The sequence below is a fragment of the Dipodomys merriami genome, unplaced genomic scaffold (assembly GCF_024711535.1).
Source record: "Dipodomys merriami isolate MVZ:Mamm:240054 unplaced genomic scaffold, mDipMer1.0.p SCAF_7, whole genome shotgun sequence".
NCBI classification, from domain to species: domain Eukaryota; kingdom Metazoa; phylum Chordata; class Mammalia; order Rodentia; family Heteromyidae; genus Dipodomys; species Dipodomys merriami.
This window is the reverse complement of record NW_027206290.1, coordinates 31,100,490-31,222,684: the sequence shown is the minus strand read 5'-3', so window position 1 is coordinate 31,222,684 and position 122,195 is coordinate 31,100,490. Positions and strand designations below refer to the sequence as shown.

Below are 122,195 nucleotides of genomic sequence, written 5' to 3'. Positions count from 1 at the left end.
CTTTTGTATAAATATAGTCAGTCTTATCTTTAAGGTAGAGTCAGAGGGAAAAAAAAAGTTTTGTTGGCATAAGAAATCCCCTGGTCCATCAATACACCACAATCTTCATTTGTATTTTCAGTGAAATAAATACAGGTGACAGGTACAGGATAAGAGTTATTTGTATATTCTTTGACCCTACGGAACCAATATAATTTAAACATTATTTCCTGAGTCTACAGTCTCTCCTCAAATAGCTTTGTACAAACCACTGCAGCCCTAGGTCAAGGGCTAACGGCTTTCTCCCACAGTAGATCTAACACATGTGTACAGGCTGGAGTTATGACTCCGTGGTAGTGCACCTGTCTAGCATGTGAATGTTCCTGGGTTCTATTCCCAGTACTGAAAACAAAAATATATAATTCTATGAGCACACTAAAGTCCATAGAATAGTGTGTGTGTGTGTGTGTGTGTGTGTGTGTGTATGTGTGTGTGTGTGTGTGTGTATTTGTCATTCATGGGGCTTGAACTCAGGGCCTGGGCACTGTCCCTAAGCTCTTTTGTTCAAGGCTAGTGCTCTACCACTTTGAGCCACAGCTCCACTTGTGTTTTTTGTTTTTTGAATGGTTAATGGGAGACAAGAGTCTCATGGGGACTTTTCTGCCTGGACTGGCTTTGAACCGTTATCCTCAGATCTTAGCCTCTTAAGTAGCTAGCATTACAGATGTGAGCTACTGGTGCCTGATGAATTGTATTTTAAATAGGTGAATTGTTAGCTATGTGAATTATATCTCAATACGTGTTGACCTATATAATTCTAGCTTCTCAGGAAGCTAAGATATAGAGGATTGTGGCTTGAGGTTATCCTAAGCAGAAAAGCCTATGAGACTCCATTTCTACAATAACTGGCTAGGTTGGAGGTGTGGCTCAATTGATACAGCACATGCTAAGCAAGTCAAGCAAACAAGACCAAGAGGCCCTGGGTTCAAACCCTGGTAAAAATAAAACAAAGTAAAAATAATCTGAACAGTGGCTCACATCTGTAATCCTAGCTACTCAGTAAGCTGAGATCTGAGGATCCTGGTTCAAAGCCAGTCTGGGAAGACAAATGCATGAGACTTTATCATTAATTAGCCAGAAAAAGACCTTAAAGAGAGTTGTGGCTCAAGTGGTACAGCACTAATTTTTTTTTTTTTTTTTTTTTTTTTTTTTTTTTTGCCAGTCATGGGCGTTGAACTTAGTAGGGCCTGGGCACTATCTCTGAGCCTCTCTATGCTCAGGGCTAGAGCTCTACCACTTGAGCCACAGAACCACTTCCGGCCTTTTCTGTTTATGTGGTATTAAGGAATCAAAACCCAGGGCTTTGTGCATACTAAACAAGCACTCTACCACTAAACCACATCCCCAGCTGTCAGCACTAATCTTGAGTGATAAAAATCTAAAGGACATCACCCAGGCCCTGACTTCAGCTCCAGTACCCACACAATTTTTTTAAATTTAAAAAACAATCTGAGTTTGGGGCCAGTGGCTTACACTTGTAATTCTAGCTACTCAGGAAGCTGAGATCTGAGGATCATGTTTCAAAGCCAGCCCAGGCAGAAAGATCCATGAAACTCTTATCTCCAATGAACTACCCAGAAAAAGCCAGAAGTAGCACTGTGGCTCTAGAGATAGAGTGCTAGCCTTGAGCACAAAGAGCTTAAGGACAGTGCCCAGCCCCTGAGTTCAAGCTCCAGGACCAGCAAAAACCAACCAAACAAAAACAACAACAACAAAAACCCCTAAAACCGAAGTGTCTAAGTTAACCATTTCCCTTCAAAACATCCTGGTAAAATGGTGATTGCCTCCTAGAAAGGAGAGCAGAGACTTGGGGTTGCTTGAGAGGTACTCAGTTTCAAAATGTCAGAATAAAGAAGTCAAAGGAACTATACTTTTTCCTATTTTTTTCCTAGAATAGTTCAAGAACCTTCTGTCACCTTCATTCCAAATGGCAGTTAGTTACTCATCAGGAAGCAGAAGCCCAGGTGTTCCCAAGGCTGATGGAGCTCAGGAGTTACCTGTGAGCAGCTATCTGGAGACATACCACTAAGGCTACAAGCTCATAGAGACACAAAAAAGAAAGTACTGGGGCTTGAACTCAGGCCTAAGGCTCTGTTCCCTAGCTTTTTTTTCTTCTTAAAGCTAGCCCTCTACCACTTGATCCAAAGCTTCACTTCTTTTTTGGTGATTTATTGGAGCTAAGAGTCTCACGAACTTTCTTGTCATAGATGGCTTCAAATCACAATCCTCAGATCTCAGCCTCCTGAGTAGCTTGGATTATAGGCCTGAGCCAGTGGTGCCTCGCCAGGAGAATTTGTCTACTAGAAACACTTGAAACCTAGAAATGCTTCTAGCCAATGGACTGCCTGCCACCGCTGATGCTCCTAATGGCCAGGAGTCTTGGCATAGCTCCACTTCTCAATGGCTTCTAAGACCATTGCCAAGGTGTCCCTGGGCAATCAGATGAGCAAGCCAACTGTGGCAGACAAATCACTTGGAAATACCTTTCCGTTCTATACTAACCATCTGGTTACCCAAATGGTCACAGAGAAGGGACACAGGCACAAACCACAGGCAACTGGAGCTTGACCAAGAGGTAGTCATGCTAGCCTGATAGTGATGGAGAATTGCCAGGAGTAGAAAGAAAAAGTGACTGAAAAAGTCTTGCTCTCATTTTTATCATCCTGGGTACTTCATGCCAATCAATTACAGTTGGAATAAAAGAAAGGGATAGAGAGAATTACCCATCCTACTCACCTTTCATACCTGAGGTTGCCAGAAATGAGTCAGTAATCTTTTTCTGGTTTTGTGCCTGTTTGAAGGCTTGAATTTAGGGCCAGAACATCCTCCTTGAGCTTTTGCTCAAGGCTAGTACTCTCCTACCACAGCTCCACTTCTGCATTTTTGTTTGTGGACATGAGTCTCACAGACTTCTGCCTAGGCTATCTTCAAACCATGATCCTCTCCTGAGGAGCTGGGATTACAGGTGTGAGTCACCAGCATCTGATTTTTTGCTTTAGTGCACAAAGGAAATGAGAAAAGGAAAAAGAGAAGGACACAGACTTGGAAGCCAGAAGCATCCCAGTTTGGTGAGAATCTTGTTAAACATCACTAGAATCCCTCCTTGAAGACTAGTCTGGTTCTCCGATCAAATTATGAGTCTGGGGCCTAACTCTTTTTTTTCTTTTTGCCCACACTGGGGCTTGAACTTAGGTTCTCATACTCTCCTTTAGTTTAGTTTTTTGTTGTTGTTGTTGTTTTGTTGTTGTTGTTCAAAGTTGACACTCGAGCCATACCTCCATTTCTGGCTTTTTGCTCATGAACTGGAGATACAAGTCTTTTGGCTTTGTTTGCCTGGGTAGCTTTCACCTGTGATCGTCAGATCTCAGCCTCTTGAATAGCTAGGATTATAGGCGTGAGCCACCTATGCTTGGCTCACTTCCTTTCTAGCCAGCCTGGAAGTTGGTAATTCTGTGACTAAATCCAGAAACAGCTATCAGGATCACTCAGTGCCATGTCATTGTGGACTGGGTACTCCAATACTGGCCAATGGTAACATTGGCCTACTGTGTTCTTTCTGTAATAGAACTGGGATTAGAGGACGGGGTTGCTCAAACACAGGAGTTTCCTCACAGGCAGGGTTTTGCCAAGTAAAGGCTGAGTGAGGATAAGGGTAAGAACATTTGGCTTGGTTCCCTTCAATGTCATAGAGAGATGGAAGGAGGTTTTTGTTTGTTTGTTTGTTCATAATGCCAGTACTAGAGCTTGAACTTGGGGCCTCTTCACTGAAGGCGTCTTCACTCAAGGCTAGCATTCTACCACTTGCACCATACCTTTCCATTTCTTTTTCCTTGTGCCATACCCTCCACTTCTAGCAATAAGAGTTTCATAGACTTTCCCACTCAGGCTGACTTTGAACCTTGACCTTTAGAGCTCAGCCTTCTCACTAGCTGGGATTATAGATGTTAGCCACCAGGGCCTGGGCTTGGAAAGTTTTAGAAAAATAGTGAGATCGGCCAGGGGGGTTGGATATTTTTGTTGTTACAGTGTTTTGTTTTGTTTTTCCAGTGCTGGGGATGGAATCCAGGGCCTTGTGCATGCAAGGCAACTGTCCTACCACTGAGCTACATCTCCAGAACTGGGCATTTTCTTCATATTTTCATTGGGCTGAAATGAGAATATTTATTGCTTACTTAAGAGAAGGAAATTAGATACCTGGTTATAAAATAAGACAAACAAACCAACAAAAATCCCCTCCTTTCTTGCCTTTTTGCTTATAAAGCTCATCTTATTCAAGCCTTGCCCATCCTGTCCTCAGACTCACAATTGCCCTCAGGTTGAACTGATTATCCAGGAGAAATGAATCCCAGCTACCATGAAGACTGTCTGTCAGGAACCCCATCATCTCCTCACCCAGCCTGACTCTTAAAGAGATGAACTGAGGGCATATAACCAGAAAAACTCTAGCAGTTTCTGCCCTTAAGTAAGAAAAAATAAGAAATCATTTCTTTCTCTCTCTCTCCTTTCCTCCCTCCCTTTCTCCCTTCCTTCCTTCCTTGCTTCCTTCCTTGCTTCCTTCCTTCCTTCCTTCCTTCCTTCCTTCTTTCTTTGTGCTGATACTCAGCCTTCAACTCAGGACCTATGCACTATCCCTTAGCTTTTTTGCTCAAGGTTAGTGCTCTACCTCTTGAGCCATAGCTCCTTTTCCAGCTCTTTGATGGATAGTTGGGGATGAGAGTCTCACAAACTTTTCTGCCCAGGCAGACTTTGAACCTCGACCTTTAGATCAGTCTCCTGAGTAGCTAGGATTACAGGTATGAGCCACTGGCTAAGAAATAATTTCTTTATTTAAAAAGACATTTTTTTTAACTCCAGAACCATAACAATTATGGGTAGTCTGGGCTCATCTGTAATCTCAGCACTTGGGAGGCAGAAGGTGGAGGATAACAAGTTGGAGGTCAACCTGTTCTACATAGAGAAACTTGATCTAAAACTAAATAAACAGATTTTAAAAAAAACCCATAAACTAAACTAAACCAAATGCGCAAGTGAGGCTGTGGCTTTGGCAGCTGGACCAGTTAGGAAACAAAATGCAACCAAGGGAATCATATACAAACAAAGTGTGGGTATATTTGGCAGATTTGAGGCAAGCAGAAAAGGTTTGGGGACTCTCTCTCTATATGTATATAAAAAAAAACAAGATCTGAACTTCAAACATCTTCTGATAAGGCCACAATGAAGAGATTTCCAGCAGCGGGTATTGTGAGATGCTGGCACCCACGTCGTCACAGGCTTGCCAGGTAAGGTGCCAAGGCGAGGCGGCCGGAGCACCTCTCACAGGTCCATGTCTGGGCCTCCTGAAGATGTCTTCAGTGGCACTGAATCAAATCCATCAGGAGTCCTCTGAAAGAGAGATGGGGACAGGAACTGGCTGCTGTGCAGGGACAAACGTATAACAGGTGACAGAAGGAACCCTTAAAGAACTTTCAGTGGTTTTGTGGAAATATTGAAATGAGATAGCTCCTTTCAAGCGCAGAGAATAAGACAAATCATTCACAAAACAAAACCCTGTTGGGGCACCTGTAATCCTAGCTTCTCAGGAGGCTGAGGTCTGAATTGAGATCTGGTTTGAAGAGATCTGGGCAGAAAAGTCTTTGAGACTCTTAATCTCTAACCACCAAGAAGCTGGAAATGGAGCCGTGGCTCAAGTGGTACAGTGCTAAACTTGAGCAAAAACGCTCAGGGACAGCACCTAGGCGCTGAGTTCAAACTCAGGCACAAAACCAAACCAAACCTACTCTGTGTGTGTGTGTGTGTGTGTGTGTGTGTGTGTGTGTGTGTGTGTGTGTGAACTTGAGCAAAAAAGCTCAGGGACAGCACCTAGGCACTGAGTTCAAACTCGGGCACAAAACCAAACCAAACCTGCTCTCTCTGTGTGTGTGTGTGTGTGTGTGTGTGTGTGTGTGTGTGTGTGTGTGTGTGTGTGTGTGTGTGTTTCCCTCCTGCCTCCTCTTTTGCCCCCCCCCCCCGCCTTCCCTAGTCCCCAGTACTGGGGATTGAACTCAAGAGCCTGGGCCCTGCCCACCTACTTTGCTCAAAGTTAGTACTCTACCAAGTCACAGCTCCACTTCTGGCACTCTGCTGGTGAAATGAAGATAAGGGTCTCACAGACATTTCTGCCTGGGCTGGCCTCGAACCTCAATCCTCACATCTCAGCCTCCTAAGTAGCATTACAGCCACAGGTGCCTGGCAGCCTGCTTTGCATCTTTGCTGAGTTCTAGAAGACCTAGGTAGACTGAGGAAGTTCCCCAAGCAAACTCTTCTTCCAAGGATGAAGAACATAAATAAATAAAGATCTAAGGAGGCCAAGGGAGTCAACCTGGCAATAAGGTCAGCACAAAGGGAACAGATTCAGTCATCAGAACTCTTAGCTACCATTCTTTCTTCACTCACCCTTCTGTCCGCTCCTCCCTCTTTCCATGCTCCCCACCCACACCTGTTTGGATGCTTGGCTCCCGGCAGTAGTCAGGTGTGCGTTCTTGGCTGCAGCAGCCCTCCAGGAGTTGCCTGGATGCTCTCTGCTGGCCCCGTGCCCAGAGACAGTGGTGTCTGTGTTGTATTTATGGGCTTCATACTCAACTCATCCACCCACTTGGAGTCAACCCTCCCAGCTCAGAATTGCTCAGTGGTGAGCAGTTTAGACTACCCTATGACTCATCCTCTTGGGTCTGGGTCCAGACACCAGGGGACAGCGCCCTCCACTGGTCAAAGGAGAGCCTTAGCCCATCACATATTCCTAGAGACCATCTTTTGTCCATCCCCTACCCCCCCCCCCCCAAAAAAAGAAAAGAACTGAAGAAGGGTTGAGGGGGAATGATTCTTACAATCATGGATGGTTCAACACTTCGGAAGTTAAAAAGGCTCAAACAATTCACCAACAAGTGCATGTTGGGAGAGGAGCTGGGTCAAGAGTAGACTAGGACCCCAGGAGAAAGGACTGGGGTGAACACGAGAAGGTAGAAGGCAGGATTTCCAGGTGGGGGACAGAATAGTGTGAGGAGTTAAAGGCAGCGTAATTATAGGTCTGCAAGTGCCTAGGAGTGGTGTCTTGTCCAGCCCTCCGGGGCTGACCTCAGTGCTCTGGCTATCTACCTTGGAGGTGAATGATTTGATCTTCCCAAAGAGTGACTTCTTGCTGGTAAAGATGAGGTCGTCTTCTGCATCCTCGCCCTCCATGATGGCGCAGCTGTCAGCCGCTGGCAGGTCACAGTCCTTGAGGGTCGTGTTCATCACCAGTTTGGAGTACTTGTATTCTAGTCTGTGGAATGAGAGGATGCGAAAGACATGACACCAGAATATAGGAGCAAGAGAGAAAGGCAGAGAGAGGTTGGACTCTAAGCAGAAAGTCTTGGGAAAGGAAACTGAAGGACAGCAAAATACCTGGTTCAGAGCTGAAGTAAGAGAAGAGCTCTTGGCTCCAAGTTTAAGTGATCGCTTTTCTTTAAGATAGGCTGGGTACCCATGGCTCACATATGTAATCCTAGCTATTCAGAAGGCTGAGATCTGAGATCGTAGTCTGAAGCCAGCCCAGGCAGGAAAGTCCATGAGATTCTTATCTCCCATTAAGCACCAAAAAGCTGGAAGTGAAACTGTGGCTCAAAGGCTGTCCCTGAGCAGCACCCAGTCCCTGAGTTCAAGCCCCAGGACTGGTACACACACAGATTGGCTGTTTCTATGATTGTAAAGCTCAATGGATATATTATAATGACACATTATTTCTTCAGTATATAACATGGGAAAGGATATTCTGTTTTTGTTACAGGGAAGGTCTTTGAATATAGTGTCTTTTCCAAGGTAGGCAAGTGTTCTTCTGCTGAACAAATATCTCCAGCTCAAGGACATACTTTGTGTGTGTGTGTGTGTGTGTGTGTGTGTGTGTGTGTGTGTGTGTGTGTGTGTGTGTGTGTGTGTTGATTCCAGGGCTTGAACTCAGGGCCTGAGCACCCACTTCATGAGTTTTTTTGCTCAAGACTAGCACTCTACCACTGAGCCACAATTCCGTTTCCGGCTTTTTTGGTGGTTAATTGAAGAATCTCACAGACTTTCTTGCCCAGACTGGTTTTGAACCACAATCCTCAGATTTCAGCATCTTGAGTAGCGAGGATGACAGACATGAGCCACTGACACCGGCCATTCTTGGCTTTTCTCTTGAGAATCAAATAGCCATTTATAGACTGCCACACTGTACCATCCCTGTTCAGGAGTCAGGATAACTAAGGTGTATCCCAGGGAAGGGACTTCACAAGTGTTTGTCTGCATTTATAGGCTCTGGGATCAACTCTAGATCAAATTCCCACTAACCAATACACTAAGATGATTTCCCTGCTCAGTGACCCAACCCTGCCCATCTTCAAACTCCAGCATCCCAGCATGTACTTTTGATTCTTTTTCCAAAAGTAGCAGGTCAACACGGTGAGCAGGATGGCAGTACAGGTGCCTGCGGAGATGCCCACTTTCAGCCAGAAATCTATTGTTTTACAGATGGTGACCCTCTGCTCTGGCAAGGAGATACCACCAGCACATATCTTTGGTTCTCTCCACACATACGTCGTCTTCTGTCAGGGAGAAAAACAAGGATCTCAGACCTCCTTTTCCCTTCTCTCCTCGGATGTCCCCCATCAGAGGGTAGCCTACCTGGATCCCAGCCACACAGCTGCTAAGGAAGGTATGGTAGTCGGCGGTTGAGCAGAGCGGACAAGCAGCCACACTCTCCCACAGGAAGTGGAAGTTACAGCCATCACAGGTCCCATCTGAGCACGTGCTAGCAAAGCAGAAAGGAGATCTGAGCTGACTCGCATTCGCTGGACTGGTGAGGAAGAGCTGGTGGATTCAGCCCTTGCCTCATTCATCTTCTCTCACTTAAGTATATCACCTGAGTCCTGCCAACTAGTCCTCCACTCACACCTTTATCCCCAATTATTCTACAGGTGAGGCCTTCCAACCTCCACTGGGCTCCCCATTTTCTGCCTATGTTCTGCTGATGACGGGTGGCAGCTAACATGAAGTGCTTGAGCCCCTCAGAAGGCCTTCCCATGGGGATGTGACTTTTTTTTTTTTTTTTTGGTGCTGTTACTGGGTTTTGAACTCAGGTCCTGCGTGCTGTCCCTGAGTTTTTTTTTTTTTTTTTTTTTTTTTGCTCAAGGCTAACACTCTACCAGCTGAGCTACAGATTCACTTTCAGCTTTTTGGTGGTTCATTGAAGATAAGAATCTCACAGGCTTTCCTGACTGGGCTTGTTTTGAACTGCAATCCTCAGAACTCATGGATATGTGACTTTATTTTTATTTTTTACCAGTTCTGGGGCTTGAACTCAGGGTCTGCGTGCTGTCCCTGAGTTTTTTGGTTTCTTTGACAAGGCTAACACTCTACCACTTTGAGCCACAGCTTTACTTCTAGTTTTTAGATAGTTAATTGGAGATAAGAGTCTCATGGACTTCCTGCCTGAGCTGGTTTTGAATCATGATTCTCAGATCTCAGCCTCCCTGAGTAGCTAGGATTACAGGTATGAGTCAGCAGTGCCTGGTTGATACGTGACATTTTATTTTATTTTTTGGGGGGGGAGGGGGGTCTGGTCCTGGGGCCTGAACTCTGGGCCTGGGTGCTGTCCCTCAGCTCTTCAGCTCAAGGCTAGCACTCTACCACTTGAGCCACAGCACCACTTCTGGCTTTTTTTTTCTGCTTATGTGGTGCTGAGGAATCGAACCCAGGGCCTCATGCATGCAAGGCAAGCGCTCTACCACTGAGCCACCTTCCCAGCCCCAACTTGTTCCTAATATTAATAATGGCAAGACTTCAAGAGAAGTCCTAAAGTCTCATTATTTCATTGAATCCTCAAAACAATTGCCTACAGGGACTTAATATGCTCATTTTATATATAAGAAATAGGAGGCCTGGAAAAGACAAGAAATGTAATAACCTCACGAAGTAATATCAATGTGGCTCTCACAGATAGTCGTTAGTCACTATGCTACGCAGCTGTCACCATAACAGCCAGGGGCCAGGAGGTAACGGAAGCTTTGACTCTTCCTCCTGCCCCATTCTTGCCTTTTGATGATTGAGGGGTTGGGACCATGTCTGCAACCCCAGACATGGGGTTTTCTCTTCTGCTCTGTCTCAGCAATCCCTGCCTGTTGAGATGGAGTGAATTCAAGGAAGGGAGATGGTGGCATTTGTCATGCTTCCTTGTAGGGATTACCTTGGTAGTGACAGAGTTCCAGGGACAGTCTTCAGTGGATTGCATCTGACTCGGATGGTGGATGATCTTCCAGAACTGCAGGACTGGGTCACATCATTGGACCTGTAGACAAAGCCAGTTCCCCATGGGGAAGGGAGCTACTCTACCATGTTAGTGGAGCGCCATTAAATGACATCAAGATGGGATGATTCCTTCATCAGGAAAGTTGGACTTGGCCTCCAGCTTGACACATAGGGAGCACATAGAGCTTGGTCAATAGACCTAGTCAAAGGAGAAATACACTGGCCGAGAGAAGATAAGGCTAGTATATACTGGAGCCTCCTTAGGCTAGATGGGATTATCTCCTGCAGATTTTGCTGGTATTTCTCTCTGCCTCCAGGAAAGAACTGTCCCAATAATACCCAAGAAGCCAAAATGAAGGAACAACCAGCATGTATTCGCATAACTGGGCAGATCTGCTAGACCTCACATGTCTGGCTTGGTCAGGTAGGTTGGTGGCTGGAGAGGGAGGAGATTCAAAAGAAATTGGGCAAAAGCATTAGTCAACTAGCCTCTCCCCACCTGAAAAAGAAGATCACATCTGGTATTCCTGAGGTCTCTGGGTGGAAAAGTTCAGCTGGGGAGGTGATTCCGTCCACAGTCAAGTCTGTTGACACACCTGCCAAATTAAGCGTTCCTAATTAGTTCTCACTGGTAGCATTAGCTGGTAGCCACTTGGATGCTTTCAATACCTATAAACATCCAGTTGACTTCATCTTTTTTTTTTTCCAAATTCTTTATTGTGATTAAGTGATTACATGATTTCCCAAATTTCACAGTATTGTGGGATAGTGATGCTCAGTTAAAGTCACAAACACATTCTAACTTTCATGGGCACATTGTCTATCGTGGTCTATAACATTTATGAGTTCTATGAGCTTTGCAATGCAGTTATTTCTTCCACATTGTGTGATATGTACATTTCTTTTGTTTTGCATAGCGTCAACTGTTCCCTCTTTCCCACTCGTTCCCTCCCTCCCATTGAGTTGCTTAGTTCATTTTGGTCAATGTCCAGTGCAGCTGATGGGTCCCGCTGTTGTATGTTTTTCCCTGATTCCCTCTAGTTCTGTGTCGTCTTCCTGGTTCCCCTCCGGTGTACACATATATTCCATATATGTGATCAGCAGCATGGGGTTATTTAGTAATGATTCAACCAGATGAGTGGAAGTCCTTTGTTTCTTAAGTCTTGCTAATTTTGTCATATCACCTTACATTTTGAATTTAACATCCACTTATCAGGGAGACCATGTGCTGTTTGTCTCTTTGCTCTTGGCTTACCTTGCTCAACACGATTTCTTCTATCTCTATCCATTTCCCTGCCCGACTTCATCTTATCACAACCCCCAAGTGGCTCTTGAAAACAACTGTCTTTTTGGTCCAAGACTGTGACTTGAACTCACTATCTGATGCTTTTGGCTCATTGGCTAGCACTCTACCTCCAACCTCCTTCCCCACTTTAAAAAAAAAAACAAAAAACCAAACACTTGAGCCAAAAGCTTTGGCTCATGTACCAAAGCTTTATCAGACAAAGGTCAGGATGCTAGGCCCCTCCCATGGGACCATGTATATCACACACACACACACACACACACACACACACACACACACACACACACACACACACAACCTCACATGCCTGGTTACTCACCAACAAGTCGATCAGCAAGGCTGACGGGCTGTGAGGACACCCCCGCTTTGTAACCTGTCACCTCTGGGGGAATGATGACTGCCTGGCAGATGTAGGCCGTGATAGACTTAGAAAAACCTGACTCGCCCTCAGGGACCCGGAGGTCAGTGACATTGTCAGTGCACACGGACATTTTCTTCCCCTGGTGGGTGGATGTAGACAAATGGCAATGGTTACAGAGAAATTCTCAAAAGGACCAGGGAGTGATTTTTGAGTCTCCCTCCCCATCCCCATCTGAAAGTTCACACTTTCAATGCTATGTTACAGTAGAATGATTCATCACAGGTCTATGGTAAAACAGACTTTAATAAAGGAAGTAGGGAGGTTAAGGTGTGGTGGCTCATACCTATAATCCTAGCTGCTCAGAGGCTGAGATCTAAGGATGGTTATTCATAGTCAGTCTGGGCAGAAAAGTCCATAAGACTCTTAGTTCCAATTAAGCAGCAAAAAAAGCGCTCGAAGTGGAACTGTGGCTCAAGTGGTAAAAGGCTAGCTTGGAGCAAAAAAAGCCTAGGCCCTGAGTTCAAGGCTCACAGGGCACGTACACACACACACACACACACACACACACACACACACACACACACACACACACACACACACACACACACACAGAAAATAATGTCAATATGTCCTAGTTTTGGGGACTCTGGCCCAGAGGTCTCCAGCATTTTCTTTCCTTTTCTTTTTCTTTTTTCCCCTCTTTCTTTTCTTCCTTTCTTCCTTTTTCTTTTTTTCTTTCCTTTCCTTTCCTTCTTTCTTTTTCTTTCTTTCTTTCTTTCTTCATAGCGCCATTTCTAGCCTTTTCTGTTTATGTGGAATCAAACTCAGGGCTTCATGCATGCTAGGCAAGCACTTTAACACTAAGCCACATTCCCAGCCCCATTTTATTGTCTTCCTTTTTTTTTTTTTTAAGGGGGTCCGGTCGTGTGGCCTGTATTCTGGGCCTGGGCACTGTCCCTCAGCTCTTCAGCTCAAGGCTAGCGCTCTACCACTTGAGCCACAGCACCACTTCTGGCTTTTTTCTTTTTGCTTATGTGGTGCTGAGGAATTGAACCCAGGGCCTCAGGCATGCAAGGCAAGTGCTCTACCACTGAGCCACCTTCCCAGCCCCCATTTTATTTTCTTGAAGTCACCTGGGAGCCCTATATGAGCAGGGTTATAATGGTACCAACTGATTTGGAGCTCTAAACAGCCAGCACACAAGTTAAGAGGCCTTCCTTGAGTCTGTTTTCTAGACAGAAACAGAAACATGTAAATGGATCCCAGAAGCCTGTACAATTTATATGAACATCTAGCCAAGCTCATGTTCCTTCAGTGTGTCCCTCAGTGCTGGCCTTCTATCAGGCATGTCTCAGTATCACTTTCTAGACAGAGACACCTAGTGGTTCAGTCACACCCCATAACCAGACCTCTTCCTCCTGAGTAGCTAGGATTGCAGTTGTGAGCCACCAGCACCTGGCTCCCTTAACCTAAAAGAAGATGTTTAAAGCTGTTACTCGAGATCATGACACTTTCAATTTTATAAGGTTTTACTACAAATGTTATTACAAATCACTATCTACAATTTAAGCCAGCTCCACTTCTGACTTTTTGCTCATTAGCCAGAAATAGAGTCTCATAGACTTTCTGCCCAAGCTGGCTTCAAACCAGGATCTTCAGATCTCAGCCTCCTAAGAAGCCAGGATTATGAGGCATGACCCATTGGTGCTCGGCTTTATTGGTTTATTTTTGTGGTGGTGGTGGTGGTGGTTGTTTTTGCCAGTCCTGGGGTTTGAACTCTGGGCCTGGGCACTATCCCTGAGCTTCTTTTGCTCAAGGCTAGCACTCTACCAGTTGAGCCATAGCACCTCTTCTGGCTTTTTTCTGTATATGTGGTACTGAGGAATCAAACTCAGGGCTTCATGTATGCGAGGCAAGCACTCTACCACTAAGCCACATTCCCAGCCTTTATTATATGTTTTAACTGATGAACTTTTCTGGGGAGAGGTGCTGGGAACAGAGAACCCAGAGGCTTGTGTATGCTAGACCAACACTCTAACACTAAACTATACCACAGCCCCTCCCCCTCCCTTCCATTTTTAAAGAAAAAAATATATTGAGAAAAAGAAGTAGGTTCTTCTCCAATCATGAATAACCTCACTATGTAGGGGTCTGGAAGATGGTAGGAATTCAGATGTTTTCCTTGGGCTAGAGATTGAACCAGAGCTTTGTGCCCTTGGGCTTTAGTAATAAAGAAAATAAGGGCTAGAGGTATGGCTCAAGAGTGCCAGCCAGCAAGCCAAGCAAGCAAACTGAGAGAGTTGCAGGCTCTGAGTTCAAGCCCAAGTATCAAGCTTCCCCCCCCCCCAAAAAAAGAGAATATATTGAGATAATGTTCCTTCGAGAACCTTAGGCATTAGGTTCATAGAATATTAATGTATAACTTGGTTGCTATGCAAAGCCCAATATTTTCTTTTTTCTTCTTTTTTTGGGGGGTGGGGGATCAAGTCACTTTATTGAGGGGTTAAAAATATACCCAGGAGAGCAAAACTCTGGTGCCCTTGACAGGGCAGGCCCTTCCTGGGGCCACAGTCTCAAAAGCTTGAGACCATGATATTTTCAATGGCATAAGATTTTATTACAAACGTTATTACAAATCACTATCTCTCAGCTTTTCTCTAGATTGTACAAAGTCGATAAACCCCAGAGCAACAAGAACACTGTGCATCACAGTTCTTTGGTCCTCGATCTGAGGATCTGTACTATGATCATATGTAGTAAGCATTTCTGAAAAGAACAAAGGAGCCACAACTAAAACAAAAAACAAAAACAAAACTCCACCATCCAAACTAAGTGCCAGTGGTTAATATCTGTAGTCCTAGCTGAGATCAGAAGATTGTAGTTCAAAGCCAACTAGGCAGGAAAGTCTGTGAGACCCTTACCTCCAATAAATTACCAAAGAAGCCAGAAGTGGAGCTGTGGTTCAAGTGTTAAGAGTGCTAGCCTCGAGCAAAAGAAGTTCAGGGACAGCACCCCGGCCCTGAGTTCAAATCCCAGGACTGGCAAAAACAAAAACAAAAACAAAAACAAAACCACCACCATCCCCTAATTCTCCACCTTTACCTATCTCCCAATTCACTAAGTGTCCTTCTGGGGCTTCCTCTCATCCTTCAGTGATCACTATTCTTACTCCCTAAAACCAAGACACAGCTGGGCACTGGAGGCTCACTTACAGCCTTTTTTTTTTTTTTTTTTTTAGACAGTCTCAAGAAACCTCTGCCTCCTGAGTAGCTGAGACTACAGGTGTGGTAACAGCACATGGCTCTGCCTCATGTTAATAGTTTTGCAGATTGTGCAGATTGTTTTAATAGACTTTACAGTTGAGCATCTCTAATCTGGAAATCTAAAATGTGAAATGCTGACAAACAATATGAGCATGCTTGGGGATGTGTAAATCGTCCTCATTTTGAGGGGTAAGAAAGGTCAGGCAAGACTATATAAGAGAGCAAAGGGAGGGGTTAACACTGTCCAAAAAGAATGAACTCATTATCTGACTTATGAAGCTATAACCCCTCTATGTATCATCTTTATAATAACAACAAATAAACAAACATTGCTATTTACCCAAACGCTTATCATCCACAGGAGTTAATCTTACGGGGAGAGTTATTATTTTAAAACCCTTTAACTTCCTCCTTCCCTCTTGCCTGCATCCGTTGTATCTTTTCCTCTGGGTTGGGGTCTAGCCTCTGATCCATTAGCTTCTCCTCTGCAATTCTCACACCTTCCTTGAATCCCTTACCTGGTGTCCACAGAGACTCAGGGTAAAGTGATGGAAGTATTTAAGCCCTTTTGAAGTGAAACTTGGCCCTCCAGCCAGAAAGGCAGTGCTTGCCAAGGCCGAAAAGTTGTAGTTGAAAATCCTGGACGGGGTGGTGCGTGAGAAGGTGCAGTCATTGTAGCAAAGAGAGTGGATCTAAGGAGGGGAGAGGAAGCAGGTCAGGCCAGATAGCTGCAGGGAGCATCAAGAGGCTATAGGGGGCGCTGTTGAGGAGCTAAAGGGGATCTCCAGGGGCTGCAGCAGGCAGTAACACATTCCCCCCCCCCCCCCCCGCAGCCTAATGCAGCCCAAAGGGGCTGAAGGAGGAGAAATGATTGGAGGTAGACATTAAAAGAGATAGAAAAAAGGATTTATGTGTATCTTGCCATTCAATTCTTGGCATATAGAAGATGTAAGGGTGAGTCACACCATCTGTGCATGACTGCAGTGGCTACCTTGAAGGATTCTTCTAGAACCACCAGCTTTCAGAGGTCACCACAACCTTATACAAAAAGTCTCTTTGCAAGGACATCTGACCAGTCACTGTCTGGTCAACCTTGCACTAACACTACTCTTGTTATTCATTATTTTCATCTTTAAAAATTTCCGCTTGGCCAGGCACTGGTGACAAGGATTGCCAGGCGCCAGTGGCTTGTTCCTGTAATCCTAGCTACTCAGGAGCTGAGATCTAAGAAAGGTGGTTCAAAGCCAGCATGGGTAGAAAAGTCCAAGAGACTCTTATTTCCAATTAACCACCAGAAAACCAGAAGTAGCACTGTAGCTCAGAGCAGTAGCCTTGAACAAAAGAGCTCAGGAACAGTACCCCAGTCCTGAGTTCAAGCTCTATCACTGACAAAAGAGAGGGGGGGGGGAGAGGGAGAAGGGAAGGGAGGGAGGGAGGAAAAGAGGGAGGGAAGAGAAGGAAAGGAGGAGAAGTGGTAGGAATATGAACTCTGAAATCAGAGTTTCTTGAGTTTCTTGCTCTGCTATAGAGTTCCCATTTGGACAGCAACCATACCCCTTGCAATTCCTCCCCACAGCGGCAGAGGGAGCGCAAGGGAAGGCTGTATCATAAGTCCACACTACCAAAAGAGGTGGTCAGTGGTGGGTGAAATCATTGCCCTTATTTTGAATCCAGGCAATGCTTGCAGAGTAGTATACAAACGATGTCTTATGGACACATCTCTGTGTAGTTGTGATCAGTAAGACTTTTACTCATGCATGCTTTCTTGGATGCAGAAACTATATGGGGGCAGCGGTACTGTTGTACCACATTGGAGAAGAGAGGGGGTGGAGGGAGGGAGAGGGAGAGAGTGAACTTAGGGCCTCTCTTGCTTAGATTTTAACCTCAAGGCTGGTGCTCTACCACTTGAGCCACATCCCCACTTCCATCTTTTTGCTGGTTAATCAGAGAAAAGAATCTCATGGACTTTTCTACCTGGGCTGGCTTTGAACTATGATGCTCAAATCTCAGCCTCCTGAAAAACTAGAATTATAGGCATGATCCACTGGGACATGGCTCTGAGAAGAATTTCTATGCTTATGAAGCCAAGAAGGCACTAGGTAGAGACAACTATACAAGTTAACTGTACACCCCAGTAAAGATTGGGCTGCTGCCTTCCTAAAAGATAACAGGCTCGATTGGGCTAGGCTAATTCAGCCATAGACTCTTTTATTCCTTCAGGTCTCTGCATGAGTGCCAAATTATCCTGTGGACAAATTGGTTATCTCTTCCCTTGCTCTCAACTGAAGATGCCACTTTGTCCATGACTGAGGGAAATCAAGCCCTGCTGCTAGGAACCCATCAGTCATACTCCTCCAGGACTCCAGCCAGAGTGTGTACTGGGGACACAATTGGCTCTCAGCCCTTCAAGACGACCTATCTAGTCCATCTGAGAAGCCTCCAAGGCCATCCAACCAGAGGCCAAGATTAGGATGAAAGGTAGACTGCTGGCACCTTATTGCTCTTGGTGCCTGGACCACAAGGCACACAGGCTTGGACACCATAAGGCTGGTGGGCTTTCAGGATTGTATTAGGCGGGCAGGAGTGGCAGGTTCCAGAGTCTCTATCGATGTAGTAGCCAGCAGGACAAGCAGTGCAGGAAGAGCCCAGGTCCGAGGCTTCAAGAGCGCAGGGGCGGCAGTAGGAAGCCACCCCACCCATGACATTGGTGACATTGATGGAGTAGATCTTGGCAACATCATTGGTGTACTTTCTGCCCTAGAGACAAGGAAAGAGGAGGGGAGAGAGTGGAGGCTCGAGACAGCACCAAAAATGGAAATAGCAAAATACTTCATATTTTATCCTATGACACTTGAAGAAAAGTCTTGGAAGCATCCTTTTCTTTTCACTACTTAACAGTGTATCTTCATTATTTACCATAATCAAGATATGGAATCAGCCCAGATGTCCCTCAATGGATGAATGGATCAAGACAATGTGGTATATATACACAATGGTATCCATACACAATGGAATTCTACTGATGCATCAGAAAGAATGATATTGTACCATCCATAAGGAAAAAATTATATTAGGCAAAGTAAACCTGACACAGAGAAACATAGGTTGCATCATTTCCCTCATTTGTGGTAGGTGCCTATAACTCTACAAGTGACTACATTGGATGGTTAAAAAAAAATCAAAGACAAACAAAAAAAAATACTTGGACATGGTAAATTATACAGGTCTCTGGGCATTCACACAGAGTGAGACCAAAGGAGGAGGTTCTTAGGAGAGGATCATAAAGGCTCAATGCACATGTGCATCTGATCACAGAAAATAATATTTATCAAAATGAACTCCAGGAAACAGAAACAAGAGTTTTTTTTTTCTTTGTTGATGTTTTTGGGTTTTTTTTTTTTGGTGTCTTATTTGTGTATCTGTCTTTGGGAGGGTAAAGGTGGGGGGGGACAAAAAGGGTAGAATAAAGGGTGAACAAATGCAGCCGTAATACTCACTAGACACTATATTGAAGATGAACTATACAATCTGTGGGTGGGCACAGGAGGGAGAATAGGAACTGGGAGAGAGTGAGGGAAGGGCTGACATTGTTCAAAATGAAATGTATGGGGGGCTGGGAAGGTGGCTCAGTGGTAGAGCGCTTGCCTTGCATGCCTGAGGCCCTGGGTTCGATTCCTCAGCACCACATAAGCAAAAAGAAAAAAGCCAGAAGTGGCGCTGTGGCTCAAGTGGTAGAGCACTAGCCTTGAGCTGAAGAGCTGAGGGACAGCGCCCAGGCCCAGAGTTCAGGCCCCACAACTGGACCTCCCCCCAAAAATGAAATGTACTCTTTATCTAACTTATGCAACTGTAACTCCTCTGTACATCACCTTTATATAACAATTAAAAAACAGTGGTTCTTTATGTGCATTTTTGGGTCTTTTTTTTTTTTTTTTTTTGGCCGGTCATGGGGCCTGAACTCTGGGTCTGGGCGCTGTCCCTCAGCTCTTCAGCTCAAGGCTAGTGCTCTACCACTGGAGCCACAGCGCCACTTCGGCTTTTTCTGTTTATGTGGTGCTGAGGAATCGAACCCAGGGTCTCATGCTTGCAAGGCATGCACTCTACCTCTGAGCTACCTTCCCAGTCCCTTTTGGGTCATTTTAAAATAAGACTGTCCCATTTTGTTATGTATGAAGATATTAAGTACCATGGAGGAAATGTACAGTAGATACTGTTAAATAAAAAAGCAGGTCTTTACCTATAGAAGAAAAAAAAAAAAGAAATCCATGTTTTGTAGCAAAATATCAGCTAAGGCCAAGCCAGATGATACACACCTGTAATCCCAGTGCTTGGAAGGCAGGAGGATTGCAGTTTAAAGCCAGCACAGGCTACATAGTGAGACCTTATCTCAAAGAACAAAGAGGGAAGGAAGAGAATAAGACAGAGGGAGAGGAAAGAGAGGGGAAAAGAGAGGGAGAAGAAAGGGAAAGAATGAGGGAAAGGCAAAGTAGAGGGAGAAGGAAAAGGGGAGGGAAAGGGAGATGGGGAAGGGAGGAAGGGGCAAGAGAGAGATTGAGAGAGAAGAGAGACTAGACAGAAGAAAATACTCCAGATGTTAATTAACGGATCTTCCTTCTACTTATTTGTATTTTCTAAGTTTTCTGCATTAAACCCATACCACTGCGAGTTAAGAAAACTGGAGTTATTCCAAATAGCAGGAGGTTGGTTCCACGTGCAGGCAAGGACTGTAAGGACAGACAGTTAATTGAAGGTACCCAGTACCATCCTCCCTGGAAGTCAGTTAGATGAGATGATCCTCAGAGGGCTGCATGAGCAAGTCTCTCCTTGATTCCTGAGGGTCTTTCTGACTCCTCACCCATGAGCTCCTGCGAGAAAGCCTCCTGGGTTTGGGCAGTGTCTTCCAGGAGCTGGAGCCTGGGAAGGGAAGGGACTCACTGTCTCATGAAGCGTGGTCCTCTGGAAGGCCCAGGTGAAGCTCATGGTGGCGTTCTCCTCAATGGTGTAGGTGTAGGACTGTTTGCCTTTGGAACCTTTCCAGGTCTCCACAGGAGTGTTAGTCCTAGAGTTCACACCCTGAAGCCAGGACAGACCAATGGGTAAGGCAGGAGGGCTGAAGGAGGCGAGGAGCCCACACTGCTGCCATCCCACGGGCCATTACAATGGGCAGATCCAAGTTCAGAACGTATGTTAGTGGGGACAGGGGCTCACACCAATACTGGTAATGATCAGAAGGCTCATGGCTTGTGGTCAGCCTGGGCAGAACGTGAATGAGATTCCATCTCAACGAGTTAAAAAGCTGGGTATCCTGCTGGTGGTGCATGCCTGTCATCCCAGCTGTATGGGCAGCATAAATAGGAGGATGGAGGTCCAGCCCAAGAAAAAGAAAAACCCTATTTAAAAATACCAAAAGCACCCAGCACTGCCTGTAATTCCTAGATGCAGGAGGCGGACATCTGACAATCGAGGTTCAAATCCAGTACCACTGGGCAGATAAATCTGAGGGACTCTTATCTCCCATTAACCAGCAAGATGCTGGAAGTGGAGGTATGGCTTAAGTGGTAGAGCATCAGCCTTGACCATAAAAGAAAAATAACAACGGCTGAAGATGTAGCTCATGATAGAGCCCTAGTCTGACAAATACGAGGCTCTGAGTTCAAACCCCAGCACCATAAATAAATAAATAAATAACAAAAGCATAAAAGGGCTGGGGGCATGGCTTAAGGTTGTAGTGTATCTACCTATCAAGCTCAAGGTTGTGGGTTCAAACCTTGGTGGCATCAAAACAAAAAAAGAAAAAGAAAAAGCCCCTGTGACACCCCTTTGATTCTGGGCTTTTCCTCTGTGGATTCACTACAAGCTAAGTGTGTGTTATCTTGACCGCCCACAGGGCCAGTGGGGAGGGCGGGGGGGGGGGGAAATGGATAGACCTCCTGTGAGAGCCCCACAACCAGCAAAGAAAGGAGAACATACCACCATGAAGTAGAGCTCACAGTTCACAGAACAGATGGTCTCGAAGACAAAGGTGATCCTGGCCACCTCTTTATTCTCTGTGTCTGCCATCACTGACTGTGGAGGTCTGTGGGGGCAGGAAGGGAAGATTGGCTCCTGAGGTCAGACTGTGTTTATGGAGAAGCACAGATAACTTCTCAGGGGGTCAGCTGGGGACAGGAAGGAGTAAAGGCTAAATCCAGCTATGCCACCCAAGCTACGGGATCTTGACCTAGCCAGGGCAAAGCTTTCTCAGCTGTAAAGAAGGCAGAAATAAAGCAGGACGCTAGTAGCCCACATCTGTAATCCCTGCTACTCAGGGTGCTGAGATCTGAGGATCAAAGCTCAAAGCCAATCTCAGGCAGATAAATCTTAGGGACTCTTACCTCCAAGTAACCAGTAAAAAAATGGAAGTGGAGATATGGCTCAAGTGGTAGAGTGCAAGGCTTAAGCAGAAAAAGCCAACAGAGGTCCAAGATTCAAGGCCCGAGATTCAAAGCTCCAGTACTAGAGCATGTGTGTGCACGCACACACACAAAGGCACACACACACATGCATGCACACACGCATGCATGCATATACACACAAAAGAAGTGGAGGTTGGTAGGAAGCTAAGCCACTGAGGAGGTGCTCAGAGGAGACATTGGGATGCCAGCCTCTTTGTCTTTCCTGCCATTCTTCCTTCCCTTCCTCCATTCCTCTCTCTCTCTTTCTCTCTCTCTCTCTCTGACTTGCTCCCCAGCCATTAGTGTAAATAAATTGCTCGATCACATGCTCCCTGCCAAGATATGTGGCCTTACAATAGGCCCAAAGCAACAGAGCCAACTGACCATGAACTAGAACTGAGCCAAAATAACTGTTAGCTCTTTTAAGTGGCTTATCTAAGATGCTTTGTTCCAGTAACAGAAAGCGGACTAGTGCATCTGCTACCCAGATTCGCAAATTGAAAAATACTATTTTGAAATGTTATTCCATAAAGGCTTCAGTTTGCTTTACTTTATTTTTTCCTTCCTTGAGACAGGGCCTCACTAGGCAGCCCAGGCTTGAATCAAATTTATGATCTTCTTGCCTTAGCTTCCACAGTGCTGGGATTACAAGAATAAACTACCACACCCGGCTAAAGTCTGTTCTTACAAACACAGGATCTTCCTGGTCCAGTAGAGCAAGGTATGTTAAAAAGAGAAGGAAAACGAATTCTTGTGAACAACTACCTTGGGCTGAGCACCATCTCAGGGATGAAAGAGGGGCTTCCAAGAAGGGATGGACATAAGGAAATCCATTCAGGAGTCCTTCCTTATCTTAAAAGCCCTCATGAGCAGAAGAGCATGCTTTGGTTTTGGAAATCTATGTATGGTTTTTCTTTGAGTTTTAGCCATGTTGCCTAGATTCTGAGATGCTCCAGTTCCCAGCTCTTCTCTCTATGATTGCATAGTTCTCGTGGCCACCTTCCAGTCCAAAGCCCCTTCCACCATACCACACTGCCTGGAGGGTTGTTGCTGTTTGGGGTTTTTTCTTTCTTTGTGTGTACTGTTCCTTAGGCTTGAACTCTGGGCTTAGGCACTGCCCCTGAGCTATTTTGCTCAAAGCTAGCCTCTACCACATCTGGCTTTTTGCTAGTTAGAGATAAAAGTCTCAAAGACTTTCCTGGTTTTGAACTATAATCTATAGATCTCAGCCTCCTGAGTGGCTAAGATTGCAGATGTGAGCACAGGTACCCTGTTTTGTTGTTGTTTTAGTGACAAATAATATATTGCTTTTGTTCTGGGATATAGGAACAAAACAATAATAACAATCCTTGTCAAACTTCTGGTCTCAAATAAAGATGAATGGGATATGGGCACCTCTGGTTCTATGTTTTAAAAATCATCTCTGATGCTGTGAGGAGGAGGAATTTGAGCAGCATGTGGTCCAGCAAGGTGAGGAGTCAAAAGAGCCGTAGAAGCCGGGTGTTGGCAGTTCATACCTGTAACTCTAGCTACTACTCAGGAGACTGAGATCTGAGGATCAAGGATTAAAGCCAGCTTGGGCAGACAAATCCAGAAGACTCTTATCTCCAACTACTCTCCCTGCAAAATAGCTAGAAGCAGAGGTACAGCTTTGGGGCAAGGGAGAGAAGAAAGAGTACAAGACTCTGAGTTCAAGTTCCAGTACCAGCACTTGTGTGCATACACAGGCATACAAACACAACACAAACAGCAGTGAGTAAATCAGCCTGGAAAGTAACTAAGAAAGCGTGTTGGCATGTTGGTTAACTTGGCCAAATCATCACTGTGCTCTCATATCTTCTGATCGGATATCCAAAAAGGAATCAGGGTCCTGATTGCTCACACCCATAATCTAACTACTTAGGACACTGAGATCTGAGGATCACAGTTCAAAGCCAGCCAGGGCATCTAATCTTCAGTTAAATACCAAAAGGTGTGGAAGTGTGGCTCAAGTGGTAGAGCTTCAGTCTTGAGTAAAAAAGCCAAGGGAGAGTGTTCATGTCCCTGAGTTCAAGTCCCAGTATCAATCAATTAGTCAATCAATCAAATAACATAAAGGAAAGTTCAGCTCTGAAAGGCTCCTCTCTCCAACATTCCTAGTATGTAGGATTTTGACATGGTTGTTGCAGTGGGCTTTCTCTTGGTTTTGTAGTACTCACCTGAATCCTGGCACAACCAGAGTAAGAATCATAAAGTCATTGTCCGAGGCTCCAACAGCTGTATAAATGTGATCACCAGCCACCTCCCAGCCTGGAAGGGGAGAGGAAAGAATTAACACTCTTATATTCTTTAATGCAGGCCAAGTATGTACCAGTCTATAAGGGCAATAATGCATTGTACTTATCCTGCTTACTTTGGTAAAGACCCTGAAGCTCTGAGTAAGACCTTAAGCATATAGCCATTTTTCTTTCTCTGTTTCTGCCTCTGAAACTAAGGTGTGTGTGTGTGTGTGTGTGTGTGTGTGTGTGTGTGTGTGTGTGTGTGTGTGTGTGTGTGTGTGTGTGTGTGTGTGTGTGTGTGTGTGTGTGTGTGTGCTTTTGTGGTAATGGGGCTTGAACTCTGGGCCTGGGTGCTAACCCTGAGCTCTTCAGCTCAAGGCCAGTGCTCTACTACTAGAGCCACAGTGCCACTTCCAGTTTTCTGGTGGTTAATTGGAGATCAGAGTCTCACAGACATTCCTGTCCGGGCTGGCTTTTAACTGTGATCCTTAGATCTCAGCCTCCTGAGTAGCTAGGATTACAGGCGTGAGTCACCTGCAGTTTTTTTTGTTTTTGTTTTTGTGTTGATCCTGGGGCTTGAACTCAGGGCCTAGCTGCTGTTCCTGAGTTTTATACTTAAGGGTAGCACTTTACCACTTGAGCCACAGCTCCACTTCTGGTGTTTGTTTTTGATAGTTAATTGGAGATAAGAGTCTCATGGACTTTGCTATTCAGGCTGGCTTTGAATTGTGATCCTCAGATTTCAGCCTCCTGAGTAGCTAGGATTATAATCCTGAGCCATTGTTACCTGGGTGAAACTAAGTTTTTGCCGAATATATGCCCACAAGAAGTGGAACTTTCAGAGGGATGCATGACATAACAAGCTAGTTTTTCTCAGAACTCCCCCATTATAAACAAATGTGAACTTGGAAGAGCCTGAGGCAGTGCTGGGGGTGGCAGCTCACACTGAGCGGAGAGGTATTACCTGTCAGGCCCTTGTACTCAAAGTTGATTCCACTGAGCACCGTTGTTTCCATGTTCGTGGGCAGTGTGTTCCACCATTTGTATTCAAATCCCACGGCAGGTTCAGTCCCAGCTGGGCAGTGGGTACAATCTGCAGAACCCCAAATCCATCATTCAGCAGGAAGCCAGTGGCCACTGTTCCTGGAGCTACAGCCCCACAGACAAGAGGCAGCCAGCCAGGGGTGGCCAAGCACTGCTGCAAAAAGGTAGGTCAACCAGACTAGAAAACTTAGAGACAACGCACATAATTAACTCAACATGTACACACTGGCCCCTTGTTCTAGCATTCCCCTATCCTCTTGCCTTACCAAAAGCTTCATTTAAAACTTCAGTGTGGGGCTGGGAAGGTGGCTCAGTGGTAGAGCACTTGCCTTGCATGCATGAGGCCCTGGGTTCGATTCCTCAGCACCACATAAGCAGAAAAAAAAAAGCCAGAAGTAACATTGTGGCTCAAATGATAGAGCGCTAGCCTTGAGCTAAAGAGCTGAGGGACAGTGCCCAGGCCCAGAGTTCAGGCCCACAACCAGACCCCCCAAAAAAAACAAAACTTCAGTGTGCTGGGGGGCCAGTGGTTCACACCTGCAATCCCAGCTACTCAGGAGAGCTGAGATCTGAGGCTCACAGATCAAAGCCAGCCTGGGCAGGTAAATCAATGAGACTGATTTCCCATGAACCACCAGAAAGCCTATAGCTCTATGGCTTAAGTGGTAGAGGGCCAGCCTTGAATAAAAAAAAAAAAGCTGAGAGACAGAGTCCAGGCCCTGACATTCTAGTACCATAATTTTAAAAAAATGTAGTTGTACCTTCTAACCTGACACATGAGGTTTACCTAATAATCACACTATCATTAAAAATATCCAAATTAATGGGTACATAAATCTCTCCACCCTACAACTCCACTCCTTTTTTTTTTCTTTTTGCCAGTCTTGGGCCTTGGACTCTGGGCCTGCGCACTGTCCCTGAACTTCTTTTGCTCAAGGCTAGCATTCTACCACTTGAGCCACAGCACCACTTTTGCCTTTTTCTCTGTATGTGGTACTGAGGAATCAAACCCAGAGCTTCATGCATGCAAGGTAAGCACTCTACCACTAAGCCACATTCCCAGCCCCTTTTTTGTTTTTTAATTCATTTTTTGATGCTGGTCCTGGAGCTTGAACTCAGGGCCTGGATGCTATCTCAGAGCTTTTTAAATTTTTCCTCTTTAAGACTAGCACTCTACCACCAGAGCCACAGCACCACTTCCAGCTTTTTTGGTAGTTAATTGGCGATAAGAGTCTCATGGACTTTTTGCCCATGCTAGCTTCAAGCTGCAATCCTCAGATCTCAGCCTCCTGAGTAGCTAGGATTATAGGCATAAGCTACCAGCACCCAGCTCCATTTTTGTAGATGACCAAATGGGTCATCTATGCTCCCGAGACTTCTAGTTAGCACCTGCCACACACAGGTAGCCTCTGTTAAGATGACCGGGTCCCTTCAGGCTTCAGATGGATCTGCAGAAGCAATGAGGAGGAAGGCAGTAAAAGTTCTTAAGTCAGATTCTGACCTACAGGCCAGCCTTGACCTCTCTTAAACCTGGTTCTAAGCAGTGGCCCGCCCGCCTGGCCAGCAAGAGGATGGATACCATGCCAGGAATGGGCATGGGACAGTTACCAGAGCCATTGGAGTACCAGCCGTAAGGGCAGGGTTCGCAGGTGCTGTTGTTGGTTTTGAAGAAGCCTGGATTGCAGGGTGGGCAGTGGGTCTTCACCCCTGAGGCAGGCAGCTTCACCGCCCCCTCCAGATCCTCGCCACAGATCTTCGGCTTGGCCCATTTGTACATGAGCTGTGTCTGCCAAAGAAGATTAGGCACAATTCAGCCTAAGTGAGATTCAGGGCTCATTTCTGACTCGAACTTGAGGGTGAACACTCCAGGGTAGGGAGCTTTGGAACTTTTATTTTGTTTTGTGTGCTGGTACTAGGGCTTGAACTCGGGGCCTGAGTAGTACTGTTCCTTAGGTTTTTCTGCTCAAGGAGAGTGCTCTACCACTTGAGCCACAGTTCCACCTCCAGCTTTTTGGTGGTTCGCTGGAAATAAGAGCTTCATGGACTTTCCTGCTGGGGCAGGCTTTAAATCTCAATCCTCAGATCTCAACCTCCTGAATAGCTAGGATTACAGGTATGAGCCACTGATCCCTATCTTTTCATGGAAGCAGTCAATGCAGAAGCAGGAAAGAAAGTGGGTGCTCTTCCTTCAGATCAAGGCAGATGCCCTGGTGAGTGGCACTGGGTATCAGAACAGGTGAACCTTTGTCTCTTTTATTCCAAATAAGAAGTGACAGGTCACACAGGGGCGGGGACGGGGAGGGGAGGAAGGGGGGGGAGGGGAAACTGTGTGCCTTCATTTGAGCTCCACCTCCCTTGTTTACATTGCCTTGCCTCTCCCTCCCAGAGCCCTAGGATTTTTTTAAAATTTCTTTTCTTTTTCTTTAGTCACAGGGGTCTTCACTAGGTAGCCCACGCTGGTCTGGAACTTGTGTTGCTCCTGCTTCAGCCTCTTAAGTGCTGGAATCAGAGGTGAGTACTACCATGCCCAGCCCCTAGACTTGTATTCTAACCTTACCCTGGCCCAAATCCTGTGAATTTTTGGCAGGAAAACTGACTTGGACCACCTCTTAGAGCAAGACAGCATAGTTAGTGGGTCCAGAGGTTGGCATCCTGGTCTCTGAAAAGCCACTGCAGCACAGCAAAGTCACAAGCACAATCATCAGCACCACAGAACCAGCAGATTTGTTCCAGGCAGAACACCTGGCTGATGCGCATCTGGGTGCGCCTCCTCAGGCACAGGCCTCCGTGGCCTCTTCTGGACCATGGACTACAGGCCTAACCCAGCACCTCCAGGCCCCACAGTGGTGAGGAAGGGGCAGACATGCAGACTCGACACAGCAGAATACACCACAGAACTGCAAGGCCTTGGCCTGAGCCAGGGAGAAGGAGAGAATAGGGCAGAAAGGAGGAAAGAAACACATATTCGGTCAAATGTTAGACCTAGTAAGGAGAAAAGGAGAGGAGTTCATTGTCCCAATAAGATCAAAAAAATGAAAATAAGCTGAGCACTGTGGCTACCGCCTGTAATCCTAGCTACTCAGGAAGCTGAGATCTGAGGATCATGTTTCAAAGCAAGTCCTGGCAGGAAAGTCTTTAGAATCTATTTCCAATTAACCAGCAGAAAGCCAGGTTCCAATGATGGCTCAAGCACCACCAAAAAGCTGGAAGTGGGGAAATGGATGGCCCTACAACAAATCATATTAAGAGAGGTAAGCCAAGCTCAGAGAGACAAATGGTGCATGTTTTCTCTCATGTGCAGAAGCTAGATCTAAAATGCAGTGAAACATGATAAATTTTTCAGGACTCTAGGCTTTCACATACAGTGAGACCAAAGGAGGATACTCTTGGGAGAGGAACACAAAGGTGTAATGCCTATATACATCTAATCATATGGAACAATATTTATTAAAAATGACACTCCAGGAAGTGAAAACAAGAAGGTTTTTTGGTTGCTGTTTTTCTTTTCCTTTCTCTTTGGGAGCCCAGAAATGGAGGGTCAAAGGGTGGACAAATGCAGCAGTGGTGTACTCATTAGACACTATGTTGAAAATGAACCATACAACTTGTATGTGGGGATGGGAGGGAAAAACTGTGAGAGAGCAAGAGAACGGGTAACACTGTCCAAAAAGAAATGTACTCTTAACATCATCTTATATGGTCCTATGTACATAGCTTTGACCCTTTTCTGCTTGTCTCAGACATATACTAGTTATTGCAAATAAGGGAAACCATGGGACCTATGTTTCTTTGGGCCTGGCTTACATCACTTCTGATGAAGGCATAGAATTCCCGTGTGTGTGTGTGTGTGTGTGTGTGTGTGTGTGTGTGTGTGTGTGTGTGTGTGTGTGTGTGTGTATCACTTTTTCTTGATCCATTCATCTACTGAGGGGCATCTGGGTTGGTTCCATATCTTAGCTATGGTAGATAATGCTGCGATAAACATAGTTGTATAGCCTTGTTTGTGATTGGTTGGGTAAATGCCCAAAAGTGGGATTGTTGGGTCATAGGGAGCTCTATGTGGAGTCTTTTGAGGAACCTCCATACTGCTTTCCAAAGTGGTTGAACAAGTTTACACTCTCACCACCAATGCAGTAGGGTTCCCTTTTGGCTACATCCCCTCCAGCATCTGTTGTTATTAGACTTCTTGATTATTGCCATTCTAACTGACCATATAAGATGATGTTAAGTGAAATGAACCCCAAGATAGGGATACAAGTGGTTTTTTCTTGCTATTGTTATTAACACATTTATAATGTACTATGTGATTTTTTTTGTTTCTTTGGTATGTTCTTCCCTCATGGTATAACCCCTGAATCTTGTATGTGCTTTTTTTTTTTTTTTGGTCAGTCATGGAGCTTGAACTCTGGGCCTGAACACAATCCCTCAGCTCTTCAGCTCAAGGATAGTGCTCTACCACTTGAGCCACTGCACCACCTCCAATTTTCTGAGTGGTTTATTGGAAAGTCTCATGGAGTTTCCTGCATGAGCTGGCTTTGAACTGTAATCCTCAGATCTCAGCCTCCTCAATAGCTAGGATTACAGGTGTGAGCCACTGGCACCTGGCTGTATATACATTTTTATAATTTGGAGAGGTGAAGAGAAATAACAAAATGCCTAAAGATACAGGTTGACCCATTGTAACAATGAGATATATAAGACACTATGTTTAAAACGAACTTTACAACTTTGGGGGGTGGAGGGGAGAATTGGGGAGGTGAGGAGGAAAGGGATGGTAGGGGAAAAACAAAGGAGGAGGTAACAGTGTTTGATAGGAAATGTATTCATTACCTTACTCAAGTAACTGTTACCCCTCTGTACAGTATTTTTACAATAAAAAAGAAGAAAGAAAGAAAAATGAAATGTACTCGTGCCAGATGCTGGTGGCTCACACGTCTACTCTAGCTACTCAGGAGGCTGAGATCTAAGGATTGAGGTTCAAAGCCAGCTGAAAGAAAAAATTCCATTACATTTGTATCTCCAATTAACCAGAAAAAAAGCTGGAAGTGGAGCTGTGGCTCAAATGGTGGAGGGCTAGCCTTGAGCAAAGCTAAAAGAGTCAGAACCCAGGCCCTGAGTTTAAGCTCCAGTACCAACACACACACACACACACACACACACACACACACGCACACGCACATGCACACACACACGCACACACACAAATGCATGCATGCATCATGGACCATCCAACCAAAAAGAAAAGTTCTACTCTGGGCCTGGGTGCTGTCCCTTAGCTCTTCAGCCCAAGGTTAGTGCTCTACCACTTGAGCCACAGTGCTATTTCTAGCATTTTCTGCTTATGTGGTGCTGAGGAATCGAACCCAGGGCCTCATGCATACAAGGCAAGCACTCTACCACGGAGCCGCCTTCTCAGCCTAGAAAAATTCTTTTCTGAGGCAGAAGGCATGGGAGAATGAGAATCAGCAGGGGCAGGCCGTTCTCCAGTGAGCCAGGAGTGTGACCCAGTTCCCCTTACCACCTGGGAGCCTAAGGAACCTGAAGCTCAAGCTCCCAGGAGAGGGGAGCATGCGCAGACAGGCAGGCGGTGCCCAGCACATACCAAGCAAAGAAAAACGAAGTGATTTTTAAAATATAGCACATGTGGAAATTCAGACGAATGAGACAAACATAAGTTTCTGACCTTCAAGTGAATGAAACTATCTCATTTTGCCCCTGCCCTCCATCAGCCCTGGATCCACCATACAGGTCTATGAGAGCTGTTGTTGTTGTTGTTGTTTTGCCAGTCCTGGGGCTTGAACTCAGGGCCTAGGCACTGTCCCTGAGCTCAAAGCTAGCACTCAACCACTTGAGCCACAGCCCCACTTCTGGCTTTTTCTGTGTATGTGGTACTGAGGAATTGAACTCAAAGCTTCATGCATGCAAGGCAAGCACTCTACCCCTAAGCCACCTTCCCAGCCCTGTGGGGGTTTTATCTTGGTGCCAGCTTTCTTGATGGCTGGACCTTAAACAGCCTTGGCAAAGCTCAGGGGAGCAGGAGACAGTCTACCTGGGGCAGAGGAGCTCCAAGAAGGACCACCCACCTCTCCGTTGGCATCGCAGGCTGTGTGTGTATAGAAATAATCCTTGTCTGTGCAGGCTGGACGGACCTTGCAGGAAGAGGATCCTTTTTCTAAATTGCCAAAGCAAGAAATAATATTAGATGTCACAGAAGAAAGTGAGGCTTGTGCTGGGGCTTGAACTCAGGGCCCAGCTGCTGTACCTTAGCTTTTCAGCTCAAGGCTAGTGCTCTACCACTTGAGCCACAATGCCACATCTGGCTTTTGGGTGGCTAAGAGGAGATACAAGGTCTCATAGACTTTCCTGCCCAAGCTGACTTTGAAGCCCAGTCCTCAGATCTCAGCCTCCTAAGTAGCTAGGATTACAGGTGTGAGCCTCTAGCACCCTGCGCAGCAAGTAAGGCTTTTGACCGGGTGACTCCCAAGCCCTGGGGGTGCATTGACACACAGGTGTGGTGCGAAGTAAAAAACAAATTATGAGTGTCCACCCACCCATCCCCTCTGAAGGGTGGTTTCTATTTCACCCATGATCCTGCTCAGAGCTCCCTGCCCCTCTCCCAGTGCTGTTGGGAAGCTGCTGGTCCTACCCCATGGGGCAGCGTATACAGCGGCCCCATTGCAGTCTAGCATGGAGGATGTGAAACCAGAAAACAAAATAGCATCAGGCAGGTTAACTCCACCAAACCCAGTTCCCTGAAACCTCCTCTCATCCAGACAAATTTGCAACCCGTGAAGGTGAATTTTCTGCTCTTTACAGGTTGAAGTAAAGTGTAGTAAAACAGAAGACATAGCTTTGAGATATTTTTGTTCCGTTTTGAGACAGAGTCTTGCTCTGTAGCCTAAGCTGGCCTTGAACTCATGATCCTTCTGTCTTTGCCTCCTGAGTGCTGGGATTACAGAAGTACGCCACCATGCCCAGCTGCTTTGAGACTTTTATTTAAGCCTTTTTCTGAATGTTCTCTTATCACATACCTTGAATGAAGGAAGCCTTCCACCTCTGAAAATTTTAATTTCCTTGCACCCCACGTAAGGTTCTTTCCTACATTCCTCAATCCCAACTTCCCAGCACTGTCTTTACCTGTGGCCTGTGCCTGCTGAGAAATTCCAATGATCATTTCTCTTTCCCTGTGTTCTCCTTACATTTATGCTAGGGCTACTCAGCGCTTCAACCCTATGATGTATTCCACATGAACTACTATTTCAATGAATTCCTCCTTAAAGTAATGGATTTCACCTTTCTTTTGCTTTTAGTTTTGGTGGTTTGTTTTGTTTTGTTTTTTGGTGTGGTCATGGGTCTGAACTCAGCCTGGGCGCTGTCCCTGAGCTCTTCAGCTCAAGGCTAGTGTTTTACCATTTGAGCCACAGCACCACTTCCAGTTTTTTCTGTTTATGTGGTGCTGAGGAATCAAACCCAGGGCCTCATGCATGCAAGGCAAGCCACCTTCCCCGCCCCCTTGCTTTTAGTTTTTGAGGCAACATCTTTAATGTATCTCAGGCTGGCCTTGAACTCTTTATCTTCCTTTTTCAGGCTCCCAAGTGCTGGGAATACATACTTGTACCATCATGCCCAGATTAGAAATCCTTTGGAAATCTGATTTTTTTTTTTAAAAAGAGCTGTTTCTTCTTACCTAGGAATTACTCATAATTCATGCAAGTAAAAATGCAAAATTTCCATGGCAATTTGTTTTCTGCAGAATAAAAAAAATACATTGCTCTCTAGGGTACACATTATACTACTCCTACTGCTGCTACAATTAGTTCTATTATGAATACCATTTCCCCAGCAGATAAGCATTTTCTAATGATAAGAACTCTTCTTATATATGATCTGACAGGCAGTATGACATTGTGGAGTAAAATTTTTTCACTAGGCAGATCTAGATTTTCATCAGCTTCTTCATTTAGTAGCTGCACCATTTGAGGCAAATGACTTAACCTCTTTGAGCCTCAGATCTTTTCTCATCTGTAGAGCAGGATCAATAACATCTAACCTTAATGGAGCCAGTAGATGCTAGTGCATTGTTAATAGGTGCTCACTAAGTGATAGTAGCTACTTTGACTGCATGTTTGCAAATGGTTTTTATTTGGTAACTGTGGCTGTAGATTTAACAAAAAAAGTTCATTTCCCTCCTCTTTCCAAATGGGGATTATTTTCTTTCTCTCCCCTCTCTCTCTCCTTTCTCTCTCTCTCTCTCTCTCTCTCTCTCTCTCTCTCTCTCTCATTTTATTTGGTACCAGTAGTAGGGCTTGAACTCAGGGTGCTACCCTTTGCCTAAGGTTGGTGCTCTACCACTTGAGCCACAGGTCCACATCTGGCCTTTTGGTTTTAATTGGAGATAAATCTCATGAGGTTTCCTACCTGGGCTGGTTTTGAACCATGATCCTCATATCTCAGCCTTCTGAATAGCTAGGATAACAGGTGTGAGCTACAAGTGCTTGGTTTGAGAGGCTTGTTGCTCAATAGAACCTTCTATTTTTTTCCAAGTAACTTCCTAGATGGGAACCTCACCTAATTCTAACCTGTTGGCCTCTACATTTCTCCATCTCTTTTGTCCCTGTCTTTTTGTCCACAAGAAAGAACTACAGGCTGACACACAGCTGGGATCTTCTCAGCTCTTTTACTAAGATAACAAGCAGAGGCTCAGTTCCACAGAGAGGAATTAAAGGACTCTTGCTGTTGATTGACGTGGCCAGAAGAGATTGAGAGGAGATGTTGAAAATGTGCCAATTCCCAGACCTTGTGTATCCAGCCCAGCAGAACACAAGTCATGTGCTGGAAAATGCACAAAGACCTTCCTCTGCTTGTCAAATATTTGCTCAATGTGCCACGCTAGCTCCAGGTTTTAGCAAAACTATCCAGCTGTTCACACACCTACCACTGTGAAATGTTTTAATCAATTATTAACCAAATGTTGAGACAAACCTCACTTGGCTTGCTTGGGTTCACCAAGGGGTTTAAGTTGGGCACTAGTCAAGCTTGAAAGAGGGACCTAGGTAGATGGTTGGTTGGTTGACATAGTAACAAGGACCTGGGCAGAGCTCCCTTATCTCCCTTCTGTCAATGTCTCCTCTGTACTTCAGAGATAATAGTGTTCTCACTTGGACCCATTTTATCAAAAGAAAACATTTCCTTTGGGGACGTAAGGACTCAAGGAATACAAGACCCAGCTCTAATACTATCTTAGACTCTTGATCAATTTTAATCTGGCTGGACATTTCTTCATTCATTTATTAATGGGGAACTTGTTCCCACATCATGCCCTGAGTAGTAGTGAATGTCACGCTCATAAAATGCTGTACCAGTGACTTTTTCGTATGGCTTATACCAAGGGTATTTTCATATTAAAAGAGGGGTTTTCTAGCCAAGCACCAGTGTCTCATGCCTGTAATCCTAGCTACTCAGGAGGCTGAGATCTGAGGATTGTTATAAGCTAGCCCAGGCAGTAAAGTGGTACCCTATCACCAGTTAATCACCAAAAAAGCCAAGTAGAGCTGTGGCTCAAGTGGTAAGAGTGCTAGTCCTGAGCAAAAGAAGCTAAGGGACATTGCCTAGGTCCTGAGTTCAAGACCCAGAAGCAGCGTGCACATGTGCAGATGCGCACGCGCGCGCGCGCGCACACACACACACACACACACACACACACACACACAAACGGCTTAATGACAATGAATTAATAGAATGAATAAATTGGATGAATTAGAACTAATAGAATAAATGCTTCCTGCATGCCCGATCCCTCTGTAAATCCTTCACTGTGTTACTCAGTCCTCACAATAAAACTAAAAGGTAGCAATTTTTTTTGTCATTCTATTTTAGGCAAAGAAACTGAAGCACAATCATTTCTCGGTTTTTCATCTAAGATGATGTGTAGAAAGTGGGGCATAAACAAATCATGTGCCCAATGTATCACAGAAAGTGAGTGGCAGAACAAGAACTTGGAGTTTATGCTCTTAAAACTCTGTCATACCTAGTAGAAAATAGATTACCAGCTAGGTACCCATACCAGTGGCTCACACCTGTAGTCCTAGCTACTCAGAAAGTAGATATCTGCCAGGCGTTGGTGTCTCATGTCTGTAATCCTAGCTACTCAGGAAGCTAAGATCTGAGGATTGTGGTCCAAACCCAGCCTGGGCAGGAAAGTTCATGGACTCTTATCTCCAATTAACCACCAGAAAACCGGAAGTGGCACTGTAGGCTCAAGTGGTAGAGGACAGCACCCAGGCCTAGAGTTCAAGCCCCATGACCACCACCACCACCAACAGCAACAACAACAACAACAACAACAAAAAGTAGAGATCTGAGGATCAAGATTTGAAGCCAGTCTAGGCAGACAAATTCAGTAGACTCTTACCATGTCTCACGTTGTAGAACACCAAGCCTTGAACAAAAAAACTAAGGGAGATTGAAAGGCCCTGAGAAGTCCCAATACTGACCCCCCACCTCCAAAATGTGGATTACTAATACTTCACATAGCATAAGGGAGTCAATCCTAACGACCCGATCTTAGGTAGCAATGAGACAAATGCTTCCAGTCAGATTGCTGCTCTCAGCTCTCTCCTGTAAGTCTCCAGACTTCAAGGCAGGAAGTGCCAGTGTACTTTATGTTCCGCACACCAGCAATGATGCCTAAGCAATGGCCTCTGCCTCTACATGTTCTTTTATTCCAGGTCAGGCCAGGTCAGGTTACTTTTCAGCTTAGAGGTCGGGTCTTTACTATATAACGCATGCTGGCCAAAAGCTCATGATCCTCCAACTTTAGCTTCCTTCTGAGATTATAGGTATGTGCTACTCTGCCCAACTCTACCTTAAAATTCTTTAATGGTTTCCACTGCTGATAAGATCAAATCCTATTTTTTTAAAATGTGGATTCACATGTAATAATTATGCATACTCACAGATTAGGTATGTATTGATCCAATCCATTAATCTCATTATTTCTCCTATAGTTTAGATTTTTTTTTTTTTGCCGGTTGTGGGGCCTGAGCTCTGGGCCTGGGCACTGTCCCTCAGCTCTTCAGATCAAGGCTAGTGTCCTACCATTTGAGCCACAGCACCAGTCTTCTGGAGATAAGAGTCTCATGGACTTTCCTGCCCAGGCTGGCTTTTGAACTGTGATCCTCAGATCTCAGCCTCCTGAGTAGCCAGGATTACAGGCATGAGCCACCAGTGCCAGCTTCGATATTTTATTTATATACAAGTCAAAAATCACCATCTGCCAGCACACCAGGAGGCCCAAAGTAAAAAATATCTTGCACCTGATAAATAATTGCTTCTGGGAATTTATCAGATCATAGCAGAAACAGGAGATATATGAGCTTATCAATCACGCCAGATACCACCCCCTCATCTGGAACTATAAAAGGAGCACCCCAAGATTAATATGTAACAGGCCCATACACACTTTACTTGGGAAAATCACCACTGTCCCCAGCTCCAGCTGGAGTTCATAGCTGGCTACCAACTGACACCCCAAACTTCCTGTTATCTGGTCCTGCATTTGATAACTCTGTACCCGGAACAGCTCCACACCTGGCCTGTGGATATAAAATTTATCTGGTCCCCTACAGAGAGGTTTCTTTGCATATATTTCATCTGTCTATCTGTGCCTTAAGTATGGTCCCTTTGAACCCTGTAGCTCCTTTAACCCTTCATAGCCATTCAGTAGCTATATACATAATTTTATTACATAAAACATAATGTGTGATCTGAGAGCTAATATTATTAATTAAGATCAGAATAAAAAAAAGCCAGGTGAGCTGGGTGCCAGTGGTTCGTGCCTATAATCCTAACTACTTAGGAGGGTGAGATCTGAGGTTCATGGTTTGAAGCTAGCCAGGGCAGAAAAGTCTATAAAACTCTTAGCTATCATAAATCACACATACACATATTAAAAAGAAAAAAATATCTGGGTGCTGGAGGCTCATATCTGTAATCCTACTCAGGAGTCTGAGATCTAAAGATCATGGTTTGAAGCCAATCCAAGCAGAATAGTCCTTGAAATTCTTACCTCCAACTAACTTCCACCAAGAGGTATAAGTGCGGGTCCAGGGGTAGACCGCTAACCTTAAACAAAATGCCTACCTGACAGTTTGAGGCTGTGAGTTCAAGCCCTCGTACAGGAATACACAAAAAATAAAAATCAGAATAAACTATCAAACCCTGTGGTTGCCATGGCCTTTGTTTTCATGAAAATGAATTCAGTAGTATTTGGAGAAGTAAAGCCATCAAAATTGCCAAGAGTTGGTGGCTCACACCTGTAATCCTACTATGCAAGAGGCTGGGGGCTGAGGATTCTGGTTTGAGGTTTGAAACCACGCTGAGCAGGACTCATGTCCAATTAGCCACCAAAAAAAAAAAAAATTCCCATGGGAAGTGGAGCTGCGGCTCAAGTGGGAAAACTTCAGTCTTAGGTGGAAAAGCTAAGAGACAGCGCCCAGGCCCTGAGTTCAAGTCCCCATATTGGCATGCACATGTGTGCACGCGCATGTGCGCGCACACAGACACACACACACCAACAAAATTGACATAGCTTGTGGATTTACTGTTATTCAATAAGTTCTGACAGAGCATCTGTCTCTAACATGAGCTTGCTGGCGACAGTTACTGGACTACACTGTTCACAGAACCACATTTTTACTTTGCAACAGAGGTCAGAGGACAAGAAATGGCTTTGGCCACAGCCCTACGCTCAGCCCTGCTGGACATGCAGGGACATTCTGCCCCTTTCTCCACACACACTACAGCCCAGGCTCTTACTCGACTGCATTTCCCCCGTTCTCCCTGGACACTTCTAAAGTTTCAGAAAAAAAAAATGTGGCTTTATTAATGACCATGTTCTTCTTAGTAAAGTCACTTCTCAGTCAAAGGGGCAGTAAACTGGGTAGCAGAAGAGACCCCAAGAATTCACACTCTCAAATGGACCCTTTCATAGCAGCTTTGTGTATGAAAAAAATCAGTTCGTACAGAGTTGGTCAAAACACTCACTAGGCAGTTTTTTTCTTCTAGAACTAGCTTGCCATTCAAATCCTTGCACAGTGACTGAGCTGGAAGAGAAGCCAGTGTCAGACTGACAAAGACGGCCATTGATAGAAGCAGATGGAGGAAGAAAAATAAGAAATTCAAGTGGAAAACAGGAATTTAGACTTATAGATTAAGAAAAAAGAAAAACAGATCTAAACGTTTCCTCTTTGGGCTGTAAACTACACTCATTTGGCAAGAGGAGTGTAGATAAGGACTTTTGTTTTAGAAGTAGTGTAGAAAGCACAGTTCACAAGATCAATAGTTGATCCTGGCTAAGCAAACACATCCCATAGCAGCACCTGTGAAAGAGTGGGGGGGGGTAGGGGAGACGGGGGGGGGGGGGCGGTCTGCTTGAGAGCGCTTATGCTGAATTTGCGCTGCCCTAGAGACCTGGACCTCATGCTGAACGCTGGGCTGCCTGAGTACAGGCTCCTCTGTCTTACACCAGGGCCCCGATGCTTCTGATACCTCCTCAAATGATCGAGTCTTGTTTCTCAAACTGGGATGCTTTAGGAAAGTGTAAAAATGAACTATTTCTAGCCAACTCTTTACTTCCTCTTTGAGCAGTGGTTTGTAAACTGTGTTCCAAGGCACCTTGGATTCTCCCCAAAATGCCTGCTTTTAAGCCTAGTGAGATAGTACATACCTGTAATCCCAACATCTCAGGGGGCTGAGGCAGAAGAGCAGGGTGGTAAAGAGGTCTTACCATTACATAGCCCAGGATGGCCTCAAGTTCTTGGTCTTCCTGTCTCAGCCTACCAAGACCTGGGATTGCAGGTATGTCTTACCATGCTTAGCTGAACCTTACCTTACCTTACCTTTCCTTTCCTCTCCTCTCCTCTCCTTTCCTTTCTCTTCTCCTTTCTCCTCTCCTCTCCTTTCCCCTTCCATTTTCTCCCCTCCCCTTCTCTTCCTTTCCCTTCTCTCCCCCTTCGCCCCCCTTCCTCCCTCCCTTCCCTCCTCCCTTCCTTCCTTCTCCTGAGCTTTTATGTTCAAGGCTAGTGCTCTAGCACTTCAACCACAGCTTCAATTTTTGGGTAGTTGATTGGAGATTAGCAACACAGATTTCCTGCCTGGGCTGTCTCTGAACCAAGATCCCCAGATCTCAGCCTCCTGAGTAGCTAAAATTACAGGCATGAGCTACCAGCCCCTGGATCATTTATTTCTTGTAATTATTGTTACAGTCTGCGTGCCCTGAACTAGAATGTAAACTCCACAGAGAAAGAGACTTTTTGTCTATTCGATGCACTATGTTTTCCAAGCACCTAGAATAGGGGCTGGCAGACCAGAGGGGCTCAATAAATATGAATTGCTTTATTGCATTTATGTTTCTGGAGCAATTGATGGAGATACAGGTGGCAGGGATCTTCTAACAACAAGCAGAGTTTAAAAAAGAAATATCCTCAGCTTAACCCCAAAGATGCCTGAACTTCCTGTTTCTCTGGTGTGCTTGTTGGTACCCATCTTACCCCTCCCAAACCTTCCTGCCCTCAGAAACATCACCTGAGTATTTGTCAGGGTCACATGGATGGCAAGAAGTTTCTCCTTTATTTGAGTAAGAGTTGGCAGGGCAAAGCTTGCAGAAAGAGGAGCCCTGCTTGGCTGCAAATGTGCCAGGTTTGCATGGAAAGCATTCTGAAGTGTAGGCCACACCTAGGAAGGAAGAACCATACAGAAAAGTAGGGACTGAGTCCAGATACGCAGGCCCTGTGCCTGACCTCATACCCCACTGCCCTCAGGGAGGAGGCTAAGCGCAGACCCCTGACCCAACTCCCCTCCGGGTACCTGTTATCGCAATATTTCTCACAAGCACAGGCTTCGAAACTTTGGACCACACTGAGAAAGCTGTGGTTCTCCAAAAGAGGACATTATTGCCTCGGTTTAGTTCAACCTAGAAACGACAGAGAGGAGGTGTTGGTTCACCTCAGAAACACGCTTTCTAACCTGATGATTAGACTCTTACTGCATAGAAAGAGTCTGTTCTGATCCTCTCCCTTCTCATTCTCAGCTTTGTCTTTCTTCTCAGGGTAGCTTAGATCTTCTTTTCTCTTTTTCTTTCATTTTTTTTCTGACAGTATTGGGGGAAGTCAGGGCCCCATAGTTGCTAGATTGGGGCCTTACTGCTTAAACCATGCCTCCAATACCTTTTTTGCTTTAGTTATTTTTTCAGATGGGATCTTGTACTTTTCCCCCAAGGCTGGCTTTGGACGTCAATCCTCCTACCCATGCTTCCTGAGTAACTAGGATTATAGGCATGTACCACCACATCCACGTCCAGCTCCTCCTCTTTCTAGGTGTCCTCTTATAACCATCTCCTGCTCTTTCCCACTTACATCACATTTACCACTAGCATCCCTTAGTGTGTGTGTGTGTCTGTGTGTGGTACTGAGACAATCTCAAAACTTGTACTCTGTCCCTTAGCTTTTTTACTCCTTTGACTCTCCACTACTTGAGCAACACCTCCACTTCTGGCTTTTTGGCAGTTAATTGGAGAGAAGAGTCTCATGGCCTTTCTTGCCTGGGCTGACTTTGAACCATGATCCTCAGATCTTAGCCTCCTGAGTGGTTAGGGTTACAGGAGTGAGCCACAACACTTGGCTTCCAGCATCTCTTGTGGTCAGATAATAAAGGGACTGGAAGGGACTGATAGTAGGGTGACTAGAATTCCTTCATTCTTCTCTGATTCTTCAGAAAGCCTGGCTCAAATAGGGAAAGACACTGGTCTTTGGGATGAAGCCATAGCAACAACACATCCAGCCTTCTACCAACCACAAGTAAGGAACCAGTGCATCCTCAGCATCTCTGCTGCTCTCTTTACAGAAGAGCCCTTGGTCCTCTCTCTGGGATCTCCAGGGTGAGGGCTGGTGAGATACTCACGCTGTGGAATTCCCATCCTTTCTCTGTGGTTTTCATCCACCTGGAGTCGTCTGCATTGGGCTGGCACTGGTCATTCTGGACCTGGGGCAGCAGGAGTTGGGGATGAGGCTCAGCTTCAGAGGAATTGAGGGCTCTGAACAGAAGAGCTTTGAAGTAATGTGGGACTAACTGCACACAAGACATCTAAGCATTGACACCGAGGAAGCGTTCAACAACATAGCCATTTAGGTATCACTTGCATGGCTGAGTGGGAAGGAACACCTAAAAATATCCCAGATGCACCCTATTCTTCCCCTCCCCTCTCCTCCAGGGCCTCAGCTAAAACTACACTTGGGACTGATTTCTGCAAATAAATCTGAACCTCACACAGGACCTTGAGCATGCGCCCTCCCTCCTTCTCCATCGGTCAGGGCCTTACAAAAAACTCGAAAATGATGCTGGAGTCTGGGTAGTAGTACTCAAAGTTAACCGTGCCAGATTGCTTCAGGTTGACGGCGTACATCAGCGTGGCTGTGCATTCGTCTGTGTTGGAGGCGATGTAGTCTCCCCTGGGAACCCACTTGGACCTATGAGGGAACAGGAGCCAAGTTCATGGGCAAGAGCAGAGCCCAGCAGGCTTTGTGCCATGTGGAGGGCTCAGGTTCTGCTGGGGTTTTGTTTTGGGTGGAGGGGATCTCACACTTGGGATTTCATGGTAATGGTTGCTTCCTACTATCCAAGGCACCGAGCTACTTTTTTTTTTTTTTTTTGTCAGTCGTGGAGCTTGAACTCAGGGCCTGGGTGCTGAGCTTTTTCACACAAGGCTAGCATTCTACCACTTTGAGCCACTGCACCACTTCCAGTTTTCTGGTGGTTAATTGGAGAGAAGAGTCTCACAGACGTTCCTACCCTGGCTGGCTTCAAATCACAATTCTTAGATCTCAGCCTCCTGAGTAGCTAGGATTACAGGCATGAGCCACTAGCACCTGGCTCTGAGCTACTTTTTAGTTTATTTTTGGTGTGTGTGTGTGTGCCATTACTGGGATTTGAACTCAGGACCTGGGTACTGTCCCTGAAGTGTTTTGTTTTTTTTTTATTATCTTTTCACTCATCAAGACCAGCATTCTATCACTTGAGCCACAGCTGTTTCCAGCTTTTGGGTGGTTTAGTTGGAAAAAAGACTATGATGGACCTTCTTGCCAGGGCTGATTTCAAACTAGGATCCTCAGATCTCAGCTTCCTGAGTAGCTGGGATTAAAGGAATGAGCCACGAGTACCCGGCAGAGCTACATGTTTTATATTAATAATTTCTATCCATCAGCTAAAAAGAACTATTTTTTTTCTCATTTAAAAGATGAGGAAGTGAAGAGTCCCTCACCCAACAGCACAAATCACAAAGCAGGGATGCGATTCAATCTCAGATCTGCCTAAATCCAAAGCCGTCAAAGTCAGGAGATAGGGATATTCCTTAGACTTCAGTGTTATTCCACTTGTTTTTCCAGAAATGTCTACGTTAAGATGCTACATGCAAATCGCTTTTACGGGAAAGCAGAGACAATAAATCTCAGGTCTGTTTTGTCTGTTTTGTCTCCTTGATCTAGCTCACCCTTCCCACTTTTCTTTGCTCTCCAGCACACCACCTGCCAGCTCCTCCGGACACACCCTGCATCCACCCCTGCATCCTCCACCTGCTCTCCACACTGTAGTTGAAGACTTCCAGAATGAAAATATGACAACATAACTCCCTAATCCAACACCCCTATGCAAATTCCTGGCCTACACTTTCTACTCCAGTCCTATGAACTTTTCTCAACTCCTCTGCCAAACATTCTCTTGCCCACACCCCCCCCCCCCGGGGGTGGCCCTCTTCCTGGAACATACCTCCTTTTCCCTCCCTCTATTTAATTTCTCCCTTAGTCTTACCATAAATAATACTTTGTCTACAATGTTTTCTTGACTTTACCCGCTTTTGCTATGGTTATCTGGAGCTTTCTGTTTCTCAGAGCCATAAAAGATTCTAATTTGTTTTTAATATATTATCAACATATATAGAGGTACAATGAACATATATCTTTCCACCACCCTGTTTAAGAATATAGCACAAGCTAGGCATTGATGGCTCACATCTGTAATCCTAGCTACTTAGGAGGGTGAAATCTAAGGATCATGGTTCAAAGCTAGTCTAAGCAGAGGAGTCTATGAGACTTATTTCTAATGAACCACCAAAAAGATGGTATGGCTCAAGTGGTAGAGTGCTTATCCTTGATCAAAAAAGCTCAGGGATAGCTTCCAGGCCCTGAGTTCAAGCCCCAGGACTGGCACAAAAATAAAAAGAAAGAGACAGAGACAGACTGAAGGAAGGAAGGAAGGAAGGAAGGAAGGAAGTCATGTACTCCTGGCTACTCCAGTTGAACTTTCTCTATTTCCTCTTCTCCACCACTGCCAAGTGAGATCAGTTTTCTGAATCTGGTGCTTAACATTTTCATAAAGTTTTCTGTATACAATATAGCAGATAATAGTGCTTTGTATGTTTTTAAGCTTTGTGTAAATGGTACTATACTTATGCATTCTGAAAATGGTACCATACTTACATGTGCTGAAACTTACTTTTCCTGGGGGTTACTGGATAATGGTTATAACAGGTGTAGTGGCTAGTGGCTAGGAGGGGAGTGGCTCTCTGAACTACCACCCCTTTTTTCTCCAAAGTGGTTATGTCAACTTACCCCCACAAGCTCTGTCAGGGAGTTCCTGTTGCCCCATATCTTTCTCCAAATTTGGGATGCTCAGACTCTGAAATTGTTGCCAATATGATGTGGTAGGGAAATAGTGTCTGCTTGGCCCTCAAAGCTTGTTTCCTTGGTTACTTTTCTCAAGCTTAATTGCAATACTGTTGGCTCTAACTTGCTTTGCATACTAGACCATCCCCAGGACCGGATCCTAGGCCCAGCATTCAGTGGCACCTTGGAGGAGTAAGTAGGCGATGTGGGAAAAGGGTGACCTGAGACAACCCACCATCTCAGCCTGAGCTAGCTCTGGTCTCCAACTGCTTACTAATAGTTAGAGCCTCAAGTTAATCCACAGGGTCCTCCCTGAGTATGCCAAAATAACACAGCATTCCAAGCTCTTCAACCATCACAATTGTCCAGCCTGGTGGTTCACCCCTGTAATCCTAGCTACTGAAGAGACTGAGATCTGAGGACCTTAATTCAAAGTCAGCCTGGGCAGGAAAGTCCATGAGAGCCTTATCTTTAATTTACCACCCCTGCAAAAAGAGGTAGAAGTAGAGCCGTGGCTCAAGTGGTAGAGTGCCAGCCTTGAGCACAAAATCTAAGGAATAGAGTCCAGGCCCTGAGTTCATGCCCCAATACTGGCATATATACAAAAAAAAAGTCACTGTAACTCTCAAATCAGAAATGTTAGCTGAACTCATCCCAAATGTATTAGCTAACCTAAAGGTGTTTTTTCTCCTTCTTCAAAGAGACATTTAATGCTAATATATTCCACAGCATCAGTTATAAAGAACTCCTGAAGTTTGATGAATAATTAAAAGGATTCCATGAGTGGATTATGTTTGCAAATGCATCACAATTTTCCTTTCTGCCAGAACTGTCCCTGGCAGAACTGTCTCACATTCAATAATAACAAGATGTTGTTGATTGAGTGCCAGCTTCAGAACACCACTCCAAATTATCTTTTAAATGATAACAGTATTTGCATGTAATCTATGAGCATCCTCCCATGTACTTTGAAAATTTAATGAATTATTTACTTTGAGACAATGTCTTGCCATGTTTCAGGCTGGCCTCAAACTTGCAGTCCTCATGCCTCAACCTCTTGAGCGGAGGCCTCTTGTGCCATTCGAGTCAACTAAATTGTTTAAATTGAGGTACTGGGTCTTGAATTCAGGTCCTCCTCAGTCTACCACTTGAGTCATGTTCCCAGCTCTTTCTTTTTTTTTCCTTTTTTTAATTTTAGTATAATTATTAGGATGTGTACAGAGGGGTTACAATTTCATAATTTGGGTAATGTATCCATTTCTCTTTTGGACATCACCCCTTCCTTTGCTTTCTTCCTCCCCAGCTCTTTTTTGCTTTAGTTATTTTTCAGTTAGGGTCTCTTATTTTGCCCAGGTAGCATTGAGTCTTCTTTTGGTCTTTTGAGTAGCTGAGATCACAATTACACACTACCATAACCAACTTTATTTTTGAGATGAGGTCTTTTAATGTTTTCCCCTGAACAGGATATGCTAATCTAGATGGATAATTACTACCTTTCAGGACTTGGATTATGTCTTTGCATTTTGAGTTCAAACTGAGAAATCTTATTTTAATGGGCTTGCCTTTGGGTGTGATTTGCCACTTCTCCTTTGTAGCTTTCAACGTTTTTCCTTGTTCACTATAGCCATTATTTTCCTTAATCTTGCCTGTTTCATATTCTGTAAAACTCCTCCACTGGGATAACATCTTCAAAGTTGGGGATGAACAACCTCATGCCTTTAATTTGTATCTCTTCTTCTGCACTCATGACTCATAGATTTGATCATTTGATGATGATACTCCAGTGGTCCCATAAATTTCATTCATATTTTCTTAGTGTTTATCTTAATGTCTTTGACTGGCTGATTTAATTCTTCTTCTTTATCTTCTTCTCTTTTTTTTTTTTTTGCCAGGCTTCAGGCTTGAACTTAGGGCCTGGGCATTTCCCTGAGCTGCTTTTGCTCAAGGCTAGCACTCAACCACTTAAGCCACATCACCACTTCTGGCTTTTTCTGGCACTGAGGAATTAAACCCAGGGCTTCATGCATACTAGGGAGTACTCTACCACTAAGCCACATTCCTAGCCCTTATCTTCTATGTTTCATTTCCTATTTTCAACCAGCTCTATTAGCTAGGCTTTTGACTCTTTTAAAAAATTTGGGCTATTGAGATCTTCTAAGGTTTCAATTTTATTTGTTTCCAGGATTTTTTTTATTTTATTTTACTTTTTATTTTTTGGTCAGTTGCAGGGCCTGAACTCTGGGCCTGGGCACTGTCCCTCAGCTCTTCAGCTCAAGCTTAGCATTCTACCACTTGAGCCACAACACCACTTTCTGGCATTTTCTGCTTATGTGGTGCTGAGGAATCAAACCCAGGGCCTCAAGCATGCAAGGTAAGCAGTCTACCACTGAGCCACCTTCCCAGCCCCTGTTTCCTGGGTTTTATATCTTTCATATCTTCCATATCTTGCATTTTTTTTTCGGTCAGTCATGGGGCTTGAACTCTGGGCCTGGGCACTATCCCAGAGCTCTTCAGCTCAAGGCAAGCACTCTACCACTAGAGCCACAACACCACTTCTGGTTCTCTGGTGGTTAATTGGAGATAAGAATCTCGTAGTCTTTCCTGCCTGGGCTGGCTTTGAACTGTGATCCTCAGATCTCAGCCTCCTGAGTAGCTAAGATTACAGGCACATGCCCCCAGTGCCAGCTATATCAACTGTTGGTTTGAATTCTCTTTGAGCCCAGTTAGTTGTTTGTATCCTCTGAATTGGCTCAGCTGCACATACATTACCTCCTTAATTTCATTGATTCTTTTTGTCATTATATTTTTATTTTTATTATTTTTATTTTTATTTTTTTTTGGGTCCGGTCATGGGGCCTGAACTCTGGGCCTGGGCACTGTCCCTTAGCTCTTCAGCTCAAGGCTAGCGCTCTACCACTTGAGCCACAGCGCCACTTCTGGCTTTTTTCTTTTTGCTTATGTGGTGCTGAGGAATCGAACCCAGGGCCTCATGCATGCAAGGCAAGCACTCTACCACTGAGCCACCTTCCCAGCCCTGTCATTATATTTTTAGTTTGGTGCTTGAAATTTCTTCTTCTTCCCTAGCTCTTAAGTATTGTAGAGTTATTGGCTATTGAGGAAGATAGATTGCCCTGTTTATTTGTGAATTTAGTGAGTTGTGGGGAGAAGAAGTCCCATGTCCTTTCAACTGATGATATCTCAGAGTTATCAAAGATGGGGTAGTGGCTGGGTTTTGGTGTGTTTTCCTGTTACTAGATTGAAGGGGAGCGGCTCAGTAGGCAAATATTTAATTCCAATGCTCAAGTCACAGTGTAGACTTCTCCTCCACTCAGGATGAGGAAGCTTGGCTGTAAACTATTGCAAGCTGGGTGCCAGTGGCTCACACCTGTAATTTTAGCTAGTTAGGGGGCTGAGATCTGAGGATCAAAGCCAGCTCAGGTGGGAAAGTCTGAGAGACTCTTATCTCCGATTAACCACCAAAAAACTGGAGATGAAGCTATGGCTCAAGTGGTAGAGAGCGAGCCTAGAGAAAAAAAATGCTCAGGGACATTGCCCAGGCCCTCAACCTCAAGACTAGCACATACTTACACATAAAAAGAAGCTATTGAAGTTGATTAACTACAATCTTGTGTTTGGGACAATCCTTAGTGAAGGATTGCTACAGTATCTTTAGATGAATACAGAAGCAAAGATGCATCTTTGTAATCTTGTAATGAAGTCTAGATTTTCTCCTCCTCTCATGTAGCAAGGGATGGGCTTAGAACTCTGTGTTCTTCTTGATTTCTGCTTGATTTCTCTGTAGTTTTCTGCCTTCCTATGACCTTTTTCAGAGTTTCTGATGCTCTCCTTTTTCTCTTCAGAAACACTTTGCTGTGTTATCAACTTCATAGAATGAAAATGGTGGCTAGTTCTAATATGAAGTCTTTCTCTGCCTAGTAGAATGTTCATATCTTTCATGTCTATGCTTTTCTCTCTCTCTTACTTCATAGTCTCAGTATTTGGTCTTCTGCCCTTTCTTTTCCACAAATATACTTTTTATGATCCCCTTCTCTAATCCAATCCCTCTTGTTTATCCCAGTCTCTGATGTCAGACTGCTTCTTATACTTCAGCCTGAGAACATCCATCATGGGAGATCCCCTGTAGCCTCAGGATCCTGAACCCTGTTCCAATTGTCTGTTTGGTTTCCAAACATTTGTTCTGGGTCTACTGTTAGATGTTAGATGCTATTAGATGCTGGAGACACAGCAAGGGCCAAAACAAATCCAGTCTCTCCCGCTTGGACTTACATTCTGTTTCTAACTGCGCATATGGAAATGTAATTAATCACATAGTAGTCACTGTTATAAGTATCACAGAAAGAATCATAAGGTGAATTAAGAGAGTGTAATAGGAGTTTATGGGCTATATGAAAATATCACAAGGAGCCAGGAGCCGATGGCTCATGCTTGTAATCCTAGCTGAGATCTGAGGATCATGGTTCAAAGCCAGCCCCGGCAGGAAAGCCCCTGAGACTCTTATCTCCAATTAATCACCAGAAAATTGCAAGTGGCACTTTGGCTCAAAGTGGCAGAGCACTAGCCTTGAGCTGAAGAGCTCAGGGACAGCTCTCAGACCCAGAGTTCAAGCCACATAACTGACAAAAAAAAAAAAAAAACCCACTAGGAACCCTCCACACTGTGGAATTAATATGTAATCAGTTTTTAAAAATGCAAAGAGCTACTTGAAGTAGAAATAGGATCACATCTAGAAGCTAACCTGTGCAAAAAAAAAAAAGTTAACAAAATCCTGTCTCAAAGAACAAGCCAGGAGGCTGGAAAGGTGGCTCAGTGGTAGAGCGCTTGCCTTGCACACATGAGGCCCTGGGTTCGATTCCTCAGCACCACATAAGCAAAAAGAAAAAAGTTGGAAGTGGCGCTGTGGCTCAAGTGGTAGAGCGCTAGCCTTGAGCTGAAGAGCTGAGGGACAGCGCCCAGGCCCAGAGTTCAGGCCCCACAACCAGACCTCCCCCTCTCCTCCCCAAAAAAAGAACAAGCCAGGAGTGGTAGTGCATGCCTGTCATCCCAGCTACTCCGCTTCATGGAAGGCAGCGGATAATGTTCCAAGGCCAATACCTAAGCAAAAGTGCAAGGCTCTACCTAAAAAATGAATAAAGCAGAGATTGGCTGAAAATGTGGCTTAAGTGGCAGAGGGATTTCCTACCAAGTGTGAGATTCTGAATTCAATGCCCAGTACCTCCAAACAAAAAGGTAGGGAAAAAGATGAATCTATGGACTCAAGAATGGCTTCTTTGAGGAAGTGACTTTTAGGCAGAGATCTGAGACCTAAAGAAAATTCAGCACAGGATGGAAATTGGCTGTTTCTGGCAGCCAGTGGGTGTACCAGAATGAGCAAGAGGCAAGGGAAATGAGCAGAAGACAGGGGTCACATTGGCAGAGTCCTGTAAGCTGTGGATTTTACCCCAAGAGCAATGGGTATCCTCAGTTTTGAGCAGAAACATATGGTGTTTTGATTTGTATTCTCCGATCATTTTAGCTATTGTGTTAACATGGCATGGAGAAGTCAGAAACAGGAGACAAACAGAGATCTTGAGGCAGAGCAGACCGGAAGACACACTAGCTTGCCTCAGCCAGGGGCAGTGGAGTTGGATTCAAGTTGAACAGAAACGCTAAATACTTGGGATCTTGGTGCCAGCTGAAGTACTGACTTTCAAAACATACCCTGGTGGCCATTTTTCCTCCTCCATTTCTAGAGAAAAGAAACATTCTCTGCTTCCCTCTTAGGATGCTGTGGGAAGCCTTAAGACCCAGGCTGGAGCCTGTCTGTGCCATGGAAACACAAGTTTGTTATTAAATAGCCCACATCCTGCCTGTCTGACAGATAATGATTTCTGCCCTCTCAGCGCAGTCCTTGGAGAGAGGTGAAACCTTTCCTCTGCATGAAGGAATTGATTAAGCTAGGTCTGCACTTGGACCAAGATCAAATGGTATTCACTATTAGGACTCAAGTGGGGTTGATTATCGTAATACACACATATGCTCTCCTATTGGCTAGCATCTTCTAGTTCTGTCTCTGTCCCTCTCCCCCAAACATTATCATACAATGATTATGCCACATACAATTGAACTCTAAAATACCTTTAAATTTGGACTACTGAATGGCTCAAGCATAGTTACTTCTGCAAGATGGAGGGGGAGGGAATCTTTGCTTTGTTTGAGATAGGATCTCACTGTGTAAGCCCAGGCTGGCCTCAAATTCACAGTCCTCCTGCCTCAACCCCTTCCAGTGCTAAGACTACATACAGTTTTGCATCACTTTACTTGACTTTCCAGTCTTTCTTATATTTGCTTGTTTGAGTATAAGAGAAAGGTTCACCCCTCCTCCCCCAGATCTCATTGACTATATTTAACCAAAAGCTGCTTTTGCCTTTTTGCATCCTTCTGCTCTTAGTAGCTAGAAACAACATTACCTGGCTCATAAATAAATGTTACTTGAGAACTGGGCTCCGGTGGCTCATGCCTGTAATCCCAGCTATTCAAGTGGCTGAAATCTGAGGATTATGGTTTGAAGCCAGCCTGGGCAGGAAAGCCTGTGACTCTTAGCTTCAATTAACCACCCAAAGGTCAGAAGTGGAGCTGTGGCCCAAGTTGTAGAGAGTTAACCTTGAGCCAAAAAGCTAAGGAACAGCACTCAGGCTCTGAGTTCAAGCCTCAGGACCTTCATAGATAGATAGATAGATAGATAGATAGATAGAGTAGTATTATTTGAAAATGACAGTCCCAAGCAGTTGAAAACTGCGACTGAATTTGAATTCCAACCTTGCCAGTTGTAAGCTAGTTAACAAAGATAGATTGCTAATCTCACAAAACCCCTGGTTTCCCATTGCTACAATGAGAACCCTTAACCTATTTCATCAGGTTCCTGTACAGATTAAAAAAATTAATATGTGTAAAGTACCCAGAATGACACCTGACATATAAAAGACACCTTTTATATTTTATATGTCACCTTTTATAAAAGACTGAGCTTTTCAACTACTGGCAAAAATCTCCATCCGTGCTGGAAATATTTCTGGTCACCAGAGTCTGAAGGGGTTTATAAGATCTCAGCCACCCCCAGCCCAAGCACATAAAGTCAGAGTGAGGATTCCCAGTTTTAAAAGTTCAGCACCCAAACCAGGAAGACACCTATCACATCCTACATCGTGTTCCACTCAAGTTGAGAAAGGTTATTGTCTGATGCAAAATTCCAATTGGGTTGGACTTTTCATAGACTAGACCATTAACGCTTGTACCTCACTCAGATCCACTGGACTCTACGAATCCATGATTTTCTCCCCTACAACTGCCTGCTCGCTGCTGGTAGTCCCATGGAGCACTGGCTACTCTCCACCTTCCCACATGGTCCCTGCCAGCCTGAGGACTATCCACGGTGTGTGTGTGTGTGTGTGTGTGTGTGTGTGTGTGTGTGTGTGTGTGTGTGTGTACACGCGCGCGCACAGACTCACAACGTGCAATTCTCCGCAGACTCAGTGGCGCTGTCGTCCATCTCCATGTTGGCTGAGAGGCTGGCAAAGCCATGCGGCAGCTCATCCCATTCATCAAACCGGATGCCGGTGCCCAGGGAGTAGCGGCCTTCAGCACACGGCTTGCAGGACTGATCCTTCATATCCAGAAACTCTCCGGCGTTGCAAGAGAAGGCTAGACAGCAGGACAAGGACAAGGGAGGGGTGGAGAGGTCACAAGTGATGGGGCTGAGGGTACTCTACAGGGAAGAGGTCGGGGTGGGGACCTGGGGTCCTGGCACATTTTATGGTCCTGGGGTAGCAAGTAGATTTGTGGTTGCCAGGGGCTGAGGGCAGGGCCTGGATAGTTAAAAGGTTCAGAAATATACAGTGTTGATGGCTGCATGAATAATCTAAAAGCTACATTTGCACTGTAAAGGGTAAAAGTTTTGGCATGTAAACTGTGTCTCAACAAAGCTGTTATTTAAAAAAAAAATAAATTAGAGCCAGTTGTAGAAAAGGGCTAGCTGTCACGGGGCTGTGACAGTTTACCACCTTCCTGACTGCAGTCAGATCGGCAGCCCCTGGGAGTGACACACAGTGCATTTTAAAGGCCTCTCTGCAGAATTTTCACCTTCTCTGATTTCCTTTCCAAGAACAAAACCATCCCAATGTTGCCTAATAGATGATTGTGAATGCTGAGTAGAGACTGCAGAGAAATTCACAGGCAAAGAAGAAAATAACTGTGTATATTCATACAGCTAGAATTGCTTACACTCTCTCCATGAACAGGATTTAATGTGTTGGGTTTTTTTTTTTTAATAAAAGAAGCAGAAGCTCATGGCTCATGCCTGTAAACCTACTCAGGAGGCTAAGATCTAAGGATTCTGGTTTGAAGCCAGCCCAGGCAGATAAAGCTATAAGATTCTTCTAATTAACCAGCAAAAAAGCAAGAAGTGGAGGTGTGGCTCAAGTGGTAGAGCACCAGCTTAGAGTAAAAAAGTCAAGCAAGAATTTGAGATCCTGAGCCCCAGTACTTGCAAATAAGAGAAAGAAAGAGAGAGAGAGAGAGAGAGAGAGAGAAAGAAAGAAAGAAAGAAAGAAAGAAAGAAAGAAAGAAAGAAAGAAAGAAAGAAAGAAAGAAAGGATGAAAGAAGGAAGGAAGGAAGGAAGGAAGGAGAAAAGAAAAGAAGAGAGAAGCCAGGTACTAGTGTCACACATGTAATCCTAATTATTTAGAAGGCTGAGCTCTGAAGATCATGGTTTGAAGCTAGCCAGGGCAGGAAAGTCCATGAGATTTTTTAGTTAGTTATTTATTTTGCCAGTTCTGGGGCTTGAACTCAGGGCCTGTGCACTATCCCTGAGCTTCTTTTGCTCAAGGCTAGCACTTTACCACTTAAGCCACATTTCCACTTCTGGCTTTTTCTGTTTATGTGGTACTGAGGAATTGAACCCAGGGCTTCTTGCATGATAGGCAAACACTCTACCACTAGGTCACATTCCCAGCCCCTCCATGAGACTCTTATCTCCAGTTACAGCTAAAATACAGAAGCAGAGCTGTGGCTCAACTGGTAGAGTATTAGCCTTGAATAAAAAAGCTTAAGGGAGCCGGGAGCTGGTGGCTCAGGCCTGTAATCCTAGCTACTCAGGAGGTTGAGATCTGAGGATCATGGTTCAAAGGTAGACCAGGAAATACATAAAAGTCCCCATGAGACACTTAACTCTAACTTACCACTGAAAAACCAGAAGTGATGCTATGGCTCAAAGTGGTAGAGTGCTAGCCTTGAGTGCAAGAGTTCAAAGATAGCACCCAGGCCCTGAGTTAAAATCCCACAACTGACAAAAAAAACATGCTTAGGGGTAGCATCCAGTCCCCTGAATTCAAGCCCCAGAACTAGCATTTTGAAAAAGCCAGAGAGAGAAGGAAAGAGAAGATTCAGACACCAGTTTGCATCCATGAAAAACATTTCTGTACCAAATTTTGAAAGAATTAGAGATGGAGACAAGGAGAAAGATCTGACTTCCTATTGCAGCTGCTGTATGAGGCAGAGATAGCTGGCATGGCAGGAGACTGAGGATAGAGGCTGATGCTGAGTGTCAGGGAGAAGCCCTGGGGCAGGAAGGCTGCTTACAGCATTCGGTGCCCTTGACAGGGTCAGGGAGGCTGGTACACAGGCCTGGGGTGTGAGGCACAGCGACTCTCCACCTGGAACCTGTGCTGTCACACGCTGTATACTCGTAGTGGTACTCCGACTGCAAGGGAGAAAAAGTGTGTTAGCATGATTAGACACTGATAGTTACCTGCCCAGCACAAGGGAACCAACACTCATCATCGCAGGATGACCTTGAGGGCAAAATTCTGGCTAGGAGCAACACATCACATTGCCCAAATGATCACAAAGCCCAGAGGACAACTTACAATCATTGGATCATTTCTTTCCACCAGGATGTGTGTGTGTGTGTGTGTGTGTGTGTGTGTGTGTGTGTGTGTGTGTGTGTGTGTGTGTGTGTGTGTGTGTACATAAACAATGTCCTATGGAGAAGCAGCAGCAGAAGGTCACTAAAGATTAGACTAAACCCAGCACCAGTGGCTCATGCCTGTAATCCTAGCTACGCAAGAGGCTGAGATCTGAGGATCACAGGTCAAAGCCAGACTGGGCAGGAAAGTCCGTGAGACTCTTATCTCCAATAAACCACTAAAAAACCAGAAGTGGTGCTGTGGCTCAAGCAGTAGAGTGCTCGCCTTGAGCTGAAGAGCACAGGGACAGTGCCCAAGCCTGGAGTTCAAGACCCATGACAGACAAAAAAAAAAAAATTACTATCAAAAAGTCAGAAATTTACTACCAAAAAGTCCAAGTGATACAGCACTAACCTTGAGCACAAAAGCTCAGGGACAGAACTCAGATCCTACATTCAAGCCCCAGGATGGAAAGAAAGAAAGAAAGAAAGAAAGAAAGAAAGAAAGAAAGAAAGAAAGAAAGAAAGAAAGAAAGAAAGAAAGAAAGAAAGAAAGAAAGAAAGAAAGAAAGAAAGAAAGAAAGAAAGAAAGAGGAAGGAAGAAAGAAAGAAAGAGAGAGAGGAAGGAAGGAAGGAAGGAAGGAAGGGACAGAGAGAGGGAAGGAAGCCGGGCACTGGTGGCTCACGCCTGTAATCCTAGCTACTCAGGAGGCTGAGATCTGAGGATCATGGTTCAAAGCCAGTCCTGGCTGTAAACCTCATCTCCAATAAACCACCAGAAAACTGGAAGTGGCACTGTGGCTCAAGTGGTAGAGTGCTAGCCTTGAGCTGAAAAGCTGAGGGACAGCGCTCAGGCCCAGAGTTCAAACCCATGACTGACAAAAAAAAAAAGAGAGAGGGGAAGAGGGAGAGAGGTAGGGAAGGAAAAAAAGGAGAAACCAGGAGCTAATGACTCATGCCTATAATCCTAGCTACCTAAAAGGCTAATATCTGAGGATTGTGGTTCCAATCCAGTTTAGATAGGAAAATCTGTGAGACTCTTGTCTCCAATTAATCAGCAAAAAGCCAGAAGTGGGTGTCATATGAAAGGAGTTAGCACTCCCCTGGACGAAGATGGAAGAGGCCCTTGAGCATGACAATATGCATATGGTTAAGGCATTGCCACCTACTTTATGGCATCTAATCATTGCTTTCCATCTCACCCCAGTTAGAGCAGCCACAATCAAGAAAACAAACAGCAACAAATGTTGGCAAGGATGCAGCCAAAAGGGAACCCTCCTACACTGTTGTGAATGTAAGCTTGTTTAGCCACTCTGGAAAGCAGTATAGAGGTTCCTCAAGAAACTAAACACAGAGGTACCCTATGACCCAGCAATCTCACTCCTCAAGAAACTAAACACAGAGGTACCCAATGAACCAGCAATCTCACTATACAAAGCCACAGTAAAGCCACCAGCACAACCATGTTCATTGCAGCACTATTTACCACAGCTAAGATACTGAATCAGTCCAGATGTCCCTCTATGGATGAATAGATCAAGGAAATATATATATATATATATATATATATATATATAAAACATATATATTATATATAATGGATTTTTTCCTCATCTATTAGAAAGAATACTATTGTGCCATTCAAAAAGAAATGGAAAGACTTAAAAAAATTGTTTTAAGTAAAACAAGTCAGACAGACCCAGAGAAACAATGGTTGCATGGTTTCCCTTATTTGTGGTAGATAGAATGTTCCTATAAATCTATAAGTAAACAGAATGGGCGGTATGCAAGTGGTTACAAATGAATTCACTGAAGTATAGTAGACTCCTCAAATAGTATAATCTTTTAGAAAGACTAGGTCAAAGCCCAACAAAATCAACACCAGGAAACAGGTACATGGCAAGAAGGGGGTGGAGCCAAGGGGAGAAGAGTAGACTTATGAAGGTGGAAAGGGGAAGAGACTGTAGTTAAGAATTCATTGCAGATAGTACAAAATTAAGACAGGGAAGGGAAGGAGTGGGTGAGGATGCTGAAGAGGATGATTGTGATCAAGATGCATTTGTATTCATAAACTGCTTTGTTCTATGGCACCTCCTTTGTACAACTATTTAACAATAATTTAAAAAAACTTTAAGCCCAAAGTGGTGCTGTGCTCAAAGTGACAGAGCTCTAAACTTGAGCAAAAAGGCTAAGGAGCAGTGCCCAGCCCTGAGTTTCAAAAGCCCTAGTACTGAAACATGCACCCCACCCCCCGCCACACACACACACACACACACACACACACACACACACATACACACACACACAGTCTAGAAAAGATTTGGTTTTTCTTGTCTCAAACTATAGAAGTTATGAGCAAGGATGTTCTCAACAGAAGGACACTAAATAAAGGGCTGATCCACAAAACACATACATGGAAGCCGGGTGCCAATGGCTCGCACCTGTAATCCTAGCTACTCAGGAGGCTGAGATCTGAGGATCATGGTTCAAAGCCAGCCCAGGCAGAAAAGTCTGTGCAACTTTTTTTTTTTTTTTTTTTTGTCGGTTGTGGGGCTTGAAGTCTGGTCCTGAGTGCCGTCCCTCAGCTCTTCAGCTCAAGGCGAGCGCTCTACCACTTGAGCTACAGCGCCACTGTCTGTGCAACTTTTATCTCCAATAAACCACTAGAAAACTGGAAGTGGCGCTGTGGCTCAAGTGGTAGAGTGCTTGCCATGAGCTGAAGAGTGAAGGGACCGTGCCCAAGCCCAGAGTTCAAGCCCCACGATTGACAAAAATAAAAACAAAAAACACATACATGGAGTGTCACACAAGTGGTTCTTCCAGTTGTTCTCCCCCCTCCGAACCCCTCCCCCTGTGCCCACCACCACCTTTCTGCTGAGAAAGACTACAAACCCAGGCTTGCTTCATGAAAATGTCCTTTTGAGGCCAGGCATGGAGGCATTCATCACCTGCACCTGTTCATGCTTAATTTCTCTGTGCAGATGGCCACTCACCACTCAGTTGCCTTAGCTGAACTAGAATAAATTAACTAGAAAACAACAACACAGCCAAATTGAGCATTAACAACAACAAAACTCCATTCAGAAGAAAGCAAACAGTTTTAAGCATTCCGAGCTCTTCCAAATCTTGTCATCAACAGCAGACCACGGAATCCGAGAGTTATGATCTAACTTAGAGAATATTATGAAACTTCATATGACTGTATCCATAAGAAAAAAAATGAGGAATTTTCCTCTTCTGACCACATGAAAGTGCGATTGTATAACATGTTTAACTGCCAGGAGCTGAGACTAAAAATGAGACCATTTCAGGTCCTATCAGGATCACAAGGAGAGAGCATTGCAACAGAAAACAGGATGCATTTCATTTCTTCTAAAACACACATTTTTTAGCCAGGTGCCAGTGGCTCATGCCTATAGTCCTAACAACTCATGACATTGAAAACTGAGGACTTCAATTCAAAGCCAACCCAGGCAGGAAAGTCTGTAACTCTTATCTTCAATTAACCCGCTAAAAACCCAGAAGTGGAGCTGTGGCTCAAATGGTAGAGCACCAGCCTTGAGCAAAAAAAGCTAAGGTACAGTGTCCAGCTTTGGGTTAAAACCCCAATACCAGTACATTTTTTCATATTTAGCATCTATGGAATCAAAATGTACCTTATAATTAAACGAAAGTAAACACTGTGTCATATTTTAACTGATAGAGCCTTTTTCTGTCTTTGTAGCATAACAGAGTATGTCTTAGATACTGTGACAGCACAGATTTGTTGAAACTTGGTGAATGTAAAGTCGGTTCCTGGATGGCGAGCAGACTCCACCCTCCTCGCAGCAAAGTCTCCAGCCAGCACCTGCGTTACCTAGGCAACTGGCGCACCTGGAAGAGGTCACATCTGCATCTGCTGAGGTCACATCTGAATTTGATGTGGCCACACCTTTCTCTGCCCATACCCTAGATAAGGCCCAGACGCTCTTTCTCAGCTCTTTCCCAGCTCTATTAGCTCTTTTTCCCAGCTCACTCTCTCTTTCCCTGCTCTCTTTCCCAGCTCTTTCTCTGCTCTCTTTCCCAGCTCTTTCCCACCTCTTTCCTCAGCTCTCTCTCTTTCTCAGGTCTTTCCCAGGCCTTTCCCAGCTGCGTGGAGTGCCAACCTTGCCTGGTCCCAGCAGGTCTACTGAATAAACCTACCCCTTACCTGAATACCACGTGCGTGATGCTGTTCTTACTCGGCCACCTCTTTTTAAAAATCTAACAGTGAATATGTTGTTTCTTATCCTGTGACTACAGAAACTTTAGTCAAGAAGAGAACAACTGTAGGGTCCATTTTATTTTCTCCCCTTATAAATATTTACCAAACCTATATCATATGCTCAGCATGTAGAGCTCTGAGCTGAGCCCAGGATGGCTGGCTCAGGACAGCAACATAACTTGGTACTTGACCCTGAGACACAGAGGAGAAGACAAAGTTGGGAGAGCCTGTGCCTAGTTTTTAACTAGAATCTTTGGTTTTAGATTTAAACATCAGAGTCGCCAAGAACAGCAGAATGGGGATTCTTTGTGCCATTGGGCTATCATCACTCTAGGCCTGTTACTTCTTCTCATCCTTTGTCTCAAAAAGCTGGAAAGTGGAAGTATGGCTCAAGTGGTAAAACACTTGCCTTGAGCAGAAAAAGCCACGTGAATGAGAACACAAGGTCCTGATTTCAAGCCCCAGTACCAACACACACACACACACACACACACACACACACACACACACACACACACACACACACACACACACACACACACATTCCATACGGCATGATTAATTATCTGCCAACAGCCAGGCTGGGCTCATTTCTGAGGTCTGAAATGATGGTGTTAAATAGCTAATCTGCACAGAGATATTTTGGTTCCTGCTAACCATGTTGGGTCCTTTGAAGCTCTTTTGTTGGCTGTCATTTGGTGTCTCCTGGGGACCTCTTGGGTGAGAGGTTTGCTGGGGAAATGGTAGTGCCTGGCCTTGGAAAATTTCCCTTTTGATATGTGTTAATTCTCTTTATTCTCTCAGGGACAGTCACAGCACCCATGGCTGCTGGCTCTGTTGTATCTATTTCAAAATAGATGCTTAGACACAGTTAAGCCAGGGACTAACTGGCATGCTTCCTCAATTACACACAGTGATCAATGAACAAACAAATCAATTCTCTGACAGTACTTCAATCTTTCCTGTAATCTGTGTACAGTCAGCACATTATACAGTTGTGCAAAGGGAAAAACACAAACGTGCTGCATTGTGTGTGTATGTTTCCTTTTGTTTTCTGAGATAGATCTCTTATATAGCCCAGTTTGGCCTCAAATTCTCGATCTCTGCCTCCCTAGTGCTACATGTATGTACTACCACACTTATCTTTTCCAATTTGCTTGAACTCAGGGCCTAGGCATTATCCTTGAGCTCTTTTGCTCAAGGCTAGTGTTCTACTACTTTGAGCCATAGCTCTGGTTCTGGTTTTCTGGTGGTTCATTGCATATAGAAGTCTCATGGACTTTCCTACTTGGGCTGGCTTCAAATCGCAATCCTCAGATCTCATTTCCCTGAGTAACTAGGATTACAGGCATGAGTCACCAGCTCCTGGCCTCAAATGTATATTTTTTAAACACAAAAATTGTATAATGACTCCTGTGGCTATCACCCAGATTTATTTATACAGTTCTCATTTCTCTTTTAAGGTAAAACTGACATACATTGCAAAGCACAGATCTTATCCCCATGCTTTTGATGAGAGGATCACTTGAGTGAGACATTCACAGGCTCACAATAGGTATCCAGAGACTGCTGACAGATCCAGGGAGTCACTTCCCTGTCGCTTCAACATGGAGAGATTCCAGAATCAGGCAGGGATCTCCTGTTCTGAGTGTTCACACAGCCAGCCAGGCTGCATAATCAACATTGTCCCAAGAAGCACATCCATACCACCTGGGTTTGTCTTGGCTGGGACAGGGCTCACTCAACAGGTTCTTCAGCAAACCTGGGTGTTGACCACAGCCAACTTGTGATTAAGGCCTTCCAGGCGACCTTCTATATTTCCCCCCCACTGGCAGGCTCATTTCCCTTTTCCTTTCACAGTCACCTATAAGCAGATCCTTTGGGAAAGATGGGGCAAATGGCTTTGAGCTGAGGGTTGCAGGTCAAAGGGTAGTTGCTCTTTGTGGGGGGAGGAGCAGTCATGGGCTTAGACTCAGGGCTTAGACACTATCTCTGCTCAAGGCTAGCACTTCACACTTTGAGCCACAGCTCCATTTCCAGTTTTCTGAGGGTTAATTGGAGATAAGAGCCTCATGGGAACTTTCCAGCCTGGCTAGATTGGAACCAAACCTCAGATCTCAGCCTCCTGAGGCTAGGATTACAGGCGAGATCCAACAATGCCTGGCAGTAGTTGCTTTTTGTTTTGAGGTGGGTGAGCATGTGTGTGTGTGTGTGTGTGTGTGTGTGTGTGTGTGTGTGTGTGTGTGTGTACATGTGTGTGCACACACACATGCACGCCCATGTGCATACACACATGCTCATGTCTATACACCAGTACTGGAGCTTGAACTCAGGGCCATGTGCTCTCCCTAAGCTTTTCCACTCAAGGCTGGCACTCTACCACTTGAGCCATGCTTCCACTTCTGGCTTTTTGCTGGTTAGAGATAAGTGCGTCTTGGATTTGTCTGCTGGGGCTGGCTTTGAAGGGGAAGCCTTAGAATTCAGCTATGATTACAGGTGTAAGCAACCAGTACCTGGCTGGTAGTTGCTTCAATAGCGATGATTCTCTGTTTAGAAAGCACTTGGCCCAGATCAGAGCAGATCCCATTAGTAACACCAAGTGAGGGGAGGTGAAGTGTCCCCACTGTCAAGGGGAACAGGGAAAGCTTCAGAAAGATGGCAGGATTTGAAAAGCCCCCAACAAGAGACTTTCAAACCTAACCTTAGCAGGGTGCTTTCTTGAACTTCTGTTCCTTATCCTTGTTGTTGTTGGGGGTCCCCAATAAAAGTTTGGGATATATGAAATCGGGATGTATGTTCTGGTAGAGGCTCAGGGCACAGCAACCTGACTTCTGGATCCATGGGGGGAGGGGAGAAGAGGAGGTGGAGCCCCACCTGCCCTTGGGGTGGCAGATTCAGCGCTGTCTCCTGGGTCCTAGGGCACACCATCTCTAGTCCTCTGGTGCTGACTCAAAATTGCCCAGAGATCATGTTAAAAACACATTCCTTGGCTCTAGCCACAAGATTCTAATTCTCCTCTACAGTGTCTTCCCTGCCTGCTTCTTTCAAAACTCACTCTTTTAGCCGGACGCTGGTGGCTCACACCTGTAATCCTAGCTACTCAGGAGGTTGAACTCTGAGGATCAAGGTTCAAAGCCAGCCAGGGTAGGAAAGTCCGTGAGACTCTACTCTCATCTCCAATAAACCACCAGAAAACCACCAGGTAGAGTGCTCGCCTTGAGCTGAAGAGCGCAGGGACAGTGCCCAAGCCCAGAGTTCAAGCCCCACGACCAACAAAACAAACAAACAAAAACAGCTCACTCTTTTATGCCTCAAGACTTAAGCATGTGTTCCATGTGGAAGGAAATTAAATACATTTTCCACAAGATGGGATTCTTAATTTATAGCACACAGGCCAGTTCCCCATACAGCAAAATGCAGAAGTCTAAGTATATACATTTTTTCTGAGTAGTAGGTCACAGTTTTTATTAGATGCTCTAAGGAGTCTATTGCCCTCCTCCTTTCTACACAGAAAAACATTCAAACCTACCATAATGGCTTGCTAGTTTTTAAGTCGCTTAATATTTTATAAAACCAAACCTGTTTACTTTTTTTTTTTTTTTTTTTTTTTTTGTCCATCGTGGGGCTTGAACTCTGAGCCTCAGCTCTTCAGCTCAAGGCAAGCATTCTACCACTTGAGCCACAGCACCACTTCAGGTTTTCTGGTGGTTTATTGGAGCTAAGAGTCTCATAGACTTTCCTGCCTGGGCTGGTTTTGTTTGGGTTTTTTTTTTAACTGTATTTTTTTTGTCTTTTCTTTTCTGGTACTGGGGATCAAACCCAGGACGTTGCACTTGCTAGGCAAGCGCTTTGCCACTGAGCTACATCCCAGCCCAATGCCTGGGCTGGTTTTGAACCACAATCCTCAGGTCTTAGCCTTCTGGGTAGTCAGGATTACAGGTGTGAGCTACCAGCACCAGTTAAGCTGTTCACTTTGTAATGGGGTAATTGAAAATGTTTAATCCAGTGATTTTCAAATTATGCTCCAGATTCTGGGGGTTTTATTTTTAATTTATTATTATTATTATTATTATTATTATTATTATTATTATTATTATTATTATTATTATTATTATTATTATTGTGTCAGTACTGGGGTTGAACTCAAACCCTGAGCACTGTCGCTTAGCTTTTATACTCAAGGCTGATATGCTGCTACTTGAGCCATACTTCCACTTCTGGCTTTTTTGGTGGTTAATTAGGGATAAGAGTCTCACAGACTTTCCTGCCTGGGCTAGCTTCAAACCATGATTCTCAGATCTCAGCCTCTCGAGTAACTAAAATCACAGGTGTGAGCCAATGACACCCAGCTCCAGGGGTTTTAAAAAAACTGCCTCATCAAAAGGGGAATAGAGAGATATCCTTTAGTAGTGTAATGCGTTTTTGTTTTTGTTTTTTTGAAAAACCTCTTTTATGGGCTGGGAAGGTGGCTCAGTGCATGAGGCCCTGGGTTCAATTCCTGAGCACAACATAAGCAAAAAAAAGTGGTGTTGTGGCTCAAGTGGTAGAGCGCCCAGAGTTAAGGCCCCATGACCAACAACAACAAAAAAAACTCTTTTACATATCTCTGTTTCCCAAATTAAAAATACTATTTGAACCAAGTTTCACCCACCAAAAAAATTTAGGATGCCAGAACCTTTACTTGAATGGCTGAGTTGCTAAGGATGGCACCCAGGCCCTGGAGAAGACTCCAGCTCAAGGAGGACTCTAACCGCATTCCTCCCTCCACCCCCCCCCACCCCGGGCAACCACTCACAAGCAGAACTTCCTCCCCCCACCCCCCCCATATCAAGCATCAGACCCCAGGTAGCCTGGTTATAGCTGGCTGTCCTTCTACCATACATGGTTGCCTAGCAACATGGTGCCAAGAGCCCTAAAACACCCAATTTAAAGAGTCTGGGCAAACCTTGGCTTTATATGGCTAGCTATTCTACTCTGTGTGTGTGTGTGTGTGTGTGTGTGTGAGAGAGAGAGAGAGAGAGAGAGAGAGAGAGAGAGAGAGAGAGAGAGAGAGAGAGAGAGAGAGAGAGAGAGAAAACTCTACCATTTGAGCCACAGCTCCACTCTGGCATTTTGGTGGTTAATGGGAGATAAGAGTTTCATGGACTTTTCTGCCTGACTAGTTTGGAACCTCAATCCTCCAACTGCAGTCTCCTGAGTAGCTAGGATTACACGTGTGAGCCACTGGCACCTGGTACCAGCTTTTATTGTAATCAGATCCACAAAGGTGGCTCTCACCTACTGGATACATCACCAAAGCAAATCCTGGGGCTCCACCCCAGCTGCCACTGTGTTCTGGGCCAGGCTGAGCCCCGTCTCTGCTCTCCAACCCGTCTGTAGCTTAAGGGTCTCTATTCTGTTTGGACAAGTCTTGGTCTGGAGGATCCTGAGAGGTACTGATGGGTCTCCAGGGCCACAGCACTGGGATGACAGGGACGACCACTGCAGCAGGCATCTGTGAGCTCCCATGTGCTGGTGCTGAACTGGAACTGCAAATATCTTCTCCTTCAGTTCCCACAACCCTCCTGAAGTCTTGCTTATATCCCTCAGCCTTAATCTCCTTTGTCTACTCCCCTCTGCCCCTGAGCTATTGATCCTGCAAGTCAAGAATGACTTTTAACTTTACACATATACTCTCTCTCTCTCTCTCTCTCTCTCTCTCTCTCTCACACACACACACACACACACACACACACACACACACACACACACAGCAGTATTGGCAATTGGACTCAGGTCCTGAACTTGCTATTCAGTGCTCCACCACTTGAATCCATTTTTTTTCTTTTTTCTTTTTTCTTTTTTTTTTTTTTTGGAGGTGGGGAGGGGTTCCGGTCATGGGGCCTGAACTCTGGGCCTGGGCGCTGTTCCTCAGCTCTTCAGCTCAAGGCTAGCGCTCTACCACTTGAGCCAGAGTGCCACTTCCAGCTTTTTTCTTTTTGCTTATATGGTGCTGAGGAATGGAACCCAGGGCCTCATGCATGCAAGGCAAGCACTCTACCACTGAGCCACCTTCCCAGCCCTTTTTTTCTTTATTGTTTTAAAAAAAAATCTATTCCCAGTCAGCCTAGAATTTGACCCTCCTAGATAAGTTTATGCCATTATACTCAACTTCAAACCTATTTGTGGTGTGTGTGTGTGTGTGTGTGTGTGTGTGTGTGTCCTGGAACTTGAACTGAGAGCCTGGTTGCTAACCATGAGCTTCTTTTGCTTAAGGCTAGTGCTCTTCTACTTGAGCAGCCACAGTTCCACTTCCAGCTTTTTTGGTGGTTAATTAGAGGGAAGGGTCTCAGAGGTTCCTGCCTGGACTGGCTTCAAATCGTGATCCTCAGACCTCAGCCTCCTGAGTAGCTAGGGTTACAGGTATGAGACACCAGCACTTGACTCCAAACCCACTACTTAATTTGTTCATTACCCTGTCCTTATTCCAGATCAGAAGCACACTTGTAGAATGAGCCTTTGTTTTTGTTCATGAATGTTCTGGCCCAAATGTTCAGAACAGTACCTGACCCCATAGCTTTATGTGATTGTTGACTAAATGGTGGAAGGAGGTAAGACTCTAAAGCAGCTCTAGAACTGTGTAGGAGGCTGGGATTTCAGACACAAGGTCTGACCCCCGCTCCTATCTGGTCACTTCTCTGCATGACTGTGGGGCCATGCATCATCAGCTCTCTCTAGGGGCTGGGAAGGTGGCTCAGTGGTAGAGTGCTTGCCTTGCATGCATGAGGCCCTGGGTTCGATTCCTCAGCACCACATAAGCAAAAAGCTGGAAGTGGCGCTGTGGCTCAAGCGGTAGGGCACTAGCCTTAAGCTGAAGAGCTGAGGGACAGTGCCCAGGCCCAGAGTTCAGGCCCCATGACTGGACCCCCCAAAAAATAATAATAATCAGCTCTCTCTAGTATATCAGTTAAGGATGCAACACCTTGCTGGAAAAATCAAACACAACCCCAACGTGAGCAGAACCAATCTCGCAAGATGATTAGGGAATTCTGCTCGGGTTATAATTATACTGAATTCAATATAATACAGATACAATATAAATTGTATTCTTTATTCAAAGATACATACATATATGTATATATATATACATATATATATATATATATATATATATATATATATCTTTGTAGGATGGTTTAGAAAAAGAAAAGCTAGGCATGATGGCTCAGGCCTGTTATCCCAGCTACAAGGAAAATACAGATACATAGGAGAATATTTTGTCCAGGCCAGTTCAGGTAAAAGTTAGCAAGATTCCTATCTCAAAAACAAGCTGAGCATGATGGTACATACTTGTGGTCTCAACTATAAAGGAGTCAAAGAGAGAAAGATGGAGGAGGGTGGCAGAAGGCCCTATCTGGAAGGTAACTAAAACTGAAAAAGGGCAAGGGGCATAGCTCAGATCATAGAGCACTTGGGAATCAAGTGTGAAGTCCTGAGTTCAAATCCCAGTACTACCACCAGAAAGAAAAAAAAAAAAAAAGCTAGCTACTGCCTGAAGAGGATTCATGGGAACAGTCCACCAACGCATTCTTTCCTTTTTCTGCCTAAGAAAACAAGGCCTAGAGAAAGGGGGCTTGTCAACATTCCCAATTTAATACTAATGAAAGAAAAAAGATGATGATGATGATGATGATAATGATGATGAAGAAGAAGAAGAAGAAGAAGAAGAAGAAGAAGAAGAAGAAGAAGAAGAAGAAGAAGAAGAAGAAGAAGAAGAAGAAGAAGAAGCAAGTGCATATTATATAACATATTGCTTTATATTAGGATACAATACATGAGGTCCTCCTGGGTCTCCCACTTGACGTGTGCGGCCTTGCCCTGGCTCTCCTCTTTTCTAATCCCTGCCTTCTCATCCATATGCAACAACATCTGTCACTTGCCTGCTTTTTCTCCCCAGCAACTCTGCAGGATTAATCTCTCTGAGACAAAGCCTGGCTGCTGCCAGTGATGACACCCAGGAACTGGCCAGACCATCAGGTGCGAGGATCTTTCAGTCATGGTTGTAAATATCAGCAGGATTGAAAAGGCTTTGTTGCCAAGAAACAAAATGTCCCTTTAGAAGTTGCCGCCCCTTTTCTGACAGGGCAGAGAACAGAGCACAGTTTATACAAGGCAACTCAAAGCTGTGCTTCTCTTGCTTTGTAGTGAGACTGACATGTTCCATCAAATTGTTGTTACCTGAGCTTTGAATCATACAAGTCCAAACCAGGCCAATGAGGCTTACGCCAGGGCCAGAGCCTGTGTGCATGTGTGAAATGTTTGGGATGAACTTGAACCCGGAGAATGGATTCTACCTTAGAGAACCAAGATTCTGTAACTCCACTAGTGTCAATAGGCCTAGCTTCACTACAGAATAAGCACCTAGAACAATGTTTCACAAACTGGTATCTCTAGGCCCCTGAGAACTTGAGTTTTCAAGTACTCTAGCTTTACAGTGATGATGATGATATGGATGATGATGATGATGGTGGTGGTGGTGATGATGATGATGATGATAAGGTTGGGAGGTAACAGCTCACATTTGTATTCCTAGCTACTGTGGAGGCTGAGATTTGAGGATCAGGGTTCAAAGCCAGCCTGGGCAGGAAAGTCCATGAGATTCTAATCTCCAGTGAACCACCAAAAAGACAGAAGTAGAGCTGAGTCTCAAGTAGTAGAAGGCCAGCTTTGAGCAAAAAAGCTAAGGGACAGCTCCTGGCCCTGAATTCAAGTTTCAGTACCAACACACACACACACACACACACACACACACACACACACACACACACACACACACACAGAAAACATAACAGACAAGTTTCTCGCATACCCTTCCTCCTCTTCTCATAATCTTCCATCATTAATATCATCTCCCCACCACAGTGTGTACTGGTTAAGGTTGATGTAGCAGCACTATCCAGAGTCCATTGTTTACATTACATTGTTTACATTTTTGGTGGTGGTGGTGGTGGTCATGAAGTTTTAAATCAAGGCCTGGGAATTGTCCCTGGACTCTTTTTGCTCAAGGCTAGTGCTCTACCACTTTGAGCTACAGCTCCACTTCTAGTTTTCAAGTGGTTAATTGGAGCTAAGATTCTCACAGACTTTCCTGCAGGGCTGGCTTTAAACTAGGATCTTCAGATCTCAGCCTCTTGAGTAGCTAGGATTACAGGCATGAGCCACCATCACCCAGCTTGATGTTACTTTTAATTGGGCCACATTTGAGTTTATTTGATGGCTACCTGTCCTCCAGGCCCCAAGGGCTGCCTTTGCATTTGTGTTGGCACCTACTTCTTCACCCAGAATGGCTCTCACTTCTTTCACATTCCTCCCTTAGGATAGTGGTGTCTAGCTGAGTAGCTCACATCTGTAATTCTCAAGGTCTCAAATATGGGTGGGCTGGGAATTACTAAGATCAATTCAGCAGAGGTGATATTATGTGACACATTGTTTCTGCAATGAGACCTAGATTTTTTCCCCCAATCCTGGGGCTTAAACTCAGGGCCTGGGCACTGTGCCTGAGCTTCTTTTGCTCAAACCTAGCACTATACCAATTGAACCACAGTGCCACTTCTGGCTTTTTCTGTTTATGTGGTACTGAGGAATCGAATCCAGGGTTTCTTGCATGCTAGGCAAGCACTCTACCCTACCATTAAGCCACATTCCTAGCCTGAGATCTAGGTTTTTAAACCTTATTTATCTTGACTAGAATCTTTTCCTTTTGGTGAGAGTGTCTCAGGATGTAGCTCAGGATAGCCTCAAACTCAAGATCCTCTTGCCTCAGACTCCCAAGCACTGGGATTATAGGTGGGCATCACAAGGACCAACCATGCCCACCCTTTACCTCTAAATGCTTATGGAGCATGGCACATCACCTCAGAATCCACATTTAAATGCAGTTCCTGGGCTGAGGGGAGGGGGTGGCTCAGTGGAAATTGCTTGCCTAGGATTCATAAGGCCCTGAGCTCAAGCTCCAGCACCATAATAAAATACCACACAAGTCATAGTGCTACTCTGTTATTGAAAATACAGTCTTTGGTAACCTCCTCCTGTTCTTGACACCTCTCTTATAGGCACTAAAACTTACCTCCTACCTCTAAGATATCTATGGTGTAAGTCCACCAATCTCCATCCACACTGCTACCAATGGGGTCAAATGCAGTGATTTCCAGCCCAGACCCACCTTGCCACCTCATTAAGGTGCTTACTCTGTTCAACCCACCTATGGGCCACAGCCAGACTTAGTCTAAATGTAAAGCAAGTCAGGCCACCCCGTGGCTCACACCTGTAATCCTAGCTACTCAGGAGACTGAGATCTACAGACCTTGGTTTAAAGCTGGGAAAAGTTTGTGAGACTCTTATCTCCAATTAATCAGCAAAAAGCTGAAAGTGGAGATGTGACTCAAGAGGTAGAGCACCAGACTTGAGCAAAAAAGACTATCTAAAATGTGGGGCCCTGAGTTCAAGCCCCAGTACCAGCATACCCCCCTAAAATGCATGTGTCCCTTAGAGAGAGATGATTCTACTACAGGATTTCCTGAGTTGGGGACATGGAAAGAAGGCTGGAGCAGCACATAGCATGTAGGGCAGGAGCTGACCCGTGCTCACAATGCCTTGTGTTTCTTAGACTCCCAGGGAAAAATGTCTTTTAAAGGGAACATTGGAAATCAGGGGGTTCTTGCCTGCATACAGCGGGAGAGTGACAGAGGCAGCGTCTCATATTTATTTTACAGAGGATTCTTGCCAGCTGTGGGTGCATCTGTCATGTGTGAGTGCTCCAAACTAGAAAAGCTAAAGAGATGTCTGGTATCCTATAAAATAAGAACAGGCATGGTACACATGCCTGTAATCCCACACTTGGGAGGCTCAGGCAGCACGCGCATAAATTCCAGGCCAGCCTGGGCTACATAGGAAGACCCTGTCTTAAATACACACACACACACACACACACACACACACACACACACACACACACACACACACACACACACAGCTGGCTCATGCAAAAGTGTGTGACTAGCCTGGCACCACTGGCTCATGCCTATAATCCTAGCTACTCAGGAGACTGAGAGGTGGGGATCACAATTCAAAGCCAGCCTGGGCAGGAAAGCCCAGGTTCATCTCCAATTAACCATCAATAGCCAGAAGTAAAGCTCTGGCTCAAGTGGTAGGGCACTAGTCTTGAGCGAAAAAGCTCAGGATCAACACCCAAGCACTGAGTTCAAGCCCTAGAACTGGTGCAAAAAAAAAAAAAGTGTGAGACATACCTTTTTTTTGGCTGGGGGAGGGAGGGAAGGGTGGTCGTGGGGTTTAAACACTAGCTGTCCTTGAGCTGAAGAGCTCAAGCACTCTATCACTTGAGCCAGCCACAGCGCTACTTCTGGTTCTGGTGGTTAATTGGAAATAAAAGTCTCTTAGATACAATTTGGGGAGGGGAAGCGATATAACAAAATGCTTAAATAAGGATACAGGTTGGCTCATTATAACAATGAAATGTACACAAGACACTATGTTGAAAACGAACTTTACAATTTGTGGGGGGAGGAGCTGGGGAGGTGACGAGGGAAGGGATGGTAGGGGAAAAGCAAAGGAAGTAACAATGCTTGATAGGAAATGTACGCATTACCCTACTCATGTAACTGTAACCCCTCTGTACAGTATTTTTACAATAAAAAATATATATGAAAAAAAGTCTCACAAAGTTCCCTGCCTCAATAGGATTACGGGTATGAGCCACCAGCACCTGGCAAGACCATATCTTAACAAAAACAAAAAACAACAACAAAAAAAAAAAAAACAAAAGAAGGAAGAAAGGAAGGAAGGAAGGAAAGGGTTGGAGTATGTCTCAAGTGGTTGAGGCCAAGTTCAACTCCTGTATTTCCCCCCTACCCCACCCCCCAAAAAAATTACTGGCAACTGCAGTACCTGTGGATGTTTGTTTTGTGTTTCTAAAAGAAGTTCAGAATAAATACCCCAGGCCACTCTCTGGAATAGTCTCCTCAGCAATGTTAAGTGTCAACAACTGAGATGTGGCCCAGCCTCCTGCAGTCTCCAGGAGACTGGAGAAGACTGGGTAGAGAGTCATAAGGAAGATGGCAAAAATCCTCTAGCCAACTGATCTCAAGGGCAAATGGAAGCCTGGCTTCTGCTTGAACAGGTTCCGCCATGGCCTGGGGCCAAGAACTGGGAGTAGGTTGGGTTGGTGGTTCAGAAAAATTCCCACAGGTTGACATCCACTGTCACACGAAGCTAGAACCTAATCTTCCTGTGCCCTATCTAATGTGATGTTTATTCTAGACACAGATAAGAAATCAGAAGAGTCCGACTTTCTTATGTCCTTTTTAAATGTTTTGGGTTTATTATCATATGGGAATATGATCTGTTGAAACATAAAGATCGAGTCAGGTATAGTAGTATACAACTATACAACAGCCACAGTTAGGAGAAAGAAGCAGGAGGATTTTGAGTCAGCCTGAGCTACACAGAGAAGGAAGGAAGGAAGGAAGGAAGGAAAGAGGCAGGCAGGCAGGCAGGCAGACTGGGTACTGGTAGCTCACACCTATAATCCTAGCTATTCAGAATGCTGAGATCTGAGGATTGCAGTTTGAAGCCAGCCTGGGCAGAAAAGTCCATGAGATTCTTATCTCCAATTAATTACCAAACTGGAAGTGGAGCTGTGGTTCAAGTGGTAGAGTGCTAACATTGAGCACAAAAACTTAGGGACTGTGCCCAGGTCCTGAGTTCAAGGCCAGGACCAGCACAAAAGATAAAAATAGGGCTCTTGTGCAGCTCTGAGGTAGAGTGCTTGCCTACAATACATGAAGCCCTGAGTTCATCATAATAATAACCATAAACACTAAACATACCCAAAGATAAAAGAAAACACTCTTCTTGGCTTATTTTGCATAATTATATCTATAATTATTTTGTTTTAGTTATAAGCATACTTATACAAAGTTCAAGGGCCAGGCACCAATGACTCATGTTTATAATCCTGGCTATTCAGAGACTGAGATCTGAGAAGATCATAGTTCAAAGCCAGCCCAGGAAGAAAAATCTGAGAGGCTCTTATTTCCAATTAACTAGCAAAAAGCCAGGAGGTACAGCTCAAGGGGTAGAGTACCAGCTGTGAGAAAGAGAGCTGAGCAAGAGGCCCTGAGTTCAAGCCCCAGTCCTGACAAACACACACACACACACACACACACACACACACGGGAGTTCAAAGGGCAAGGATGTAGCTCATTGATAGAACTTGTCTAGCATGTTGCGAGGTCCTGAGTCCTGGGTTCCATCCTCACACATACACGAAGTCAAACAATAAAGAGATGTATGAAAGCTAGGCACCAGTGACTCATGCCTGTAATCCTAGCTACTTAGGGGGCTGAGATCTGAGGCTTGTGATCCGAAGCTAGTCCATGAGACTCTTATCTCCAATGAACCACCAGAAAAACTTAAGTAGAGCTGCAGCTCAAAGTGGTAGAGTGCTAGCCTTGAGTGAGAAAGCTAAGAGACATCACCCAGGGTCTGAGTTCAAGTCCCAAAAAAGATGAATTTTTAAAAAGCCACCTCTCCCCTCTTCTCAGGGCCTGTGGTCAATTGTCAGGGCTACTGTGACAAATCTGTACAAACTAGGTGGCCTTAAACCACAAAAATATATCATCTCCCAGTTCTGGATGCTAGAAGGCTGAAATCACAAGTCAGCAGGGTGGATTCTGAGAAAGGACTGTCCCATGTTTCTCCTTCACTTGTGGTGACAGCCAGCAACCCTCTGTGTCCCTTGATTTATTGCCATTTGGTTCCTATCTTCATATGACATTTTCCCTGGATGAGGGTCTCTGTGTTTACACTTCCCCCTTCTTAAGGACATTGGTGTCACAGTAGATAAGGTTCTACCCTGTGATCTTCATTTTAACTTGCTGCCATTTGTGAAGATCCTGTTTCTAAACATGAATACAGGCCCTGGAGTGCTCTGGGGAACTCAATGGCCCATAGGACTTTTTTGGAGGATACAACGGAGCCCAGGAAAGTATCCCCATGCCAAACTTTCCATCTAGACAAGGAGAAAAGCAAGTTCTTGGTATTATGTCATGAAATTTGAGAATGACTTTTTGCATAAAATGTTTTGAAAAATACCTAGGCACCAATGACTCTTATCTTCAATTAAATGCTTCCAGCTCCCTCATTTTATTTTATTTGTGTGTGTGTGTGTGTGTGTATGTGTGTGTGTGTGTGTGTGTGTGTGTGTGTGTGTGTGTGTGTACATGCGCGTGTGCGTGCGCCAGTCCTTGGGCTTAAACTCAGGGCCTGAGCACTGTCTTTGAGCTTTTTAGCTCAAAGCTTGTACTCTACCACTTGAACCACAACTACACATTTGGCCTTTTGCTAGTTACAGATAAAAGTCACAGACTTTCTTGCCCAGGGATGGCTTTGAACCTCCATCCTTGGATCTCAGCCTTCTAGGTAGCTAGGATTACAGATGTGAGCACTGGGGACACCATGTTCCCCCATTATTTTTTAAAGAGATTGGAGTGAGGGGGGAGGGGGAGGGAAGAGGAAGGAAGGAAGAGGGAAGAGTGAAGAGAGAAGTACCTGCAGGAAAGTACTTAAGTGTGAACCTCTTCAAGGTTCTTTCTTTTGCTGGAAATGAAGGGACACCCCCCCACTCCACCCCACCCCCACCCCGCTGCCAGAAGTCTCCTATCAAAGAACTCTGCAGTTGAGCTTCAGCTTTTCCAGCAATAGAAGGGAACTGGCTGTCCTCTTAGGATACAGACAAGTGGGAGGCTTTGAAAGCTGTCAGAAAGCTTCAAATGTATAATGTATAATGTTAAGGAGGAGGAACTGACTGGGCTCCATAGAGTGTCATTGACACAGCCAGAAAGAAGTGACAGGGACAGCAGGTGCACAGCCGATGAACAGTCATTTCTGTCTTATCTTATACACCCACAGGATACCAGCAAAGGAGGTAGCTGTTCACTTGGGAGAGGCTTACTTTGTGTCTCACAGATGGCCAGGACTTTGTTGGAGTAACAGCAGGGTGGCTTATGTTTTTTATGTGTTGGTTGGTTGGGATTTTGTGCCAGTACTAGAGCTTGAACTCAGGGCCTAGTTGCTCAAGGATGGTGTTCTATCACTTGAGCCACTTCCCTGTTTTGGGTGGTTAATTGCAAATAAGAGTCTTATAGACTTTTCTTCTAGGCTGGCTTTGAACCACAATCCTCCCATCTCAGCTTCCTGAGTAGCTAAGAGTTACACACAAACCATTAGTCCCAGGCTTAAAATGAGAGTCCCAGGTTTTGAAGGAAGCTATTTTTCTTCTTGGGGGTCTTGGTGGCAGCCTGACACCAGCCAATGGAGACTGGGGCCCTATAAGGTCAAGAGTTGGTGAGAGACCCAATGCAGGACCTCACAGCTGTGCCAGCGCTGGGGCTTGAACTCAGGACCTGGGCTTTGTCTCTAAGCATTTTTACTCAAGGCTAGCATTCTACCACTTGAGCCACAGCTCCACTTTTGGCTTTTTTTTGGTGGTTAACTAGAGATGAGAGTCTCATAGACATTCCTGCTCAGACTGACTTCAAGCCTCAGTCCTCATATCTTAGCCGCCTGAGTAGCTAGGATTACAAGTGTGAGCTTTGGAAAATAAAATCTGACACAAAAGGGGACAGGGCCACTATACAGCTTTTCATGTTTCTGTTGGTAAGTTATAATATCATCCACTGGGCAAAAGAAAGGCTGGACTTTTGGATGAGGATTTGTAACTAGGCTGCTCAACTGTAAGCCACTAGCTGAAGTTCATCTTCTTTTCTGGCTTCTGAAATTGGCTGGTATAAAGATTGGTAAGAGAGACCAGGTACAGGTGCCTCATGTAACATTAGCTACTCAGCAGTATGAGATCTGAAGGTCGCAGTTCGAAGCCAGCACAATCAGGAAATGGGACTCTGCTCTCCAGTAAACTACTCAAAAAAAAAAAAAAAAGCCAGAAGTAGAACTGTGGCTCAAGTGGTAGAACACAACTAGCCTTGAGCAAAAAAGCTCAGGGACAGCATTCACTCAGGCCCTGAGTTCAAGCCTGGAGTGGCATAAAAAAAAAAGAAAAGAAAAATTGGTTAAAATAAAAAAGCTTCTCTTGGTTGGAGTCACTTCCCACCCACTGCCAGACACCACCAACTCCCTACACCCCAAAACTTTGCACAGCCAGTACAACAGCAGACTACTACTGTATTCCCGGTGTACATTAACACCTCGGGCTTTGTCAGAGTAGAAATGGCTTAGATCCAAGAGTAAAATTTGGAGGGAGAAATGAAGGCAGGATGCCAATGCTCTCTAATGTTCAGGAGGGCCTAGAGGATTCTTCTGCTTTTTTGGCAGACACAGGAGAAAACAGGACAAATCTTGCCACTTCTTGATTTCATCTCTACTGATGAATCAGCGTTCTAGTCTTTTTCCTCCTACTCTGAGCCACACCAAGTGCTATAATGGTTTGCAGATAGTAATTAAACTGATTTGGAAAAAAAAATGACCAATTCCATTTCTACAACCTCCAAATTCCATTCAGAAAAAAAATTATAATTTAGCCAGGCACCACACTGGAGACTCCTGCCTTATAATCTTTACTACTCAGGAGGCTGAGGTATGAATGAGGACTGCAGTTCAAAGCCAGCCTGAGCATGAAAGTCTGTGAGACTCTTATCTCCACTAAAACTACGAGCAAAGCCAGAAGTGGAGCTGTGGCTCAAGTGGTAGGGTGCTAGCCTTGGGTAAAAGCAGCTCAGTGATAGCATGCAGACCCTGAGGGAGTTCTTACTTTCCAATTGATGATTTTACAAGATTAGTAATTTCATTGTTATTCTATTGAAGCTGGGTATTTGGGAGTCTGAGACAGGAGGATGGAGAGTTTGAGGCCAACGCAGGCAGAAGTAGCAAGACTCTATCTCAAAAACAAAATACAAACAAAAGAGCTGATTGATGGCATGGCTCAAGTGATGGGGGAGATCCTGGGAGTCAAGTCAAGCTCTGGCATTAAGGAAAAACATTTATTGAGCTGGGCACCAATGGCTCACGCCTGTCACCCTAACTACTCATGAGGCCGAGATCTGAGGACTACAGTTTGAAGCGAGCTGGGGAAGAGTCCATAAGGTTCTTATCTCCAATTAGCCGGCCAAAAGCAGAAGTGAAGGTATAACTAGAGTCAAGGAGCACAAACCTTGGGGAGTGAGGGAAGCCAAGCAAGATCATGAGGTCTTAAGTTCAAGTCCTAAGATCGGCACACATGTAACACAGACACAGACACAGACACAGACACAGACACAGACACACACACACACACACACACACACACACACACACACACACACACACACACAAATATATAGTAAACTAGGCACTAGCTACTCAGGAGGGCAAGATCTGAAGATTTCAGTCCAAAGCCAGACCTGGTAGGAAAGTCTGGGAGACTCTTATCTCCAATTAACCACCAAGAAGCTGGAAGTGAAGCTATGGCTCAAGTGGTAGAACACCAGTCTTGAGGATAGTCTTGGGACACCTCTCAGGCTCTGAGTTCAAGCCCCAGGATACTCTCTCTCTCCCTCTTCCTCTCTCTCTCTCTCTCTCTCTCTATCTCTCTCTCCTTTCCTCCTTCTCTCCCTCCCTCCCTCTCTCTCTCTCTCTCTCTCTCTCTCACACACACACACACACACGCACACATGCACACACAAATGTATATTGATACATTCTCCACCTCATTTGATAGACTCTCCTAGATCTTCAGTTCTGTTTTTTTTTCCAGTTCTTATCTAATTCAGCTCTTGTCTAGTCCTTACTTTGTGTATGAATCTCTCCTTAGCCACTCCAGCCCACACAAATTATTCTTCTCTGCTCATTTGGCACTTAATAACCATTACAATCTCAGCAATAACAAGTGTATGCCTTATACTGCTAAAGTGAGTTCAGTTGTATTTCCATCCAAAGTTCATGCCCACCTTGAACCTCAAAATGTAACCTTAGAAACAGCATTTTTGTTGATATAAATAGTTAAGATGCAGTCATATTAGGAAAGACCCTAAATCCAAGGGTTGGTGTCCTTAAGCCATTTGAAGATTCTAGAGACACACACAAGAAGGACACAATAGGGGGTGGGGATGGGAGGGCAGGGATGGGAAGGGGAAACAAAGGAGGAGGCAACAATGATTGATAAGAAATGTACTCATTACCTTGCCCATGTAATTGCAACCCCTCTGTACTGTATTTTCACAATTAAAAAACTATTAATAAAAAAATAAATAAAAATTTAAAAAGATGGAAGGATAGGATGATAGGAGCGGCTGCTGGACAGATACAACAACAGCCAAGAATACCAGGATGGCTGGCACCTGCCAGAAGCTAGAAGTAGACAATGGAGTGTCTGCACCACAGCAGAACACAGAAGGCCAGGTCGGAGAACACAGCCCCCTGTAGCACTTTCATTTTTAACTTCTAACACTCACAACTGTAAGAGAATTCATTCATTGTTTTGGGGTTTTTTTGGGGGGGGTTGTGGAGGCTTGATAGTGGGGCTTAAACTCTAGGCGTTCCTAAATTCAAGCTCCTGGGAGCTGTCCTTAGCTTTGTGGTCAAGTCTAGGGCTCCACTCACTTTGAGCCACAGCTCCACTTCCAGTTTTCTGGTGGTTCACTGGAGATAAGAGTCTCACGGACTTCCCTGCATGGGCTAGCTTTGAACCTTGAACCTTGAACCTCAGATCTCAGCCTCATGAGTAGCTAGGTTAACAGGCCTGAGCCACCATCGCCTGGCTCATTAGCTGCTTTTAAACCATACAGTTGTGGGCACTTTATTACTGCAACTGTAGGAACTAATAGGTGCTGTCACTGTGCTTTTCTCATTTCTCATTTTTACAACCATCTTTAAAAACAAAAACAAACAAACAAAAACATGATCAGCTCCTTGAGTAAATGAGACACTGAGCTCCAGCTGTTTGCCTGAGTTGCTGGGTTAGAGCTTGGTCTCCAGAGATTGTACTCTGGGAGCTGTTCCTTCCTATCTGACCTCATTCATTCCATGGTGCCCTTGATCGTGCACTATTCTTCACTTGTAGCTATGTGTGACTGCCTGCTCCATCAAAAGCTGTATATGATCTGAGCACTGATGGTTCACCTGTAATCCTAACGACTCAGGAGGCTGAGATCTGAGGATCAAGATTCAAAGCCATCCCTGGCAGAAAAGTCTGTGTGACTCTTACCTCCAATTAACCAGCAAAAAGCTGGGAATGCGGTTGTGGGTCAAGTGGTAGCACCAGCCTTGAACACAAAAGTTCAGGTTGGCTTGGAACTCAAGATCCTCCTGCCTCAGCCTCTAAGTACTGGTATTACCGGTGTGTGCCACACACTAGCTTTCTTTAACAGCTGATCCACACAGCTGTATTGATTTTGTAAATAGAAGTTTTAGTATTATTTTGTTTCTTCTGAGAGAGGGTCTTGCTATATTGCTGAAACTGAACTGAATCATCCAGCCTCAGCTGTTCTTTACAAGGGAAATAAATTGGCCTCTTCTTTTTTTTCTCCCCAATCCTGGGGAACTGTCCCTGAGCTTCTTATGCTCAAGACTAGCGCTCTTCTATATGAGCCACAGTGCCACTTCCAGCTTTTTCTGAGTAGTTTATTGGAGATAAGAGTCTCATGGACTTTCCTTACTGGGCTGGCTTTGAACTGCGATCCTAAGATCTCAGCCTCCTGAATAACTAGGATGATAAGCATGAACCTCTGGTGTCTGGCAAATTGAAATTTTATTGGGGAACCAATTGAGGGCTTGTATGCCTGACTTTCCTCAACTGCTACCCTAAGCCACAACTCTTCTTAGGAGAATCTAAACAAATCTAAGTGAACAGATATAACTGATGTCCTTATATGTTTTAACTTATTATTTTAACTTCTATCTTTAACTTACTCTATTTTCATGTGATTGGGGTTGATGTAGTCAATTGTAAGAAGACAATTAGTCTCTCTAATTAAAAGCAGGTGTCTCATTATCTTGCCCATGTAATTGTAACCCCCTCTGTACAGTATTTTCACAATAAAAAATTAATAAAAAATAAAATAAAATAAATACTATGAAGAAAAAAAGAAGCAGGTGTGTGTGTGTGTGTGTGTTATTAGGTTTGAAATAAAGACCTTATGCCTATTGAGACAGGAACTCTACCATTTTAGCCATATCCTTAGTCCTTTCGTTTTCATTATTTTCAAGTAAGTGCTCACTTTTCCCCCTCTGAGCTGGCTGGACCTTGATCCTCCTATTTATGTTTTCTACATGACTAAGCTAACAGGGGCTGTCACCTGTCACAAAGACCAGGTTGTTATTAGTTGAGATGGGGGGATGTGTCTCACTAAGTTTTTGCCCTTGCTGGCCTTTTACTGTGATTCTCCAGTGGCTAGAAACACACCAACTGGCTAAAAATCGCTTTTTAAAATTTGTTTTGCATTCAGTAAGGAGGAAGATGCTCCAATTAGCAGGTAGAATTAGTACGATGAAGATCCCTTTTTTATTTTTTCCATTTTACTTCATGTTAGCAGTAAGATGTAGATTTAGAAACCCATTCTGTATGTCTGTGAAACTCAGTCTACTTGTTTTTATGATGAATAATTTTATTGGTCTTTTTGAAAATGTCTTTGATGCTACATGATAAGTTGAAGATTAAAAAATAGGTGATAACCTTATATTAGGCTTCTGAAACTTAAAGGAATTTTAAAAGTAGAGATCTTAAGAAGTGTGAAAAATACACTTTGCCTAGCAGCTGTCAAGCACTAACTATAATTATCTTTCAACTCTGTTACAACATTAAAGAAGTGCTTAAGAAAGAAAAACGGTGAACAGCTTAGAGGAACAACACAGACTGAGCAAAACCTACATGTTTGCCTAACCTGTTTTCCAAAAACTTGGCTGAATTACGTACTGCCTGTCTGTCCTTATTTGGATAAAGTGGCATCCTGATTAAGCCAAGAAAAGGCCCTTCAGCAGAGCCTACTGTGTCTCAGTAATTCCCGGGTTACTTGGTTAAAGGGGTTTTCCTGAGCCCCTCAGTTTAGCACACAAAGAATGCTAATGATGACTTTAAAAGTCCATGCACTGGATACCAGTGGCTCACACTTGTAATCCTAGTTACACAGCAGCTGAGAGCTGAGAAGAAAGTCCATGTTAGCCCCAGTAGACAGCTTTGAGAGACTCAACTCCAACTGGCCAGCAAAAAGCTGGAACTGGAGAAGTGGCTCAAGTGGTAGAGTACTGGCTTTGATCAAAAAATCTAGTTCAGTGCCAGTGGCTCATGCCTGTAATCCTAGCTACTGAGGAGGTTGAGAACTGAGGATCATAGTTAAAGCCAGCTTAGGCAGGAAGTTTGTGAGACTCATCTCCAATTAACCACCAAAAATCAAGAAGTGGAGCGGTGGCTCAAGTGGTAAAGTGTTAGCCTTGAGCACAAAAGCTCAGGGACAGTGCACACACACACAAAGTTTGTTTTGATATTGATATACACATAGTTTCCAAAAATAATGATTTAGTTGTTAAAAATTAAAAAGCAGAGCTATTGTAATGAAAACAGTAAAATACAGAATAGAGCAAACGTTCTGGTATGATTTGTATGGAAAATTAAAAGGAAAAAAAAAGACAGGCATAGCAGTGTCAGTGGCTCACAGCTATAATCCTAGCTACTTAGAAGGTTGAGATCTGAGGATCACAATTCAAATCTAGCCTACACAGAATTCTCCAAAATAATCAGCAAAGGCTGGAGATGTGGCTCAAGTGCTAGAGTGCCAGCTGAGCAAGCAAGACCAAGAAGACAGGCAGAAAGCATTTCAAAAAGAATATATATATGTTGAAGTGTTGACAGAAATTGGCTTTTGGATGTTTGTAGAGCTAAGAGGAAATGTATTTCATTTTTTTTCCATTAACTTCTTTTTTTTTTTGGTGTATGTATACAAGTATGGTACTTGAACTCAGGACCTCTTATTCTTTCTTGGGTTTTCTGCTCCAGGCTGGCATTCTAACACTTGAATCATACCTCTACTTCAGACATTTTGCTGGTAAACTGGACATAAAAATCTTAGGGATTTGTTTACCCAGGCTAGCTTCAAACCAGGATCCTCAAACCTCAGCCTCCTGAGTAGCTAGGATTACAAGTGTGAATCACTAGCCCTCAGCTTCATTAATGTTTTTATTAGCATATATGTGTTGGACAAGGGGGATTCATTATGACATTTGACCCCAGTCAAACTTAACCTTCTCCATCACTTTCCTCCATCCTTCTTCTCCCTTCTCCCCCACCCCCCAAGAGTAGGACTTAAACTTAGTATCTGACACTTGCTTTTACTCATTGGTTGTCACTGCCTGACCTGAGGCACACCTCCAACTCTCTTCTTCCCCTTCTAAAACAATTTCTACAGGTTTCATTCTTCTATTTTTACACATGCATAACAAGTACTTTGACCGTATTTACCTACCCACCCCAACAGAGGCTTTCACTTTTCAAAATCCTTGGTGTCCACAATTATGTGGTTCCAAGGAGACTACCACTGAGAAAAACCCACGCGTGTGTACAGGATGTGTGGAGTTGTGTACTACATGGTGGATATTTCATTTTTCACACATCTGCTAAAGACATGCTGCCTTGGAACAAAGGTCATATTTTCACTTTATCATTTCAATTAAGCACAATCCTTCCTACCTTGCTTTGGGGATAACACATTTGCTTTTTGGAAGGCAGATTATCACAAAATGAAGAGCAGGAAAACACTCGGCAGATCAAACAATGAATTTACAATGATGAAAACACAATCGATGGAGAGCTTCTCTGCATCAACTGAGTTACACAATGCATTTGTAAGAATTGTGTGTGTGTGTGCACGCACATGCGCGCGCGCACACACACACACACACACACACACACACACACACACTGTGGTAGGCCAGTACTGGGGCTTGAACTTAGGGCCTCATGCTCTCCATTGGCTTTTCCACTCAAGGCTGTTGCTTTACCATTTGAGCCGCTCCTCTGTCTAGTTGGGTTATTTGCTGGTTAACTGGAGATAGAAAATGAATACCAAGAAGCAGAAACATGTTGGGAAGACAATATGGGAGGCACACAAATGGAGGGAGGGAGGGTGAGCAAATGTAGTCATTACATTCAACATACATTATGTCAAAATTGAACTACATAAGTTGAGGATAGGGAGGGGAGACGGAAATGGGGAAGAACAATGGAAGGGGTGACATTGATAAAGATGAAAAGTACTCATAATCTGATCTATGGAACTATAACTTCTTCATACAGCTACTTAATAATAAGCCTTTTAAAAAGTAACCAAAAATGATGGAGGGAGAGTCTCATGGACTATCCTTTCCAGGCTAGCTTCAAACCTTGATCCTCAGATCTCAATCTCCTGAGTAGCTAGGATTACAGGTGTGAGCCACTGGTGCCCAGCTACTTTCTCCAACTTCTGGCAGGGGGCGGGGAAATCCAACCTGGGATGCATCAAATGATCAGTCACTCAAACCTGAAGAGAGCTATAAATCCCAAGTAAACATGAGCTTCAGGAGCTCAAAGAAATGGCACTTCCTATGAAGGGAAAGTGGTCCTTCATAAGAGACCACCCTTTGTAAGTCTGGGGCTAAAGGGACCATTTTAGTCTGTTTCAAACTGCAGTAACAAAATACCTTAGAGGGCTGGGAAGGTGGCTTAGTGGTAGAGTGCTTGCCTAGCATGCATGAAGCCCTGAGTTTGATTCCTCAGTACCACATAAACAGAAAAAGGCTGAACCACTGTGGCTCAAGTGGTAGAGTGCTAGATTTGAGCAAAAGAAGATCAGGGGCAGTGCCCAGGGCCTGAGTTCAAACCCCAGGGCTATGCAAAAAAAAAAAAAAAAACCAAAAAACCAAAACAAAAACTCTAGAACTAGGTAACTTACAAACAACAGAAACTTATTTGCCCCTAATCTGAAATCTGGGCAGTCCAAGGCACCAGGAGATTGGGCATCAAGGGAAGCCCATTCCTCATGAGCAGTGGCTTTCTATAATCCTCACAAAAAAGAACGGGCTTCTTTAGGCATCTCTTTTTTGTAAGGGCACCAATCACCTCCTAAGAACTCCATCAATTTACACCATTCATTTGGAGAGCAAGTATCAACAAGTAAATTTGGGGTGAGGAAGAGTGACTAAGAACCTTCACAGAACCTCAATATCTGTAAGCCATTGAAAAGTGAATATCCCCACAGGCCACGACCCCTCTGGGTTTCCATCTTTGAGAAATCTGTACCTTCTCATCAGGAGACAGATTCAACAGTGCTAAAGCAGCATTATTTGAAACAGCAAAAAAGTTCATCAACAGGAGAGTGAATTTTAAAATTGTGAAATGTTTAAACAACAGAATATTTTGCAGCCCCAAAATATATGATCATACAATAACAATGATGAGTTAGAAAAACAAATATTTGTTTGTTTATTTATTTGCTTGTCATGGGGCTTGAACTCAGGGTTTGGGCTCTGTCCCTGAGCTCTTTTGCTCAAGGCTAGCACTACTGCTTTGAGTCAAAGCATGGCGTTCAGTTTTTTTGTGGTTATTGGAGATAAGAGTCTCACTTTGGAACCTGGCTTTGGAACCCCAATCCTCAGATCTCAGCCTCCTGAGTAGCTAAGGCCTGAGCCACCAGCACCTGGCTAGAAAAACATACCTTATAGGACAAAAGTATGATAGGGGCTGGAGGTTTGGCTCAGGTAGTAAGGGCCCTAGCCTATGAGTGAAAGGGTCAGACCATGAGTTCAAGTCCTGATTCAGCAGTGTTTGGCTATGCTGTATTTTTATAAAAAATAAAACAAAAATGGGGAGTTGGTGGCTTATGCCTATAATCCTAGCTATTCAGGAGGCTGAGATCTAAGAATCACAAGTTGAAGCCAGCTTGGGCAGGAAAGTCTGAGCCTTATTTCCAATTAAGAAAGCTATGTGTGGGGGCTGGGAAAGTGGCTCAGTGGTAGAGTGCTTGCCTTGCATGCATGAGACCCTGGGTTCAATTCCTCTGTACCACATATGCAGAAAAAGCTGGAAGTGGCGCTGTGGCTCAAAGTGGTAGAGCACTAGCCTTGCGCTGAAGAGCTATGGGACAGTGCCCAGGCCCAGAGTTCAGGCCCCATGACCGGCAAAAAAAAAAAAAAAAAAAGAAAAATGAAAGCTATGTGTGGACATGTAGCTCAAGTGGTTAAGCACAAGCCTTGAAGGAAAAAGCCAAGCAAGAATATGAGTCCCTGAGTTCAAGTCCCAATACCTGCATACATGGGCAGGTGTGCGCGTACACACGCGCACACGCACACGCACACACACAAAGATACACACAAAATAAAATGACTAGACTTGAGCAAAAGAAGCTCGGGGACAGTGTCCAGCTCCTGAGTTCAAGCCATAGTACTGGTATAAAAAAGATCTGGGCACCAGTGACTCACCCCTGTAATCATAGCTACTCAGGAGGCTGAGAATCGCAGATCAGGAAGCAGGTCAGGAAATTCCACCAGACTCTTATCTCCAATAAACTATTCAAAAAAAGCCAGAAGTGACACTGTGGCTCAAGTGGTAGAGGGCTAGTCTTGAGCAAGAGGAGCTCAATGACGGTGCCTAGGCCTACAGTTCAAGCCCCAAGACCAAAAAAAAAAAGTGTCTAAGACTGTTGAAAAGTTAATTTAGGGCTGAAGCCATGGTTCTGGTGGTACAATTCCTGCCTAGCAAGCATGAGGCTTGACTTCAAACAATATTAATAATAATAATAATAATAATTTGCTTCCTTTCTAAATAGCAGCTATCATTCATTAAACAACTTTTATTCTAATCCATGTCTGCCAGATTACTCAGACTCATGGTCTTTTCAATAAAGACTGGGAAGTCCCATTGGGGACAATTAACACTGCAGCCTCAAGCAGTTTTCTGCTCCCCTTCATTTTATTTAGACTCATTGCTCTATGGGAAAAAAAAATAGCCTGGGCTAGTGCAGTGCTAAAGTAGTGATTCATGAGAACAAACATGACACAGGACATTTAGTTCCACTGGTGACCCTGACTATTGTAAAACAGAGAAAAGGGACACCATGCCCCAGCTCACATTTAGCAGCCTGAAACCTGCAGTTCTTCTCCAGCAATGTATAGGCCTCAAGCCAAACCTCTTTTTCCTGATTAGACCTAGTGGGATGGCTCAGTTTCCATGGATAAACTGCCTGTGACAGCATCACTTCCTCCAGGAACAGCCTTGCCTGATTAAAAAAAAAAAAGTCCCTGCCATTAACACCCAACATAAGCTCACAAGAATTCACTAGGAAGCTGGGCTCACACCTGAGAAGGCTGAGAGCTGAGAATCATGGTTTCAAAGCAAACTTGGGTAGAAAAGTCTCTGAAACTCTATTTCCAATTAACCACTAAAAAGCTAAAAGTAGAGCTGTGGCTCAAGTGGGCAAAGTATCAGCCTGGAGCAAAAAAGCTAAGGGACAATGCCCAGGTCCTGAGTTCATGCCCTAGTCTCTGCACAAAAAAATAATCAATCAATTAATTAATAGAAAAGAAATTCACTAGGAATTGAAACGGACTAGTCTACATGGAGGTAGCTTTTTACCATTTGGAGTTGGAAGTTCCCAAGCTTGTTGGATCAGTTCATATTGCCAAAATGAAGAATTCTATAATAACCAGTTTATTCTCTTCCTTATTATTCTGGAGTTGAGTTTGGCAACCACTGTTTGCTTAAGGAGAGTGTAAATAGAGCTTGCTGATACCTCTCAAGCCATGCAACCTGGCATAGGTATGGACTTCAGAGCAAAGAAGCTGAGGCGAGATTGGGGAGAAGTAATTCTATTTCATGTTGGAGATAGATTTTTTTCCTTCAATCCTTAAAGCACACTAGCATATGCTACCATAAAGCCTACTGCACAGATCCAAAAATTATGGTAAGAAACAGGATTGGAATCCTGGTATGCTGAACACCTTAAGGCTTTCTCTCGTCCATGTAAGACCATTTGTTTAAGCAAATACTGGTCATTTCAGTAAGACTAAAGTCAAAATGTGCATATAAGGCAGAATTATTAGGTAACATTATTCTTCCCTCCCTAAACCAAGATGACACAAAATGTTTCATGTCTTACATGATTCATATTTTACATAGCTGGCCAATATCAAGGAGATCTGGTAAGATTCCTATCTGCCACAAAGAAGAAGCCAATGTGTGATAAGCAAGCTTGCTTGCACTCATTATTTTGGTTAGACCTCAGACCACCAAGGCCAATAAGCCACTGTCACTGACAACATCATCCTGTTCCCAGTATTGTTAAAACGTGTCATAAAATGGCTTGGTAGATAGATAGGTAGATGGCCCAAGGCAAGCACTCACTGTGATCATTTTTGTTATATCCATTAATCTTTGAAGTCAAACACCTTTACACACACACACACACACACACACACACACACACACACACACACACACACACACACACACACACACACACACACACACACACATATCTCTTCCCAGATACTGGTGGCTCATACCTATAACCTAGCTTGTCAGGAGACTTGAGATCTAAGGATCACAGTTCAAAGCCAGCCGAACAGGAAAGTCCATAGACTCTTTATCTCCAATAAAACTGGAAATAGTGGGGCTGGGAAGGTGGCTCAGTGGTAGAGCGCTTGCCTTGCATGCCTGAGGCCCTGGGTTCGATTCCTAAGCCCCACATAAGCAAAAAGAAAAAAGCCAGAAGTGGCGCTGTGGCTCAAAGTGTAGAGCGCTAGCCTTGAGCTGAAGAGCTGAGGGACAGTGCCCAGGCCCAGAGTTCAGGCCCCATGACCGGACCCAAAAAACAAACAAAAAAAAAAAAAACCTGGAAATAGTGCTGTGGCTCAAAGTGGTAGAGCACTAGCGCCTTGAGCAAAAGAGCTCAGGGACAGCACCTAGGCCCTGCGTTCAAGTCCCAACAATAACAACAACAAAAGTCTTTCCTGCCACTTCATGATTTGCTATGCGGCAGACAGACTGATGCTTCAAACACCTTCATAATAAGATTTCTCTAGATGAGACTGAGTTATCATTGCTGGTCAGTTAACTGGTAACTTAATTTTTAAAATGTAACCACCTACATAGGCCATAGTCATGGCTCAAGTGGTATAATGCCTGCCTAGCAAATACAAAGCCCTGAATTCAAACCCTACTGTCATCAGAAAAAAAAAGAATATATTAGCCAGTCAAAATTTTATCCAAGTTTGACATTTACAGTACTAGACTCCTAATAGACTTTGAGGTCTTGTACATTTCATGGAGATACAGAACTTTTATTTTGCCTTTTCCATAGTAGTTCTTGCAAGTGTGTGTTTGTGTTGTTGTTTGTTTGTTTTATCATTTGTGAGGCTAGAACTCAGGACCTGGGCATTGTCCCTGAGCTCCTCTGCTCAAGGCTAATACTCTACAATTTTGAGCCACAGCACCACTGCTGGTTTCTGAGTAGTTAATTGAAGATAGAAGTCTCACTGGGACTTTTCTACCTGGCTTTGAACCTCCATCCTCAGATCTCAGCCTCCTAAGTAGCTAGGATTACAGATTTGAGCCACTGGTGCACAGCTAATTGTTTATGTGGCTTATGATGATATGGAACACACAATCCTCCTTCCTCAGTCTCCTCAGTGCTGGGATTATAAATGTGTGTCACCATGCAGGGCAATATTTTATTGTTACATCAGTGTTCCTCTGTGTACAACCAAATATTGCTTCAATATAGAAACTACAGAATCTCATTATTTCCAATGCCTTTTCCCATCCCTCCAAAAATGGCATTTCATGGTATTTGTCCTTCCAAAAAGAACTTTCAAATGGCATTTCGGGTTGGAAGATATTCACTACCTGTCGTCTGAGTTATGCTAGCAACATTTTAGATACACTTTGAAAAAAAACTATGAACATATGCTAGCAGAAGGCCAGAGGAGGAGAGTAAGGGAGTGGCAGAAAACTAGATGTTAATGAACTTGAAATCTAGATAACAGTAGACCATATGCTAAACATTAAACAAAGTGCAACGTGGAAGGCAAAACTATAAAGATCACATTTTTCATAGCTGGCAGGGTAAGGGAGAGTTTAGTACAAGGGCAGAGAAAGTTGCTGAGACTCAACCGTTCCTCTCACACACCTTCACCTTCATCCTCTGTGTGTGTGTGTGTGTGTGTGTGTGTGTGTGTGTGTGTGTGTGTGTGTGTGTGTGTGTGTGTGTGTGTGTGTGAAGTCTAGGATTCCTACATCTGCCTAGTCCTTTTTTTTTCCCCCCCGGCCTTCCTAACTCCTGTCTTATCCCACCCCCCTGCTTTCCTCTTTCGATCTAGCCACTCTGAACATAGCCATGTTTCTAGACACTTTTCAAGTAAATTCGCCGCATCCGGTAAAGCAACTCATGACCTCCTCTTAATTCTTTCTGAGCCAGGGGTTCAGTTCCTCTTGTAGGAACCGGAGGCCTTTCTCACCAAGCTCAGTATCCCCAAGCTCTGAGGTTGATCTATTTTCAGGAGTCCTCCCGGGTGACGCCAGGCTGCTCCTCTCTCCCCCTCCCCCTCCATGCCTCCTCCCCAAAGAAACCTGAACTCCGCGCCTTCAGAAACTGTGCTAAGGGCTCCCCCCCCCCCGCCCCCAACCAAGGTCTCCTCCTGGATCCAACCTTTTCTGTTTCTTTCCTGACTTAAAGTGGGGTCAGGGTGGGAGACGGTACCTCTTTGCAGGCGTGAAGCTCCTGTGTGGTCCCTCCCAGGGTCACCTGGCAGGTAGTCGCAGCCCAGAGCAGCAGCTGCAGAAGCCCGAGCTTGCGCCACTCAGTGCCTCCCCGGCCTCGGGCTGAGGGATGGGGGCTGTGAGCGGGCTCAGCCATCGCCTGTCCTGAGCGAGCGAGCGGCGGCCGGCAGTAGCGGCTCAGGTGCTGCGACGTGCGCTTATGCTGGCCGGAGGAGGAATAAAACGGGGTTGGGGTGGGGGGGGGAGAGGGAGGTACACCGTGGGGAGGATGCAAGGGGCTGGGCTGGCTTCAGTCACCTCCCTGCGGCTACGCCCAGGCCGCCCATCCTTCCTCCTCCCTCCGTCCTCTCCTCCTCCTCCTAGCCACGTCGCCTTGACAACCGCATCCTCTTTCGCTGCGTGCGGGTGGGGCAGGGACCACGCGCGCGCGTCTGCGGCTCACCTGCCGGTTTCCATGGCAGCCGCCACGGCCGGCGCGCAGCGTGGGAGTGCGCGCGCCCGGGGACGCAGCCTGCCCAATAGAGGAGAGCGCAGGACGTGGCCTAAAACGTGGGCTAGAAGCCTGCCTTGGTGGCTCGTGCCTGTAATCCTCAACTACTCTCGGGAGGCTGAGACTTGGGGATCAAGGTTCAAAGCCAGCCTGGGCAGGAGACTGTGATTTCTAATTAACTGCCCCCACCACCCAAAAAAGCTGGAAGTGGAGTTGTGGCTCAAGTGGTTGAGAACTAGACTTGAACTAGGGGGGAGGAGGGGAAGATCTGGACAACACCCAGCCCTGAGTTCAAGTCCCACAACTGGCATATAATAATAATAATAATAATAATAATAATAATAATAATAATAATGATAAGTGCCAGTACCATCCTCTAAGCTATTACCTACAAAGTTCATTGCTTTCTACTGCCCTTCTGGGCCAAGGGCTAGTTTTGAGCATCTTTAATTTTGCAAAGTGGCCTATGGAGCTGTACAAAGAAGACTGAAGCCAGTAGCTCAGTCCTGTAATCCTCGCTACTCAGGAGACTGAGATCTGAGGATCATAGTTCAAAGCCAGTGAGGCAGGAAAGTCCATGAGACTCTAATCTCCAACTAACTACCCCCAAAAGCCTTCAGTGGAACTGTGGCTCGGGTGGTAGAGCTCTAGCCTTGAAAAAAAAAGGAGTGGGGAGAAGGCTCAGGGACAGCACCCAGGCCGTGAGTTCAAGCCCTAGGACTGTCGCACAAAATGAATATATAAATAAAAGATTGAGACGCCATCGCCACCCTCTAGATTTCGTCCCCTCGAAAAGCAGTTCCAGGACATTTTTACCTACTAGCAGTGCCGCTTCTGGAGATCTTTCTTCCGTCGGGCCAAATTGGTCTGTGCTTTTAGAACCGTCTCTATGAACAGCCTTACCCCTTGTGTAGTTAAACTGAGAGCAACCTCGGAGAGTTTGCCTTTAATAGGCAACTGCCCAGGTAAGACACGCGCGCTCCTGGATCTCTCGACATAGCCAAGCTAGTGGGGAAGCCTGCTGTGTAGGTGCGAAGAAGGAACATTTGGGGGTCATCTTTTAGGACTCCTTTCCATAACCTAAGTCTGGGTAGAGGGCGGCTGTACAGAGGGAGGCTGAGGCTCAAGGGGTGCTTGCCGTAGGGGGGGGACTCCGGAAGGCGCACCCCAGGTACTTTTCCTCTGCAGGCCCCCAGCAGCCTCCTCCAGCCAGGCCTCCAACTGCCAGGCCCCGCCTTTCTTGCAGAGAATTCATCTGAGTCACAGATGGAGGCCGGTTGCCTGGCAACCGAAACGGGGCGTTCCAAACAATTGGGATCCTAGGTCCTCTGGGAACAAGATCGTCTGTGGCTGTGTTGACCTCTCCGCTCCAAGGAGCGGCTGCCTTGCCTTTAAACCATGTCTCTAGCCCAGAAGCCTTTCCAACCCTCTACGGTAGGTAATTCCCACTTGGGAACCAAGGGATTTACAGCCATGGATTTACTAAGGGTTCTCGCAATAATTTCCGAAAGGCTCACTAGAAGTTTCCTTTCTGTTGGTGTGACCTGAAGAGACAGTAACATTGGGCCCCGGTGGCTAACACCTGTAATCCAAGCCACCCAAGAGGCTGAGAGCTGAGGATAGCGGTTTGAAGGCAGTCCAGGCAGAAAAGAACGTGCGATTCTTATCTCCAATAAACCACCAAAAAGCCAGAAATGGCGCTGTGGTTCTAATGGTAGAGTGCCAGCTTTGAGTGGAAAAAGCCAAGCAAGAGTGCAAGGTCCTGAGTTCAAGCCTCTGTACCATGATAAAACAAAAACAGTCTCTAGTGTGGTCACTGAATTCAACACCAGAGAAGTGTTTTCTGCCTGTCCCCACCTTTCCATCTAAGGAGCTTTACAGCAGAAGGGAGTAGAGGAAAAAGAGGCTCCACAGCTCAAAGCAGCACTTAAAGGAATAAAGAATGAGGGCTGTGGTATCTGTCTTCACAATGTCACTATCTTATGGTTAATGCCAGAATGTGTGTGTGTATGTGTGTGTGTGTGTGTGTGTGTGTGTGTTTAGTGTTATTTCTGGCAGTGATCTGGAAATTTAAATGGCTCTTGTTTTTGTAGAAGTGTTTCTGCCACTTGAAAAGGTTCAAAGTAAAGTGAATTAAATGATAAGTTGGGTGTACTAATAATATCAAGGAGCTTCCTCTTATTCAATTTTGTTGTTTATCATAGGCCAGGCACTCTGCTAAACATGCAGGAATTATAGATAAATTAGATGGAATTTCTGATCTCAAGGAATTGTAGTAGAAAAAAAAAAAACAGATCAGGGATTGGAGATGTGGCTCAGCTGGTAGAGCACTAGCCAATGAATGAAAGTGTCAGTCCTGGTCTCAGATCTAAAAAAAGAAAAACCAGACCAGCAACAATAAAAATGTTTGCACATTGATGTCATGCTACATGTCTATGTAGGGTGCCATGAGAACAAGGAACGGAAAGGAAAGCATCCTAGAAAACAGCTTAGACTTCCACACGTTAGTTAAACTGATGTTAGGAGGAAGGAAACAGGAATGAGGCATGTGCACATCCATGTAAAAGAGATGCGAGCCTGCTTGGGAAATCCCGTAGCCCAGAAAAGCTAAGTGTAGTATGAAATGCAGGCCTGGAGTGACCGCTACTGGAGAAGAGACTTTGGTGTCTGATTGTACACTGAACACCATGCTGGCAAACTAGGACTTAATCCTGGAGATTTGGGGATCTGGTGGGATTTTAAATGCTGGCATAGCACAATTGAATGGGTGCTTTAGAAATCACAACTGGCAGTGATTTGGACAGGATTGAAATGGGGCCAGATGGACCAGCTAGGAGGTAGGGGCAGCCATCTTGAAGAAGAAGAATACATGTACAGTAGAAGCTAGGGGATGGTAATGAGGTACAAATGTGAGGAGGATAGAAAGACAGGACTGAGGGGCTGGGAAGGTGGCTCAGTGGTAGAGTGCTTGCCTTGCATGCATAAAACCCTGGGTTCGATTCCTCAGCACTACATAAGCAGAAAAAGCCGGAAGTGGTGCTGTGGCTTAAGTGGTAGGGAACTAGCCTTGAGCAAAAGAAGCTCAGAGACAGTGAGTTGAAGCCCCAAGACTGGCAAAAAAAAAAAAAAAAAAAGAAAGACAGGACTGATCGGACTTGGTGTCTAATTATATATATATATGGACCCAAGAGATGGGACAAATCTAAGGTAACTCCCAGGTTTCTGAGGACTTAACTGATATTGTTCAGTGAAATGGACATCCCAAGGAAGCAGATTTTGGGGAAAAAGACGTTCAGATTATTATTTTATTTTTGGGTTATGGTTCTGGGGCTTGAACTCACAGTCTGGGTTCTGTCCCTAAATTTTTTTTTTCTCATAGCTAGCATTCTACCACTTGAGCCAAAGATGCACTTCCAGTTTTTTGGGGGGGAGGGGAGGTAGTTTATTGGAGATAAGAGTCTCACGGACTTTTCTACTCAGTCTGGCCTTAAACTGTGATCCTTAGCTCTCAGCCTCCTAAGTAGCTAGAATTACATGCATGAGCCATCAGCCTGGCTCCAATAGACTTTTTCATGACATTCCTACAGTCAATGAATGACCTAACTAGACACTCTGCTCTTGCATTGTCCCTGGTCACCTCTCAGAGACCCCTCCTTGCTCTCACTTATATAATTCTGTTCAGTCCTCACAAACAGCTATTCCCTATTGGACAGACTCTTTTCATTCAGATTCCTACTATGACTGCATGTGGACATATGTAAATTGTTTTGAGCTCCCCTCTGACTCCTCAAACTTCCAATGTGCTTCTTGCTAATAGTATTAGAAATCTCATCTTTTCTCCAAACTCAGACCTTTAAGCTGAATTTACCATCTGCCTAATTGCACCCCACTCTCCACCCCTCGGTCCTCTTCCACCTCTTCCTGTTTTCTGGCTCATTTCTATCAATTCTAAGAAAGCTTCTATATTATTCTTTTTCAGATGTCCTTCTGAGAGTCACATAGAAAAGGATGGAGCCAGGCACCAATGGCTCACACCTGTAATCCTAGCTACTTGGAGCTTGAGATCGAAAGGCTTTGGTTCAAAGCCAGACTGGGCAGTAAAGTTAGTGGGACTCTTATCTCCAATTAACCCCAAAACCTAGAAGTGAAGCTGTGTTGAGTGCTATTGAGGGAAAAAGAAAAAGCTCAGGCACAGTGCCCAGGATCTTAGTTCAAGCCTCAGAACTGACACAGAACAACAACAGATGGAATAGGGTGGGATGTCACTGATACTACCACCTCTAATAACCAGGTCCTGACGTGGTTTCTACCTTGCAGAAATCCCCCTACAAAAATCCAACTCACATGGCTCAGCAACAGGAACCCTGGTGTCGGCTCAGCGTAACTCCCACTTTAACCTCCCTTGATTCCAAGGTACCTGCAGCCCCTTTTCATTTACTTAGGACTCAATCATGGTTTTGGTTGCTTTGTTTGGGGACACAGTCCTGAACTCATGACCTTTCTGCCTCCTCCTCCAGAGTACTGGGTTTACAAGTGTGTATCACTACCTGCAGCATTAATATCTTGTTTTGTTTTATGCCAGTCCTGGGGTTTGAATCAGGGCCTAGGCACTGTCCCTAAACTTTTGTGCCCAAGGCAAACACTCCACCACTTGAGCCATCACTCAACTTCTGGCTTTTTTGGTAGTTAATTTGAAATGAGTCTCAAAGGCTTTTCTGCCTAAACTGGCTTCTGAACTGTGATCTTCAGATCTCAGCCTCCTGAGTAGTTAGAATTACAGGTGTGAACCACCAATGCCCAGCAAGCTTTAATAACCTTTTTATTTTTATTTTTTATTTTTTTTGGTCCGGTCATGGGGCCTGAACTCTGGGCCTGGGCGCTGTCCCTCAGCTCTTCAGCTCAAGGCTAATACTCTACCACTTGAGCCACAGCGCCACTTCCGGCTTTTTTCCCCGTGCTTATGTGGTGCTGAGGAATCGAACCCAAGGCCTCATGCATGCAAGGCAAGCGCTCTACCACTGAGCCACCTTCCCAGCCCTAATATCCTTTTTAAAAAAGATGTCTGCCACACTTCAGCATCTTTCTTTCTGTCTAGATCCAAGATCTTACCAAATCTCAAACAACTTTTTCAAGTTACAAGGCTTGGGTTTTGTTCCAAGAAGTAATCTAGAGAAAACTTTTTTTATTCAAAATTTTTTCTTATTCTTTTTATTAAAAGCTAAATGTTTCTGAGAACAAGGTAAAGTTCCTTAAGCATAGGTCAGTGGACAGTATTGCCATGCCTCTAGTGAGAATTCATACTCCTTAGACCTAACTAGAAGAGAGAATTCCATGGACAATAATTAAGTCTTTATTATGTCCACTTTATTAAGGAATTGGTGGATTTCAGGTGAATTTGACTATATTTCTGGGGAACAGTAGAACCCAATAGGACTTGAGTAGAAGGATAGGTGGCCAGGTTAACCCAGGAGAGGACTAACTTCCACTGTAGATACCAAAGGATGATCTGGATTTCCGCTTATCAACCTTGTACAACCACCACACGGGGCTATTCAAGAATAAAACGGAGATACTGTTCCACAAGGAAAGCAGCCAGGATCCCACAGGGTAAGTGGAAGAGGCAGGGCCTCTCCACCTTGAAGATTCAGCCATCTAATCAAAGGAGGTAAATGACACCTGAATGTATCAATCTATAGTCACCAATGTGCCAGACACTGGTGGCTTATGCCTGTAATCCTAAATACTCAAGAGGCTGAGAGCTAGGGATTATAGTTCAAAGCCAGCCTGGGCAGCATAGTCTATGAGACTCTTATCTTCAATTTACCATGGAAACCTCAGAAGTGGAGCTGTGGCTCAAGAAAGTGGTGGAGCACTAGCTTTGAGAAAGAAAAAAAAAAAAAGCTCATGGACAGCACCCAGGCCCTGAGTTCAAGCCCCAGGATTGACACAAAACAAAAGCCAAAATAGGTATTAATGTATATGGCCGTTTCTGTAGTATCATGTTTATATTTCTAATATAATTTTTGGAAATTAAATGGTGCTGGGGTTCAAATCCAGGGCCTTGTGCAAGTTGGACAAGTGCTATAATGCTGAGCCTACATCCTCAGCCCTAATTTCTCTATTTTAACTATCTAAAATGAATAGAAAAAAATCTCCAATTTTATGCTTATCTGCATTAGGCGCCTTTGCCTCCTTTCCTTTTTTGGTATTTTTATTTTTTGAAACAGGATCTCACTATATAGCCCAGACTAGCCTAAAATTCACAATCCTCCAGTTTAAACTTCCTGTGGGTTGGGTTACAGGTATGCACCACATAGTCTGAATGGCTGCTTTACTTTTCAGGTCTCATACAATTTTATCTTTGCTTCATCCTTCTCCTCCAATTGATTACATTTTTCTCTGTTCTTCCCCTCACCATCTTCTAGAAGCAAGAGCCAGTTGCCTGGAGAATGTTTACCTCTTCCTCCTCAACCCACCTCCACTTCCCTAGGTAACATCAGACACTGGGTCAACCCCCAGAAGGAGTCCATCCATAGCATCCAGGGATCCATTGGTGAGACTCAAGTGGGCAGATGGGATAGTACAGGAGTCTTTCTGAATGAAAGGAATCAGATACTTAATGCCACTGACTGGTTGGGGAGAGCATGGATTACTGAAGGTCTTGGAAAGTAGTGATTAAGTTGGCACCTATCTGACAAATACCAGGGAACATGTTGACCACAGGGCTAGAAAATTAATTCAAATTTTTAGAGTCTTGGGCCCTAGATGACATTTCTGGCAGGGCAGAAGCTTAGAAGTTCCCCATCAGTCCTCCATATTACAAACTTTCTCAGCAGTAAGGAGAATCCTCCCAGTATCCATAAATGTATGGGTGATTAAAGAATTCCACGAAGAGAAAAGGATTTGGAATTCCCAGCTCACCCACATTTCTCTCCTCTCCAGTGTCCCCTCACACTGCAGCCACCAATGGAGGTTACTCCCGAAAGAATGATGGTGGCTTCTTCTCTACCTAGTGGTGACAAGCTCCTGAACTAATCACAGAACATGCAGACACACACCCCCATTAAATAGGTTTGTTCAAGAAGCAGCATAACAAGTCTGAGTTCTTGCTTGTTCGCTCTTAAAATATGGCATGAAGATTTCCCAACTTCTAAAAACTAGTCCTATTGGGGACATTTGCAAATTGAAGTAGTGCTGGAGAAATAGCCCTCAAAGAAGAGTAGAGCCCAGTCTGAAATCTATTCATCATGTCTTTAGCATGTTACAGTGTCAAAAAGCTAAATGAAGCCGGGCACCGGTGGCTCACACCTGTAATCCTAGCTACTCAGGAGGCTGAGATCTGAGGATCGCGGTTCAAAGCCAGCCTGGGCAGGAAAGTCCGTGAGACTCTTATCTCCAAAATAACCACCAGAGAACCGGAAGTGGCGTTGTAGCTCAAGTGGTAGAGCGCTAGCCTTGAGCTGAAGAGCTGAGGGATAGCACCCAGGCCCAGAGTTCAAGCCCCATGACCGACAAAACAAAACAAAAAACAAAAAACTGCTAAAGGAATGGCCCATAGACATTTCTTGCCCAATGCTTCCAGTGCCTGTTACATAAAGGTTTGCAACAATATTGAGTGGATGGCTTTGTATGATTGGAATACATGCAAATACTTGTGCCCTGCCAAAAGCAGTGCTTTTCTGTCTTAAATCCTTGTCTTTTTGGCTAACTTTGAATTCATGAGCTGACATTATTTATAAAATTAAGTTGGACTAGGAACATGGCGTAGTGGTAGAGTGCTTGTCTAGCATGAATGAAGCCCTGGGTTTGATTCTTTAGTACTGTATAAACAATAAATAAAAAATAAAATTTTAAAAAGAGAAAATAAGTCACTCACTGGAACCTGCTGACATAAAAGACTAGATAAGCCAGCAACCATTGCTCTTGCCTATAATTCTAGCTACTCTGGAGGCTGAAATCTGAGGATCAAGGTTCCAAGCTAGCCTGAGACTTATTTCCAATTAATCAGTACAAAGCCAGAAGTAATGCTGGAGCTGTGGTTCAAGTGGTACACCGCCAGTCTTGAGTAAAAAAGCTGATACAATGAGTCCTGAGTTCAAGCCCAAGGACTACTCTTTTTTTTTTTTTTTTTGGTCGGTCTTGGGGCTTGAACTCTGGGCGTGGGCGCTGTCCCTGCGCTCTTCAGCTCAAGGTAAGTGCTCTACTGCTTGAGCCACAGTGCCACTTCTGATTTTCAAGTGGTTTATTGTAGATAAGAATCTTACGGACTTTCCTGCCCAGGCTGGCTTTGAACTGTGATCCTCAGATCTCAGCCTCCTGAGTAGCTAGGATTACATGCGTGAGCCACCAGTGCTCGGCTGCCCAAGGACTACTTTTATGTCAATAGAGAGCTATCTGGGAAGAAATCAAAACTATCCTATTTTCAATAGCAGCAAAAGAACAAGAAAATGTAGAAATAAATTTAACCCTTAAGATGAAACTGGTCTACACTGAATATATACATGGATAAAAGAAATTGAAAAGCATTCTCTCTCTCGCTCTCTCTCTCTCTCACACACACACAGAAACAAACATTGCCCAGGGATTGTTTCATTCTTTTATTTGCTTATTGACTCAGTTTTCTTGATCATTTACTGTTCTGTTCACAAACTGGAAGGATATTGCCAAAATGCACAAAGTAAACTACAGATTTAATGGCATTTCCTCAGAAAATGAGTAACATTCTTCACACAACTCTTAAAAAAATCTCTTCAGATTCAGCCAGGTGCTGGTGGCTCACACCTGTAATCCTAGCTACTCAGAAGGCTGAGATCTGAGGATCATGGTTCAAAGCCAGCCCAGGCAGGAAAGTATGTGAGACTCATCTTAAATTTACCACCAGAAAACCAGAAGTGGCGCTGTGGCTCAAATGGTAGAGCACTCACCTTGACAAAACAAACAACAACAAACCTCTAAGAGGGCTGGGAGGGAGGCTCAGTGGTAGAGTGCTTGCCTTGAGCTGAACTGCTCAGCGACAGCACCCAGGCCCAGGTCAGGCCCCACCAATGAGCAAAAACAAACAAACAAAAATACCCTCTAAGTTTCATATGGAATTGCAAAATACCCCAATAGCCACAATATTTAGTTAAAACAAAACAAACCAGGAGACATTATATATACTAGACTTCAAAATATACTATAAGCTAGGCACCAGTGGCTCACGCCTATAATCCTAGCTACACAGGAGACTGAGATCTGAGGATAACGGTTCAAAGCCAGCCCAGGCAGAAAAGTCCGTGAGACTCTTATCTCCAATTAACCACAAGAAAACCAGAAGTAGTGCTGTGGCTCAAGCGGTAAAGCACTCCCCTTGAGCTGAAGAGCACAGGCATAGTGCCCAAGCCCAGAGTTCAAGCCCCACGACTGACAAAAAACCAAAATAGGGCTGAAAGGTGGCTCAGTGGTAGAGTGCTTGCCTTGCATGCATGAGGCCCTGGGTTCGATTCCTCAGCACCACATAAGCAGAAAAAGCCAGAAGAGTTGCTGTGGCTCAAGTGGTAGAGCGCTAGCCTTGAGCTGAAGGGCTGAGGGACAGCGCCCAGGCCCAGAGTTCAAGCCCCACAACTGACCAAAAAAAAAAAAATATATATATATATGTGTGTGTGTGTGTGTGTGTGTGTATACTATAAAATTTTAGTAATCAAAACAGATTGATATTAGCATAAAAATCAGAGACAAACTAATGGAATAAAGAGCCTAAAAATAAACCCAAACATCTATAACCAACCTTCAATAAAGATGTTAAGGAAACACCTTAAGGAAAGTACAGCATAAACACATAGAATAGGAAGAACTGTACATATACATGTATAACAGAAATGAGACTCCATTTTTTGACATACAAAAACCAACTCAATGTGGATTAAATGCTTAAAAGACCTGCAACTATGAAACCAGAAGAAAGCATGGGAACATACTTCAGGATATTAGAATGGACAGGAATTTAAACACAGACATAGGAAGCAAAAGCAAAAATAGGTAAATTAAAAATTACAAAGCTTGTGCATGAGCCAGACAACAGTAGCTCACATCTGTAGTCCTAGCTACTCAGAAGGGTGAGATCTGAAGATCATTTTGGTCAAGATCACCCTTTCCACTGTTCTCCCTCATTTCCACCCTCTCATTCCTACTCTCATTAAGTTCATTTCTTACCTAAAGTACATTGAATAAGACTGCATTTGTCCACCTTTCCTCCTTCCATTCGTGTTATTCCCAACTAACCAGCAAAAAGAAGTGGTGCTGTGATTTAAGTGGTAGAGCACCAGCCTTGAGCAAAAAGGCAAATCTAGAGCAAGTTGAACCAGCACCAAATTAAAAAAAAAAAAAGCTATTACCAGAGGTTGGGGAGAAGAGTGGATTTTGGAGGACTGTGGAGAGATTGCTCCAACTGTGCTACCAAGTCAGGAGCAATTAAAATGTGACATTTTATTGCAGACGGGTGACTAAAGACAACAATAATGTATGTGAAAAACACTAGGATCCTGGCACAGGTGGCTCACACTTGTAATCCTAGCTACCCAGAAATCTGAGATCTGGAGGATTGAGGATTGGGGGGGAAGGAAGCCAGAAGAAAGAAAACCAGCGGCGGGAGGGGAGGCGGGAGCTGGGTTTGCGCACCTCCCAGCGAGAGGGGGGTGGAAGGGGCTCTAATGCCCCGGGCATCTGCTGGCCCGGGCCTCAACAAGCGACCCCCGACGGCTAACGGGCTTTCCACCCCGAGTGCAAGTGCGGTGGTGGCCGGGGCGGGCTCAGATCAGAATCGCATCGGTAATCAGCGGCGCGGGCCAGGCCCGGCCTCGTCTATCTGATCAATTCATCACTTCTGAGCGCCGCGCCCGAAGGCCCAGGCGGCCCGAGCCGCGGCGCCGCCCCGCCCCGAGGCCTGCCGCACAGCGCCCGCCCGTAGGGGGCTTCGCGGAAGGGGGGCCTTTTCATCTCGGGGCGGCCCGGCGGGGCGGAGGGCACGGCCCGATCAAATAAGATCAAGGTGTAGGCGCGGGGAGAGGGGCGGGCGCACGCGCGCTCCCACGCGTCCACTCACACTCGGCACGCACGCACCTTCCACGCACAACCACTCTCACGCACATATACACACACACGCACACCAGCCCAGCCACGCTCCCTCCCGCGGAACGGCGGAAGTCCGCACTGGCTTTTAAGGCCTCCGTCCCAGCCTCGAGGAATTCTGGGAGGAACCGCAGCAGACGGACAGGCCCCGCCCTCACGGCCCAATCATTCCGGGCCGCGCGTTGCTGCCCTCGCGTGGCTGGGAGGACCTAGAGAAGGATTGACTTTTTTTTTCACCATACATTCGGAATGGCAGCTCTTTTGATCTTTGTGTTTATTTGCATATTTATAGACTCATTTGTAGCGTTATCTTTGATCCTGACTACTTTTATCCGACTTAAATGTCAAAGTATCCAAGTTCAGGATATTTTAAGTTTATAGATGAATGACTCTTCTATTGACACAGTAGTCCTAGGCCATTACTAATTAGAGCATCATCCTATTCTGACTCAAATTCCGCAAGTAAAAAGTGATTATTTAAGTAGAATGGCCACTTCTCACATTAGAAAACACAACTTCTGGGGCTGGGAAGGCGGCTCAGTGGTAGAGCGCTTGCCTTGCAAGCATGAGGCCCTGGGTTCGATTCCTCAGCACCACATAAGAAAAAAGAAAAAAGCCGGAAGTGGTGCTGTGGCTCAAGTGGTAGAGTGCTAGCCTTGAGCTGAAGAGCTGAGGGACAGCACCCAAGCCCAGAGTTCAGGCCCCACAACAGGACCCAAAAAAAAAAAAAAGAAAACACAACTTCTCAGCTTTTCAATGAAATAGGTGAGATAAAGCAAAAGGAAGATTAATAGAAGATTAATAGAACATGATATATGAAGTTAATTTGTATTTATGCTAGTAGATGCAGGCATAATAATTTGTACTAGTCCATCCAGGTACCTAGAGTAAACAGTGAATATAGCAACAGAACCCCACTGAGATTTTTTTAGGCTGGTTAGTCTTACCACCTCATTGAACCATTGCATTGCTTGGAACTGATCATGTTGAGCAAAGTAAGCCAGACTCAGACAAGTATTACCTTTCACATATGGAATCTAAATGTGTTTTTTGTTGTTGTTGTTGTTATTTTTTTAATGAAAGAAGAGGGACTACTTGGGAAGAGGAAAGAAACCAGCTAGAGAAGAAAGATGGAAGAAAGTATGATGAAGGATTAGTATATTATCTACCTATGTACATGAATGAAAATGTTATAATGAAGCCCATTATTTTGTTCAATAATTAGTTTCTCAGTTATAATGGCAGGTAACATTTGTAGTTTAATAAAAATAGTAATAGGTATATTGAATGGTGCTACCTACCTCATTTAGTACCCTTCTAAGTTTACTCATATATATGAATAAATATATTCAGCTCCCTCAAAGGAGAAAATTTAACCATAATTTGAACTATAACATACATTCAATACTCCTCTTAATGAGTACAATGGTATTCACTAATATGGATTAAAAATTGGACTATCGGCAGAACCCAAGCATTGAACAAAAAATAAATTCATCGTGTAACAAAATAGACAAAGACTGTAGGGAAAAAGGCTTTATTCTCAAGGATTTGTACAGACAATGGTGAATTTTAAAAACTGTATTTCAACTATAAAAAAGCTGACTTCATTACACCCTGGTACATGGTGCTTATGGTAATGCCAGTTTGAATTTGAGGCAATATTGCTATCCTCATATTTCTACCCCTAAAACACTCCTCCTGAGGAACAAGTTACTGTTTTCAGCCAAAAACACCAACCAAAGTAATGCGTTAAGCAAGTTTCTATGTACCTGCTAACATACAGTTAAGAAATGAAATAGGCTGTGTATCTGCTTCTTGCTATAAATTACCTGCACATTGTGCACTTTTTGGTACATTCTGGTATTAAAACTTCTCAAAAAATTTAACAACTCAAGAGCTGAGGACAAGGTGACCCAACAAAGAAACTGCAAAAATTGCTTTTAACTAGGACTGTAGAATGAAACTAGTTTAAAATATGAAGCAGCACCAAGCAGTAAACTTAAAAGAGACTTTAGTTCTATTAGAAAACAAGTCATTAAAGCTACAAAATAACAAGTGCAAAACATGCTGAACTTGTTTCCAGGGACTGAGATTCCAATGGCAAACAAGTCCCAAACTCACACCCACAAGGTGTTAACTCTTCCTTCCTGTTCCAATAGATTTCTTTTCTCTCATGCAAAAGATTCTTAGAAATGGCCATGGAAAAAATATGAATAGTTGAAATTTACCCAATGGACTAATTCTTGAAGAGGCAATAGCCCCAACTCTGAGATGATTAGACACTTAATGGCTTATTATACTTTTAGAAACCCTCATAAGCATTAAGCTGCATTTCTGAACCTAAACTTCAAAGCAGCTTTTATTCTTTTGGAATAAAAAGACAGAAGGTAATTTATTGCCATACAAGGCCAATCACAGCTAACTTGTCTACAGTTAAATTTTATTGTAATGGACAACTGAACTGGAACATCAATGTCTATATTTACTTATTATAATAATTTTAGTCCTTTTTTTCCTAACTAGAGAAGTTCTAGGTGTCACAAATCCAACAGTTGATTCTTTTGCAGATATAAAGAGGAGGGAATGAAGTGTTCCCTTTTTTTCTGAGTCATCGAAAATGATTCAGTCAGGAGTTATGGTATACCATGAAAAACTCTTCATTCCCAATTACAAAGCTTTATTTTCCTTTCCTATTTCAGAAAATATGGATTCTGTGAACTGTTCAAACATGCCAATAAACATCAACAACTTGTTTCATTTGAATTTCTCACATTCTTCCATAAACAGAATTTCCTAACAATGAAAAAAAATACTGCAGCGTGATTAAGAGTTGGCCAAGAGAAACAAGTAATCAACCAAAAAATTGCCATAACCCAGACTTAAAGAATAACCTTGTATATTTTATAACATTAGAATTCCATCTATGATCACAATAAATTCTTATACTAGATGAATGTACTAGTATATGAATCGATATACTAACTCACTTCTACCATAACTGCAAATATATTATATTTTCAATAGTTTCTTCTTCCTTTGATGGTTGAATTTAAAACTGAGTTATAGTATTTAGCACTAAGTAATTTAGAAAATATAAAAAAGCTTTAAGGAAATGAAGTTGATTCATTTTTCTATATACCATTTGATTAAGTCTTTCAGGGATACTGTTAAACAGAAAATGTTTTCTCAGTCACTGCTTTCTAGTCTCCTTACAGATAGATAATTCCCAAATTTCAGGTACACTCAGATTCTCTCAGCAAAACTCTCAAGCTATGACCATATGGTAAAGTGCTTCATCTATTCTCTTTATGCAATGAGACCAAAAAGAGAATTGCCAAATCCAAGCCATCAAGTGGAAAAGTCAAGTCTTGAAAATAATCTCTCCTTTCAAGAAGCCTGAACACAGCCTATGTCCTTCTGTAATGAGCCTCAGTTTTCTTTTTGCAATACTAGGGATAGAACCCAAGACCTTGAGTATGCTGGGTCAATGCTCTGCCACAGAGATACAACCAGTAGAGTGACAAGTCTTTAACCAGGAAGGATATATATAATATTATCACCAGGGGGTATAATTTATCTGGACACTATATCCTTGCCTCTGAGGACTGACTTACACACAGATAAAAGGAAGTTGGCTTTCCGGTCCCCTGAATCATAAATAATGTCTGTAACCAGATATGGCAGGGGCAGATGCTATGGTGTCATCTTGGGAACATTGATTTTAGCAGAACTCGCCCACACTGGGTCCAGGCCTTTGACAGGTTCTTCACTCCCATCCCCTTGGTTGGCAGTTGGTGAGTTGAATACTTTTGAATTCATTTTATAAACAGGACGTAGAAGGCCATTACAATGCAGGCTATTGCCACTGCAGCATGCAGCCTGGTTCCAATCACAGCAGCTAGCAGACAAAAATAAAGAGAGAAGAAATCACATCCTGACCTTCATAAAAGTCTTTCTTTCAAAGTGATATTCTGAAAAGGTCAAGTGTTACAGATGTTACAGAGGAAGAGACCTACCTAGAATCTAGGAAGGAGGGGATAACAAGTTCGTGAAGAACTGTATTCACTCTCTTACATATGTAACTGCAACCCTCTGTACATCACCTTGACAATAAAAGAAAAGAATCTGGGAATCTTTTTTTATGTAAATATACCATTTGTTTTTATTTTATCCTATTTTGAAAAAGGATTCAGGTAGGGAGGATTCCAGACCAAATAAAACATAAAAATACATTTAAGTTAATGAAATTGTAACTTAATAGAGATTCCCATACTTGCTTTATACAAAATTGAGGGGATAAAGTCAGTTGGAAAATACTACTTCCACTGAGGAAAGGGATTCCAGGCCCACCTAAAATTACTTCATTGTGTATAAACATGCCACCCCCTCAGATCCCCTCAGAAAGAGGGTCTGGCTTTGAACTTAAGGTATTTCCTAGCCGGGCACAGGTGGCTCACTCCTGTAATCCTAACTACTCAGGAGGCTGAGATCTGAGGACTGCAGTTCAAAGCCAGCCTGGTCAGGAAAAGTCCGTGAGACTCTTATCTCCGATAAACCACTCAGAAAACTGGAAGTGGCGCTGTGGTTCATGTGGTAGAGTGCTGGCCTTGAGCTAAATTGCTGAGGGACAGTGACCAGGCCCAGAGTTCAAGCCCCACGACCGACAAAAAAAAAAAAAGATATTTCCTTCTCAGTCTTCCCAGATTACGGATATGTAGCACCACATCCAACACTTGTATACTTTTGTTCTATGCCCTGGGCACTGAACTTTTTTGCTCAAGGCTAGGTCTACCACTTGAACCACAGCTCTACTTCCAACTTTTTGGTGGTTAATTGGAGATATGAGTCTTATGGGCCAGGCTGACTTGGTACCATGATCCACAGATCTCAGCTTCCTGAGTGGCTAGGATTACAGACCTTAGTCATCGGCATCTGCAACAATTACGTTTTAAGTAACAACAAATTTACAATTTACCTCCTCTCTTCATTTTGGAAATGTTTATTTTATATTGAGATCCTTGATACATGTCTTCATTTGCATACTCAGATTCCATCTCAGGGATTTTTTTTCCCCCTAAAAGTGGGCCAAATACAATCCCAGCCTATTACATCTCTGGTTTATAGCATACTGTCCAGAGACGACATCTTCCCTCCCTGCCCAGACATGACCTACCTTTGTAAAACACACCCCAAACTCCTTTCTTCTCTGATAACAGCCAGGTTTTGAGACGAGGTACTTTCTTGAAGTAGGCACAGGTGCAAACAAAGAGCAAACCAAACACCAGAATCCCATCCAAGGAGTATACTGTCACAAAAAGAAGAAAAGAAAACTTTTGGTGCTGATCTAGTTTAGGATAGGTGATCCTGCTGAGAATTATAGGAAGGACAGAATGTATCACTATGACCACCTAAAACTGGCAGTGTCAACATTTGACACAGTACTAACAATGTTACTTTATTTTCCTCAAATTGCTGGCAGATATCCCCCTTACAACTTCACTGGACCCTTCCTCTCACCTTTCAAGAACTAGAAATACTGAACAGAGTGTATTTGTTTATGTGGAATCAGCCTCCCAGGAATGACCAGGTCAGGCAATAGGTTGAAGAGGTGTTCATCTTTTTGTTTGAGCATAAATAAGTATTAGCAGGGCTAGGTGGAACACACCTTATAATCTCAGCACTTGGTGGACTAAAACAGGAAGATCATGAATTTGAGGCCAGCTTGGGTTCCACAGCAAGGACATTATTTAGCAAGACTTTGTCTAAAAAAGAAAACAAGCTGGGCACTGGTGGCTCATGCCTGTAATCCTAGCTACTCTGGAGGCTGAGATCTGAGGATCACAATTCGAAGCCAGCCCTATCAGGAAAGTCCGTGAGATCTTTTTTTTTTTTTTCTTTTTTTTGGGGGTCCGGTCATGGGGCCTGAACTCTGGGCCTGGGCACTGTCCCTCAGCACTTTAGCTCAAGGCTAGCGCTCTACCACTTGAGCCACAGCGCCACTTCCGGCTTTTTTCTTTTTGCTTATGTGGTGCTGAGGAATTGAACCCAGGGCCTCTGGCATGCAAGGCAAGTGCTCTACCACTGAGCCACCTTCCCAGACCCAGCCCCTGTCCGTGAGATTCTTATCTTCAATTAATTACCAGAAATCCAGAGGTGGTACTGTGGCTCAAAGTGGTAGAATGCTACATTGAGCAAAAAGGCTTAAGAGACAGTGCCCAACCCCTGAGTTAAACCCCCCAGCAGAAAAAGGGAAGGGAAGGGAAGGGGAAGGGAGGGGAGGGGAGGGGAGGGGAGGGGAGGGGAGGGGAGGGGAGGGGAGGGGAGGGGAGGGGGGGAGGGAGGGAAGGGAAGGGAAGGGAAGGGAAGGGAAGGGAAGGGAAGGGAAGGGAAGGGAAGGGAAGGGAAGGGAAGGGAAGGGAAGGGAAGAAGGGAAGGGAAAAAGGAAAGGAGGAAGGAAGGAGGGAGGGAGGGAAGGAAGGGAAGGGAAGGGAAGGAAGGGAAGAAAGGAACAACAACAAAAACCACACTTGTAGGGAACCAATGGCTCACATCCTAGCTACTCAGGAGGTTGATATCTGAAGATCTCAGTTCAAAGCCAGCCTGGGCTGAAAAGACCATGAGACTCTTATCTCCAATTACCCATCTACAAGCTAGAAATAGAGCTGCAGCTCAAGTGGTAGAGTGCCAGCCTTGAGCAAAACAGCTAAAGAACAGGACCCAGGCTCCTGAGTTGAAGTCCCAGTACTCACACACATACACAAATACACACAAACACACACACCAATAAATACATTAATTAATTAATTAATTAATTAAACCACTGTAATCTTGGCACTTGGAGAAGAAGCAGAGGACCAGAAGTTCTATGTCAACTTAGGGCTACATAGGGAGTTCAAAGCCAGCCTTAGCTACATATCAATACCCCATCAGAACTAAATGTGTTATTAATCACTCCAGCGATAAAGGAGACCTTGATGTTTAGTCAAGTTTTTCATACCTGCATCTGTTAATAAAGAATATGTTAAGGAACTAAAACTTAATGGAAATTACCAGTTAGTATTAGTGACTTCAATTTTCCTATGCTTAGTTTATACTTTATGAATTATGAATATTGATAAACCAAACTTATGACAGAATAAGTGTCCTTCCCTCCCTCCCTCCCTCCCTCTCTCTCTCTCTTTCTTTTTTTTCTTTCTTCTTTCTTTTTTTTGTCTGTCTCAGAGCTTGAACTCTCCACTTCCAGCTTCCTGGTGGTTAATTGGAAGTTAAAGAGTCTTACGAACTTTTCCTGGCAGGGCTGGCTTGAACTGTGATCCTCAGATCTCAGACTCTTGAGTAGCTAGAATTACACGCGTGAGCTACCAGTGCCAAACCATAGTGGAAAGTTTTAGTCTTTTTTTATCCTTCTCTCTCTCTCTCTCTTTTTTTTTGCCAGTAATGGGGCTTGAACTCAAGGCCTCACACTTTAGCTTCACTTTTTTCCTCAAGTCTAGCTTCCACTTCAGGCTTTATGCTGGCTAATCGGAGGTAAGTCTCTTGGGTCTATCTGCCTAGGCTGGAAATGAACCTTAATTCTCATATCTCAGGAATAGAGGCCTGATCAATTGGTGCTCAGCTTGAACTTACATATATAAAACATTACTATATCATTAAGTAGTTATACAAGTACACAAAATGAATTGACTAGAGACAAAATTTATTCAGAAATTACTAAAACGCTCTTTTATTTCTCAAAATTATATTCTTCTGAGTAATGTCATATCGTGAGATCTACTCAGGAAGACTACTCAAGAAGCCCCAAATAGTCATTGATCTAATCATAACTGTCCTTGGGACAACACTACCTCCCGTCCTTCAGTAAAACTCTCAAGAGATAGATACAGTAAGTTTTTATAAAGAATGATACCTTTCTGTGATACTCTTTCTCTTCTAAGTCTTCTTTTTAGAAAAATACCAAAATTCTGGGGCTGGGAAGGTGGCTCATTGGTAGAGCGCTTGCCTTGCATGCTCAAGGCTCTGGGTTCCATTCCTCAGCACCACATAAGAAAAATGCCGGAAGTGGCGCTGTGGCTCAAGTGGTAGAGTGCTAGCCTTAAGCTGAAGAGCTGAGGGACAGTGCCCAGGCCCAGAGTTCAGGCTCCACGACCGGACCCCCCCCCCCAAAAAAATAAAGAAAAATACCAAAATTCTCACAGGGAAATTTGGATCTTCGGTGCCAGAGGTATGGACAAGGTACTTTGGACAAAAACATTCCTGTGCCCCTCAAACTATATTGCCTAAAAGTCTTTGTCTTCTATCCTGTAAGACCGACTCTCAAAACCATAAAGGTGCTGCTTCCTACCCTTCCCAGGAATTCAGAAACAAACAACTACGAAAAAAACAAAAACAAAAACCAAACCCACTATGAAGTATTTGATGAAGTATTTGGTACAGCCTGCTACATTATTTAGAAAAGGCAACGTCTAATTTCATTCTTGGCTGTAGCAGCCAGGAGCTCCGGATGGGATCATCCTGCTAGGACCTTAGATTCAAAGAGGCTTTTTAGAATGACACACACGTACAAACATGAGAGAGAGAGAGAGAGAGAGAGAGAGAGAGAGAGACAGACAGAGACAGAGACAGAGACAGAGACAGAGACAGAGACAGAGAGACAGAGACAGAGACAGACAGAGAGAGACAGAGAGAGAAGGCTTCGGGGAATTGAGGGGAGGTTTACATTTACCATCCCCTCCCAAGGCAGGCTTTAGCATCCTCGGTGATTTCCCTGTCCAAACCAATGAGCATGTTGGAGAAGACTCTCCTCCCTGAGGCCAACCAGCGCTAGCTCTAGGATGCCTGGCTACCCCAAGGGTCAGGACGAACTTCTAGGAATGGAAAGAGAAGGCCAGCGAGTAGGGATCAAACCTCGGGGTGCAGACCCTGCAAGGGTGACTAGCAGACAGGAGTTCGGGGCGCCGCAGGGGGAGATACCTGGGAAGAGTTCGGGTCGCCCGGAGGCCCAGGGGGGCCGGGCTGGGAGGGGGCGGGGAGAGCGGCCACGTCAGCCCGGGCTCCTCCCGCCACGTTCCCCCACCCCTCCCGCTCCTTTCCTCCCACCATTCGCTTCAAGCCCTGGGTCTCACCGTTCGTCATGGCGGCTGGGCCCGGCCTGGGGAAGGGTCCCCGGGTTCGGCGGCGGGAGCGGCGAAGGCGGGGACACCCGGCTCCCGCTTGACACTTCCCGATCCGGCCGAAGCTACAGGCAGGAGCCGTAACGCGCAAGCGCAAGGACAGAGAGGCGAGAGCCGAACGCAAGCAGGCATCTTAAGCGGATCGCCGAACTGGAGGAGGGGCTTGCGTGGAGGCTGCTTGCGTGCTGACGTAGGGCGTGGAGAGCTTAGTCTGTTGGAGCTTGCTGGGCGGTCGTCTCGACCGAGGCTCCTTATGGAGCCGGTGCTGGGATTTGACCTGGCGGTGCCCCGTGTGTTGGAAAAAGTAAAGTTTGGGGTTTACTGCACTGGACGTGTATAGGTTTGCAATCAACAGTCCACCTGCCTCGCAGAGGGTTGTTCATCTCGGGCTTCCATTTAAGAAGAGCAGGAGAATCTTGTTTCCTCTTTCCCTATTTGGATCCCTTGATTTTTGCATCTTGTCTTAATGCTCTAGCTAGACATTCTAATACTGTATTGAAGAGGAGTGGAGAGAGCGGACATCCTTGTCTCTTTCCTGAATTTAGAGGAACTGGCTTTAGCTTTTCGCCAGTGAGTACAATGCTGGCTGTAGGTTTGTCATACACAACCTTTATTACATTGAGAAATGCTCCATGGATTCCTCCCTTCTGATTTCTTTTGTGTTTCCCCCGCTATGGTTTATCCCCTGTTGTCACTGTATTTGATTTTGGTGCCCTGGATATTGTATATACATTTATCTGAATTAGGAAAGGGAAGGGGAACTAAAAAAAAAAAAAGTTGAGACAAAGGAAAGGGGGAACCAATGCAACAATGATACAAGACAATACGTTGGAAGTGATCTGTACAACTGGGGGGGGGGGTGGGAGAAAAATGAAGGAGGGGGGTAACAATTTCGACAAGAAATATACTCACTTCCTTACTTATTTAACTGTAACCCCTATGTACATCACCTTGACAAAAAATTTTTAATAAAATAAAGAGAACAGCAACACCAGGACTCAAGAATCAGGCATTGTCCATAGTTGACTCCATCCCCCACCTTATATTCCCCAGACCTTCAGAATAAAGCCCATTTCTGTCCAAGATAAAAAGCAGAACTGGCCTAGCTGGGCGCTGGTGGCTCACGCCTGTAATCCTAGCTACTCAGGAGGCTGAGATCTGAGGATCGCGGTTCAAAGCCAGCCCGGACACGAAAGACCGTGAGACTCCTATCTCCAATAAAACCACCAGAAAACCGGAAGTGGCGCTGTAGCTCAAGTGGTAGAGCGCTCGCCTTGAGCTGAAGAGCTGAGGGACAACGCCCAGGCCCAGAGTTCAAGCCCCACGACCGACAAAAAAAAAAAAAAGGCAGAACTGGCCTATTTCCCAATAGGTTCAGGTGCTAAAATCAGATACAATGCCAAGAGAACATACTGAAGAACAAAGCTGAGTCTTAAGGAATTCCATATGAGGCAGAACACAGATTTATGCTATAGCACTGTCATTATCATCCTATCAGAACAAATCGGAAATGTCACCACTATGTGGATAATTTGACATCTTTTATTGAGATTATGGGCCTTTTTTTCCTCTATTTCCATGCTATGCCTTAGTTGAGTTCAGTAATAAAGAAGTGAAGCTTAGGGGCTGGGAAGGTGGCTCAGTGGTAGAGCGCTTGCCTTGCATGCATGAGGCCCTGGGTTCGATTCCTCAGCACCACAAAAGAAAAAAGAAAAAAGCTGGATGTGGCACTGTGGCTTAAGAGATAGAGCGCTAGCCTTGAGCTGAAGAGCTGAGAGACAGTGCCCAGGCTCAGAGTTCAGGCCCCAGGACCGGACCCAAAAATGAAAAAGAAGTGAAGCTGTTGGTTGAGGAGGGAAAAAGCAATGGTATCACTTAGAGGCTCTGGGAGTGTCCTTGTGTATGGCTCTCTCTCTTGCTGCAAATGAACTTTCTGAATGAAATAAGGATTTAACTAAAAGCACAGTTTTCAGACCCTTAAATTTCAGATCCTTAAATTCCCTGCTAAGGGAAACATTCTGATTATTGCCTGATTCTTTGAATGTTTTTTTTTTCATTTTCTTAAACTATCAGGATAGTTTCAATTATCTTCTATATTTAAATCATGCTGGGGTCACCTAAGGCACTTCAGCCAGAAACCTACCATATCTGAACAGTGCTTTTTCTGAAGACACTTTTGACAAGGTGACTTAAGACAATATCAACCTAGGCTGGTCTCCAGTGGCTTACACCTGTAATACTAGTTACTCAGGAGACTGAAGTCTGAGGATAACAGTTCAAAGTCAGCTGGGGCAAGAAAGAAAGTCCATGAGGATCTTATCTCCAATAAAACAGCAAAAATCCAGAAGTGAAGATGGGGCTTAAGTGGTAGAGTGCTAGCATTGAGTGAAAAGGCTCAGGGACAGTGGCAGCCTCCCCCTCCCCCCACCCTCCCAAAAAAGAGAAATTATGAATCTAATGACAAGAGTAGGGTGGAGAAGACACAGCTACAGATTCTACTTTGTAAACTGAAATCTTTAATTGTATACAACTTGGTCTACTTTTTTAGGGTTTGGATGAAAGTGTGACATTGAGTCTTAGGAGTGTGAAATTGCCAAATTACCCATCCACTATGGTAATGTAGGACATAAGTAACTCAGTTTATCTCTGCTGCACTGCCCTCTTCTGGCTGTGGACTGTTTAATTACTTAGGAAAAAAAAAGCTCCCTGAGCTGCTCCTGGAAGATAGGTCAGCCAAAAAGGTCTGATGCAGGACAGACCCCTTTGAGAAAATATACTTAAATGCAGAAGCCAACAAAATAGAAATATATGTATGGGACAAAAATCTTTAGACCAGACAACCACTCAGATTATAAATGCACACACATACACACAGGCAAATCCCTCTTCCACTCAAAAGAATTGCTCAGGATTACTCTGCTGCGGCAAGAGGCTTGTGAGTTCAAGGCCAGAAGTTCAAGATTAGCTTGGGTTACATAGCAGATCCTGTCTCAAAAAAAAAAAAGAAAGAAAACCAAAAGAATAAAAATCCATGTTGTTGGGGCTGGGAAGATGGCTCAGTGGTAGAGCGCTTGCCTTGCATGCCTGAGGCCCTGGGTTCGATTCCTCAGCACCACATAAGTAAAAAGAAAAAAAGCTGGAAGTGGCGCTGTGGCTCAAGTGGTAGAGTGCTAGCCTTGAGCTGAAGAGCTGAGGGACAGCGCCCAGGCCCAGAGTTCAGGCCCCATGACCAGACTCAAAAACAAAACAAAACAAAAAAATCCATGTTGTCTAGGCCTGTTATAAATTATTATCTGTTTACCTTTTCTTCCCCTAGTGCTAGGATCAAACCCAGAGTCTTGCAGATGCTAAGCACATACTGTACCATTGGGCTAGATCCCCAGGCCCATTTTCATTGAGGACAGCAGCAGTGTTTCACCATCACTAGCAACTGAGTTTCCAGTTCTTGCAAACCCCAAACCATTCTAATAAGCTCCTAAGCAAATTCATGTTTACTACTTTATATTGAATCACAAAGGTCATCTCTGTCTTAAGAAATTGAGGAGGTGGTTGAGTTCAGAGCCTTGCACACTTTCACTCTGCTTTTTCAGCTTGCCACCAGTGCTCTCCCACTTAAACTACATCTCAAGTCCAGGTTTTTTTTTTCTTTCTTTTTTTTCTTTTTTGTGTAGTCATGGGGCTCGAACTCAGAGCCAGGGTGCTGTCCCTAAGCTTTTTCACTCGGAGCTAGTACTCTTTGACTTTGAGCCACAGGGATACCTCCAGTTTTCTAGGGATTAATTGGAGATAAGAGTCTCAGGGACCTTCCTGCCTGGGCTAGCATTGAACTGCCATCCTCTGATCTCAGCCTCCTGAGTAGCTAGGATTATAGGGGTGAGCTACTGGCACCCAGCTAATCCAGCTTTCTTGCTGATTAATTGGAGATGAAGTCTTGCTGAGTTTTCTGCTTAGGCTGGCTTTGATCTGTGATTCTCAGCTCTCATCCTCCTGAGTAGCTAGGATTATAGACGTGAGCCACTAGCACCCAGTTTCTATTTCATGAATATTGTGTAAATTGTTCTTTATTCTTATTCTACCTAAATGAAGTTATTTTGAAGACACATCATTTTTCTCATTATCACACTATTGGTGACTAATTCTGCTCTGTGGTTTCATTTATCACCTTAATAAAGAGTTTATTGATATCCTATCCGAAGAGATAAACTTAAAAAGATTCTAAACTTAAAAAAAATGTTCAATGAGGGCTGGGAAGGTAGCTCAGCGGTAGAGTGCTTGCCTTGCATGCCTGAGGCCCTGGGTTCGATTCCTCAGTACCACATAAGCAAAAAGAAAAAAGCTGGAAGTGGCGCTGTGGCTCAAGTGGTAGAGCGCTAGCCTTGAGCTGAAGAGCTGAGGGACAGCGCCCAGGCCCAAAGTTCAGGCCCCATGACCGGACCCCAAAAAATAAATAAACAAATAAATTTTAATAGAATATATTATGTTCATAATATAGAATGCGTAATAAAATACTTTGTGTATGTAAAGACGTTATCTTTGAGTTTGTAAAATATTTTTAACACCTTGTCTTTTTTTGGTTTTGAGATTGTGACTAGAACTAGGTACCCGATGCTCTTACTCATTGGCTAGTGTTCCCAACCCCCACAAAAATGGTATATCCTAGGGCTTAAACTCAGGGCTTAGGTGTTGTCACTGAGCTTTTTTTTTTTTTTTTTTTTTAATTAAATGTTAGTGTTCTACCACTTGAACCACAACTCCACTTCCAGCCTTTTTTCAGTTTATTGGAGACGTCTCATGGATTTTCCTGCCCAGGCTAGCTTTACATCACAATCCTCAGACCTCAGCCTCTTCAGTAGCTAGGATTACAAGCATAAGCCAACACACCCAGTTTAAAACATTTTTGGAGGGGAGAGGGCATGGTTTCGAGACTAGGGATTGAACTAGGTACCAGATGCTCTTGCTCACTGGATAGTGCTCTACCAACCAAACCATGTCTCCAACCCCAGAACATTTTTTTGTAGGTTGTGAGGCTTGAACTCTGGGCCTGGGCACTGTCCCCCAGCAATTCAGCTCAAGGCTAGTGTTGTACCACATAAGCCACAGCGCCACTTCCTGTTTTCTTAGTGGTAAATTGGAGATAAGAATTTTGCAGACTTTCCTGCCTGCGCTGGCTTTGAACCATGATCCTCAGATCTCAACCTCCTGAGTACTTAGGATTACAAGCAAGAGCCAGCTTCCCAGAACATTTTTTAAAATGAAAAAATAAAATGAGAGGCTCAAAGAGAGATGGGTGAAATCCTGTAGCTATTTGGATCCACAGCTAAGTGTGTCTTACTTCAAAACTCTCCTTAACTTGTTATCACATTGCCTCAAATTTCTATGTTTTACACTGCAATGATACTTTGATTATTTAGTGGCTAACACTGACATTTCTATCTATCCCACTAAAGTCCCAGAACTCTCTGCCCTCCATCTCCTGAAGGCATTTCTCAAAGCAGGCCAAAGATTGGGTCACTGGCTCTTGGAGCACAACTGTGTGGAATAAATAGAGCCCCACTGAGCTGGAGACTCACAATTCAGACAATCCTTCCTGCGTTCATTTCAGCCTGCAGTGAGGAATTGGGCAGTTGTTGCCAAACGCCTGTCAGTCAAGAACAGTGGCCTGTTTGTTAGGGTGGTTGCAGTCATTGTGGTGAACACTGATCAGTCTCGGAACCGTGACTATGGCATTCTGGTTGAACCAAAGAATAAGTTCAGTCTTGAAGGCACAGCGATCGACAATCGCCTCATTTGAATTACAACACATTTGAAAAGGGATGTCAAACAGGCATTAATTTATACCACAAATATTTGTTCCAGAGACTTCTAAGGCTCAGGAATGTGCTAACCTTATTTGAGAGCTCAAAGTTGAATGGGAAACAGACTCTATTTTCAGAAAGTTTAAGCTTTACTCGACAAAGACAAGCCGTATATATACACATACGAACATGAATAGGCATGCTAAATTGAAACCCTTTTATTCAACTGCTTGAAGATACTAATAAAAGAGAAAAAATACTCAGAGAATAATGGTAGAAAGTGAAAAATGAAAAGAAATGTTGGAACTCTTTCAGACAGCTTAGAACTGCCATCTTCTGGCTGGGGGCCAGTGGTTATGTCTGTAATCCTTCTCAGGAAGCTAAGATGTGAGGATTGCTGTTTGAAGTCAGCCAGGGAAGGAAAATGTGGGACTCAAATCTTCAATTAACCACCAAAAAAAGGGTGAATTGGAGCTGTGGCTAGTGCTAGCCTTGTGCAAAAGAGCTTAGGGACAGCGCCTAGGCCCTGAATTTAAGCCCCACGACGATAATAGTAATAATAGTAATAATAATAATAATAATAATAATAATAATACCCAGCTAATTTAGGGTTTCACCTAGCCTGTTTTTTTTCTTATTTTAATTATGAAAAAAACCTTTGTGCTTGCACTGGGGCTTGAATGCGGGTCCTGGGCTCTTTTCCTCTGGGGTGTGTGTGAGTGAGTGTGTGTGTGTGTGTGTGTGTGTGTGTGTGTGTGTGGTGTTTGTGGGTTTTTGTTTTCTCAAGGCTAAGGCCTTGAGCAAAAAAAAAAAAAAAATACAGCTCCAGCTCCATTTACCACTTTTGAGTGGTTAAGAGGAAATTATAGTTTCACGGACTTTTCTGCCTGGACTGGCTTCCACCTTCGATCCTCGGATCTCAGCCTCCGGAGTAGCTAGGATAACAGGCGTGAGTCACCAGCGCCGGGCTCCTTAACAATTCGTTCTCCGCTCTTTCGGCCCCCCGAGTCTAGGAGCGCACGCAGCACATCCGCGCATGCGTTGGCGCAACCCCGCCCGCCTCTCGTCATTGGCCAGCAGGCCCCTGCCAGCCCCGCCCATCACCGGATGTGACATAAGGGAAGTCGTAGCGCCCAGCTGGGAGAGAGCCGGCGCGGGTCTTGTAGCTTGACGTTCGGCGGTCTTCCAGAATGGCAGATGAAGAGGAAGACCCCACCGTGAGTGACAGCCTGTATCCCCAGCCCTGTTTTCTTCACTAATTCAGATTCAGTAGCGGAGGAAGGACGGAGCATTCAGTCTCAACCGGAGTTCTTTAGTGAATTCAACCGGGAGAGTTGGGGGCTTCGCTCTACTTCCCTTTCCCTTCAAGTGTGTGATCTTAGTTCGGGGTTGGGGGGGGGGCGCGGACCAAGGGGAAGACAGGAAGCTGGCTCCTCTGCCCTTGGTGTTGGTCCGCATTTGTCACACATCCTTTGAGCTGCCTAGAGAAGCGTCAGAAGCCAAAGCTAGTGTTTGCTAGCACTCATGAACCAGAAGCCCAACTATTTACACAACTAAACTCACTTGGAAGGGGGTGGAAAAACCGATGGACAGGTAATCAAATTCTCATTTCTCTCAGAGGCAGTTATTTTAACTTTGCAGTCGGTTTTCTTAGTCATAAAATAGGATCCGTGCTTGCTTAAAAGTTTTTAGTACTGCATAAGCTGTAAATGTTTAACTTACTTTGATTCAGTATCATCTCCTGAGAGGGATATTGTCAAAATAAGACATCGTAGTTGGCTAAAAATAAACTACTAAAACCACCAGGACTAACTACAGTCTCTAAGGCTCGTTCATCGCTAAGATTTCATGATTATTTGCTGCTTGCCCTAGACTTTTTTAGCCTGTTACCAGTGGAGGGGGAAGGGGGAGAGGAGTTAATAGAATATCAAATGCAATGGAATCACAACGTTTCTGTGTATTTTTTAATTTCTAGTTTGAGGAGGAGAATGAAGAAATTGGAGGAGGTGCAGAAGGTGGACAGGGTAAAAGAAAGAGGCTTTTTTCAAAAGAATGTAAGTTGTATTTTTTTGGGGGGGGTCCAGTCGTGGGGCCTGAACTCTGGGCCTGGGTGTTGTCCCTCAGCTCTTCAGCTCAAGGCTAGTGCTCTAGCTCAAGTGCTACAGCACCACTTCCAGCTTTTTTCTTTTTGCTTATGTGGTGCTGAGAAATTGAACCCAGGTCTTCAGGCATGCAAGGCAAGTGCTCTACCACAGAGCCACCTTCCCAGCCCTGTAAGTTGTATTTGACAGTGATTCTGTTACAGATGGTGAAAACTTCTGAGCTTATTCTTTCAATGTAGGTTTATTGTTTGAACGTTTTTCCCTATACACATGCCTATAAAATTATTGAACTTTTGAATCATACTAATAACTATGTATATATTAATGTTGAAATATGATCAGTGTTTTATTTCAGGGCATTTCAACATACTTAGTTTTCTTGTGTCATACCTTTGCAGAGTAAAAGCAAAGGGCATTCCTTTGACTAAGCAACAGATAGTGCTAGATGCTGGAAGGAGTACTGACAGTAGGAATTAAGTTGGAGGTTTTACTAATAAGACAAAGGGCAGAAAAGAAATGCATTACAATCTCCATGCCATTAAGGCATTGTAATTGGTCCTCTTCCTACCTTGGTGTACAGACTTGACCCTTTCTGACATGAGCAAGAAGAGCTGCTGCTTTCCAACTCTTGAAATGGACCATGAGAATTTACTCTTCATTTCTAAGGCCTGCGTCCTTGACATATAGTTATAGCTGAGTGTTGAGAGATACAGCGGCACAGATTTATGAGCACCCAGTTTTTCTAGGCTAGATCAGACTTGAGCAGTTGTTCTCAAATACTCTTGAAACTTTAGAGTATGTATAAATATTTTAATCATTCAAATCCTTTTCCATATTTGTGTGTGTGTGTGTGTGTGTGTGTGTGTGTGTGTGAGTGTGTCTCTATCGTTTGAACTCAGTCTTGTGCATGCTAGGCAAGCCCTCTATGTGGGCTACTCCTAACCCTCCTTTTCCATACTTTAATTTCTCACCTAAAGTTGACTGTTCTTTATTCCATCTTTCTGATGCAAAGTACTTGATTTTTATGTGATTTTATTTTTTATTATATAGGCATATGAAGGGGTTTCCTACATCAGAGGATCCCAGGGTGATGTTTGCATAGTTGGCTATTAGCAAAGATCTTTTATTCTGCTTCTATTCGTTTTATCTTTGTGATGGAAAGACTTTGAAACATTCATCTTCACAGCCTTCTTAGCAGAATCTTCACATCTGTCTTTTTGTTTTTAAACAGGGTCTCATTGTGTAGCTCAGATTGGTCTTGAACTTTCACCTGTCCAGTCTTGGCCTCCCAGGTTCTGAGATTACAAACCTGTGCAATTATATCTTTGCAATATGCAGAATCTCCATATATATTATTGATCAGGATCTGTTGTCCTAAACTGTCTTAAATTTTTTGTTAATGTAACATAATTTCAAAGCATTATTTATGCCTTTATTGACCTTTTAACCATATAAATATAGGTTACTTCCAAATACATACTTCCTGTGTAAGTTTCTCTTTTTAAGTGAAATGTGTTTTTCTTTTTCTTTTTTTTTGAGGGGGGGTCTGGTTTGGGGGCCTGAACTCTGGGCCTGGGCGCTGTCCCTCAGCTCTTCAGCTCAAGGCTAGCATTCTACCACTTGAGCCACAGAGCCACTTCCGGCTTTTTTCTTTTTGCTTATGTGGTGCTGAGGAATCGAACTCAGGGCCTCAGGCATGCAAGGCAAGCGCTGTACCACTGAGCCACCTTCCCAGCCCTGAAAGGTGTTTTTCTACTAGTGAATTCTTCCCTCGAATGTTAGTGACATTGTATCTTCAAAACTTACAAAGGAAAATTAGAAGTTAGACTCACCAGTAATAGTGGTATCATATACCACCACCCTCCAGCCTTGTGAAGGCATACCATTTCTTGATGTAATAATCTGTAACCTCCATCTAATCACAAGACAGCATCAAACAAAACCAAACTGAGGAGTCTACAAGAAAATTATTCTTCAAAAATATTAAGGATTTGAAAGACTGAAAAAAGCCGAGGAACTGGTAAAGATTTGACAGAGAAAACTGAAGAGGCATAACTAAGTGGAGCAGAATCCTCTTGGTGCATGCCACCAAGACTAACTTTAAAATTTATCTTTTTTTAAAAAATGCAAATACAGTGGTAGAGCACTTGCCTTGCATGCCTGAGGCCCTGGGTTCAATTCCTCAGCACCACATAAGCAAAAAGAAAAAAGCCGGAAGTGGCACTGTGGCTCAAGTGGTAGAGCTCTAGCTTTGAGCTGAAGAGCTGAGGGACAGTGCCCAGGCCCAGAGTTCAGGCCCCATGACCGGACCCCCCCCCCCCAAAATGCAAATAAAGGTGGATGCAGTGGCTCACTGCTAGCTACTCAGGAGGCAGAGATCAAGAGGATTCAGTTTTGAGGCTAGCCCTTGCCAAAGTTTGAGAAACCCCATTGCAACAAGTAGAGTGTAGGGATGTGTACCTATGATCCCAATCATGCAGAAAGCATAGGTTTAAGGATTATAGTCTGAGGCTGGTCCCCATTCTAAAAACAAAAGACCCTATCCAAAAAAGTAAAAATGACTATGGCTATTATTCAAGTGCTAGAAAGCCTAGTGTGAGGTACAGAATTCAAACCTCAGTACCACCCCTCCCCACATAACAAAATAGCAAAAAAAAAAAAGCTGATGCTGGGTGCTGGTGGTTCAGCCTTGTAATCCTAGCTACTCAGGAGACTGAGATCTGAGGGTACAGGTTCAAAGCCAGCCAGGGCAGGAAAATCTGTGAGACTATCATCTCCTACTAACTACCAGAAAACTGGAAGTGGCACTGTGGCTCAAAGTGGTAGCGCACTAGCCCTGAGCAAAAAAGCTGAGGCACATCACCCTGGCCTTGAGTTCAAGACCCACAACCAACCAAAAAAAAAAAAAAAAGGCAGAGGTACAGTGGTATCTGTAATCCAAGCAAATGGGATGTTAAGGCACACAAGGGTCTACAGTTCAAGACCAGCCTGGTTTATATAGTGGGACACTGTCTTCCCTTCACACCTCAGGAAAAAAAGTTCTATCATGTACATACCCTTTTGAGAATCTACTAAAAGCTGTAATTCTTCCCAGGAAAGTGCACATATATCTATAATTACATATCTGTAATTTCAAGAGAGATTCAAGGACTTAGAACCTATCTGTAGACTAATCAGGACATAATAGATCATATCCATGTGGATCTCATCTGGTCTAAACTAGAAAGAAAGGTAATACTGTTGTGGTTGAAATCAGTAGGATTTGAATTGAGGTTTCACCTTACTAGCTGTGTGACCTTGGCCAACCACTTAGAACCTCAATGTTCTCATCTATAGGATGGGGGTCAGAATCATTGTTACTTCACTGCATTAAATGAGTTATATGTAACAGAAACTTGCTAATGTAAGGGCTATATGAAAGACAATGAAATGTCAAGGTTTAGTAACTAAGCTCTCTGCTGTCTTTTGATTACTCCAGTTCCTTGTAAGGGAATAATTAGAGCACTTTCTCCTATCATAATTCTTCCTGCATTCTCATTTCCAATGTCCCACTGCCACAGCCACACACTGGAACAGTTGCTGAAAAGGCTAAGGTATTTGTAGCCTTGTTTCTGCCATAAATTCTGACACTTAATGGTATCTGTGAGCTGCTGACAAATGGATGATGATAGAGATTAGGAAAAGAATATTCATGCTATTAGCTGGCAGGAGTTTTGTTATAGATTAGGTGATAAGATGGGTTTTAAAACTGGTGTTTAAAAAAATGTACATATCACCTGATGTGAAAGAAATAGTTGTATTGTCAAAGCTCATAGAATTCACAAACGTTATCGACCAGATTATGACAATTTGCTTCGTGAAGGTTAAAATGTGTTTGTGACTTTAAGTATCACTATCTCACAATACTATGAAATTTGTGAAGTTTATGTAATCACTTAATTTCAAAACAAACAAAACAAAACTGGTGTTAAACCTTTAACACCCAAATCTTAACTGGAGACACAAATACAATGTAAGTATGTTTTAAAAGTAAGACCAGTTTCTTGATTGAGTTCTAGTTGATATGGAAAAAGTACTGGTAAAATTGTTAAATCAGTTCTGTAAACAGTGTTCTTTTACAGTACGTTGTATGATGTATGGATTTGGGGATGACCAGAATCCTTATACTGAATCAGTGGACATTCTTGAAGACCTTGTCATAGAGTTCATCACTGAAATGGTAAGATAGTTTTGTAACCAAGTGTTTTTATTAGTGTTACTTTTCTGTTTTAATTTATATTTTGTTGGTGCTGAGGTTTGAATTGAGGGATTTGAGCTTGCTAGACAAGCATTTTTTACTAGTAAGCTAATCCCTCCAACTCATCAGTGGTCTTTTTATTTTTGTTCTCTTTCTCTCTCTCACACACACACTCTCTCTCTCTCCCTCTCCCGTCCTTCCCCCTCCCTCTCTCCTACCCTCCTTTTTCCTCCCTTCCTTCCCTCTCTGTCTCCCCCCTCTTCTCTCACCTCTCTCCACTCCTTCCTCATTCTTTCCTTTATTCCTTTCTTTTCTTTTCTTTCCTTCCTTCTCTTTCCTTCTTCTTTTTTCTCTTTCTTTTTCTTTCTCTTTCTTCCTTCCTTATTGTCTCTCCTCTTTCTTCTCTTTCTCTCTCTCTCTCATATGGATTTAGTTTATTGAATAATAGATTTGAAATTCAAGCTTTAGATAGAATTAAGGACTTTGGCAGAGCACTGGTGGCTCATGCCTGTCTGTAATTCTAGCTACCTAGGAGTCTGAGATCTGAGGGTCAAGTGCCAGCTTTGGTGAAAAAGCTAAGGGACAGCACCCAACCCCTGAGTTCAAGCCCTAGTACACACACACACACACACACACACACACACACACACACACGCACGCACGCACGCACGCACGCACGCACGCACGCACGCACGCACGCACGCACGCACGCACGCACACACACACACACACACACACGGAAAAAGGAAGGCGAAAGGGAAGGGGAAGAGAAAAGGGAAAGGGAACCTAACCTGAGGATGTACTATTGATGAAACTGTTCATTTTGAGGGCATGTTTTGTGCAAATTATGTACTGATTTGTCTTTAAATGGAGATTATGTAAATATATTTCACCCTTCTATATTTTGTTTATAATTATAAAATCCTTCATTAAACTAGAAAAATACTTCCTATAACCTTATTATGTAATAGTTATTTACAAGTGGTTATTTATTTATTTATTTATTTTGGTGGTACTAAAGTATCAGCTCAGGGCTTTGTGCTTGCTAAGCAAGCATTCATTTTACCACTTGAGCCATGCCTTTTGCCTACAGTGGTTTTATTTTGTGGTGCTGGTGATTGAACCCAGTGCTTTGAAAATGTGAGGCAAGGAAATAAATATTCTACCATTGAGCTACATTTTCACTTGAGCCATTGCTCCATTTCTGGCTTTTTGTTGGTTAATTGGAGGTAAGAGTCTCACAGCTTTCCTTTCTGGGGTGGCTTCAAACCTTGATCCACAGATCTCAGCCTCCTGAATAGCTTAAGATTACAGGCAAGAGCCACTGGTGCCCATTGATAATTTTGTTTTGGCACAAGATGAATATATTATGATAATAATGGGTGAAGTTTATTACTCGATTCTGAGATAGAATAGGACTCAAGGGATAAATGAAATTGGTTACAAAGAAATTATAAAATTATACAAAAGAAAGCTGGGTATGGTAGCTTAAGCTTGTAATGGTAGCCATTTGGGAGGTAAGATGGTGGTATAAAGCCAGCTTCTAACTCAATCAATGACTGGGTTTAGTGGCCTGTGTCTCACCCCA

General features: G+C 44.2%; 4 protein-coding genes and 2 non-coding genes across 9 annotated transcripts in view; 3 read left to right on the top strand and 3 right to left on the bottom strand.

Moving 5' to 3' along the window:
* Positions 1-4,846: 4,846 nt before the first annotated feature.
* On the bottom strand, positions 4,847-89,372 carry Elapor1 (endosome-lysosome associated apoptosis and autophagy regulator 1). 2 transcript variants are annotated; one of them, XM_070006188.1, is made up of 23 exons: positions 89,011-89,372; positions 87,685-87,906; positions 53,349-53,469; positions 51,220-51,412; positions 41,377-41,524; positions 40,959-41,039; positions 39,867-39,972; positions 39,585-39,734; positions 31,085-31,173; positions 26,610-26,787; positions 24,922-25,050; positions 23,898-23,988; positions 21,236-21,341; positions 20,201-20,338; positions 17,759-18,022; positions 15,784-15,957; positions 11,961-12,141; positions 10,835-10,931; positions 10,274-10,375; positions 8,713-8,839; positions 8,455-8,633; positions 7,171-7,336; positions 4,847-5,421 (listed from the first exon to the last, which is right to left on the bottom strand). In XM_070006188.1, exons 2-23 carry the CDS (start codon positions 87,838-87,840, stop codon positions 5,353-5,355), a joined length of 3,045 nt encoding a protein of 1,014 aa, XP_069862289.1. In that variant the 5' UTR covers positions 87,841-87,906; positions 89,011-89,372; the 3' UTR covers positions 4,847-5,352. The 2 variants fall into 2 exon arrangements, with proteins under 2 accessions (XP_069862289.1, XP_069862290.1); XM_070006189.1 differs by having other exon boundaries at positions 89,015-89,372.
* On the top strand, positions 54,749-54,868 carry LOC138817401 (U6atac minor spliceosomal RNA). The gene has a single exon (XR_011368854.1). It is a non-coding gene; the product is annotated as a U6atac minor spliceosomal RNA (small nuclear RNA).
* Positions 89,373-89,505: 133 nt separating the features above from the next.
* On the top strand, positions 89,506-96,006 carry Cfap276 (cilia and flagella associated protein 276). Its single transcript, XM_070007390.1, has 5 exons — positions 89,506-89,628; positions 92,512-92,607; positions 93,686-93,801; positions 94,620-94,747; positions 95,137-96,006. Exons 1-5 carry the CDS (start codon positions 89,593-89,595, stop codon positions 95,205-95,207), a joined length of 447 nt encoding a protein of 148 aa, XP_069863491.1. The 5' UTR covers positions 89,506-89,592; the 3' UTR covers positions 95,208-96,006.
* Positions 96,007-98,981: 2,975 nt separating this feature from the next.
* On the bottom strand, positions 98,982-99,366 carry LOC138817408 (small Cajal body-specific RNA 2). The gene has a single exon (XR_011368858.1). It is a non-coding gene; the product is annotated as a small Cajal body-specific RNA 2 (non-coding RNA).
* A 3,670-nt stretch (positions 99,367-103,036) lies between these two features.
* On the bottom strand, positions 103,037-108,546 carry Tmem167b (transmembrane protein 167B). The gene is made up of 3 exons (XM_070006187.1): positions 108,426-108,546; positions 104,477-104,608; positions 103,037-103,201 (listed from the first exon to the last, which is right to left on the bottom strand). Exons 1-3 carry the CDS (start codon positions 108,433-108,435, stop codon positions 103,119-103,121), a joined length of 225 nt encoding a protein of 74 aa, XP_069862288.1. The 5' UTR covers positions 108,436-108,546; the 3' UTR covers positions 103,037-103,118.
* Positions 108,547-115,387: 6,841 nt separating this feature from the next.
* The window catches only part of Taf13 (TATA-box binding protein associated factor 13), an 8,834-nt gene continuing 2,026 nt past the window's right edge, over positions 115,388-122,195 (top strand). Inside the window, exons 1-3 of one of the 3 annotated variants that reach the window (XM_070006185.1) lie at positions 115,388-115,485; positions 116,244-116,322; positions 120,492-120,589. In XM_070006185.1, the coding sequence (XP_069862286.1) occupies positions 115,459-115,485; positions 116,244-116,322; positions 120,492-120,589 (204 nt within the window). In that variant the 5' untranslated portion in view covers positions 115,388-115,458. Of the gene's footprint in view, positions 115,486-115,681; positions 115,862-116,243; positions 116,323-120,478; positions 120,590-122,195 lie in introns of those variants that run through there. The other 2 variants (XM_070006184.1, XM_070006186.1) reach the window with 2 other exon arrangements.

Excerpts from the sequence above, each read along its gene's own strand:
- Elapor1 (XM_070006188.1), bottom strand. The coding sequence starts at position 87,840 with ATGGCTGAGCCCGCTCACAGCCCCCATCCCTCAGCCCGAGGCCGGGGA. Across the intron at positions 15,958-17,758 it reads CAGGCACCAAGAGCAATAAG|ATCCACTCTCTTTGCTACAA; the intron begins GTGCCAGCAGTC and ends TCCCCTCCTTAG. Across the intron at positions 7,337-8,454 it reads TTTTGGAAAAAGAATCAAAA|ACTAGAATACAAGTACTCCA; the intron begins GTACATGCTGGG and ends CTCATTCCACAG.
- Cfap276 (XM_070007390.1), top strand. The coding sequence starts at position 89,593 with ATGTCTCTAGCCCAGAAGCCTTTCCAACCCTCTACG. Across the intron at positions 89,629-92,511 it reads AGCCTTTCCAACCCTCTACG|AAATCCCCCTACAAAAATCC; the intron begins GTAGGTAATTCC and ends TCTACCTTGCAG. Across the intron at positions 93,802-94,619 it reads AGCAGCCAGGATCCCACAGG|AAGCAAGAGCCAGTTGCCTG; the intron begins GTAAGTGGAAGA and ends ACCATCTTCTAG.
- Tmem167b (XM_070006187.1), bottom strand. Across the intron at positions 103,202-104,476 it reads TTGGGGTGTGTTTTACAAAG|CTGCTGTGATTGGAACCAGG; the intron begins GTAGGTCATGTC and ends TTTGTCTGCTAG.